Here is a 144179-nt window from a genome sequence, read left to right as displayed (position 1 = left end):
TATTTCTAAAATGTAACACTACTGACAAATAAAAAGGAAACAGGCTGCAGATTGATGCAACAAAATTGATAAACAGTATGAATCATGCTGAACAAAAGAATAATTCCATTTATAATTTGATTTTGAACTATTGGAACATGATAGAATTTCACTGGGAGGTAATATGAAAAAACTATTTAGATGTGACATTATATTCTATATCTTGCACTGGTATTTAATTATCAGAACTCATCAGATTATATATTAATGTTTCTTTATTGCATTATGTGAAAAATTTCCCTTAAAATATAAACTGTAAATAAGTATTGAAATGAAATACATCAAGATATTATTTCATTTACACTGGTTGTATGGGTAAGGGAATGTTAATTTTCGCATAAAAGATTGGGAAAAAGTCAATTAAATTATAGCCATGTTTATTTTTGTTTTTGCCATCAGGGCTCTGTGGTATCAAAAAGAACTTTATGAATGAATATTACAAAGAGAGGAAAATCTTTCTAAGTTGATGCTGATGTATTCCAGTTATTTTTTCCTCCTCTGGGAGAATTTGTATACTTTGGTTCAAAGAGAGGATTTTTGTAGGCTTAGATGGAGAGATTTTGCTGGACAAACACAAACACACAAACAAACTACGAAAAGTTTTGGAATCTGTATGTGGCTGGAGAAACAAATTGGAACATTGAGTCAACTCAAAGGCACAGTCTGTTTCCCCGTTAGATATTTGACTAGTTTTCAACTATGTAGATGTGTCTGGAAGTTGGACTTGGCCATATACATCTATGGCAAGAGTGAAATATCCAGCTGTCTTGTGATGCTTACATCCTTCCCCCCCACCCCACACACATACACAAGTCGGTCAGGGTATGGTATCTTTTTTTTTTTTTTAACTTTCATCTAACGGTTTATTTTTTTAAATAATTTCTTATTTTTCAAATACAGTTGTCATACAATATTATATTAGTTTCAGGTGTACAACATAGTAATTAGACATTTATAAAACTTACGAAGTAATCACCCCAATAAATCCAATATGGGATCTTTTAAAACAATAGCTGGTCTTCCTTAAGTCATTTGACATATTTAAGTGGCTTATGTTGTGGACCTTGAGAAATGGGCTGGAAAATTTACCTGGATAACAGAGCTGTGTCTCCCACTCTTAGAATATAGAGAAAAGAAAGCAGAGGTCAGAATTAACAACCAAATATAATATACAAGAATTTTCAAACAGTTTGTAAGAACTTAGAAATTAAACTTCTCCACGCTCTAAACCAAAAATCTAATAAAAGTATGCCTTCACACGACTGTTAAATCAGATGGAGATTGGCGCTACCAGCCAAAATCCTACCGATTTCTTAGTGAGTTAAGACAATTACTTTTTACCATATCTTCCTAACAGAATTAGGAAGATATGGTAGACAGGTGGACAGGTGCTGGCATCAGCGCATAGCTTCCCAATGGGAGTACTTTGAAGGTGACCATAGTGATAAAATAGTTATGTTCTGTTGGAATATTACATTATATTGGGGCTCTATATTACATTTTATATGCTATGGCTTATAAAAACTATAATACATAGGAAAGAGCAAGAAAATAGATATAAGAAATAGTAGAAGCAGACTCGATGATTCAGATATTGCAGTTAGCAGAAATTGACTTTAAGAAAACCAAGATTATTTTTTTACAAGAAAAGTTAGACAAAAGAATGAATGGATGTATACTTTGCAGAGAATTTGAAACAATAAAAAAGTGTAATTTTACTTTAACACTGAAAAAATACATCTGAAGTTAGCAACAAAATGATTATTAGATACAGAGGAACACAAGATTAGTGACCAGAGACAAAACAGAAATATTTACATTTAAAAATGAATCACAAAAGAAATAAAAAATACAATGCATGCAAAACTAAATGAGTATTATGTAAAGTTCTTATGTAAATATTTAATAGTTGGAAAAAATTCAAAGGCACAAGTACAAGGTAGATATTCAGAGATCATTTAGGAGGTTATTGAAATATGCCGGGTAACATAAGTTCTGACAACGATAATAAGTTCACAAACTGGTTGCAACAATATTTCTAACCTTTTTTGGGTATCAGAGGGATTATTCATTATGAATTTGTACTAACTGGACAAACAGTTAACCAAGTTTACTATTTGGAAGTGCTGAAAAGGCTGTGTGAAAAAGTTAGATGATCTCAACTTTTCACAAACACTATGGCTCTTGCATCACGACAATAACCAGCTAACAGGGAGCTGTCTGTGAGGGAGATTTTAGTCAGTAAACAAATAACTGTATTGGAACACCATCCCTACTCACCCCCAGTGACTTCTTTCTTTACCTGAAGATAAAGGAAATATTGAAAGGAAGACATTTTGATGACACTCAGGATCAAGGGTAATACAATGACAGCTCTGATGGCCATTTCAGAAAAAGAGTTCCAAAATTGTCTTGAATGGTGGACAGGTGCTGGCATCAGTGTATAGCTTCCCAAGGGGAGTACTTTGAAGGTGACCATAGTGATAATTTAGCAATGAGATATGTAGCACTTTTTTTAGGATGAGTTCACAACTTACTTGTTCGTGAATAATGGAGAGTGTTGGACCATGTAGTAGTGGTATGAAATGATCACACAGATTCTTTCTTTCTCCATGCATTCAAAACACATTAAATTATTAACTACCATGTTAAAAGACAGCTGGTAACCTGAGGTACAATAGTGAACAAGACAAACACAGCCTCTGCTATTATGGAACAGATGTTAGAGCCGTAATTAAGAAAGTGTTTAACTGTAACTAATAGAATAATTCAGACTATAGTGCTGATGGTAATATGTTTCTATTATCAGAGAACTTGTGTATAAAAAATAACCCAGCTTTTATTGATATTAGTTATAGAAGATCAACTAATAATATTTGCAATATGCAAGCAGGATAATCATGAGTGTGGTGAGGATAGAGGTGAGGGAAGAAACATGTTTTATTATTGGAACACTCCCTTGTGTAAGTCCAGTTTGTTACCCATATGGTGACTCTATTTAAAGATCGATAAGACCAGAAAAAGATCATCTTCATTTTCTGTGAAGTAATGATGAAATTTGGGGATAGACATACACCTGGAAAATGGGATTATAAATTCCTAGAGTCTCTTAAAAATAATATATATATTATTATGTATGTATGTGTGTATTATGTATGTATGTATGTGTGTGTATGTATGCATATATATACATATGTATGTATGTGTGTATGTATGTATATGTATATGCATATAGATAGATGATAGATGTAGATATACATAAACTGAATGTACTTTAATTTTTCTGAATAAATATACTTACATTTCTTCTTTTGAGCTATACCATTTATAGCAAAGGTTTTTAGCACAGAATTGTAGAGTACATTAAAGATTCCCAAGTACTTCAACTTTTTAAGTTGAGGTAGAAATTAATTTTTATCGTGATTTGGAGCTGAGGAAACTAAGGGTTGAGAGTTTCCACAAAAGGCTTACAATGAAAGAGCAAGAACTGGAACCTGCCTTTCTCTTGTGCTATCAATCTATTATAGTTTTCATAATGGTTCACAGTTATATGAGTGTTTGCTGATAGCATTTGAAAGAGAAATTTAGAACAATTCATATCAGTATCCTTTTGCTAGCCTGTCAGAATTCAACTAAAACCTACCTTTATTGCTACTTACATAGTGTAATTTGACTGTGGTTCCTTTTCCTCCTTACACTTATGTATTATTTTCTTCTATAATTGAAACACTTTTCAGACATTATCCAATTAAACCTCACAAATTTCTATTTGAGGTGATATGGAGTAACTGTTAATCATTTTTCCCTTCTATATTATATCTCTGTTGAGAGCTATAGAAATCTAAGTATACTGATAGCTTGTAATTAGCCTTCTTGAAATTAAAGGGAAAAGAAACTCATAGGACAGTCTCCATTAAATTTATATAGTAACAATGGGAAATGAGATGCTTAGAAATGACATAGCAATATACTGTGAGAGCTAATATGTGGAGAGAAATTCACCATTACTGGTGGCTATAATAGATGGTTTATTCTTTTTGCATCATGTTTTCCTTTTAATTTTAATGTATGTATACAAATACCAAAAAAATTAAACCTGATATTGCAAATGTACTGAGTACTATGGAAATTTCTGACACTTTAAAAACTATAGCATGAGTTTTCTAAAAATTTGAATAAAGTTTTTTTAAATGTCTCATATTTAATCATCATAATATTATTTTTAAAATATTGAATTGATATTTATTTTGGGATAGTTTTTACAAAAACCTAACTAGTAATTTAACAGCAAACAGTCTAGCTTAGCATTTGATATCTTGGCTATATCTGTATATTTTTTAATTTTCTTATTGTTTGTTGTCTTAATATAGATACTGTTTTCAGAAATCGATACTACCACAATCCATTACCTTCTCCACCCTTCCTTTCTGTAATCAATCCTGTATTCCCAGTTGCCTACTGGCATAAAAGTTCTTCGAGGTTGATTTACATGTTAAATATGAATGTATTTGTCAACATATAAGATTTCAAGATTATAGCTGTAGACTGTAATAGTCATTAACTTATAGGGAAGTATTTTGATGCAAATAAATAAGGTCAAATTTGTTTGTGAGAATACTATACATCTTCAATTTTTCCACTACAGCAATCTGCAATATCTTGGAATGTTATCTTCACCTCAATGTTATTTTTCTATTATTTTTTTTGATATGCAAATAAGAATAGTCTATAATTACTTTTCCAAATATTAAATGTTATTTCTGCATTCAGCCATGCATCTATTATATCATTTTCTTCTATACTTTTATATGTTCTTCTTATCTTACCTGCCATACGTTCAATGATATTCACTAAAAGTAGATATATAGAATTTTTAGGACCCATCAAAGACAGATGGAATTGTCAAAATAGGCAACTGGAAAGGGATTTAATAAAAGTTTTTAAAGTTTACAAAAATGTGAATTGGGTTTCAGGAAGTGAGATAGGAATAGAGTAATCCAAGAATTATGAATTCAATGTGCCAGTACCAATCTAGACCTGAAAAGACAAGGAAGAGAGTAGTTACTGAAACCTAAACACCATAGTTGTTTAGAGAGGCCTGTGGTCTTCTGTATGGAGATGCAATAAATCAGTGACAAAGTAGCAGGAATGGAGAGAGTAGAATAAATGTCTACTTCCTTCCCACTCTCTGACCCCTGCTGGTACTTTGCATTGACAACTTTCAGCGTAACTCATTGAGGCTGACTAGCATGATATGGAAGGGACAAGTTGGATATGAAAGAGCAAATGGGAAATACATAACACAATGGACTCTAATTTATCTTTATATGTCTTCTACTGCTGTCTTCCCTGAGCTATTACATGTGAAATGATTCTTATGATGATTTACTTTTATTTCTCCTTTATACTTCTTATGGCTTCATAGTGATTTTTTATATGTTGTGATAAGTAAGTTATATAATTTATTAAATACTTTAACAGGATGTAAAGGGAATGTTAGAAATAAATGTGACAGATAACATGAGAACTACCATTTTGCAGAGTAATAAAGCTACTTTGTATAAATTTTAGGATTCTTATGTTCAATTTTTTTCCCCTCCGTCTTTCAAAGCTTCAAATAATCTAGACAACAACTGACAATTCTTTGCTCTAGTCACCTGATTTCCCCATTGACCAGTATATGTACCACTGTCTTTTTGTGACTTCATTCCATGGATACTTTTCTTCATTTTCTAGGTCTGATTTCTTTATTTTTTTCTTTTTTTTTTAATTTAAGTATAGTTGGTATACAATATTATATTAATTATATTAGATTAAGGTATACAATATGATGATTGAACATTTTTACATCTTACAGTATGATCACTCCACTAATTCTAGTAATCATCTGTCACTGTGCAAATTTGTCATGATGTCATGGACTACATTCTGTCATTGACTACATTACTTCCTCTATAGATTGATTTCCTGAAGAACTCATAGTGAATATTTTGAGTCCCTTAGGTTATAGACACTTTATTCTTCTGAATTTTTATTTACAGCTGTATTATTTTCTTAACCCTGTACCATGTAATTTCTATTTTTGTCAGCCATAGTATCTAGCCTATTAGAGATGACAACATTCTTTCAACTCAGATGTCATAATACATGTCACATTGAATTTCAGTTGGCACAATTATAGTCGAAACACTGTGCATGGTACGTTTTTTTTTAATTTTACTTTGGCTCTAATTCTCTATATTTGCCTTTATATGATCCCCTCTGAATGACGGGCATCTAGAAACCTAAAAGTATATTTCCCATATGCCTTTGCCAGATAGTAGGAAGCACTGAAGGAAGATTTAAAGGTGAGAGCGTAAGAAAAAGAATTGTTTTTGTTTGTTTTTTTTTCCTTCCTGGTCTTGTTGATGTGTCCAGCAATAGTGACAGCAGCTTCTTGCCTAGGCAGCATGGTGCCAAATAGAGCAGCTGAGGACTCTCCAGCAGTCTTAGCCAGCAGCATAGTCCCCACGGACTTGGTTTAAACAGCGACAACAGCAACAGTGAGCACATTAATCTAAGTAGCAGAGTTCTCATAGACTGTATTCCGCAGTAACAATAACAGTGAAAAGCTATGGATAATTTGAGATTGAAAGGCCTGATCAACATACTGGGACTGTAAACTTATGGCTCCTATAAAACCTTTAGCAATGGTGATTCTGACAGCCAGAGCATCCACACATGCTCCAGAAGCCTCGGGGTCAGGGATCATTGTCTCTGGACAGCATTCCTATTATTCTTCCTTCTGTGAAGGAAGGTAGCATTCCCTACAGATTCTTATCCTGGAGTTACCTCACTTTTTTCATTTACATCCTTTCCAGCACTTTTATACATTATCCTACTTATTCTGGCTGCTCCTAAATAATTTAGAACATTTTGTAATGTAATGTTATACTCTAGCCCCCCCCCATTAGGAATTGCTTGTATCTCAAACTTTTCCAGCATAAATTTATATTGAAATTACTTCTAGAGTACTTACCTAGGAAGACATTATTAAACATTAACAGTATTGCTAAAAAAATAGTTTACCTTCTTTAATAAATATTTACACATGCAAAATTACAAAACTTCTCTCACCTTTACCCACTGTAATTATGGAATTCCTCCAATTTAGTGTGCTCTGAAAGAACATTTTAAATATCCATATACCGTTGTCTAGGTAAAAACTTACTACACCCTCAAATATGGTTGATACTGTCATGGGTAAAACATATTTGCAGATAAATTTTCTCTGGAAAAAATAGTGTAAATTCTTTTAATGTCATTTTTACTACTGGCATTGCTAATGTATGTTTCTCACACCTACAACTGCCACACATAGCTCACATATATTGTGTTCTTTAAATGTGTATTATAGAGTTTTATATTCGCAGAAAATCACTTCATCTCTACATTTGAACTCACATGGATCTAAAACATCAGTTTGGCCAAATCTTCTTTTGTAATTTAGATGCTATCACAAAAATATTGTTACATTTACAAAGCTAAACTGACAACGATTTTGCAAACACTGGTTTATATCTAAGCACGTCAACATAATTCTCTTATTTCTTTCTTTTACTAACCATCATTGTATTTTTATGGATTCCATTCAATTTTGTAATTCCTCACAAAATCAATCTTAAGCTCTATCTTATCTTACTGCTCTATTATTTCAAGTCCTTTCATGGATGAACTAATAAATTGACACTTCTGGTAATGCCTGGTAGTCTACGTTTCTGTCATTTTTCTCCTGCATTATATAACTACAAATGACACAATTTTGCCATAGTAATAACTGTTAACTTACAGCTGAATGCACAGCCATCACCATACAGGAAACATTCTGTGGTATAATTTATGAAAATGGAAAATCTAAGAGAACATTTTATTGCTTCCTTTCCATGTCCAAGATGTCATCCCTCCTAGTTTTTTTATTAGGATATACAAATAAGCATTTCTTGTTTTGTGTATTCTTTCTTTATTGGGGGTTATTTTAGCATAGTCATCCTTTTACAGCATAGTTCCTCTGACATAACCCACAAACATTTTATACAGATAGTGCAATGCTATACTTTGCCTATAGAATGTATTTTTCCCCCACTTTCAAAAATTTTACATTAATATTTGGCTTTAGCTTAAGGATTCACTAACCTTTAGAGATCAGCTAAAAGTTAAGCAATGGTGATTTCACTTTATGATATATGTACATTCTCAATTCACTTGACCATACAAACAAGGAATTTGCTTTATCTGCCACAAGGTTAAATGCCTCAAAGTTTTCTGTAAGTCAGTAGTGTCACCAAACACCTGCTTTTTAAATTTAAACTCTTTCTACAAAAAGTTATATAAAAAGTAATATGGTCCACAGAAAAAGAAATGTTCAGAAAATATTTTTGTGTTCACACAAAAATAATATAAAGAGAAAGGCATAATTATATCAAACATATAAAGTTAAGAATCAAATTTTCCAAACAATACTTGGTTGTAAAGTTATCAAAATATTGAAAATGTATTCAAAAATATGCAAAAATATGTATTGCAATAATGTAAATGATTTAATATACAGTTAAGAAACAGTTTGTGCACACTGTTTGATTACATGAGTAATTTTTCACTATTTTTCCATTAGTATTGATTTTTTTTTTCTCTTTTATCCTTCTCTTAGTTAAAATAGGTATATTTCTTGGTATATTATCTTCAAGTAGAATTACATTTTTGTGACTTTTTCTAGCCTTAAAATTCTAGTAGTAGCGCTGACACTACTAAAGTAGATTCATCTGAAAGATTTTGCTTTGAATATCTCACTCTTTCTGAATATTCAGTGATTCTGTTAACCAAATCCCATTATTTTCTAAGATTTGAAGATATTAATATTTCTTGTCTGCCTTCAAAAAAAGTCATACACATCTTTTTGACCCTAAAATATTTTTGACATCGCATAGTTTTTAGAACAAATCTCAGCCCTTCCAATACACAGTCACAGACTATTTATTACTCTCTCTAAGCCTAATATTCTCTGTGCAATGTATTTGTATTTGTTATTAGGACTAGATGAGATAATGTATATAAAGTGTTTATCAGGGTATGTTTAGTACGCATTAGCTCTAGGTAGTCTTAAATTTATTTTACTCTCTGATTTACATTTTATATTTCCTTATAAGTAGTCAAAATTTGATAAATTGTAAGCTCCTTAGTGATAATAGTGTATCCTTTATTCAACGTTTAATTCTCATTATGTGTAAAAATTTGCTGTGGTTATCATTTTTATTAAACTAATATGATACATTCTTTACATGTGCAGCATACCATAATGAGACTACACTATAAAATGTGTAAGGTTTTAGTTGTATATATATAAACCCAATCCAATCAACACTTTAATAGCTCAGCAGAGGAAAGTTATTTGATCCAATTGGTTATGGGTCACTCCAATAAGTGTAGTACTTTGTCCCAAAGGCTTACCTTGAATAGTCCTTTTCAGTGGCTTGAGTGCAAATTAACAGATCTTGAGCCTTTAAATTTAGAAATATCACTGTGGGATCAAAGTGCATTCACTTTTTTGGTGATGTGCATTATGTGCCTAATTATCATTTCTAGAAATATAGTGGCTTTACATATGCTTCAATTAAATAAAGATAATTATAAGACATATGCTGTCATGGATTTCTTCTTGATATAAAATACTTTTTGGTGAGCTGAATTCACTAAGTATGCAAACATTTAAAATGTCCACTTTGCAAAAGCTCCATTATTTTATTGAGTTGTATTTTTCTGCCTGATTTTGAAGTCAATAATTTTATTTCTACCCAATTTTAAGGACACATAATTTATATCCACATACCCAATTGCTTTTGGAGCTTATTCCATTATAGTGTGTGTGTGTGTGTGTGGGGGGGGTATGTATCTCAGTACTTCCTAGGTTATTGGGATGTATAAATTATCATGTCATGGCCTCATATTTCTAGTCTTCACTCTAGGAGTATTCTTTTCTCTATGTCAGGCTACTCTAAGTTATGACAATAAATAAAACACAATATTATTATAGCATAAGATGATGATGTGCCAAACTTCCCAGGTAACATTTTTATAGACATTTGGAGGATAATGTTTAAATGCAGAGGCTTAACTTCATGGGCCATTATATTAAGTGCTGTGAACAAAATAGCTACAGGGAGAATAGTCTAGTTTGTATATGCTTTCAGCAAGCTCCTCATTTATGCATTGAACTCCTTTTCATTGAGTGTTTAATAGATGCCAGGCACTGTTTTAGGTACAAAGGAAAAAAACAACAGCAACAATAACAATCAGAGTATTAAGTATCTGCCATCATCAGACTTAACTTCTAATGGGTAGATGCCAACAATTAAAATAAGCCTATGATTTAAATGATTCAGTGGTCTATAAAAAGGGTGTAAGTGATGTTACAAAAAAAAAGAAAAAAGAAAAAGAGAAATGGGGATCAGAACAGAGAAAGGATGCTTATAGAATTGTCAGAATAGCTTCACTGAGAAGCTAACTTTTATGCAGAAGCTTGCAGAATGTGAGAGTGTTAACCATACTGGTGTATGGTCAAGAGCGTACCAAGCAGAGTGAACAGAATTTGTATGCTTGTATGTTCCAAAAGCAATGGAAAAGGCAGTTTAGCCAAAGGGAATATTGTAGGAGATGCTAGAGACTAGGAAGGCACAAGTTATTTAGAGCTTAATAATAATTAATAGTAATAATCATTAATAAATGTTAATAATTATTAATTTCAATTATAAATATTAATATACACATGTATATATACATATATATGTCAGCACATTTTATTTAAGTAAGTACATATTCAGCTAAAATAATAGTAATTATCAAAACTCTGTAATATTATTATTATTATTATTATTACTATTATTATCATCACTGTTGTTTTTATTTATTTTTTTATTTTTTTTTATTTTTAAAAATCATTTTTTATTATAACGATCAACACATGTGCTTGCAATTTTAACATAAATTAGGAAACCCAAGTAGAAACATATTTGTTAACTCATGCACATGGCCTTTCTCGCGAGGTTAGTTATGGGTCTTCCAAAGCTTAATGGATGTCTCTTCTTTTTTTTTTTTTTTTTAATTAATTTATTTATTAGTTTCAGGTGTACAAAACAAGGTAATACTTAGACGTTCATCACTGTTGTTTTTAAAGGGAAGGGAAGAAAGCGACCATCGAACAAAAGGATTATTTCTAAATACTGTAGTAAAATATGAGGTCAGAAAGTGGAAAAGACAATTGCAGTTCTCAAAAAATCTATGTCCTCTCAAGAACAAGTTACTGCCCCAGAGCATTTCTGTAGGAACATGAGTTTTTTGTGTCCTCTTTAGAAAACCTTTAACCTTTACACTATGTTAAGCGATTTCAAGTATGTTCTTCAAAATGTGTCAGAAATGAACAGAAAATAATTACAGTTATATTTTAAGTAAATACAGTTACAGTGTTACATTTTAGTAAAACAAATGATTATTTTAAAGTATACAAATTCCCTATTGTTATTCATTCTTGAAAAAACAAAAATATAGGAAAATGTACATCTGCTTTCCTAAACTTCCTTTCTGGAACATTCAGCTCATAGGGTAAATTTGAATGCTGCAGTCAGCGGCATGAAGATATAATTTGACTATAGATGATTGTCACAGCTAAAATTGACATGAGATAGTACCTCTCAGGTCTAATTTACGTCTTCGACGTTGTCCTTGCTTTGATCTCACCAGTCTTTCAGAACACACTCATGACTGACTTTTAGCTAATGGTTTGGGTTGGAAAACTGAAAATTGAGTTAGGGAGAAAAGTAGATGGTTTTATACGAGGATGGATTCCCCAAGACAGCATCATTATGAAATAAAACATTAAATTTTTCTCTCAAAAAAGGTTTTCTTCTCAATTTAAAGACATATCTTGTTCTATTTTTTTTCATATTTATTTGAATTTAGTCCCAAGTCCTGATGCGTCTATCTATAAAATATTTCTTAAACCTGATCAGGATTTTACATTTTTAATCAAACTATTTTAAAATTGAGTTAAGTATAATGTTTTTGAAAGTTACTTCTCTCAATTTTCTTGGAGCTCTTTGAAATCAGGAAATGTTTCTTATTCTCCTTTGTGATGCAACATTCAGTGAAGGTCTTGACATACAGTTTCTGATGAAGAAAATTTTGGTTTAACGAGCTAGTGGTTCTGACTCTTACCATCAAAATCAGGATTGCTGAGATACCTTCTAATATGCCTTCCTATCACATGTTGTATTAGAAATGTCTTGGGGTCCACCTCATATTCTACAGGCTCCCGTTTTAAACCAGACATTGTACCACAGAGAGCTTTTCAAAGGAATAACCCAACAAAATTTCCCATGGCTGAGGTACTTGTCTCATGTTCTATACCAATGTTTCTCTGATCCACTATGTGGGATGTCACTAGGAACTAACGTTTGTGCACCCTAGAAGCATGGCAAAGTGAATGTGTCATGGCTCAGTCATTAAACAGTGGAGGAAAAGGTGAGTGTACATCCCCACCTTCTGTTGCTCAGGTAGGAAGTGATATGACACATTGTACAATTCCTTCAGTAGGTTCTGGTGGAATCCAGCTACAGTGGTTCATTGTGCTGACCAAACTTGAGAATATACACTTGCATTATTTTTCCCTTCTATCTTATTTTGCTCTCTCCAGACTCCACTTATGATCTATGCGATCTTTTCATAAAATAGACTATGGCATTCATGCGGTCTCTTGTTAGAGGTTTTCCTTTTTGTGGAAAAGACAAACTAAGATATGTGTCCTCTATTTGTACATACTTGATCCATTGTATAGGCACTGCCAGATCAAGCTTCAGAAAATGTAAAGTTCACCGTGTCTTTTATCTGCATAGAAAATGTCTGGATTCTCTTCCTCCATCAGAATAGATACCATGCCCTGATGTGGAACAAGAATTCAAACAAATTTTAGTATGTATTACTAGTTATGCCAAGCTTGCAAATGTAATTTAACTACTGTTTTATTTAGATTAGATTTTCTCTCCAAGATAATAATTTTATTCAAAGGAAGAAATGAATTATTTGATTAAAAAGTATCTTTCTCAAAATGCCTATCAAAGTATTGTCATACATTAGGCACTGAATAGTTCTTGATGAGTTGAATTAATGTCAACTTTTTCAGGAATCCTATAAATACCTAAATCTTGTTAAAACCCTATTGTTTTGAGAAAAGCAGCTTTGGAAAAAGATAATATAATTATAAACATCACTAATAACTCTACAACATTTAGAATATAGGTCTTTCATTAGGTCTTTTATTCTCAGAGGCAGATAAATATTAGAAAAATCACATTAAATACAGCAGAATGCAGTAGAAATGTCATTGTTTTTTAAACCATGTGACCCATATTTACATTTTAATTGTTATTCGGTGAATCATCTATCTTAAGTGCTGATTTATCCATCTCTGTAATAGGGAATCCAAAATGGTCTGTGGTGAAAGAGGAACTCTCATACACTGTTGGTGAGAATGCAGATTTGTATAGCTTCTATGGAAGGCAGTGTGGAGGTTCCTCAAAAAATTAAGAATAAAATTACCATATAACCCAGCAATCCCTCTCCTGGGTATCTACCAAAAAATATCTGAAAACATCTATCCCTTAAAATATATGTGCCCCTATGTTCATTACAGCATTATTTATGGTAGCCAAGACATGGAAACAACCAAAGTGTCCTTCAATAGATGATTGGATAAAGAAGATGTGGTATATATACACAATGGAATACTATTCTGCCATAAGAAAAGATGAACTATTATCATTTGCAACAACATGGATGGATCTTGAGATTATTATGGAAAGCAAAATAAGTCAGACAAAAATAAGTTGAGAACCATATAATTTCACTGATATATAGTATATAAAACTGAAAAGAAAGGAACACGACAAACAAATGAAGAAACAAAAACTCATAGACACGGACAACAGTTTAATGGTTACCAGAGTGTAGTGGGGAGGGTGGTGGTAGATGAGGGTAAAGAGGATCAAATGTATGGTGATGGAACGAGAACTGATTCTGAGTGGTGAACACACATTGTAATATACAGATAATGTATTACAGAATTGTATACCTGAAACTTATGTAACTTTACTAACAATTGTCACCCCAATAAACTTTTTTTAAAAATGGTCTTTCCTACTAGACTGTGTGCTGTTAAGTTCAAATGCAAAAAAAGTTTGTGAAATAATTATCTTATCTGTATAGATATAAAATAAAAATTATTATTGTACTTGAAAGCTTTCCTCAAGATTTGTATTTGGAATTCATTATACTATTAGCTAACAAGTAGTTTTTAAAAAGCTTGACCATATCTAGGTATTATTAAAAAAAGAAACTCATAAATTTTAAGTTATATTTTCTCTATTATAAAGAAAACAAAAAGTCTTACTATAAAAACTTTTGAACTTAAACAAAGCACTACAGGAAATAAAGTTACTTTAACATTAAATTAGTCATAAATACTTGTAATTCAACAATTCATTTCCAGTGTGGGGAATGAAAAGAAAAGTGGGAGGGAATTAAGATATACAGACTTGCAATTATAAGTCATGGGAATAAAATGTATAGCATAGGGAATATAGTCAATAACATCATAATAACTATGTATGGTGACAGATGGTTAGTAGACTTATTGTGGTGATCAGTTTGTAAGGTCCATAAATGTTGGCTCAAATAGTAAACTTAGTTAACTCTTTGTCCAGTTGGTACAAATTCATAATGAATAATCTCTCTGATATCAAAAAAGGTTAACAACATCATTGCCACATATTCGCAGACGTAATTGTCTGACCTTGTATGCTGTACACCTGAAAATAAAAACAAAAAATATTTCCCTAAAAACTGAAATGTAGAAAAAGAAGTTACATTTTTTAATATCTTATATTTGGATATTATGCTGCCAGTATCACTTGGATGTGTTTTGCAAACTATATAAAGCCCACCAGCAGAATAAATGTAATATTTGTAAAAAGGAAAATTTTAATTCAACAAAAAATATACATGGATATTATTATACCAATTTTTCAAAATGTCTCAATTTCTCTTTGGGAGCAAGTAGTATATAAATATATAGTAAGAATAACAATAGTATGGCAATAATTACTTGTTTTCTGTTGGATTTTTATGGAGTTTTATAGAGCATTATGTGTTTTATTGCCTTAGATTCATTGCTAGTTGTCATTGTTGTTTTTCCATTTTATCCCTCATAGCTCTATTATCAAATGCCAAAGCAAAGAAAGAGTAAGCTTTTCCAACATAATCAACTAAGTACTGAGATCCATGCCAACCCCAAACTTATTTGGTACTTCAGACATTTTTGATATTTCTTCAATGGGGATCTGGGACATTAATGATTCAGTGGACTAAAGAAATATTGTGCAAGCCTAAATGGCCTGCCTGACCATAGAGAGATAACTGCAGTTAATGTACATGTTTAATCATGAGACAGGACGTAATACAATCTAAAGAACAAACAAAACAGTAAACTTGTTTTCAGTTGACTGTTTTAAAATATTGATATATACAGTTCTTCTTTCCATCATTTTCAAATATGAGGAGAAAAAATATCCATTATGTCTGCTAAAAGTTGGATTTCGAACTCAGTGAATTGCTTGAAGAAATTGCTCCAAAATTAGAAAGAAAAGAGAAATGTACAACTACAAAATATCAGGGTGTTTGGAAAAAAGGCTATCTCCGCATTCCAGGCACCACAGTTCAGTGAGTTTGGAATAAAATTATATGTAACCAGAAAGCATTGTACACGTTTGTAAAAGTTAGAAAATGAAAAGAGCCTAAATGTCCTCAAATATGGAAGCATGACAAAATGTGAAAATTCTGAATATATATATGCTCATAAATCCTCACAGCAAAGAAGCCACCTTTTACATTATAAGATTTTCTAAAAAGTAATTTACACCAATGTGGCAGGGCATTTTAGATTTAGATATCTTTCAATTGCAAATGCACTGTCTCAAAAGGGGATTGCAAGTAGAATGACCTGTAACTCAGAAGTTTTGAATCAAAGGAGAATGGAAACTAAAAATATTAAAATAATTTGATATTTTTATATTTCTGCTACTGAAACACCTCCTTTTTTTGCATTGAAAACTGTATAAAACAACAGATTTCTGCCATTTATATATTATAGATTCAGTGATATGAATATGACCTGGTTATTCAATAATCCAGATTCCAAATAATTTTCTTATTAACCAGAACAGTTCAATAAATGTATCTTGCGTGCCTATGATAGTTTAAGCAATGATTTGGTCCTTAATTGTCGTATGAGCAAAACTGAAATCATTACTGTACTAGTGATACTGCTCTATGAAGACAATTATCAATTGAATAATCAAATAAATTTAATACAGGACAGTACAGTGGGAAGATTTCAAAACCAGTCTAACTTGACTCCAAAGCCTATGAATTCTGAAACTTTGCTCCAAATTCTAACTTTCAAGTCTCAAGAATTCTGACCTGATTCTTTCTCTCACTTAGATGAAGTGCCCTGATTAGAAACAAGTCTTTTTTTTTCTTATTTATTTGTTTGTTTGTTTATTTATTTATTTATTTATTTTAAATTCTCATATTCTAACTTCTTATCACTTGTCTTTACAGGCTTCGATATATATATTTAAAATAAGACTATGTTATTCTGTTTTCAATACTTCGGTGCACGAACAAAAAAAATCAAAACATTCTATTTAACAAAGAAGGGACTTCAGATATCTTGACATTTCAAAGAATAACTACAGAAGCAAAATGAACTGGATTATTTTAGAATGTTTGCTATTGCATTGGTATATAAGAATTAAAAACAAATATAATTATTGACATTGTGGCACCATTTTTTTTAGGAAAACATCCCAGAGATATATATTACTTAGGCAATTTAAGTTTTAAGATCTTTATTTTTATTATAGTAGATATTTGTGATCGAATAAGATAGGATTTATAAATTTGCCTGAATCAAAAACCAATCTTGAATAAACCTTTTATAAAATATGGACACTACTAGAAAAGAAGAACTCATCATTTCTAATGACATGAACAAAATAGTTTCATATCAGAAAATACACTTTTGGAAGTTTGAAAAATTAAAATATAGATGTATCATTAAATAACAATATTTAATGTGCATAGTATGTTTTCATGCCTTGAAATATTAGTCTTTTTTTCATTAAAAATTGTAAAAAATTCTGTAGAAAACCCTTTGATGCATCGCATATTATGACTTTGAAACATATTAGGCTTTCAATAGAATATGTTGATTCTTTGTTATTTTGAATCTTAGTGAAACCTTGCAGAGAAGGTTATGTGAATGCTTGACAATTATGATCAAAAACTGTATAAGTTCATATATTCTTAAACAAAGAGATAATGATGTCTGAAAATTTAGTGTTAACAATAAAAAGCATTAGTGTGTTCTGAAAACGTGACAGGATATTCTTGATCTGTCTCTTCTTAATCTTCCATTTAGTGTTATTTGTTACTTAAAATTCAGATATATGAGACATAATTGAGGCTAGAGAGCAGATTATATGACCTTCTTGTCTACTTTAAAATGATGTTTGTGTAAAAGAATTTGGTGTAAGATTTGCTTTTATAATTTTTATAATAACTTGGAAGCAAAAATATGGGGGAAACTTAACTTCCATCGATATCTGTACCTAATATTTGTGCCTTTGATCACCGTGAATACAATTTATTTGACAATATTTTTGATCACCCTGAATACAATTTATTTGACAATATTTTTGTTTTCCACCATATTATTAGATTTGGAATTACAAGGCACGTGTTTTAGTCATTTTTGTAGCTCTAGTAACCAGTATAGCATCAGACACATAATAGAAATTGTTGATGTTTCTTTTAGATTAAATGGGTTCATTGTTATAGATGCAAAGATAATAGTGAGAATTTGTCTTAAAATTTTCAATGAAACAACATAAGCAATAATAATAAAATAGTCAATATGATACAGTGCCTAACATATAGTAGATATTTCATTGAATTTTTTCTAGTTATTTTGTGATTTGTTCTTCCTCATTACCACCTACCCTTCCCATCTTATATAGGTTTTTATATTTAAGTAAATCTGTAAGCTAATTGCCAAGATTCAAATCCAAGTGTATCTGATTCCCCAAACCATGTTTCAATCCTATATCCTTAATTCCTTTTTCACTTTGCCAATAATTAACACAACAGATGCCACCAAATTACCCAATTATCTCAACTTGGTAGGGTATAAATACAAGAAGATTCTCTTTTTTACCATTTATTTCCCTAAGTGTATCTTGTCAACCTACGTCTTCCTTAATGGGCAGTAGACCATTTAATGACATCTTGAGCATATTCCGTAAATTTGCATTATTTTCAAATTTTAAAAGTTCATTCAGTTTTAATCTTCAAACTCATATGTGATTCTCAAAAATTGTTCCCCTGCCCCAACTCCTTCCCAGCACACACACTGCTTGCTCAATCTGTCCTTTCAGTACTGACAGATTATATGGTATGCTCTTTTACACTACTTTCCTCTTATCTTGGAATGTAAGTATGGTACTTTATTTAGTTGGGGCCTACTACCACTCTCTACAGTTTTAAGGTAAATTCCTCTGGTATTGGAAACTGGGAGATAGGTGGGAAGAAAAGAAGCGTGTCTTTCTTAAACAATTGAATTGATTGCTGATTGTGTTGTTTCTCTGGTTAATGTTGAATGGAAGGACCATTGTTGTCCTCTAAGTAACAGACACAGAAACAGTTTTCTATGAAGGAGCAGCTGGATAACTGCTAGAATTTCCAGCTTTATATCTAACCCTTCCAACAACCCTTGAGTCCGGACATTGCCAGTACTCTTTTCTGTATTCTCCTTGTCCAACGGCCAGCAAAGTAGCTCAAGCCAAGATGGAAAATTAATATATAGAACACTCTCACATGCTTTCCACACCAAAAGATGGTCTTATAAGCTACTCTATTGCCATAATTAATTTCCATTGAGAAAAAAAATATCTTCTCCTACTGCTCTAATAAGTATAAGATCTGTTATCCAAGTCAGCTATCCATGCAAAATTACAGCTGAAAAAATGATGCCAAGCTAGGATTTTTAGTGGCACTGGCCATCTCTACAAGCAGTTCTCCGGAAGCCTCCCTGTTTTGTCTTTAGTCTGAGATAGACAAAGTGGGTAGGCGGGGCAGAGAACTCTTGTTTGGGGCCACAAATTCAAGATTCCTTTTCAGGCTTTCGTTTGAGTAATATTTGGGATCATCTGACTGTGTTCAGTCACCTCTGAGTGTGTATTAAGGAAAGTGTCTGAAATCAATTTTTAGCTGCTCCTATTCTATCTATCTTTATAAAAGGAGACATTTAGTACCTCATTTTGCTCAGGTATAGGCCACAATAGATGATTATGGGGCAAGAAGAAAAATCTCTCCACACATTATTATACATATGTGTACCAATGGTGATATGTAAGATAATTTTAATATGATACAGATGGATATTTCTCATGTGTAACAGTGATATATCCATTTTAATGTATATTGAAATAAAAATAACTGGAATAGAAAACTCATGCTTAAATAAGCACTGTAGACACTGTGGCTTAAATAAAACTTAATTTTTAAAAAAGTTAATTTAATTTCAATTTTTAATAGTGTTAAGAAAATATTAATTAAATGTTACAAAAATGATAAGTCTGGCAGCTGAATTAATAAAGGTCAATATCCTACAAGTCTGTTTTAAAGTAAATTCAAAAACAAGACTTTATTATTTCCAGTAGGGGGAAAAGCTACTAGAGCTGTCACATTTTTAACCAAGCAAACCGGAAACATGTTTTCTATAAACTGAAGTTTAAATGAATGCTCATTTTTTAAAAAGAACAAGACAAACAAGCAAAAAAACCTCATAGACACAGACAACAGTTTAGTGGATAGAGAGAGTAAGAGGGTAAGGGGGGAAGAGGGATGGTAGGAAAGCATAAAGGGGGTCAAATATATGGTAATGGAAGGAGAACTGACTCTCGAACTGACTCATATAGATGATGTATTATAGAAGTGTATACTTGAAACCTGTATAATTTTACTAACCAGCCTCACCAATAAAAAGAGAATATTAAATCATTCTAATAAGTTATCACCAATACTCCAAAACTTAGTAATTAGTAATCAGATATCATCTTTTCAGAGAGTCCAAGGGCGTGTATAAATGGGGCATTCATGGAATATCTCAGATATGCAAAGTGTAATTACTGATACTCTGGAAATACAAACATAAAGAACACAGGCCATTTGCCATCAAAGGTGTTTACAACATTATAAATATGACTAACTTAAAAAAAAAAGGTATAAAGGAAAGAACAGTGGGTCTACAGAGGACAGGTTGAACCTAAACTGGGTATGTGAAACGTTAATACTACTATATGTTTTGCATTTACTTTCTATTCCAAGAGAGTGATCAACATGAAAAACACCTCTCTTGTGTGTAAGCACAAATGGTGTAAAAGAATCTAAGGAGCTATTTCAAAAATAAACTGACATAATCTTGAGAAATGACTTAAAATGAGTATACGGCTGGTTAGACAATAAAGTTCTCAAATATTCCACTATTCATTTACACCGTGGAAATTAATTGTCCGTATGTGGTATAGAATGACACATGGGATAAAACCACTGGCTTCAGAAATTCACATAGATGTCACACAGAAAGTAAATATCAGACTGGCTCTTTCTGAATCAGAAGCAGTGGATAAGTATGAGAAGTCCATGACTATTGTTAATAAAAATCGTAGAACTGTCCAGAAACATAATATTCTGCCTTGGGAAAGTAATGAATTCTCCATTTGGAATAGATTCAAATGTAAAATAGATGACCACAGAAACACATTCACAATGTTGTTAGTATCACTTAGGCATCGAATAAGAGTGTGGTCTTAATGGCCTCTGCAACACTCCATATTTTAGGTACTATGATATCTCATTAGTACAGCAGATAAAATAAATTAAAATATTTGCTTCTGGCATTCTTGTGTGCATTTGTCTCTGGAAAATAGACTGATATAAATATTGTCTAACAATGCCAAAATAAGCCCTTTTGAATATAGTGTGAATGCAGATAATCAAGACTGCACTGGATAAAAAAGCAGAGTGAATGTATGAATATATATACCAGAAAATATATATATACCAGGAGTGCAAAAATTTATACACATTTTAAGAAAGAAAAACTGTATTAAAATTGTAATAATATATACAGACAACAAAAGATGAATACAAGTCACGTGTGACTTCTGCAATTATAGAAGGTGCTCAAAGAGGTTACCATTAGTGTTTAGACACTTCTGATTATGGCAAACTACTGCTTAGCAACGTTGACCAAAGTGTTCGCATGTATACATTTTGTCACTCCTGGTGTGTGTGTGTGTGTGTATGTACATATGTATATGCATATGGAGTTCACATGTATGTGCATATTGTATGTGTATAAACATATGCAAATGCATATATATTCCATGCAATAATGCCTTAAGAAGCAATAGTTAGGGCTATTTGGCCACATACATAGATATGAATGGTCAAGCGAATTTGATAATACTCTTTGATAAATCTATGCTGGGCTCAATATAAAATTTAAAATTTCCACGATTAATATAGTTTGTAGTGTAATGTGTAAAGATTTTGTGGAAAGCATAAAGAAAAATTACGTTAAAATTCATCTCGTGAGTTTTGTAAACCAGAGTAATGAAAACTTTCTGCCAAAGGACTCTGACCTCAATGAATCTGAAATGTAATTTTAAAATAAATTTACTGAAGTCAAAAGAGAACAAGATGAATGTCAGAAAACAAACTGTGTGACATGTAATGAATAAGGAATAAAGATGCCTGATTATTCTGAAGTATCACATACATTTTAGGTGAAAAACTTCCATGAGAAAGTAAACTTAGATTAATACTTTGGGAATGAATAGAAGTGGGTGGGGTACACTGATTCAGTGTGTGGTGGGGACTAAAATTGAAGACAGAGACATGTTTATAATGCCAGTCATGAGCTGTGTCAGCTCTGATTTGTTACAATGTGTTAAAATAGTGCTTAAAATTCAATAGTGCTTAAAATACATCACACGTACAAAGATTTAGCCATTTTGTGGAAGGGTATTATAGAAATAAGAAATATGAACAAAAAATTCATCTATTTAAAAAAATCTCACGGAATTAAATAGTAAGGAATTGGTTAATTTGATTTCCTCTCTTCTGTCTCCTCTTGTTATACAATTTTAAATCTGATTGGAAATCTATTTAAGTTATTATCTTACCACTCACAGAGTAGATACTCAATAAATACTTATTGTAAAAATAATTGAATGAATGGTTCGATGAATTATTATAGTATATTTCTAATTTACAGTATTTATGTTTTATATTTTGTTGGAAATATCTCATGTGGATATTTTATTTTTACTTAATTTAAACTTAATTTAATATATTTGGAATCAGTGTAGTTCACATTAATAAACATTAGAATGAGTCATAAACCTGTGAACTTTTTGAAACTATAACTTATTACTACCTTTGGTAAACTAGAGTGCTCTGTAACAGCACAGAGAATAGTCTTTCATATGTGTTACTAAAACATTCCACAGTTTCATAATTCTATATTATTAAACACTAATATTTACTGCAAGATGCCATAGCATGCATTATGAGGTCATGAGTGGTCAAGACAAACTTATATGCTCTGTTTAGAAAATAAGGAATTTATAACACACAAACACATACACACATACAATATAATAAGGCAATATATTTTGCCTCTATTGTGTATGTTGTGCCAAAATGCCTATGTACCTTGTGTCCATGCTACAATCCCCTGAGAGAACCTCCCATTACTATCTGCCTAGCTAAGTTTCTAACGATTGTTATAACTGTATGCTATTCTAAACAGGTAACTTAACACCCTCTATTTTTTTTTTACTAAATGATTTATTTACCTTTATGGAAACTTGGCTTTGTCCTTAAAACTAGTTTGCAGAACTTTTTGGTATAGATGCTGCTCAGAGATTGGTATCGTTTTTTGTTTTGTTTTGTTTTGTTTTCCAAACTTTTATTTTTTTATCTTTCTAAAACAGAATGAGAGAAAGGGGAAGAAGGAATGACATTCAGAGTAACAAAGACAGAAAGAGTTTGAGAGTTAGTTCTCAAAATAACTGGTGGATGTAGGTAGAATTTAATTCTAACATCGCTGTGATAACTATTAAATCTCCCTGATAATTCTTTTGGCCTCCTAGGATTTTTTTTTTTTTCCTTTAACCTGCTCAACTGCATTTCATCCACACATTTCTAGATCCATAAACATGACTTTGCCATCACTAGAGCAGTATGGTATCACCACTGTTTTTCCACTACAGGAGGAAGAAAGTCTTATAGCTGCCATAAATTCAACCATCATAATCACCTGTTCAAATGTTCTGCTAGAGTAATTCTACAGGCTCTGGTGACTGAAGCCAATATATCTTTGTTTCTCTTTTCTAATTTATTGTAAAATATTTTTAAGAAAGATAGAGAAATGGCAATGAGTACCTATATTACTAATAACCAGCTTAAGGATTAACACAGAACCAAATATTTGGACACTCCTGTGCAGTCTTCTCCTATCAAAGCTCATCACTGACACTGTTTGCTGATGTAAACATTATCTAGAATAGTTTTCTTTTTATAATTTTCATAGATTTATGAGTACTTCAATTTATATGTATTCTAAGAGTTATGGATTTTCACATATAAGTGATATCATATGGTGTTTGTCTTTCTCTGTCTGACTTATTTCACTTAACATAATGTTCTCTAGGTCCATCCATATCGTTGCAAATGGTAAGATTTCATGCTTCCTTATGGCTGCGTAATACTCTGTTGTATAAATGTACCACCGTTTCTTAATCCATTCATCTACTGATGGGCATTTTGGTTGTTTCCATATCTTGGCTATTGTGTACAGTGCTGCGATAAACGTAGAGGTGCATAAATTTTTTTGAATTAGAGTTTCGGATTTCTCCAGATAGATACCTAGGAGTGGGATTGCTGGGTCATCAGGTAGTTCCATTTTCAGACTTTTGAGATATCTCCATACTGTTTTCCATAGAGGCTGCACCAATCTGCTATCTCACCACAGTGCACAGCGTTCCCTTTTCTCCACATCTTCACCAGCACTTGTTGTCTGTTGATTTATTGATTATAGCCATTTTGACTGGAGTGACGTGGTATCTCATTGGGGTTTTTATTTGCATTTTTCTAGTGAGTAATGAGGTTGAGCATTTTTTTCATATGTCTGTTTTCCATCTGTATGTCCTTTTTAGAAAAACGTCCCTTCATGTCCCCTGCTCATTTTTTATTTTTTATTTTTTTGTGTGTGGAGTTGAGTTTTTTTTTTTTGTTTTTTTTTTGTTTTTTTTTTTTTTTAATAAATTTGGGATAATAATCCCTTATTGGATATATAATTGAAAAACATCTTCTCCCAGTCAGTAGGATCCCTTTTTCTTTTATTGATGGTTTCCTTTGCTCTGAACAAGCTTTTTAGTTTGATGTAATCTCACATGTTTATTTTTTCTCTTACTTCCCTTGCCCGAGGGGATATACCAGTGAAAATCTTACTCTGGATAATGTCTGTAAAATTTCTTCCTATATTTTCTTCTAGAAATTTTATGGTCTCAGATCTTACATTTAAGTCTTTAATCCATTTTGAATTTATTCTTATATATGGTGTAAGGGAGTGGTCCAGTTTCATTTTTTTGCATGTGTCTGTCCAGGTTTCACAACACCATTTATTGAATAGTCTGTCCTTACCCCACTGTAAATTCTTGCTTCCATTGTCATAGATTAAGTGACTATATGGGCATGGCTTTATTTCTGGGCTCTCTTTTCTGTTTCATTGATCTATCTGTCTGTTTTTATGCCAGTACCATGTTGTTTTGATTACTGTAGGCTTATAGTATAATTTTATGTCATGTATCATTATACTGCCTACTTTGTTCTTATTTCTCAAAATCGCCGAGGCTATCCGGGGTCTTTTATGGTTCCATATAAACTTTAGGATTATACATTATATTTCTGTGAAAAATATCCTTGGTAGTTTGATAGGAATTGCATTGAATCTGTATATTGCCTTAGGCAGTATGGACATTTTAACGATATTAATTCTTCCTATCCATGAGTATGGTATGTGTTTCTATCTATTTGTATGTTCTTTAATTTCTCTCTTCAGTGTCTTATAATTTTCTGAGTACAGATCCTTTACTTCTTTGGTTAAATTTATCCCCAGGTATTTTAGAGTCTTTGAAGCAATTGTAAATGCAATTGTTTTCTTAATTTCTCCTTCTGATATTTTATCATTGGTATATACAAATGCAGCTGATTTCCGAATATTAGTTTTGTATCCTGCTAATTTATTAAATTCATTTATCAGTTCTAATAGTTTTTTGGTGGAATCTTTAGGATTCTGTCTATATAGTATCATGTCGTCTGCATGTAATGATAATTTAACTTCGTCCTTAACAATTTGAATGCCTTTATTTCTTTTTCTTGTCTGATTGGTGTGGCTAGAACTTCCAGCACTATGGTGAATAGCAGTGGAGAAAGTGGGCAACCTTGCTTTGTTCCTGATCTTAAGGGGAATGGTTTTAGCTTTTCCCCATTGAGTATGATGTTAGCTGTGGTTTTACCATCTATGGCCTTTATTATGTTGAGATATGGTCCCTCTATTCCCACTTTCTTACGTATTTTTATCATAAATGGCTGCTGGATTTTGTCAAATGCTTTTTCTGCATCTATTGATATGATCATATGATTTTTATTTTTCATTTTGTTAATGTGGTGTATCACATTAATTGATTTGCGGATGTTGAACCACTCTTGCCTACAAGGAATGATGAATTGAACTTTTTAGATTCCACATATAATACCATGAAGTTTGTGTTTGTTGTTCTATGTCTGGCTTATCTCACTTAGCATAATGTCCTCCATGTTTATCTGTGTTGTCACAAATGGCAGGATTATTTTATGGCTGAATATTCTGTTGTATATATAATATAATGATATGCTATATAGTATTATGGTATATTATATTACAGTATATAATATATTCTACATAGTGTATAATGTAATATAGTATATTATATAATCTGTTTATAATGTGGTATAGTATATACTTTAGTATGTACTCTTATAGCTTATAATATTATTATGCTATAATAAAATAAATAATATAATAGTGTGATATATCTAATATATCATACAAATAATATACATCACATTTTCTTAATTAATTTATCCAAGTCAGGCACTTAAATAGTTTCTGTATTTTGGGCATTGTGAGTAATGCTGCAATGAACATGGGAGTACAGATAACACTTCAAGATAATTATTTCCTTTGGATATATATGTACACAGAAGTGAGTTTGTTGGATCATATGGTTGCTCTATTTTTAATTTTTTGAGGAACTTCCATAGTGGCTATATCAATTTACATTCTTACCAACATTGTACAAGTATTCCCTTATTTTCACAGCTTTGCCAACACTTTATACAAATGTAAACCTAGTTCATTTTTTATCAGTGCTGTATGCTGTTGCATTTATAAATGTTTCACACTTTATTAATTAAATAGCTTGTTGATGGTCTTTTATATTATTTCTATTTGTTATGCAAATATATTTCTGCATGATATCATGCATGTTTTTATGTAAGGGATTATTTAAAGTATATCTCCAGTATTGAAACTTCTGTGACATTTAATATGAATATGTTAAATTTTATTGAATATAGTCCATATTTTCCTCGGGAGCAGAATTTATAAAGTACACAACTTTTGTTGTATTTAACACCAAAAGCAATACTTGACATATAGTAGGAATTAAATAAATACTTTCTGAATAAATCATTGAACATTGACCATAAGTAGTTATCTACCCTGACCATTGCCTGGGATTAGGACAAAAGTACAAACAGGGGATCACATTCCATATGTCTCAATATTTAAAAGTTATAATTAAGCTAATGAACTGTTAAATAAAATAATTTCTATTCTTCTAATGTGACTAATATATTTTTTAAGTGACCTGAGTGGCGAGGTGCTCCTTAGATACATGGCCTCATAGAGGAAGACAATTCTCCACCCAAAACCAAGGCCAATATCTTGTCCTACTTTCTTTAACAACTTGTGTTGTATATTGTACACTCTCTGCAGTTAAACTTGGCCTGTTGTGGGCCCTTCATAGGAGACCCTGGGACAATCAAGTCCAGTGGCCAGCTTTGGAACCAGCCAAAGCATCACTCTGCCATCTCTGAGGACAACATACCCGAAAAGCAAACTCAGCAGGCAGCTTCTAAAGAAAATCCTGTTCTGTAGGGTCAGCCCCTGTACAACAGCTTCTTCATTGTAGTCACAGCCAGTCATCAAAAACAGTCAGCCCAAGGATCAACCCCTTTCACTGACATGAGAACAATAAACAAGGCTCATCTACAAAAGGAGGGCACACACAATCACACAAGGAACATACTTGGAGTACCTGACTCAGGTAACCAGAAAGACTGTGCCACAGATCCCCACACCACACCTATTAGAATAGTCCACTCTACTAAGACTGGGACACATAGCAGCCCTAACTAATACATAGGAAAAACAAACAAACAAACATAAAAAACAAAAACACAGAGAAGAAGACTGAATAAGGCGTCAAATATGTCCCAAATAAAAGAATGCAACAAAGCTCCAGAAAAAAAGAAGAAAAAGAAGAAGAAGAAAGAGGAGGAGGAGGAGGAGGAGGAAGAGGAGGAGGAGTAAGACGAGGACGAGGAGGAGAAACAAAATGGAGACAATCTACCAGATGCAGAGTTCAAAACACTGGTTTTAAGGATTATCAGTGATCTCTCTCAGGGAGAGCTTCAGCAAAGAGATAGGAAACATAAAAATGGACATAGAAAACATAAAATAGAACCAGTCTGAATTAAAGAATACAATAACTGAAATGAACAATACATTAGAAGGAATCAACAGATTAGATGAAGCAAATGAAAGAATCAATGATTTAGAAGATAAAGTAGCAATAAATGCCCAAAAAGAACAGCCTAAAGAACAAATCATTTTAAAAAATGAGAATAGCTTAAGGGGCATCTGGGACAGCATCAAGCATACTAACATTCACATCATAGGGGTACCAGTAGAAGACGAAAGAGCAAGGAATTGAAAACATATTTGAAGGAATAATGATGGAAAATTTCCCAAATCTGATGAAAAAGTGTACAAGCTTGGGAAGCACAGAGAGTCCCAAATAAGATGAACCCAAAGAGGCCCAGACCTAGACACATCATAATTAAAATGCCAAAAGTTAAAGGAAAAAAAAATCGTGAAAGCAGCATGAGAAAAGGAGTTAGTTATCTACAAGGGAGCTCCCATAAGACTGTCGGATGATTTTCCACAGAAACTTTATAGGCCAGATGAGATTGGCAGGAAGGACCTACAACCAAGATAACTGTACACAGCAAAGGTATCATTTAGAATTGAAGGACAGATAAAAAGCTTCCCAGACAAGAAAAAGCTAAAGAAGTTCATCACCACCAAACCAGAATTGTGAGGAATGTTAGAGGGATTTATTTATTTTATTTTATTTTATGTTTTTTTTTTTAATTAAAGTTTATTGGGGTGCCAATTGTTAGTAAAGTTACATAGCTATCAGGTGCACAATTCTATCATAATTCATCTATATGTCACATTGTGTGTTTACCATCGAGAGTCGGTTCTCTTTTGATTACCATATGTTTGGTCCCCTTTTTGCTCATCTAACACCCCCCTTACCCTGTGGTAACCACTAAACTATTGTCTGTCTCTATGAGTTTTTGTTGCTTTGTTTGTTTGTCTTGTTCTTTCATTGTTTTCAGTTTTATATGCCACATATCAGTGAAATCATATGGTTCTTGACTTTTTTCGTCTGACTTATTTTGTTTAGCATTATAATCTCAAGATGCATCCATGCTGTCACAAATGATACTATTTCATATTTTCTTATGGCAGAATAGTATTCCTCCAATCAAAAGGTGGGAAGGCTAAACTGATAAGAAAACAAGACCCTTACATATGCTGCCTAAAAGAGACTCACTGCAGATCGAAAGACACACACAGACTAAAAGAAAAGGGGATTTCCATGAAAATGGAAACAAACAAATAAAAGTGAAGTAGCAATACTTATACCCGACCAAATAAACTTTAAAACAAAAGTTATATAACTCAAGACAAAAAAGGACCCACTAATCGCACTTTAGGATATTTATCAGAAGAAATGCAAAACGCTACTTTGAGTGGGTATGTGCATCTATATGTTCATTGCAGCATTGTTTAAAATAGCCAAGATGACCCTCAGTTTTTCCTCTTTGTCTCCAAAACTGTTTCTGATTAGTTCATTCACTTATTCTTTTCTTTAGATTCCACATATAAGTGAGATCATATGGTACTTGTCTTTCTCTTTCTGACTTATTTCGCTTAACATAATGTTCTCTAGATCCATCTGAGGGTTGTTAGATGGGTGGGGTGGGTGGGGATAAGGGGAAAGTTGAGGGGATTAGAAAACAGTCGGTAACCACAAAATGGCCTCAGGGTTGTTGAAAAATAATTTGGGGAACGTAATGAATAATGTTGTAAAGATTTTGTAGGGTATCTGATGGACACGTGTCCCATTTGGGAGACCACCTCAGGGAAGATGTAGACACTTGATCAATGTACTGTACACCTGAAGCTGAACAATAATGAATGCCAACTATAATTAAAATAAAATAAAATAAAATAAAATAAAATAGCCAAAATGTAGAGGCAGCCTGGGTGTCTTACGATGGATGAATGGATCAAGACTAGGTGGTGTATATGTACAATAAAGTATTGCTCAGCCATGGAAGGGAGTGGGTTTCCTCAATATGCAGGAGCATGAATGAACCTGGAAGGTATGGTGCTGAGTGGAGAATGTCAGATAGACAAAGACAGATGAAATGTGATTTCACTTATATGTGGAATACAAAAAATAAATAAATAAATAAATAAACCAACAAAACATAAACAAACTCATAGATACAGAGACCACTTTGATGGTTGCTGGATGGGAGGGGGTCGAGGGCACGGTGAAAAACTTGAAAGCATTAAGAAGTACAAATTGGTAGTTACCAAATAGTCATGGGGATGTAAAGTAAAGCATAGGGAATATAGTCAATGATATGACAATAACTATGTACAGTGCCAGGTGGGTACTAGACTAGTCAGGGGGAATCACTTCTTACATTATGTAAATGTCGAACCACTATGCTGTCCACTTGAAATTAATATAAACTAATATTGGATATCAAGTATAATTGAAAAAAAAACTAAAAAGGGTGTGAAAAGGTGAAGAGAAATAAGAGGTTCAGATTCCCAGGTACAAAACTAATAATTTATGGGGATGAAATATACAGTCCAGAGAATATAGTCAATAATACTGTGGTAGCATGGTAGGGTGTCAGATGGTTGCTGGACTTATGGTGATCACTTTTTTAGGTCTATGAATGTTCAATAAATATTGTATACAACTGAAATTAATAAATATTCTATGTTAGCTATAGTTTAATAAAAAATCTTATAAAAAAGAAAAAGCACAAGCATAAATAGGAAGTTAATGCAGTGAATCACTATTACATTTGAAATGTTTTGTCATTCTGCAATTATAATTAAAACTATAACTGAAATGACTCCTCATGTTAAATGTATATATATATATATATATATATATATGTATATATATATATATTTTTTTGAACAAATACTGTGTGTATCAACATTTAAAGTGTTTTAATGTAACAAATGAACTCGCTTCTTGTTCATTATCTTATTTAATCTTGAATAAACTGATAGCAATGATATTTAAACTATTTCTATATTGTTTTAATAATATTCAATGAGAAAGATTTAGAATCATTTTTGCATATGTGTTGATATGGTTGAGAGAAGAGAGTCAATGTAATTCACTCACAATGAAGAAAATTATACTGTATTTTCAAAATTGATATGCAATAATTTGTCACTAGCCAATTTCAATGATTTAATTTGTAAAGCTATATTTAATTTTATAGATTTTACTAAAATAAATAGATCTTGGATCTATAAATTTTTACTATATGTGTTGTTAATACATGTTGTATTTAAATATAAAATTTCTATAGATTTATTTTAATCAAAGATAAAATTCAAATTTTAATTAAATTTGTTTGTTCACTGATGATATCATAGATTATCACCTACTTCTTTGATAGTAATTGCTAAAATGATGGAACATATAATAATCTAGAGAAATTCTGTATTTCTAACTTTTGCTTTTGTCTTTGCATCTTCTCTATCATTACAAAACTACTGTGTCCCTTACTTTCATGGAAGCATTAAAATCATTAAAAATGCAAAAGACAGACAGTGAAACAAATCTGGATGTGTAGTTCACATCATTAAAACTTTAATAACAATTTGGTTTCCTATCTTGCATAAACACAATAGCTTCTTTTGATAGTTAAAAATTCTCAGCATATGAATAATAATGAACGCCAACTATAATTTTATGTGTGTTTGTGTGTGTGTGTGTAGTCACAGGTTGTGGAACGCAGCATAGGGAATAGAGTCAATGGAATTGTCTATACATGTCAGAAGAATAGTAGCTTGGGGGAAGGGAGTTATCACTTTGTAAGGGGTGTAAATGTCTAACTATTACATTGTTTTGTACACCTGAAAATAATTTTTAAAATTCTCGGCATGAATTATCTCCTAAATATTCAATGTAACACTGCATGTAACTTTACAAGTGTTTATGATTAACTTTAACAAAATAAAAGAAAACTCACAGTGTATTAGCTTGTAATAATTCACAAGTTGACTTTATTATTAAACACTGTCTTGTTTCCATTTTTGGAGAAGGGGGAGAGCATGGCACAAGGGGAGGAACAAAACTCTCTCCATGAGAAAAGCAGTGAATTGAATTTTTAAAACGTACATTTTTAATTCTAAATTATTTTTTTAGTTACTGTTGTCACTCAATATTATTTTATATTGTTTCAGGTATACAGCATAGTGGTTAGACATTTATATAATTTATGCAGTTATCACCCTGTTTAGTCTAATACCCACTATACATAATCGTTGCAACATTATTGACTATATTCTTTATGCTGTACTGTATAGTCCAGTGACTGCATTGTAAATACCAATTTTTGTTTCTTAATCCTCTAACCTTTTTCATCCACATCCCCAATGCTCCCCTTCTGGCAAACATCAGATTGCTCTCTGTATCTATGAGTCTATTTCTGTTTTGTTTGCTCATTTATTCTGTTCTTTGGATTCCATGAATAAGTGAGATCATGTGGTATTTGTGTTTCTCTGTCTAACTTATTTCACTTAACATAGTACACTCCACATCCATCCATGTTGTTATAAAAGGTAGGATTTTCATTTAAATTTTTATAGGCACATAATATTCCATTGTATATATGTACCACTTCTTTATCTAATAGTCTACTGACAGGAACTTGGATTACATCTATATCTCGGCTAATGCAAATAGTGCTACAGTGAACATAGGGTCATGTGTCTTTTTGAATTAGTTATTTGCACTTTAAATAAATACCCAGAAGTGGAATTTCTGGGTCATAAGGTAGTTCTTAATTTTTTGAGGAAACTCCAAACCATTTTCCACAGTGGCTGCACCAATTTGCAATCCCACCTATACTATATGAAGATTCCTTTTTTTCCACATCCTTGCCAAAACTTACTATTTTTTGATTTTTCGATGATAACCAGTTTAACAGGTGTGAAGTGGTATTTCATTGTGCGTTTGATTTGCATTTATCTGATGATTAGTGACGTTGAGCATCTTTACATATGTCTATTGGCCATCTGTATATCCTCTTTGCATAATGTCTGTTTAGGTCCTTACCCATTTTTTAATGGGATTGTTTGGGGATTTTTTTTTTTTGGTGTTGAGTTGTTTTAGTTCTTTATAAATTTTTGTTATTAATCCGATATCAAACGTAACATTGGCCAATATCTTCTACTATTCAGTAGGCGGCTTTTTCATTTTTTTGGTGTTTCCTTTGTTATGCAAAAACTTTTTAGTCTGATGTAGTCTTATTTGTTCATTTTTTTCTTTGTTTCTCTTGTCCAAGGAGATAGACCACAAAATACATACATACATACATACATACATACATACATACATACACATGCATACATACATACATAGTAAGAGCAATGTCAGAGAGTTTACTGCCTGTTTTTTTCTTGGAGTTTTACAGTTTCAAGTTTTACATTTAAGTCTTTCAACTATTTTTTTTTTTTTACTTTATTCTTGTATATAGTATAAGGAGGTGTTCCAGTTTCATTTTTTTGCATGTATCTGTTCCCTTTTCTCAACACCATTTATTGAATAGACTGTCTTTATCTCTATGTATGTTCTTGCCTTCTTTGTCATAGGTTAAAAGATCATATAGGTATGAGTTTGTTTCTGGCCTGCCTATTCTGTTCCAGTGATCTATGTGTTATTCTGTTCCAGTGATCTATGTGTGTCTGTTTTTATGCCAGTACCATGCTGTTTTGATTATTATATATTTATAGTGTAGTTTGATATTAGGTAACATGATACCTTCAATATGGTTCTTCTTTTTCAAGATTGTTGTAGCTATTTGGGGTCTTTTGTGATTTTATATAGATTTTAAGATTATTTGTTTCAGTTTTGTGAAAAATACCATTGGCATTTTTATAGGGATTGTATTGAGTCTATAGATTGCTTTGGGTAGTATGGACATTTTAATGATGTTCATTCTTCCTATCCATGAGCCCAGTATATGCTTCCATTTATTTGTATCTTCTTCAATTTCTTTCTTCAGTGTCTCATAGTTTTCAGAATACAGATCTTTTGCCTCCTTGGTTAAACTTATTCCTAGGTTTGGTTTTCTGATACAATTGTAAATGGGATTTATTTCTTAATTTCTGTTTCTCTTATTGCTATATAAAAATTCAACAGATTTCTGAATATTAATTTTGTGTCCTGCTACTTTACTGAATTCATTTATGAATTCTATTTTTTTTTTTGGTGGAATCTTTCAGATTCTCTTTATATAGTATCATGTCCTTTGCAAATAATGAGTTTTACTTCTTCCTTTAAATCTGGGTGATTTGGTGTATTTTTCTTGTCTGATTGCTATGGCTAGGACTTCCAATACTATGTGGAATAAAAGTAATGAAAGTGGCATCCTTGTCTGTTTCCTGATCTTAAGGAAAATACTTTTAGCTTTGCCCCATTGAATATGTTAACTGTGGGTTTGTTGTATATGGCCTTTATTATGTTGATTCTCAACTGCCACATGCCAGTCTGTGGCCAACCTGTTCTGTGCCTCCAACCCTCATATCAGTCTCAATGTGCCTTCTTCTTTATATCCTTAGTTATAAAAGTTCTGTTTACCTAGATTTAAGATAGTTCTACAGGTTGACTATGCTATAATTTAGTTGCAATTCCTGTGTGGTCACAGTAGGAGGCAAGCACAGTGTTTTCTATTCCTCCATATTGGATCCCTCTCCCGCAATGCATTGATTTGTATTCCAGCAGCTGAACTGTCAGTACATACTGTTACAAAAACATAAACTACAAACATTTTTTACACACATTGGTGCTGTAAATGATAAATGAACTGTAAAATTTAAATGTTGCAGAGTGGTATTTTTGCAATTGATTAATAAGTTGCTATTGACACATGCTTCTCACCGCACAATTTTGACAAGACTTAACTTTGTCTATACTCAGGGTGGCACAACAATGTTGAAATGCTATAAAAGTTGTTTGGATTACTAAATTGGCAAAAGACAGGGTAATCCTAACCTTAAAATGCACGACTCTTTATTTTTATTTCCTTTTATTTAATGACATATAATTTTCATATAATGAATGTCACTATATGTACCTTTTGATGCCCTTTAATATATATAGACAATGTGAAGTTTTATATATTTTAAACTAATTGCGTTGGTTCAACATTAAAGCTATAAAAACTATGTGTCACCACTGAGTTTCCACCGAAGTGATATTATGTATTATTCAGTAACAATGTAAAGTACTTCACTGTTTTTTTTCAGTGAGTTGATCTGCCACATAGCTCATTAGCTTTTGAATACAATAAGATACAATGTCACTGAAAAGTGGTATTTGAACTTTCTTTTTTGCTACTCTTTCTCCCAATAATACCAGCAAAACATTTTGATGCAGTCTTTGACTAATGGTGGCCATTTAATTACATACATATATATACATTCATATAAATATTTAATCTCAGCAATTGGAAGTAATGCTTTAAGAAGCCACAGACCACTAATGCTTTATTTGAAATATTAAACATCTTCTGCTGAATGTTTTAAAACAGATTCGGTGAGATATAATTCAAATATTATATAATTACATTTAAACCATATAGCAAAAAGGTTCTTAGTATAGTGAATGTTGTATAGCCATCACAACAATATACTCTTAGAAAATTGTTATTACCCCAAACAGAAGCCTCATTTCCTTTAGCAGCCCTCTAATATTTTCTCCCCACTCTCTATGCCAAAAGTCAAAACTAATCTACTTTGTCTGGACAGATATGTCTATTATGAACCTTTCATATAAATGGAATAATAAAATATGTGGTATATGCCTGGCTTCTTTTGATGAGCATATTATTTTAAAGATTTATCCATGTTGTAACATGTGGAAGTACTTCATTATTTTTTGTGACTGTACCAAATTAATATACTACTTTCTGTTTATCCAATCATCAGTTGAAGGACATCTGATTTGTTTTCATCTTTCTGCTATTGTGAATAATCTTACTATGAGCATTTGTATAAAATTTTTGCATGGATATTTGGTATTATTTCTCATTAACATATACCCAATTCTTATGATATTTCTATATCTATATCTAGCCAAAAAAATGTATACACACTTTAAGAAAGGAAAAAAAAAACTATTAAAATTGTAATACTCAATATATATGAATAACAAAAGATGACTACAAATCACGTGTATACATTTTTTGGCACCCCAGTGCATTTTTCTAATCACTAATAATGTTGAGAATATTTTCATATGAGTTTATTGATTATTTGCATGTCTTCTGTAGAGAAATATTTATTTCTATTTTTGCCCATTTTTAATTTGGTTCTATGTATACAATTGAATTATTAGATTTATTTATATATTGTAGTTACAAATCCAGTATCAGATATATAATTTGCAAATATTTTCTTTCTTTTGGTTTTCTTTATACTCAATTGTACTCTTTGAAACAGATGCTTTTTAATTTTGATGGAGTTCACTTTATATATATATATATATATATATATATATCATCTCTATATACCTTGATATAGATATAGACATAGACATAGACATAGGCATAGGCATAGGCATAGGCATAGGCATAAGCATAGGCATAGGCATAGACATAGATATATATATAGATAGATATAGATAAATTTTGTTGTCATGGTTTTGGTGTCTTATGTTAAAATCCATAGTCTATCCAATGTCACATAGATATATGATTATATTTTCTTGTACCAGATTTTGCTCTTACTTTAAGGTATATGATCCACTTTGAGTTAATTGCTTTTTTTTATATACGAATATATCATGCAAGATAGGAATCCAAACCATCATTTTACTTGTGAATCTAGTTTCTAAAACACTATTTATTGAACAGACTATGTTTCCTCATTGAATTGATTTGTCACCTTTGTCCAAAGACAATTAACTACCTATTTCAGGATATCAAGTTTCTACCATTGACCTACATATCTACCCTTGTGTCATTACTACCATGTCTTGATTATTGTAGCTTTTAGTAAATGTTGGAATTGGAAGCTGTCAGTCCTCAGAATTTGTGCCTTTATATGAAGACTGTTTTGGCTACCCCAGGTCCCTTAAATTTCTATGTGTATTTTAAAAATATCTTTGTTATTTCTTTAATAGAAATAGCTAATTTTGAAAGGTATTGTGTTGAATCTATATACTGTTTTGGGTAATATTGCGAATTTGGTAGTTCATGCTTTGTGTTAGCAGGATTGGATCATGGGGTGCCCAGATATCTGGTTAAATATGATTTCTGAGTTTGTGAGGGTTTTTCTGGAAAAGATTAGCATTTTAATTGGCAGACTGAGTAAGGTGAATTGCCTTCCCCAATGTGGATGGGCATCATCCAATCCATCAAGGGCCTGAACAGAACAAAAAGGTAGAAGATGGAAGGATTATCTCTTTCTCACATAGGCTGATGGGTAATACATTTTAATAATGGCTAAAAAATAAGGTAAGATGGGAAATAATAAAGTAATATTAAAATTTATTTTACTCATTCAACGAACACATATTGAGTACCTCTTACTTTTTGGCAAAACTGGGAAGGTAAAATGAAAAACTTCACTTATCCTTTGCAGAGTTTAAAGTAAAACAAACAAACAAAAGGCAAAAACATTCATAATTCAATACATTGTGGTAAGTGCTATAAATAAATGTATAAAGAGCTGCATGCAAAAGCAGGACTAATTATGAATGGGATACGGATGTTTTGAATGAAATGATAACATTCAAGGTGAGTCCAAGGTACAAAAAGTTTATTGTATTTTACATGAGAAAGTATACATTCTAAATTGAGTAGTATGAATGAAGGGTCATACATAATTAGGGCATATCATAGGATGGGAAAAATGAAGGGGTCAAAACAGAAAATAATGAATAAATCTGGATGCAGATCATAACTGTTTTCAAATATTTTTCTTAGGAGCTTTAGCTGTAGGCAAAGGTGAGACACAAAAAGTCATGTAATAAGTAAATGAATATTTCACAGATACATTTTATGGAAATGTGAATGTACTAGAGTTAGGAGACAGTGTTAAAAGGGAAATCTACTAAGAGGCTATTTAAATGGTTCAGGAAATAGTTGATAAGAATAGTAACTCATAATTAATTTATAAAGCGATAATAAATCTGATATTTGGAATTTATGCTTAACTGGATTTAATGTCGTATTGGATTTGGAGGCTGACCATAGTAAATATGTGGCTAGTATCAGGGTTTCTTGTTCAGGAAACTAAATGACTGATGATGCTATTTAATCATGTTTTAAGAAGGAATCTATTTGGAGGTGAACAGATTAATGAGTTTATTTGAGCTATGTTGATTTTAAGATACCGGTGGGATAGTCACTAAAGATGTCCAATGAGCACTTGAAAATGCAATAATGAAACTTAGAAGAAGCACTGAGTTGGAAATACAGGTTTGATAGCTGTTAATGTTGATGTGCTGGCTGTAGCAAGGAAATGAATGGTACTCTTCAGACAGGATTCATAGGAAGTTATGACAGAATCTAGCATGAAAGCTACGGGAGTAATGTATTCTTGTCTTCCTGGTCATTCCTATTATGTATAACTCATGGTAGAGAATTGATCTTAGCTTGTAGAATTAGACTCAACTATCCTAAAGAATAGAACATTTTCAGTTAGCTCCCCTCTCCTATCTAATTATTTGCAAGTATTTTTTTCTCTTTTTTTATTTTAAAATATTTTATTACATAATCTTTCATGGCACTGTCAGGAGTAACAGAAAAAGGTATTTCCAGTTCCTGACGACATCCTGAAAAATATACATTTGTATTTATATAATTATATAAATACTCCACCCCATCCCATAATTCTACCACCTATTATAGGTCTTTGTTTAAAGCAAGAAACTATTCTCTCAGGTAAGAAAATATATATGGAAGCAAAATGAAGTAATGGTTAGAGTGACTAGGGACAGCTTTGTCGTGGGTGCAAGGAAAAGGGGTAAAGTCCAATCTAAGCAGGATGGCATCACTGGGGTCCAGCAGAGTTAGAGGAGGACAGTGTATAAAAAGGCAGCATCAGGCAGGTGAACTCTGGTGTCCTTGGCCCATTAGGAAGTGGCCTTTGCCTCTGGAAGGAGGGCTCCCCAGTACTTGTACTTGCTGCTGTGAGTACAGGAGTGTCTTAGGTACTTGATCATATGGTTTTTGCAGCCCTTGGATTTCTCTTTCTCAAACCGTATCACTTCTTTTCAGACCACCTTTGAAATTCTTTCAAAGTCTCTTTCATACTGAGTCACTGGAGACTCCCACTCTACGATCTCATCCTAGGCCTGCTGCAGCTTGTCAGGTGTGTTGGCCCACAGAAGCTGAGCCTCCGCTTCCCGCTTCTGCAGAGGGAAGCATCAGGCAGGTGCACTCTGGTATCCTTGGTCTATTAGGAAATGGCCTTTGCCTCTGGAAGGAAGGCTCCCTAGTACTTGTAGTTGCTGCTGTGAGTACAGGAGTGTCTTACTGTACATGGCTGCCAGCGCTGCCATGTCTTAATGTGCTGATCAAAGGCAGACCAGACTATGGCCAGGAGGCGAATATAGTCACTTAGGGGGTCAACAAGGAAGAAGAAGTCATGGTTGGCCTGTTTCTGGTGGAGCTGCTCAGTTTTTTCTTCTACCTCAGCCAGCTGGGAGAGTGCCTGTGGCAATGTTGTGTTGTCCTCCGAGCTCCTGAGCACAGCTAGACCCTTTGCACACTGGGCGGTGCTCAGTGCTAGCTCTTTCCTGTGGATGACTAGAATTCTACAACAGCATGAAGTTTTCACAAGCGCTGCCCCTCACTTTCTACCTCCTGGAGCTTCTCCTCAAACCAAATGTGATTCAGTTATCTTGGTGGTCATTTTGCTACTATGTCTGTGGTTTTGGGGAACATCCTGAGGAGACCAGTGCCACTCAATATCTGGGTACCCATGGTGCCAACAGCTCTTCTTTCTCCAAGCACTCCCTGACGTCAGGGTCCTGTAACATGGAAGGATTATTCACAATCCTCTGAAGGTAAATTTCTAGAGTGGCCTTCTGTTTTTCAAGAAATTCTGCAGAATAATCTTCCTTCCCAACTTTTACTTTTGTCATTCCTATTAGGCAATTTTCAGGCAGAGGAAGGACAAGGAAACCATTCTGAGAGTGTTTCTCTGAAAGCTTCTCATAGAGACCCAGAGAGTGTCTAAATCTTTTCACTGCAAAGTATTTACCTCTGAACATTGGAAAGCTCATCTGTGCTGTAACTTTGTAGGCTACATAGCTAATCCTACTGCCCCCTATCATCTCCGGATCTGTTATACCAACTGTCAAATCAAATCGGTCTTCCTGTTCTTCTTCCTTTAGCTCCTCATAACTTGGCTGGGGTGATAAGAATTTGTGGATTCCTGTGTAGGAAGAGACACGTGTGATTGGGCTGGCACCTTCTTCTGATAATGCTGCGTGCTGTCCTGGGGTAGCTCCACTGTGGTATCTGCAAAGAGCGTCTGTGTCTGTTGGTCTTTTCCTCATGGATCCCATTTTCTTTGGAGCCACTGTTGATGGGAAAGGAAGTAATTCTCTTCAGAGACTTGGGTTTGCTGGCCACCATGGTGAGGGTGAAAAAATTCTCCCCCTCAGTGTCGCTGTCCACAGATTTGGGTTCTGATTCCCTCGGACTCCGGCTCCAGGCCAGGGAAGGGCAGAGGGAATCTTTCTGAAGAGCTATAGCCATCACCACCTGATCCTCTTCCTCTACCCACGGCCTGCAAATATTTTTCTTAATATTCATACTTTTCACATGTTTTTTTGAAATATAAACTACACTAGTAATAACGATAGAGCATAAGTACACTCATTGGTTTCCCAGATGTGCATTTTAAAATGCCCACGTTAAAAGCATTTGTACGTCCTAAGCCAGTTAAAAGAAACACACACACACACACACACACACACACACTCACAAACACACACACAAACACTTTCATGCAAACAGTTCTGGGAGCCATCAAATTGCAATTTAATTTTGCCTAGTAAGAATGCTAGAAGAAAAAATGAAGTGTGATATAAACCAAAACTTTGACATGCACTTTAATTATCATTTTGCAAAAGACATTTTAATATTACAAAAAGAAGAAAGGCATAATCTCAAAATTAGGAGAGTTCTTCCCAGGAAAGAACAAAGTTGAAACTACAAACTTGCTACTGTTTTACTCATCTTACAGTTTGAACTCCTTTTAAAAAGTAAGACGTTCATTGTTCTTTCAGTTGAGAAGACTCCGCAGTGCTTCTGTATTTCTCTGCTTAATGATAGTTTCTCCAAAACTAAGATGTGCTAATGTGCCATCTAGGTAAAACAAATACATTAACCATTGTTGCAAGCTGTTCCCCCCCCCTTTTATTTCTTAGGACATGTATTATGGCGTCTAACCTGAGGAAATAATTTTGCAGGCTTTTATTTATAATCATGGTGATTTTGTATTTTGTTCTTTTGTTTGTGTATTACTATTTCAATAAATAATAAATTAATTGAAGATGTATGTATGACTCACTTTGTATACTCCTCAGTGCCTACAAGTCTAAATTGAATGAGAATAATTTCTTTCTCAGAAAATCAAACAGGATATTTACTGCTTCCAAATATTATTACTCTTTCTCTCTCTCTGCTCTCTCTTTCTCTCCAGATGTGCATATATATATATATATATATATATATATATATATATATACACACATATATAGCATATATGTTATTTTATTCTTAATTGTTTTAAAAGATAACTAACTCATGAAATCTAATGTAATAGTTTTGTGGGTTTATAACATATAAAAATGAAATTATGGGAATAATAGCGTAAAAAATGGAAGGGAGAAATAGGTGATGCACCATTTTAACATCCTCACATGTATAACATTATAAAGCCATTTAAAGGTATTTTACAAGTACTCTGAAAACTAAGCAATAATAAATCAATCAGCCAACATTAAAAATACAGCAAAAGTATTTTAGCAGAGATTTTATAAAAGAGCATATGGGGATGACAAATAAACATGAACACGATCATCACATTAGTCAATAGAAAATAGAAAATTAAAGCTATATGGAGTAATCCTGCACTGCTAGTAGAAATGTAAAATGATGCTATTTTACTATTTAAGAACAATTTCCTTAAAAGTTAAATATAAATTTACTATATAAGAACTTCCATAACGTTAGATATCCACTCCTACATAAAGTAATAAGAACATTGGCCAGAACTTTCAAAATCAGTATTTTTAGAACTTTGGCAGTTAACCAAAAGCTTGTAGAAATCCAGGAAACATTTAATTAAAAATACGGTGGAATCTTGGGGTGAACATTGAGGTGTTTGTTTGTTTTTGTCATTTCACCCTTATTCTACAATACGGGTCCTTATCCCTACCTCCACAGTAATGTTGGAAACCAGGAGCCTTTGAAACATGGTAGCTATGAAAGGGGGTTGGGGGGAGGGAGATGAGGGTAAGGGGGATCAAATATATGGTGATGGAAGGAGAACTAACTCTGGGTGGTGATCACACAATGGGATTTATAGATGATGTAATACAGAATTGTACACCTGAAATCTATGTAATTTCATTAACAATTTTCACCCCAATAAAATTAAAAAAGTAAAATAAAAAAAATAACCTAGAAAACACTGCAGCAAACAGAATGGGTTTGGAGCTCCCCAAAAGTTCAAATGCAAAGAATTGTCGCTATTTTTTTAATTGAATTTATCGGGGTGGCAATGGTTAGTATAATTACATGGTTTCAAGTATACAATTCTATAATACATCATCTTATCACATTGCGTGCTCACCACCCAGAGTCAGTTCTCCTTCCATCACCATATATTTGACCCCTTTGTCCCTCTCTTACCACCTCACTTCCCCTTACTCTCTGGTAACCACTAAACTGTTGTCTTGAAACAAACTGTGTCTATGAAACAAAACTCAAAGACACAGAATTGTCATTATTTTTGACTTATTGTGCATCTCCCTGGAAAATTTCTATTGAAAGTGCCTGTCCTTTTTTCTTTCTTTCTTTTTTTTTTTTTTTTGGACAACCGAGTCAGAACTTGCTTAGTGAAGAAAGGCCTATCCCCAAGTACTGTTGTTATAAAAATCTCAGTGGCAATTGTTTAACATTGTAGCTGTCTGGGGTTGTGATACCAGCTGAAAATAAATAAATAATAATATATAGTAGACCAAAAACATATCCAAAGATTGGCACAGGAAGACTTAAGAGGGCTCCAAATTTTCAATTCTTTCTGAGCTTGAGGCCTCTGCACAAGCAGGAAGTAAAGACTAAGGGAGAGTTTTAAACTGCTTAATCATTTAAGACATGTCTCCCCCCAAACACGGGGAGCCCTGGAGCAAAGAGTGGGAGACTTATTGCTTCAGGACATTTAAGAAATCTCTGTGCAGTCATCAGCAGGCCACTAAGTTGACCAAGCAGGTACTTCAGTGGCCATGTATAACATTACAGAAGTTGTTCATGAAATTCATTAAACCATCATCAACAACATCAACATAACAAACAACAATAACACCAGACTAGAAACAACCCAAATGTTTGATCAACGGATGAAGAGATCAACAAAAGGTCACATTCCCATACAATGGAATATTATTAAGCAATGTAAAGGAAGTAAGTATTGATGACATGCTGTAATAAATATGGATAAAACTCAAAATATGGCATGGTACAATATGGATGAAAATATTTTGTGAATAATCCCAAAATAACCATACTGAGTGAAAGAAGCAAGACAAAAATGAGTATATTTTGTGTATAATTTCATTTCTAAAAATATCAAACTAATCTCTAGTGTTAGGATGCAGATTAGTTGTTGCCTGAGAAATGTAGACATAGTAGGTGAAGGAGGAGAAGTGGACCACAAATGGGCACAAAGAAACTTTTGGAGTAATTAATATATTCAGCGTTTTTACTGTGATTGATGATTACATGGGTTATACATTAGTCAGAACTTCTCAAAAACAAGGAAACTTGCATTCTCCAAAGTTTCAAGACATAAATAAAATTCCTCCAAAAATGTCCCCCAGTTCCTTTAAAAATAATGTTTCCTCCTCTCTTTTTTTTTGTGCTACTGTTCATTATACAGTAATTTATATCGTAAGCTTTATCTTACAATATGAGCTTAAATGTTGTATTATTAAATAAGTTGTATTATTTTCTACTACTACAGCTGTTCCTTAATCTGTTAATTTCCCTAGTCCTTTAACTTAATGAGAATTTAATACCTGTTTATCGAATGTATTATATTAGTACTTTATAATTTTAAAGTGTTTTCATATATTGTATGTTATTTGATCCTCACAGGGTTTTAATTATAAAGAACATTAACATACTTGGATTCTATTTTTGATCAGTAGATAAATTTTATAAATATAAATGTTATTAATACTTTATAAACTCAACTTAGTCACATTATTATTGTTTTTTATCAATTTCTTATTTCATCTTCTTCTATGCTTTTAATGTCCATTAAACATTTAATAATATTACCCACTGCACTTTATATTATTGTGGCTATTGCTAAATAGTTTATATTTAATTTATATTGAATATTTATAATACGATCCTGAACTATTATGATGTCTTTATTTTATAGATGATGAAATTGAGGCCTATTATAGGTGAAATACTGTTCTTCAGTTGATATACAAGATGCATATTGAGTGAATTAATTTGAAGGTCAGTTCTTCTAAATTCTAAGGTATATCATTTTTTAACTCTTTCATGCACTGTTAAACTGTTTTCTAATCTCCAAAGCATTAGTGTTCTTGCAGATTGTAAATTTTTTTCATGGATTTGTTTCTGCTTTAAGATGGTATTCCTTTTTTTAAACCATAACTTGGCCATATGATTTCCAAAGTATTTTTCTATTTCATATTTAGTCACTATCGAAGAGTTCCCCTTGTACCCTTCACCCGACCCATTTTCAGTAGTCTTCTCTTACCATATTTTTATTCTGTGCTTCTGAACATTGTACTGTTTTTCTCTATGTGTTTCCTGGGTGAGACTATGCTTTCTACTGCAAGTCTCTCAGCCTTTGAATAATCTGTTTAATTTTCTGATTCTTAAGAACTTCACATAATATTGGATTGGTTCTTTACCTCCTGCTTTCTGCCTTCCCTTTCAAATGATCAATTGTTATACTCCACTCTGCCCTTCACTTCTGTATACCAGTTACCATAGTAAGTGACTAACATTTTCCTTAATTAATGATGAAAAGTACTAAAATGAAACACCAGTCTCTGTTTTAAGTGTTTCATATAGGTTATTTAATTTAAACCTTGAATAACCTATGAAATAGGTAATCTGGCCAACGAAACTTAATAGCTGAGAAAAATATGAGCTATTATACATCTTACCCCCAAATCACTATCAGTAAGTGGTGAGCCTGGGATTTGAATCCAGGTTGTCTGCCTTCAGAAACCATACTATGGTTGTCTTTGTACTGCTTTGCATTAATAGACAAATGCATTTTTCACTCTGTGATATCAATTTTTCTTCTTTTCAAAAAATTATTACAGTATGTTGTGTCTAATTTATCACAGGGAGGTACAATTTAGAGGCTGTTGTATACTTTTTGCTGAGTTCTAAAAGAAACACTGGCATTAAAATATAAACTTCATCACATAGACCCAAAACTACCTCAATCATATATAAAAACACATTGAATTATAATAATATCTATATCTCTTCCTTTCACACTGGTTGCCTTTTGGCTATGTCCTTGCTGTTCCAAACAAATTTATCAGATTGCTATTTTTTTTTCCTTCTCCTGTTTACTGGAGCCACACACATGTAATATTCCAAAACATTGATGCCAGAAAATACATATCTTTCTTCCCCTAATAATTTCCTACACCTTCATTTGACAATATTTTCCAAACATTTTTATGCTTCTAGTTTTGTAAACTGTGTGCAAATGTATCTCACCATTTTATCTTTCATTTTTTTAAATTTTCAATACTGTTTTGTCTTCTCTACAGTTACAATTTTGTAGTTTGATTTGATAACTTTTAAGACTATTAAAACATATTCCTTTGTAATCTTATCTTTCTTTTATTATACATTAGAGACATTGACCAAGCTCTTCAAAAAAATAAACTTTTCAAAAAACTCTCAGACATCTATAGTGCTCAACAGTGAGTCCTGTCAGAGGATGCCTTTTTTCACTGATAATCATATTGTTGGTACATCAATTTTTGAACAAACAATTTTGTTAAAAAAAGATCAGAGAGATCAACAGCAAGAGAGATAAACAGAGATTACAATGTATCAAAATATCCAGTAAATACCACACAGACTTGGCCTAAATCTTTTGGATGCCTTCTCCCCAAACTGATTGCATTACAGATCCTTAAAAGCCAGTATGCATTTTTCCTGGAAGACAGGCATAACTATACAGTCTCCTTCTCTGATTGACTTACCTAGTTCCTAAACTAACTTCCAGAAGGTAGTAACATTTGATATCCATGCCTCAATATGTGCTTCCAGACAACTTGACATTTCCCTGTCAAGCAAAAGCACATTCTCCAGGCCACCTGAGACATTTCTTCAAATTCCCAAATTTGGATCTCTGAGACACACGGCTTTTCAAGGCAACTGTTGCACAAAATGAGTTACTATTTTCTTAAAAAATTCAGAAGTGACTTTATTCTTGAATGATATGCAGTGTAATATTTATTTCTAACAAAGGAGGTTTTATTTTTTAATTCAAATTTAAATTCACCTATAGAGTTATGAGGGGAAAACGAAATTATGGCTTAATAATTCTATTCCAATTCATACTAACATTAAGAAAGATTTTATCATTATGACTTGCCACCACTCCAAAAAGAGCTCAAGAATAAGGAACTCATTGTATAGATGAATTTGTAATAATACAACTGGTCTACATAGAGTTAATGTTAAATGCAATGATGCTGTTTGCTCCAATGTTTTTTTAATAACTCTCCCCTGTGTTTGTGCTTCTTGTTTGATTGACTAGAACTTCAAGTCAATGATCTCAGGAATAATTTAGAATTCTTATTCTAAAGATGGGAAAGCCCTGATGGGAATGCTATCCACATTTTACTATTAAGTGTGATGGGGTATAAAGTAGAAAATATTTATCACTTAAATAAATGATGTTATCTTCCTTGTACAGCAAAATAAGTTTCTTAGGTGTGGTATTTCAAATTTATTAAATGACATTTTATTATTACTATTATACGACGGTATCATAAATGCTTTTGTTTTAAAGTTTGTTATATGATTTTGAGGTAGAATATTGAACAATATGGATGCAATAATGTGTCTCATCACTATATACATTTGCCAAGTGACTTTGGTGCTCTCAATATCAAGAGGGAGAGTTTAATTATCCATCACTTGAATCTAGGCTTAGACATATGACTTGCCTTTGCTTATTTTCTCTGTGTGTTTTCCCAAATTCACTGACGTAACACATTCTATTTCTCCAAATAAAACTTGATAAATTTCCCTCCTCCAGTGGAGTTGCTTTCTCTTCTGATTAATATCACCCAACATTTCTTTGAAAATGTCTGTCAATTGATCCAATTAAGATCTTGGTGTTTGTATTAACTATTGATATATAACAAATTATCCTAAAATGTATCCATTTAAAAGAACAAATATTTATTATCTCAAAGTTTCAGTGGGTTCAGAATTTCGATGTGGCTTAGTTCAATGCCTCCTGGTCATCGTTTCTCACAAGCTTCTAATTAAGATATGGGGGGAGGCAGGGTACAGTCATTACTCTATTGAGGGGATCTGCATTTCCAAGATCATGGACATGGCTGTCCACAGGCATCAGGCCTCAGCTGAATGTTAGCGAGATACTTGTGGTTCTTTGCTATGTGGTTCTCTCCACAGGCTATTCATAACCTGGCAACATTCTATCCCTAGAGAAAGAGAGGGGACATGAGAGAGGGCCTTCAAGATAAAAGCCTTACTCTTCAACGCAACATCCAAAGTAACATCCCATCATTTCACTAGAAACAAATCATTAGGTTCAGACTGCCCTCAGAGGGAAAGAATTAAAATATCTGTATTATTATTCTATTGTTAAGTAACCAATTACTCTAAAATTTGCAGCAAACATGTATGGTGTCACATGCATGTTAGGGATCCAGGCACAGCTAGTGGGGTATCTCTGCCCAAAAGCCTTTTCACTGTATACTTAAAACAGGAAACGTCAGAGGTATACATTTCCCTGGAAGAAATTTAACTGAGTATACTGTTAACTCTAATAAATAATGTTATGCATATATGAAATAGAATATTTGGAACTTCTCGGGACAATTTAATAAGGATAGAGTGCATAACAGAGCTTCGAGGGAGACACAATAGAGAGAACCAGTACATAACTGGTAAGTGGTATTGTTACACTGTTTATTCCTCCCACATAGTCTCTAAATAGTAGTCTAATAAACTTCTGATATTCTTGTTTTGAGTGCTTTTATTGTTTTTACAAGGAAAGCCAGAGGAGTGGCTTATTTCTGCTTTAGGTCACTGTGGTAAGAAATAAAAAATTAGGTTGGTGCAAAGGTAATTGCAGTTTTTGCAATTATTTTTAACCTTTTAAACTACAATTATTTTTGCACCAACCTAATATAAGGCTGAAAAACTGTAACTTCAGAATCGAAATAAATAAAACAGTGAGACAGGGTAAGTTAGCATGTGTGATAGATTTTAATGATCTAAAAGATTGTAGAATCATGCTTTTATCGCTGAGAGACAATGTAACTTCCAGATTTTCTCTGAGAAAACATATAAAGTGCATATTTTATATTCATGTTGTATATTATAAAATTATAATAGTAATTACATTTACCTAGACATTTCATGATTGGTCTCAGCCAATCATCTTATGAAAGTAACCATTAAAATCTACTTATCAATTATCACAGATGTTAATTTTCCAAATGAGGTAATTATGAAGATTTAATTATAAAGTTAAAAGTGTAAGAAATGAGTTCTTTCTAATGATACAAGCAAACAGCAATTTAAGTACACAGATTCTCTTATAATGTGTACCAGTGTTTCTGATAAACTAATAAAATTATCTGAGAATTGTCAGAATATGTCTGTGGAGTCATAAATTTGAATTAAAAACCTCATACTTTTTAAATTAATTGCAAAACAAAACAGAAACCTTGTTAAGGTTTTCTCACAGGTGACAAATAAATAATAAAGTATTAAACGATCACTAACCATTTTGAGTGATAGAATTGTCATAGGGCAATTTTATCTATTACTTTATTTAATCACTGCACTGACTATTATCATACAGTGGCAAAAATCCCAGGCATGACTGAAAGAATAAAAAGTTAAAAAAATCACAATTCTGAAATGATTTTGTAAATTGTTTATAAACAATGATAAATTCAGAAATATTTGCTGTATATGTTCTTGTTAGATCAATATCTATATTATTTTTCCAGTAAAAATAGGCATCAATGAGCACTGAACTTAAATTGATCTTCCAAATAATCAAAGTGGGATTCCTTCAATTGCATTCCTAAATAGTATTAAGCCATATTCTTCTTGATTGGAATCTTATTTTTTTTTTAATTAAAGTTATTGGGGTGACAATTGTTAGTAAAGTTACATAGATTTCAGGTGTACAATTCTGTAATAAATTATCTATATCTCACATCGTGTGTTCACCACCCAGAGTCAGTTTTCCTTCCATAACCACATATTAGACCCCATTTACCCTCTTCTAGATCGCCTATCCCCCCTTACCCTCTGGTAACCACTAAACTATTGTGTATGGCTATGAGTTTTTGTTCCTTCTTTTATTTGTCTTGTTCTTTTGTTGTTTTCAGTTTTATATACTACATATGGTTCTCTACATTTTCTGTCTGACTTATTTCGTTTAGCATTATAATATCAAGATCCATCCATGTTGTCACCAATGGTCCTATTTCATCTTTTCTTACCACCAAATAGTATTCCACTGTGCATATATACCACAACTTCTTTATCTATTCATCTATTGAAGGACATTTTGGTTGTTTCCATGTCTTTGCCACCATAAATAAAGCTGCAGTGAACATTGGAGCACATGTGTCTTTATGGATAAATGTTTTCAGATTTTTGATGTAGATACCCAGGAGAGGGATTGCTGGGTCATACAGTAATCATATTTATAATATTTTGAGGAACCTCCACAGTGCCTTCCATAGCGGCTGCACCAGTCTGGATTTCCACCAACATTGTATGAGGGTTCCTTTTTCTCCACAGCCTCTCAAACACTTATTACTATTTGTTTTGTTGATGATCGCCATTCTAACTGGGTGAGGTGATATGTTATTGTGGTTTCTATTTACATTTCTCTGATGATTAGTGATGTTGAGCATTTTTTCATATGTCTGTTTGCCATTTGTATGTCCTCTTTGGAGAAATTTCCTTCAGGTCCTCTTTTCTTTTTTCAATTGGGTTAATAGTTTTTTGTTGTTCTTGAATTGTATGAGTTCCTTGTGTATTTTGGATATTAGCCCCTTATCAGAGGCACTGTTTGCAAAAATCTTCTCTCATTCAGTTGGTTGCCTCTTTATTTTGTCGATGGTTTCTTTTGCTGTGCAGAAGCTTTTAAGTTTCATGTAGTCCCATTCATTTATTTTAGCTTTTACTTCCATTGCCTATGGAGTCAAATTCATAAAATGCTCTTTGAACCCAAGATCCATAAGTTTAGTACCTGTGTTTTCTTCTATGCAATATATTGTTTCAGTTCTTATGCTTAAGTCTTTGATCCATTTTGAATTTATTTTGGTACACGGTGACAGATAGCAGTCCAATCTCTTTCTTTTGCCTATGGCTTTATAATTCTGCCAGCACCACTTATTGAAGAGGCTATCTTTTCTCCATTGTATGTTTTTGGCTTCTTTGTCAAAAATTATATGTCCGTATTTATGTGGGGCAATAGAAAATTTATTGGCTATAAATACTCATGGGTATCAAGTCTTGGGACTCATCCCAGGCATTTTTGATACATCAGAATAAGAAATCTCATTTTAGAAATGCATGAGTGTATGCCAATTTGTATTCTGAGAGAGTGGAATGATTTTTTTCAGAAAATGAATAATCCAGTATTTTGTAAGTGTTTAACATCTGTAGCTGACTAAGAACAGAATACATCTGACTAAGAACAGAATACATACACTAATAGCTTTAATCCAATTTGAGAAAAAAAAAGAAAAAAATAATAGATGATAGATGATAGATAGATAGATAGATAGATAGATAGATAGATATTATAGATAGATATCCTGAATCTATTCACATGTTTCCATTTCCACTACTATTACTCGACTGGTAATGATCTAGTTCTCTTCCTGTGAAACAGTATTTTTTTTCTTTTTTTTTTTTTTTAAGTATATGAGGTAACTGCATGCAGATATATTGAACTAAAGGAAATGGATCATTGAGCTCCTTGAGCAAAAGGAAAGAAATAAATTTTTCATCATTGATTATTCTTGATTTCTGTCTGAAGCCACTTTTCTAAATGAATTGCAGAGAGGAGCAGCTCAAGCGGAGAATGATGGTCTTGCTGAGCTAAAGAATCTGATATTGGAATTTGAGCTATTGGTATAGCTAGAAATTTTGAGGCAAGGTAATGAAGAGAAGAGGAGCTATAGATTGGTTCAGAAATGTTAGGATAAAGAATCGTATTTTTCTTACAAAGATAAATCCAAAATACTATTGAACATGGCTTATATTGAATACGAATGATATAGCCCAATTCTACTGAAATTGTAACTAATGGACCATCTTGTCTTTATGAACTATTTTTAATTGATTGTCATGAGACAAAATATTTGCACAAATATGCAAAATAGCATAATCACTAGATTCAGTGCTTAGTTCAGCTAACATTTCCTCCCCTACCCCTTTGGTAACATGACTTTCTTCAAGAATGAAGCTGTGTGTTGATTTACATTATCTTACAAATGCTTTATGTTATTCAAAACCAACACTTTGAATAAAATAGAAACTGCAATTAGTTGTTCCCAGTGTCTCATCACTGACTTTAAGAAAAAAGTTCTTGTGATTCTGCCATTTCAGTGTTTCTTGTGAAATTTAAGTGAACCATGAAATGTTATACATTACTAGACAAATGATCTGATGTACTTAGACCCTAAAGTATTTGTCTGGGGTTTCTCTTGACAGCAATACTTGGTGGATTCTAGCTGAATAACATGAGTCCATGTAATGTAAATTACATGTACAGCACGCTAGGTGTTATAAAAATTATATGATCCATATACTGAGGTTTGTACATATAATAAGATACACTATGCCTATCATAAGGATAATTTCTCTGAGTTGATAGCATTCAGATGAGTTTGTAATAAGATCTACTCTTTTGAGGACTTGTGAAAGCCATGTTCTCTGTTAGTATTATAATGTTTTATAAGGGAAGATTACATCTACTAAGATTAAGGAGCCTAACAAGCAAAGAAAGAACAAAAAATGTTAAGATATAATGCAAAGAAAATGTCCTGGGATGTCTAAGGTAAAAAGTGTAGCAAGATAATAGCATCTGAGGATGATTAAGAAGAGTGAGAACTGACTCTGGGTGGTGAACATACAATGTGATATATAGATGATGCATTGTACACCTGAAACCTATGTAACTTTACTGTTGTCACCCCAAAACACATTAATTTATTTTTTTTCATTTAATTATAAAGCCTACTTTTCGAGAGAGAGAGAGAGAGAGAGAGAGAGAGAGAGAGAGAGAGAGAGAGAGAGAGAGAGAGTTGAGGAGTAAAGGATGCCCATTGTCAAATTTCCAAAGGCTTTATACTAAGTGTCAAGTCTTGATTTTATATACTAAGTTAAAGATGGTTTTAGAGTAATTTATGTTTTTAAATAAAACTAATATGATAATGGTTGCTATAATTGTGGTAACCTAGAGGTAAACAGATGTGGATAAAAATTGATGAGAGTAAGAACAGTTAGGGATCACTTAAAATTGTCAAGGTAGTAATTAGTCAAGGGTGTCATCTATATTTTTAGCTTGGGAAAAATATTTGGGATAGTTGAAACAGTCAACTAGTATGAGGATTTAAAAAAAAAAGGCAGGGGGGATCTGATTTGATGGTGAACAATTATGATCTATATCTCATTACCTAATTTAAAACAATTTTATTGTGATAATTATACTTAACATGAGATATGCTCTCAGCACATTTTTAAGTGTGCAATACAGTATTATTATCTATAGGCACAATATTGTACAACAGATCGCTCCAAATTATTCATGTTACATTTTCAAATCCCCGTTTCCTTCTACCTCCTTTGATTATCAAATCTCCTTTGATTATCAAATCCCCGTTTCCTTCTACCTCCAACCTTTGGCAACCATCAATCTTTGCTTCTATTAATTTGACTATTTTAGATAGCATACATTATTGTTATCAGGTAGTGCTTGTCCTGTGACTGGTTTATTCCACTTAGCATAATGTTCTCAAAATTCATCCATGTTGTTACCTATTTCAGGATTTCTTTTTAAGGGTGAATGATTCTCTGTTATATGTATATACCACATGTTTATTTTTTGGTGTTTTTTTTTTGCCCATTTATTCATTGAAGGACACTTATGTTGTTTCATATCTTAGCTTTTGTGAATAGGGCTACAGTGAATAAGCGAGTGACAATATCTCTTTGAGATATTGATTTCAATAATTTTAATTAGCTAGAGATGGTATTGCTACTTATATTCTGTAGTTAAAATAATTATAAAATAAAACTGGTATTGCAGTTCTATTTTATAATTAGTTTAACTACAGTATATAAGTATCATTGGTATACAATCTTATATTGGTTATATTAGTTTCCAGTGTACAACATAGTGATCCAACATTTTTATATCTTACTATGTGATCACCCCATAATTCTAGTAATCATCTGTCACTGTGCAAACTTATCACAATATCATTGACTATATTCACTTTCTCCTTTTCTCCCTTTACCCTACCTCCTCCCTTCTTGTAACCATTTTGTTGGTCTAGTTTCTATGAGTCTGTTTTGTTTATTATGGTTTGGTTTGAGGTCCCACATACCATATTTCCCCGAAAATAAGACCTAGCCAGACCATCAGCTCTAATATCTCTTTTGGAGCAAAAATTAACATAAGATTTGGTATTATATTATATTATATTATATTAATTTTTGCTCCAAAAGACACATTAGAGGTGATTGTCTGGCTAGGTCTTATTTTCAGGGAAACATGGTATAAGTGAAACCATATGGTAATTGTCTTTCTCTTCCTGACTTATATCATTTACCATAATACCCTCTAGATCCATCCATGCTGTAGCAAAAGGCATGATTTCATTCTTTTTATTGCTGCATAATATTCCATTGTGTGTGTCTCTCTGTGTGTGCATGTGTGTATATATACATATATACACATATAATCTTCTAAGTTCATTCATCTATTGATGGACATCTGGATTGCTTCCATATCTTGGCTGTTGTAAATAATGATGCAATGAAAATAGGGGTGTATATACTCCTATCTTTTTTGTGTTTTTGTTTTTTTTCATTTTTTTTTTTGATAAATACCCAGATTAGAACTGCTGGGCCATATGGTATATCTATTTTTTTAGTTTTTTGAGGACTATCCATACCATTTTCCATAGGGGCTGAACCAGCTTGCAATCCTACTAACAGTGCATAAGGGTTCCCTTTACTCCACATTGCCACATGGTGCCTGCACAAAAACAGATACAAAGATCAATGGAACAGAATGTAGATCCCATAAATAAACCCTCACTTACATGATCAACTTATCTGTGACAAAGGAGGTAAAAATAAACAGTGGAATGTCAGTCTCTTTAACAATTGGTGCTGGGAAAACTGGACAGAAACATGCAAAAAAATGAAACTGTATCACTCTCTTACACCATATATAAAAATAAACTTAAAGTGGGTTAAAGACTTATTATAGGGCTTGAAAACATAAAATTTCTAGGAAGGAAACACAGAAAGTAGACTATCTGAGATCAGTTTAAGTAGTATCTTCTTCGACAATTCTCCTCAAGAAAGGGGAACCAAAGCAAAAATAAACAAATGAGACTCCATCAAATTAAAAGACTTCTGCACTGTGAAGGAAACCTTTGACACAAAAAGAAGGCAACCCACTGAATTGGAGAATATATTTGCAAATGATTTATCCTAAGGGATTGGTATCCAAAATATATGAGAAAATTATATAGCTCAATAACAAAACAAACAAACAGAAAACAACAATCCTATCAAATAGTGAGCAGAGGACCTGAATAGACATTTCTCCAGAAAGGACATACAGATTGCCAATAGAATCTGTTGGCAATCTGTTCTCCAGAAAGGACATACAGATTGCCAATATGAAAAGATATTCAGTATCACTAATCATCAGAATAATGCAAATTAAAACCACAATGAGGTATCACCTCATTGTCAGAATGTCTATCATCAACAAATCAATAAACAACAAGTGTTGCTGAGGGTGTGGAGAAAAGGAAACCCCCATGTAGTGTTGGTGAGATTGCAAATTGGTGCATCCACTATGGAAAACAGTTTGGAGGTTGCTCAAAAAATAAAAATAGAAATTTCTCATGACTTAGTAATTCCAAGTCTGGGTATTTAGCCAAAGAAATCCAAACACTAATTTGAAAACATATTTGTGGGCCTATGTTCACTGCAGCACTATTTACAATAGCTAAGATATGGAAACAACCAAAATGCCCGTTAATAGACAATTGGACAAAGAAGATGTTGTGTATACAGGGGTGCAAAAAAAAATATATATATATACATACATATATATATATATATATATATATGTATATACATATATATATGTACACACACACACACACACGGCTTGTATTCATCTTTTATTATCAACATATACTGAGTATTATAATTTTAATGCAGTTCTTCCCCCTTTCTTAATATGTGTATACATTTTTTGGCATCCTCTGTATATATTTTTTTAATTTTTATTAAATTTATTGGTGTGATATTGGTTAGTAAAATATACAAGTTTCAAGTGTACAGTTATATAATGCATCATCTATATATTACATCTTGTGTTCACCACCCAAAGTCAAATCTCCTTCTGTCACCACATATTGGACCCCTTTTAACACCTTCTACGTCTCCTCCTCCCCTTTTACCCTCTAGTAACCACTAAACTGTTTATGTTTATGAGATTTGTGTATTTGTTTGTCTTGTTCTGTTGTTGCTTTCCATTTTATATCCCACATATGAGTGAAATCATATGGTTCTCACCTTTTACTCTCTTTTCACAAAATCCATTCATGTTGTCACAAATAGCAGTATTTCATCTTTTCTTATGGCGGAATAGTATTCCATTGTATATATGTACCATATCTTCATCCAATCATCTATCAAATGACTCTTTGGTTTCCATGTCTTGATTACTGTGAATAGTGCTGCAGTGAACATAGGGGTGCATATATCTTTATGTTTTATTTGATAAATGTTTTCAGATTTTTTGGGGTAGATACCCAGAAGAGGGATTTATGTGTCATATGGAAATTCTATTCTTAATTTTTTGAGAAACCTACATACTTGGCTCCATAGTTGCTGTACCAATTTACATTCCCACCAACAGTGTATAAGGGTTCCTTTTTCTCCACAAACCTCCCCAACACTTATTATTATATTCTTGTTGATAATAGCCATACAACACGTGTGAGATGGCTTCTCACTGTAGTTTTGATTTCCATTTCCCTAATAGCTAGTGAAGTTGATGAAGTTGAGAGTTTTTTTTTTTTTTTTTTTTTTTCATATATGTTTATCGGTTGGCTATTTGTATGTCTTTTAAGGAGAAGAGTCTGCTTCTGTTCAGGTCCTCTGCCCAATTTTGATTAGGTTGTTTTTTGTTGTGAATTGTGTGAGTTCTATATATTTTGGATATTAGTTCCTTACCAGAGGCACATTTGCAAATATCTGTGATGCTATTGCAAATGGGATTTTTTTTTTCATTTCCTTTCAAATATTTCCTTATTAGTATATGGAAACACAAATAACTCATGTATATTAATTTTGTGTCCCGAAACTTTACTGAATTTATTAATTAATCTCACAGTGTGTGTGTGTGTGTGTGTGTGTGTGTGTTTGTGTGTGTATGTGTGTGTACTATAAGGGCTTTCCTTATATAAGACCCATACAGAAGACAACCATCACCGATAATGCTGGTTAGAGTTTCTGTGGACCTTTCAAAATTTCCAGCTAGTCCAAACTGCTATCTTAATTCTTCTCAAAGAGAATCTGGGCTCTGGGATTTGTTGCTCATTCACTGTAGATAGAGGAAGAGGAGCTGCTGTGAGTGCTTGCATGTTTGCTAGTTCAGACTGATTTGTCCTCTGTAGCCCCCAGGGTGCTAGTTTATAAAATCGTCTGTCATAGCTCTCTAAAACAGGACAGGTAGAAAGCAGTTCCTCTGGTAACACTTGGAAAAGTTGAGATCTTGTATGACAGGCCCAACTCCTTAGCTGCTAAACAAGAAGTTGGGATCTGAGGGTATGGGGCGGGGGGGGGGGGTTCTCCCTTCTTGATTATATGACAATATACCAGGGGTAGAGATTTTTGTCAAGAAAGTTTCTTCACATTTCCTACTGGTTTCAATGTGGCTGGTTTCACACTTTCTTATGGTTCAGAAGCATACCGATTACTTTCTGTATTTCTCATAAAGGGAATTTATTTGTGTGTTGCTGTCAAATAGTGTGCCTGTGGAAACAGGTAAGTTCAAGGCTTTCTATTTAGCCATCCTGCTGGTATGGGTACATTAGTTAATCTGTAAAATTTAGCATTGCGGTATGCAAAATGACAGAAATAATAGTGTTTATCTTAGAAGTTTTTGTGGAGATTAAAAGAACACTGAAACAATTTAAGGCACTTGGCAAAATGTCTGACAGATAGTAGGTGTCCGTGCCTAATTAGGGCCTAAGATGTTCAATAAACCTTTATATCTTCTCAATACTTACTGTAGATACTCTTTTCATGAAGAGTAATGAATTGTTTCTTTTTTCTTTCTATTTATCTTGAGTCCATTTCTCTAAATATTTTTCTGAGAATTAGTCTGCTGCATAAATGACTAATCTGGAATCTAGTCCATTATGTATTTCCTCATCCACATAGGAAATTTTGGGAGAAGAAACGTTTGGTTAGGATTCCTGCTCTGTCGCATCCTGCACGACCAAAGTTGTGGTAAGCGAGAAGGGTGGTGCAGGGTTAAGAAATACAATAGCCCAGAATAGAGTGCAAGCGTGGACAAGGGCCTCTAGCCTCAAGGACTAAGAGCCCCAAACCAGGCCAACACATAGCTTTTATTGGTTAACAAATGAGGAAGTAAAGGAAGAAAAGCTTGTTAATCTCAAGATCTGTGAATCTCACACATTATACTAGGAAACTGATTGAAAGCAATCACCCTTGCCTGCAGGCAGCCGGATCCAAAAGCCCCAGGATGTCTTAGTAATTGTTGTAAATACCTCCCCAAGGGACAAAACCTTTATGCTGAAACTTACTAATATGAATCGATGAAGAGCTGATGTTATCACATCATTGAATATCTTCCCAAGCAGGATATGGGAAAGAATGTAGCCACAGAGGCAGAAGCTCCCCTTAGGCTGGGAAAGGTGGGGGTCTATACCCACCTCTGTCAACCCTGTGAGTTCTCCAGATGGCCACTATGCGACTGTGCCTGTCTTAGGTTGTTCCTTCCCTTGAGGAATCTTACCCGACATTGACTAACCAGCTATCCTTTGGGGCCAAACAGGGAGACATAAGGTGTAAGCACAAAGGTAAAGCAAAGTCCCTGAAAGGATCAGTCTCACAGACTCTCCTTTCTTTAGGGGTAGGTACAAGGGGGTAGATGTGTAGGCTGCTGTGTGACAACACTGCTGAACACTAAATGTTTCCCGTGTGAGAAGAATTATCTCTCCTAGGAGTATACTGCGTGTAGAGACAAAGGGCAGTCTAACTAATGCTGAAGCTGTGTGACTTTCCTCAATGTAGACCATTCTAAGGGGAGATTTAAAGATTAGAAGAAATCTTAAGGTAAATGATATGTTAAATACCCATAAATTGCAGGAAGCTAGTTAGAACAAATTTTTTGGCATGGAATCTAGATTACTGTCCAAATTTTATATACCAAAATATGAAACATTTTACTTCAATGCAAGGAGTTGTTCAGTGTTGCTAGAAAGTACAAGAACTAATTCACATTTAATTATATGCAGAAGCAGCAATGAAAGATCAGACTCGGTACACATGACAGAGAAAAAAAGGAAAAGTATATTTTTTCTGAATTCATCAATCCAATGGGAATAAAAGCCAGTACAATTCAATTCCATTAAGTGCATTCAAAAATATAGATAATTATTATTTTAAAATATATATGCTCTTATATGCATAAAAGAACATAATGAAATATATAGACAATGAAGAAAGTGATGAATAGAATGAGCATATCATGCCAACAATTGAAGTTTGTATTCAGATCACTAGGGATTAAATTTAATTTCTTGTCTTATTTGTCACTGATGTGAAAATCCTCTTTGTGTTGAGACATAATAATATCCCACAGCCTATCAAATATTCTCAATAGTGAAAAAAATCCAGCTCTATTAACATCATCATCTATTCATATCTACATTTTAATGGCAAAAATAAAATTGCTATTATTAGTATAATTAATTTATGAGGTACATAATTTTATTCAAAATGATTTAGAGTTTCTAAACTGATTATTAAATTTCCACAGATATTAAAGTAAAATTGTCATTACCAAAAAGGTGGGGAAGTGAAACGAGAGGTGGTTAGATTAAAGTGTTAGGTGGGAATTTATATATAATCTATTCTATATTCCTCATTTTTGTATTCATTATATATATATATATATATATATATATATATATATATATATATATATATATATATATATCTTACTGTGTAGCAGGGAATCATGTTAGGTGATTCATATTGAGTAAAGAAGATACTGTACCTATTCTCTGTTATTAATATTCTAGAGAACATAAATAAAGTAAAAATATTGGTGTGCTATGAGAGAATTTGTTGCCACACAATCATGTGTAGATTCAAATGAAACTGAGATAATATCAGCTGTAGGTTCCTGGAAAAGGAGCTTCAGGGATAGGTTGAATGTGGAAAGGTAGTATGTTAAGGGTCTCCAGAGAAACAGAATCAATAAGATCTATAGATATGTAGAGAGATATATCAATAGAGACAGATATATATAATATATATATATATAGATGATATAGATGATATAGAGATAGAGATATAGATATAGATATAGACATAGACATAGATACAGAGAGAGAGATTTTAAGGAATTGGCTCACATGATTATTGATGGTGGTAAGCCCAAAATCTTCAGGATAGGCTAGAGGCTTACTCAAATCCAAAAACATTCTACTGGCAGAACTGCTTCTTTCTTGCGGAAGCCAATCTTTTTCCTGGTAAGCCCTTCAAGTAATTAGATGAGGCCTGTCACATTATGAGAGGATAATATGCTTTAATCAAAGTCTACTGATTTAAATATTAATCTCATCCAAAAATATCCTTACAACAACATCTAGATCAGTGTTTGACCAAATATCTAGGTACTGTGGACTAGCCAAGTTGATACATAGAATTAACTATCACAGGTAGAAATAAAAGGAGGGTGTTTCAGGTGACTATATCATGATATATACATATATGTGTATGCATGTATTATATATATATATATACATTTATATATATACATTTCTACACAATGTAGAAAGTTTATTCTGGGAAAAGAAAAAAACAAAGTTTGTTTCATTGAATCATAGGGGATTGTGTTATTGATCAGGTAAACTGTAAAATTATTATTCTTCTACTTCCGGGTGGATGACTTTTGAAAATTTAATATTTATAAACCTTAGCTTCCCAGGTATTTAAATTGGTATATCAATGCCTGGTTCATTACATCCCACATGTGAGTGAACCATATTAGTTTACTCATATGTGGGATATAATAGAGAAAGCAAAAAACGTAAAAGACAAACACACAAAAACTCATAGACACAGACAACAGTTTAGTAGTTACCAGAAGGTAAGGGGAAAGGAGGTCATAAAAGAAGGAAAAGGGGTCAATATACGCTGATGGAAGGAGAACCGACTCTGGATGGTGAGCACATAATGAAATATATAGATGATGTGTTATAAAATTGTACACTTGAAACCTATATTATTTTACTAACCGATGTCACCCAATAAATTTAATGAAAGTTATTAAAAACAAACAAATCTGCACTTGCCATGGAGTTAGAAGATGAATGGATGCTGGAAGAATGTAGCTTCAACCACACTTAGACGGGAAGGGGGTGTTTGGGGATTTCTAAGAATGAGGTAGGAGGGATCTCAAAGATTAATATTGTATGCATCAGAGCAATAACTTGTGATGCCTTTTCTTGACAACATCAGTAGAGGTCTTTGTGTTAAATCTGCTCAGTGGCAAGCAAAGCAGAGGGAAGATTTCTGATGTTTCTAATGGTGGCAGTGCTCTATTGAGGACCAACATTTGATAGCAGTAGCATATAACAGAAGGGTTATGGTGATGATGGAAGCCTCGGGAACTAAGTACTAGAAGAACCATGTCCCTTTTTTAGGTATCACTTAAGCCCCAGGACCATTTCAAACCATTTCAAGGCAATGCTGATAGTAATGGTCCACGGACCACTCTTTGAATAGCAAGTTACTAGATTGTCATTTGGCCTTTAGGACAATCTTTTAATATCCAGATATGTTCTTCTAAATTTTTCCTAACTTTTATCCTTGCTCTTTTAAGAAACATGGAAAAAGTGTTCTTATTAGCTGAACTTTTAAATGTTAATTTTAAGAAGCACTCTATACTACTATGTAGTTATTTATTCATCATTCACTCATTTCTCATGCATTATTAAATATTAATTATCAATTCCTTACTCTGTGCCAGCCACTGTTTTAAGCATTGGAAATACACTGAATACAAGGAAAGGGAGTGACATTACCTGATTTAGTCATTAAAAGTATGTATTTTGAAAAAGCACATGAAAAGATAAATATCATTAGTCATTAGGGAAATACAAATCAAAACCACAATGAAACATTATTTCACACTCACCAAATGTCTAGAATCAAAGAGTTACACGACAAGTTTTGGTGAGAAGGTAGAGAAGTCAGAACCTTCCTATCCTGCTAGTGAGTATGTAAAATTATGCAGATGTTTTGAAAATCAATGTGGTAGTTCCTAAAATGGTTAAACATATAAGTTACCATACGATGTAAATAATTCCAGTCCTTGATATAAAATCAAGAGAAATACAATCATATATCCACACAAAAACATGTACTTGAATGTTCATAACAAGATTATTCATAAGTGTAAAATATTAGAAACAACCTGAATATCTATCAATGGACAAATGGGTAAGCTCAACATGATTAATCTATACAATGGCATATTATTCAGCCATGAAAAGGAATGAAGTACTGCTACATAGTGAAATACATATTGTAAGTTGTAAGTTTGTTATGCTAAGTAAAAGGAACCAGTCGCAAAAGACCATATATTACTTGATTCCATTCATATGAATGTTCAGATCAGGGAAATCTATAGAGACAGGATGTAGATTAGAAGTTGCTTAGGGACAGGATGGGGGATGAGGGAATATGCAAGTGATAGCTGAAGGGCATGCGTTCTCTTTTCGAGATGCTGAAAATGTTCTAAAATTGACTGGGGATGGTTGTATATATCAGTAAATATACTAAAAAAACATTGAACCATACACTTTAAATGAGTGACTGGTTTATCACATCTCAATTAATCTGTTTTCTGGATATTGCTTTTCCTGTTGTGCTATAAATTGATGAGGAGAGGGATGTTATAAAGGCTGGAAGGCCACATAGGAGGTAATTTCAGTAATCTGGTGAGATACAAGGAAAGCATTGACCAGAGTGGTAGTAACCATGGAGACAGAAAAAAAGTGGATTAAATCCAGATTTATTTTGGAGAGAGAGCTAGCGAAGCTTGCTAAAAGATTTTTTTATTGATAGTGAAGTGAGAGAGAGATATCAAGGATGACTCACACATTTTTGGCCTGAGCAATTGGGTAAATAAGAATACGGTTAACTGACAAAGATTTTCTAAGAATGAAGGTGAGGTGAGAAAAAGTGGGGTCAGATAATCTGTAGGAGGAATCTAGATTTCTGTTTAACAATAACTAGTCAGTTGAGTACATGAATCTGAAGCTCAAATGAGAGATTAAGGCTAGGGGTATAAATGTCATTTATTTATCAGTTATTCATATGAATAGTTTGTTTTTTTCTGCACATCTGTGGGATCAAGGTAATTTGCTAAGTAGGTGCTGATGGGGAACAGGAAAGAAAACCAGGCACATTCTTGCCTTTATGGAATTTACAATAAAGGACTCAGTCCTTTTTATTAAGCAAAAAGTTTTATTAGATATACATGTGAATATGCATAAATATCTACCTCTATTAAGTATAATGTATTTGCTATTTAGTAACATTTTATTTAAAGTTAGCTTGTGCAGACAACTCTATATGAAACCTAGCATCATGGACTTCAGCATATAAAACCTGGGAATTTTCAAACTATATGCTGATTCTCTAGAGTTATAAAGAGAAATGATTGTGTAGAGAATCCCTTTTACAGTTGCACAAATCACGTAGAGATTAAAAATCAATAACAATGCTGAGATAAACCTCTGTACCCACAGATCCAGGATAGTAATTAAATCGTCTATTTTTTTTTATCCCCCAACTGCAAGTGATTCTAATTATGTTTAGGCCTGAAAACCAGTGGTTTAAGGAAAAGGAAATGATGTTCATGAAAGTAGTTTAGATAGCTGGGATAGAAAGTTGAAAATTGAAAAAAGTGTCTGCAGCACAGTTGCACTGATTTTACTTGAGCTAATGCATTCCTCAAACTGTAAAATTGGGGTCTAAGGTTTCACCTTCTCAGAAATTTAAGGTGCTTGTTCCAGCCTGTCTCCCAATAAGGGGAGAACATGAAGGCAAGACAACATAAGGGACAAGTCCATGGTATTTTAAGCCTGCTTGTTATTGGGAGTAGAAGAGCAAGAAAATAGTTGTGTGTGCCCTAAGAAAAGTTTGTTTGTGTGAGGTCATTTGTGCTGTCTTTCTTTAGCTAAAGTCCAAGTCTCTCTCCAATGAGAGAGCAGTGTCCCTGGTACTGTCCATGGCCTAAAAGCAAAGAAGAGAGGGCAACGATGTCAAAGCGGCAACGTCACCACCATAGTGACATAGATGGCTGTCAATGTGAGGATAATGAGGGTGGTAGTGATGACAGTGGAGAAGGTATATAAAAGCATCATGGATTTGACACTGGCCCCTGAAATGAGGCCTTAATTTCAATGACATCTCTAGGGGAAACAAGAGTCTCCTGAGCACTCCTGGATTTCATAAGGGAATAACTCAGAATGATGCTCGTTTCTGGTAGTATGAGAAGGCAGTATCATGAATAACTGATCGACTATAGTATTTGAATTTCTAAGTCCATACTACCCACTAAGAACAAGTTGTACTTTGAGAATCAAACATAACGCGGCGTTGAATCAAGCATGGGAACAGTGAACAATTTCAATACCCCTAAGGGTTTTAGATTTTAATTAGTATAATTTGTTTATATCTATGTTAGAGGATAATTATAAAAATAAAGTTAGGAACAATAAAGACAAACAGCACTTCCTATATTTGTCCATATAAACAAGAAACTAGCACTTTAAAAGAGACATATTTCTATCCTTTGTTTATATATGTGTTTGAAAGTGACACAGAACAAGACATTGTAAATATTAAAAACAGAAATAAAACAAGACAAAGTATTAAAGTACCCTGAAGACTTTATTAGGATCCCATTAATTGTATTTTGTTCTTGTTTATTTTGTCTTTTTAAAACTTTTTATTTGGTTGCTTAATTCATTTACTATTATGCTTTTCAAAAATACATCGGTAATTGCTCTTATACATGCTACTTTACAAATGTATTTATCCCATGGGTTTTGATGCATAATATTGTCATAATTGTTCTTTTCCAGGAAATGTGAAAATTTACTCAGGCGTTAACAGATTTTATAATTTCCCGATGGAAGTTATTTTGTTTGTTTGTTTATTAGTTTGTTTGCTATCTGATTTTGTTATTAATTAGATGTTTCATTGAACTATGATTAGAGAATACTTTCTGCATTATTTATACTTTTTGAAAACATAATCTGTAACCTGACATCATATTTTTCAGGTAACTCCTCTTAAACCACATGGAGCTAATTTTCCACTCTGCCTTGATTATATAAATAAACATTAGCCTCAAAATTCTGAGGATATTCAAACAATTCCATTTAATTATGATACAGCAAACCAAGACAACACTTGATCTCCTTTTCTCTACTCATATAATTATAATCACTGCCATTATTAGGAATACCAATTTATGAGAAAAACTAATATTTTAGGACTTTTGATTCCTCCATTTCTTTTCTTCAGCTGAACAATTAGGGGAATCTCTAAGTTGGCTGATACAAGCAGGACCCATTCTTTAAGTGACTTTCCTGCAGTAGCTGTTTTTTTGCCCCTTGGCTGAGCCAGCCTTTGCCAGTGGCATAAGCACTTTGTCGCAGTCAATGAAGTTGATAAATGAAGTACCCTTATGTAAGCAGGAACTATTAATAAAACTGCTCTTAATGGGTGGTCTGACTGCTTGTACCACATATACTGACATACAGAAAGAAATAAAGGACTTATTCATCATTGTTCCTTATCGATCAGCATGACAGTCTCACTTTGTGGACAAATAATATAACTAAATTTTGTAGTTTATCGTCTTGGTCAAAGTGTACTCTCTTTCTAGTATATGTAAAAGTTCTTAAAAAAAAAAAACTAAAGGAAATGTATTTAGCTGTGCCTATATGAGACAATGATAACATGTGATTTGTTTCACACTCTTCTTTCATAGTTTTATTTTTTTGACAGGAGAGAAAGAAAGGATTTACACAGTTCAGGCATAACTTGGTGATTCAATAACCAAAACCATCATCAAAGTGATAAATGCAATTGCATGGTGTACATTATTTTATAAGGTATTTTGACTTATAGATTAGCACCGAGACATGTATTCTTAATTTTACTAATAAATTATTTTCTTTTTCTTTCTGATAATTTTTGTGAGTATGTCCTGCTTAAAAACACATCGTTCACAGGATATGAAAATAGCCTCTTCTGTTTTTTGGAAAGTTTTTTAACTTTCAATTTATATTTACAATCCAATCTGTTATGAAGTGCTTCATGATCAGAAGAGCACCAATTCTTTAAATATTGCATGTGTGTTTGAAATGATGATATACTCTGTAGTTCTTAAGTGTAGAATTTTATGTAGGTAAATTCAGCCAAGGTTTTAATTAAGTTGTTTAGATCCCCTCCTTATTTTTCTCTATTTATCCTAGCTAATGAGTTATATTACATTCTGTTAGTGTGCTTTTAGGTTTATCTAGTTTTTTTTCTTTTCATTCTGTCAACTAAATGCATTATATAATATGAAGATATTTTGTATATCTTGAATATACATTTAAGCTTTTTATGTATTTCTCATAGATTGATACTATTAATCTTCTTAAATACTCCTCCTTTTCTGTGCTAAAGTTTCTTGGCTTACAGTCTATTTCGTCTGATAGTAATTCATCTACAACTAGTCTCCTATGCTCTCATATTTTTATCATTTCAAAGATTTCTTTCTTAAAAATCAGTTTATAGTCAGCTTTTGTTTTATTATCCAGTCAAGAAACTTTGTCATTTGGATTATCTCGTTCTCTTACTTTAATGGGATTACTAATTTATCTGTGCCTTAATATGATATCTTACATTTTGTTTTTTAGTGTTTCCTCATTTTGTGCTTTCTTTCTATTAATAATTATTTTATTATTTAATTTCATTCTTATTTAGCTTTATTTACATATTTAGATATAGCATAGGTATACCACGGAATACAATATGCATTAGAATACATTAAAGCTATATTTTAGCTTTTGGACAATGCCAAGGACCTTAGACATTTCAGTTCCAATTTTCCTGTTACCTTTGATGTGATTATCATATATATGTATACAGATATGAGAAACATAATATATCTTAATAATATTCTTTTACAGTCATCGTTTATATAGATTTACCTAAACATTAATATTAAAAGACATTGCCAAAGTCCAAAGTGGTGTTTTCATTTTATGATTCCACCAGGAATATAGGAAAGAACAATTTGTTCTACATGTATGCAGACACTTGGGTCTATCAGGGGTTTCTCTTTCTCTGTCTCTCTCTCTCTCATATATATATATAGATATATATAATATGCAGATATGTATACTATATGTATAATATAGATAGATATAGATACACACACAAATCCATCAAGATTGAATAAAATTTTGTTATGACATCTTGTAAGGTGCTCGGTGGTCATTAAAGTATCACCTTTTGCGATTTGCTGGTTTATGCCTATTACTCATATGTTTTTAATTAGGTTACTGATAATTTATTATTAACTTGAATTTCTTTAAACATTAGGGACATTTGTATTTTGTTGTGTACACACACACAATATGATGTCGTGCTATTGTGATGCTAAATATGATGTTACTATATATGTTTGTTTTTAGTTCTTTCTCCAATTTATTTTTTGATAGTATAAAGGAATACAATTGAATTTTGTATACTCACTGTTGAACCTATCAAACATTTTAAAATTCAATGACTAATTATAATTCATTATTTCTAGAATTTTTAGGGTGTTTTTTGCACAGTCACACCATTTAGAAACACAGAGAGCACACTTATTCCTTTCTACTATATAAACTTTCTTTCTTGAATATATTAGCTAGGAATTCCATACAAGACCAAACAGCATGAGGGTACTAAACATCTTTGTCTTACTCCACAGGAGAGCGTGTTCAACACATCATTGAATAAATGTTAATTGTAGGACTTTTGTAGGTATCATTTGTCATATTGAGTTCCTTTTATCCCGCCTCTGTTTAAAGTTTTTAAAATATAGGGGTTTTGAAATGTGTTAGATATTTTTTTCTGCACCAACTATTAGGATATTAATTTTTACTTTACGATAATGTGTTGAATTGCATCGATTGATTTAAAATAATTAAAAACATTCTTGCATTCTGGGTATACACATTACATTTTTATTTTGTTTTATGTTAAACAACCCTTTTATAAGTGGGATAAATCCCACAGGGCAATAAGTATTCACTTTAAAAAATTATTCTCTTTGCTAATATTTTAAGGTACTGACATAGTTTTGGCATGGAATATGACTGTAATTTTTATTCTTATGATGTCTTTGTTACGTGTAGGTACTAGAGTTTTTCTAACTTCATAAAACAAGTTGAATATTCTTCCCTTTTCTCTTCATTGACTATGTTGGTAAAATACTGGTATTATTTTTCTCTTGTGGATTTTAAATCATTTGCCATTGAAGCCATTGGAGATTGAATTTTGCTTTGAAAAATTTTAAGTTTATGAATTCAAAATATTACATAGCACTGCATATGTTTTCTATTTGTTTTTTAGACTTTTTTCCTTGTGTTTTTCAAGTAAGTTGTTCATGCTGTTTGTCAAATATATTGACATATCCTTCATATTCTCTTATTGTCTTTTCAATGTGTAGATTATGTAGTGATATCAGTTTTTTTTCCCTGATATTGGCATTTGCATTGTTTCTCCTTTTAATCTTCAACAGTCTTGCTATAGATTAATCAAAGTCATTTTTATCTTAAAATAATCAAATTTGGGCTCATTGATTTTGTGTATTTTAAATCTGATTTGTTTTATTTCTGCTGTGGTTTATTTATTTTGTTATTTGCTTTTTTTTAACTCTTTTAAATATTTTATTAGCTTTCTTTCCTCATGGTAGTTTCTCCTAATGGTAGTATGTGTCTTTATCTGGTTGCATTTAATTGTCTATATTGCCATCTAGGTAATTTCTATTGATTACCCTTGAAAGACACTCATTATTTTCTTGGCTGTGTTGATTCCTTTGAGGAAATTGTAAGAGTTATTTCTTATCTTTTTTACTGTGTTGAACACTTCCATTTTTTGCAGTTAATTCTTATAGATTCTATCTATTGTGCTAGCATCTTATTATATCTGCTATTAATATTTATATTTTATTATAGCCTTTAACACCTGTATCATAATTATTTTAATTTACCTATCTGATAGCTACAACATCTGTGTCATATCTGAGTCTAGTTTGGATGATTTCTCTTTTTGTTGGCGATATGTTTATTTTGGCATTAAAAATCTCATAATCTTTGTTGAAGGATAATAACATTGTGTAGAATAGATGACATGTCACCTTCTAGCTTATATAACTGCACTACTATTAGCAAAAAAAAAAAAAAAAAAAAAAAGCACATGAAATTCAGTTTTTTAACTTAACTTAGATTCTACTGACCTTAAAGAATAATTGTCAAATTATATCCATAGAAAAAGGATTATGAGATAGGAAAAATTAGAAAATATTGCTAATTTGCAAGCCTTGGTGTCTTTAGCAAAAGTGTTAAGAGGGAACCCTTGAATTTTGAATAAATCCATCTCTCTACCAGACTCCAGGTCTTCAGTGGAAACAGTCTAAAGAAAATCTCATGCTTGCATTATAATTGCCCTTCTACCACCCTCAATCTCAGCATCAGTTGAGTCTTCATGTTGTTAAGGACCACTGGGATCTTGGGAAGAACTGATGGACTTTGTACAGTTATTATCTGTTTGAAGCAATCAGGATTAATGTCATCATACCCTTAGTCATTGATTTTTGTCAGTCACTAGAAGTAATCAGTAATCCAGATATCCTAGTTATTTCTCATACTCAAATGAGATATATCCACTTTTCTGACTGAATTATTATGCCCTCCATAAATCTGAAACTATACCACTGTGTCTCTGTGATTTGGTCAGGGGTGTATCCCCTATACTTTAACCTCTTCTCCAAGCTTTCTTTATGTTCATTCTTAAATTAAAAACATTCCTTTATGTTCTCACTCTCCCTGAAGGACATTGTTTACCATCATTCTTCTCAACCATGGATAGTTCTCTTACCACCTTCTTTATATTAGTGAGTCTAGAAGGTGCAAAAATATCTTCCTGTCCTTTGTGGATGAATCCTGGCCATTATCCTTCTCAGTTCTCTAAAACAAAATCCCACCTTTAAATTTCCTATCATTAGACTAAATCATCCAATACCATTTACTTTCTTGAAATCTAATTGGTAACAATCCAAGCAGGATATGCAGTGGACCTTCAAATTGGACAATTTAGGAATTTACTAAAGGAACATTTTGTAAAAGGTGTGGGTAGGGTTCAGGGATATGGACATCAAACTATTTATTACCTGAGGGCTGATAATACAACATCAGGGAACTATTACCTCCCTTAAACCTAAAGGCAAAAGATAAAGAAACATTTATTGAAGCCATTTATTGAACATTTATTGAACATTTATTGAAACATTTATTGAGGGGAAAGTAGTACAGCATTGTTCTGGTAGGGCAAGTGGAAGGTAAGTCAGCATATTCACTACCATCTGAGAGTTTCATTCTTGGCACCCTGACACTTTGACCAACATTACTTCTGTGAGTGATTACTTACTTTTTTTCGTTTTTCTGGAATGCTCTGCCACTGTATGTCCATACATCTCTCTGCTTCACCTGGTCTATACCCAGCAGTGAGATATGTGGACATACATTGGGAGAGCATTACAGAAAAAATAAAATAGTAAGTGTAGTCTCTGTGGTAAACACATGCTGATACATTTGAGAACAGCAAACAAACAAACAAAAAAAAAAATACCAGCGTCAATCAGCATATAGGGGAGTAGTAGACGATAAGGACAGAGAGGTAATGGAACAGGATGTGCACGAGCTACTCTACTTTTCTCTTAAGTTTCCTTAATACTCGTAGTGCTTACTACCTAAAAGTGCATACTGTATCCTTAATTTATGTCTCCTTTGAAACAAAACTAAATACCACAAGATTGCCCAGATATTTACTTGTTTGTTTACAAAAGCATGTCAGAATATTTGCTCCCAGTGAAGGGCAAGTTATTTCACTGTTATCCTATATCATTTAAAAATAGACATAATGCTTATAAGAATCTTTAGGATTTTCAAGAGGATATGTTTAAGTGTGCTGTTTCAACAGAATTATAGGTGATCCCAAAAGATGCTAACTTTGAGATTATAGCAAGAAATTCCTCACCTAGTAATTTTGTTGTAACTGTGCTACTTGGTCCTTCTGATCTAGCAAATCAAACTGTGCTGAAATGTTCTGTTGTAGATACTTGGGTGTATCATGGTGGCTGAGAGTCCCTAAAGCATAATACGAAGGTCAGGCAATTAAGTTCGAGAACTCATCCTAGAAAAAGTGCTACATACCTCATTGCTGAATATCACTATGGTCACCTTTGAAGTACTCCCCTTAGGAAGCTATGCACTGATGCCAGCGCCTAGTCCACTATTCAAAGCAATTTTGGAACTCTTTTTCTGGAATGGCCATCAGAGCTGTCATTATATTACCCTTGATGTCCTGAATGTCATCAAAATGTCTTCCTTTCAAAATGTCCTTTTTCTTTGGGTAAAAAAAGATGTCATTGGGGACCAGATCAGGTGAGTAGGGAGGGTGTTCCAATACAGTTATTTGTTTACTGGCTAAAAACTCCCTCATAGACAGTGCCATGTGAGCTGGTACATTGTCCTGATGCAAGAGCCATGGATTGTTGGCAAAATCAACCATCTACCTTTTTCGCACAGCCTTTTCAGCACTTACAAATAGTAAAGTTGGTTAACTGTGTGTCCAGTTGGTACAAATTCATAATGAATAGTCCCTCTCATATTGAAAAAAGGTTAGCAACGTTGTTGCAACAAGTTCTCCAACATCATTGTCAGACCTCGTATATCAGTTTGCTAAAATTGCTGTAACAAAGTACAACAGACTAGGTGGCTTATACAACACAAATTTATTTTCCTCCAGTTCTGGAGACTGGAAATCTAAAATCAGCATGTTGCAGATGTGGTTGTTCCTCACAGAAGGCTGTGAGGGATGGTTATCTTCCAGGATTCTCCATTTGGCTTGTAGATGATGTCTTCTCTCTATATGTCTTGCTTCTCTACATGAGCCTGTGTTCAAATTTCTCCTTTTTATAAGGCTCACTTAACTACCTCCGTGTAGACCCTATCTCCAAGTAAGGTAACATTCTGGAATACTTGGGGTTAGGAATTCAATATACGAATTTGAGGCTGGGGGACACAATTCAACCCACAACACATAAAGCCTGGCATGCTAGTGCCTAGGACCAAATTCAGCCCCCTACTGATTTTTATAATGCTAGTTTAATTTTAACATAGTTTCATTTATTTGTTAAAATATTCTCAATGGCTTCTTTCACAGTCTAAGTATAGTTAAGTAGTTGCAGGAGAGGTTGTATGACACTCATAGTCTAAAATACTTACTATTGGCCCATTACAGAATATATTTATTGACTCCTGCTAAAATACTAGACAAAATCGTATCCTGTTTAGAATTTTGTTTTTTACTTTGAGAAAAAGTCCCTGCCCTGACTTGTTATTGGATTCCAATGAGTCATCATGTAATGACTGTTCAAAGGGTATACATGTTAAATAGCATTTAACTGTAAAGTTAAATTGGTAGAAATGAGACTTGACAACGATCCAATTTTTAAACATAAGTCATGTGAGAACCTTGCTCAAATTATTAGCAGGCTTGCTCCTTTGACATTGATACCCTTCCCTCTACTCATGCCTATGACAAGATGACTAAAAAAGGAAAAAGGACATGAACCAAGATTAAAAACGGCTCTGTTTGATATGCCACTTTAGCCTGAGGTGGGCTTTTGTGGCTTTTCAGTCACTGTCAAATTGATAGTAACAGAGAGTGGAGAAGAGTATTCCTTGACATGAGTAGAAGTTAAAGATCAAGTTCCATTCTGCCTTGAGAAGAGCTGTGAGATTCAACCCACAGCAATGGCTGTGGGACTACTTGATGTGGATCTGAAATGTTTTCTCTTTTCTTCAATTTTATTGTAACCTATTGTCTACTGTCAATTTCATATTCTTCCTCTTCTATGAATTATACACACACCATTTCAACTTGTATTGCCTCTTCCTACCATAAGATCAGAGTCACAGAAAGAATGACATCACCAAATTGATAAGAGGTGGGGAGGTATGTGGATGGATCCAAAGTGCCACTTATCCAATGTCTCTTTTACCCTTCACTCCAATCCAGTTGAGAGTCTCTCCTACCACTATGCTTAATGACCTCAAAGTTGCAGTAAATATTTGGTCTTTATATTTCTCTACTTCACTCTCCTTTGTAGAACAATAGACACATAATCACTAAATTATGGAAAATCTGGGACTAGAACCTAAAACTTCATACCAGATTTTTACCCCTTAATTTTTTAGAGCAGTTTTAGATTCATAGCTGTATTGAACAGTAAGTACTGATATTTTCCTTATATTCCCTACCCTTATATATATGCACGGGCCCCCTCATTATCGACAACCCCTACCAGAGAGGTACATTTGTTAAAATTACTAAACCTACATTTTAGTTATCATCCAAAGTGCATAGGCTACATTAGGATTCACTCTTAATGTTCTGCATTCTGTGGGTTGGACAAATTTATAATGATGTGTATCCATCATCATGCAGAGTATGTTCACTGCCCTAAAAAACCCTCTGTGATCTGCCCATTCATCTCTGTCTCTCCATGATCACCTGCCAACTGCAGATTTTTTTATTGTTTCCATAGTTTTGCCTTTTCCAGAATGTCACCTAGGTAAAATTATGCAATATGTAACCTTTTCAGGTTGGCTTCTTTCACTTAGCAATATGTATTTAAGGTAACCCCATGCTGTTTCACGGGTTGGTAGCTTTTTTATTTATTTTCACTTCAATAGTATTTTATTGTCTGAAAGTACCTGTTTATTAATCCATTTACCTACCTACAGGGATTTTGGATGCTTCCATGGTTTGGCAATAATGAATAAAGTTTCCATAAATATCTATGAGTCAGTTTTTGTGTAGATATGTTTTCACTTCCTTTGAGTAAATACCAAGGAGCACAATTTCTGGATCATATGGTAAAAGTATGTTTAGTTTTATAAGAAACTGCTAAACAGTCTTCCAAAGTGACTGTACCGTTAGCATTCCCACCGGCAATGAATGAGAGAGTTCCTCTTACCTTAAATTCTTCCCAGCATTTGATGTTGTCAGTGTTTTGTATTTTGGCCATTCTACAAGGTTAGTAGCAGTAACTCATGGTTGTTTACTTTGAATTTTCCTAATAACATATGATGTGGCACATCTTTTCATATGCTTATTTCCCATCAGCATATCTTCTTTGGTGAGATCTTTGGTTCCTCCTCTAATAGTGTTTTCTTACTAAGTTTTGAGAGTTCTTTGCGTATATTTTGCAAAATAGTACTTTATCAGATTTGCCTTTAAAATAATTTCCCCCCATTTTTGTGACTTGTCCTTTCAATCTCTTGACAATGTCTTCACACATCATAAATTTTTAATTTTAATGAAGTCTAGTTTAACCAGTCTTTTTTTTTTATGGATTGTGCCTTTAATGTTATACCTCAAAAGTCATCACTAAACCCAGTCACTAAAGTTTTCTCCTATTTTATCTTCTAAGCTTTGTATTTTAGTACCTCTCTTTTTAAGTAAGTAGTTTCACTAAAGGTGAATGCTTTTCACTTTTTTTCTGCTAAAACAAAGTGATATCATGTATAGCATATTTCATAAATATCCAAAATATTCCAATAACTATATTCTCCAAATCTAAACTTATTACTTTGACTCCAACATCCTTAATCATAAACAGTGATGGAAATATTTTCATTAGAATGATAATCTTAGTCTACTTTATTTTTTAAAAGGGAAACCATGACAAACTGAAACATTCATCTGTCACATATTAATTTATTAATTTATGCACTCATTCATTTATTCACACCACATGTATACGATAAATATCTATTAAGCCAAGATCTGTCTAGACACAGGACTAGTATACATTATATGTGACACACTACGAAGTCATCATCACACAGTAGTATAGTGTGATTCCTTGATTAAGAATCTTAGAAAATATCATAATGACTAAGAGTTTAAGGCAGGGAGATTTTTTTTTTTATTAAATTTATTGGGATGACAATTGTTAGTAAATATACATAGATTTCAGGTGTACAATTCTGTATTACATCATCTATAAATCCCATTGTGTATTCACCACCCAGAGTCAGTTCTCCTTCCATCACCATATATTTGATCCCCCTTACCCTCATCACCCACCCCCCACCCCCTTACCCTCTGGTAACCACTAAATTATTGTCTGTGTCTATAAGATTTTCTTTCTCATTTGTTTGTCTTGTTCCTTTGTTGTTTTTGGTTTATATACCACATATCAGTGAAATCATAGGGTTCTCTGCTTTTTCTGTCTGACTTATTTCACTTAGCATTATACTCTCAAGATCCATCCATGTTGTCACAAATGCTCCTATATCATCTTTCCTTAACGCCGAATAGTATTCTATTGCGTATATATACCACAACTTCTTTATCCATTCATCTATCGAAGGACATTTTGGTTGTTTCCATGTCTTGGCCACCATAAACAAAGCTGCAATGAACATTGGAGTACACGTGTCTTTATAGAGAAATGTTTTCAGATTTTTTGGGTAGATACCCAGGAAAGTGATTGCTGGGTCATATGGTAATTATATTTGTAATTTCTTGAGGAACCTCCACACTGCCTTCCATAGCGGCTGCACCAGTCTGCATTCAGTAGGGAGATATTTGTATTGGCTAGAATGGTATGTGCGGATTTAGAAAGGTGGTTACATTTAAAATTAATTATAGAAGGTTTATTAGGTTTATATAATCAGAGAGAAGAGAGAACATTGCAGGTTATTTGATCATGTAATAATCACTCTTTCAACAATATCAATTTATTAATGCTGTTAAAACTTTGAAGGATAATCTACAGTTGCAAACTATTTTTGGTGTGAAAATGCAGAATCTTATTTAACAATTGTTAATTATCTCTCACTATGGAAATCCAAGGCTTCAATAAGCATCCCAACATGAAATTTTATACTAAAACTCTGTAAATGAACAAAATATAATCCCAGAGATTTGACTACACAGTCTCGAGTCAGTTTAATAAACAGACTATCAATGTGTCTAGTTTGAATTTGAATTACTAAGATAAGAAACACGGTTGACAGTTTCGCCAACATGATCCTCATTAATAGGGGAAAGCATGACATATGAGGTCTATGCAAAGTCATTGCTCTGGTTCTATGAAAGCAAATATTCTTTGCTACTTAAAATGCTGACATAAATCTGCCCAAATATATCTGTTTCTTTTTGGTAGAGATTCTCAGCTGCTAAACTGTGATGAGTTTTGATATTATATTTTTTATGAAAGGAATAGTAAATTGAACTAAAGAAAAATCAAACATCAAAACAACAAGAGCCTTACGAGATTTTTTAATGAATGTAAAAAATGCACATAGAGGAAATCATCGATCTTTTATTCATGTTGAGGTTGGTTGGTTGAGGTTGCTTTTAATGTTTATATGAATTTGACTTTGATGGAAAACAATTATTAATTATATAAACCACGGGAAAAATTCAACGCTGTTAGCTCCAGTTTTAATATATTGTTCTATATACATTCAGATATAAGGCATTTTAAAATATTGTATATAAAATAACGTTCTGATCCATGATAACTTAGTTAATGAGGATGGTTATACTCAAATCTCAAGAAATAACATGGCTAGAGGAAATGGTCGTCAACATTTTAATTAAGAGAAGATGCTAGCAAATATTTCTTAAGTAAACTCTATAAAATTAACTTGAAATTAATTAATAAAGGCACTCTATGAATATTATGTGGAAATTTTAAATATAGTATTAAATCCTGAAATTTTAATAAGTTTAATTCATTTCATGTTGTGTATAAAAATTGTTAACAGATCAAATAGAATTTTTCTATTGAATGAAAAATTGTATCAAGGACACTAAACCAAAGGACATATCTTGGCAAACATGTCAGCATCTTTCTGGCATCAGCCTTAAAATATAAAGTTACACATAGATAGATATAGGTATATGTATCTGTAACACACACAAATATATGTATGCAAGGTTTAACCATGAAAGAAGTATTTTATATGTGTTGACATAGAATGAAGAATGAAAATTAAAAGAAAAAAAAAGAATTAGATACATTTTAGAGCCAATAGATGGCTTTTTGGTGTGAATTAATGTCACCAACAGTAAAATAGGGCAGACACTTTGATTTCTTTCTGCCCAATCTCAAAATGTATAAGTATGGATAAGACTGGTTTAAATGATTTCCAAGGAACTGATAACTCCAGGCACAGTGGCAAATAATAGTGATTCTGGGCATGAGAAGCACAGAGTTTTCTATGGAGGATGAGGAAGTTGTGTAAATAATTTCAGTGAGATTTTCCAGGTTCTGCCACTTAACTCACCACAAAACCAAGCACCTGATTTGGAAAACATCCTGAAAGTACACACTCTTCCCCAATAAAGTCCTGTTCCCACCCCACCCCTCCACCCCCCAAAAAAGAAAAAAAAAAAAAAAAACAAGCACAAATCCTCTCTATTGCTCTCTGGAGCCTCGCTCCAATGGGCCACCCCTCGCACCGCTACCCCGCCCACCCACCACCATCCAGCATCTTTCCCACAGCTTCCCTTTGTAAGTAGCCCACTATAAGGACCAATAGCAGCCGACAGAATCGTTATACTGGGAGGTTTTTTTGTTTTGTTTGTTTTTTTTAATCTGGCCTGATCTAGAGTAGGCTAATGCGTAAAGCACTTATTTAAGCAAATGAAACTGCGAAGATCTCGGGGCGGGCAGGGAAGGGGATAACAAGCTTTCGGGCACAGCTTTTTCGTTGTGTGTAACTGGATTGAATTTATAAATACGTTTCATGGGGTCTCAAAAGCTGGTCTCAACAGGGCATAAACTGGGAAACACTGGTAGCATTTGTGGTTTTGTAAATAATATAAAACACATTTAAAAAATAATCCATAAAAAAATGAAAAAAATAACACATACATGTCAATGAATCAATCTTCCCAGCTTTGAAGATAAAGATTACTATGAATATATCCATTTTATTATTTTTTAGATTACCAGACAAATAATTACCTTAGAAAACTTTGTAAAATTTTCATGAGACATTAATTGTTGCATTTGGGAAACCAGAGTTTCTTATAGTCTATAATTCTCTAAACTTGATAAGTCGAAGACGGTTATGAGAAAATGTATAAATTCATTTTTTCTGAACTCTATCTCAGAAGAGTGATTTGGAGATCCAGCATTGGGTTTAATTAGTTGTACTTTTTTTTTCTTTTTAAAAACCGAGGTATTTCACATTTTCACATAAATTTGCAGTTGCATTGTATATAACTACATACAATTATTGATTTTTACAGGTTACCCTTAAGGATTTGTCCCGTTTATTTATCATTTGCAGGACAATGTTGATGTAGAGGAAAGTACAGATTTAGGTACAAATCCTGCCTGTGCTATATTAACTGTGTGACTATGGGCCAGTTATTTAAATCCTAACAGCATCCATTACGTCATTTGTAAAATGGAAATCCTAACACCTACCTCATGTTACTGTTATGCTGAATTAAGTGAGGAAAGAAATCTAAATGTAAGATAATATGTTGTATTTAGGAGCATAAAAATTCAATTCGTTGTATTTAAAAGAAATTGTAATACATTTCATTTAATTAAAAGGATTATCCAGATACATTGTTTCCTGATAGGTTATTTCTACTTAGAACAATAGAGAAAAAAAGTCTTAGTTTCTGTAGTCCAAAGGCCCAGTATCATCGTCTTTATCTCACAATAGATAAACATTATTGAAGTTTGAAGAATGGATTTACCTAACATTTTGGTGCAATATGATTCATGTAGATCTAGATATAAACAATAGCATGAAATTAGTTTGTCTTTGAACCTTACTGTAGATCCTACATGCTACCAGGCAGTGATTGATTGCTAGGAAAAAGATTTCTTATGTTTTATAACAGCAAGTGGACACGCTGAAGCTGGGGCTATGGAAAACTGTTCATTAAATAATCAGAAAAACATATCAGGGCAGCCAAGAAAATATTCCTGTCATTCACATAGTTGAGAGAAGTATAATATATGCTAGAGAAAAAAAAAATCCATCACTAATACATACTGTTAAACATACATATGAATATATATTTTAATAGATTGAGTAACTAAATGTATTTATTAAACAAGTATTCATGGTGTTCAGCAAAATATTAGGCAATATTACAGAGACAGAAATTAGTAGACCAGAATGAAACATATTCAATAGAGATTCATATGTATAGCAATACATTTGAATGACATAAATAATATATCTGAATAACACAATAGTTATAGCACTAAGGTACCCAAATCTGGCATTATATTAGTTCTTTCTAAGGATTTGTGTTTTATTTTATAGGTCTCAAATTAAAGTTTATGTTTCTTAAACATGGTCCACATGTTCTGAAGTGGAGCTTAGAGTCTGCATCTTTTTAAAGTTTCCCTTTGAAACTGATGTGGATGAATATTTTTAAATTACTACTGATAGATTTTACAGAATGGAAATTTCTTCCTTTGGGAGGTCAAGAAGTTTTATGGATATGTTGGTGTGGGTAATGGAATAGCATGGTGATAGCCTGTGTCACTGCCATTTGTGCTTGGATGTTCAATATATAAAGGTGATGCTGTTATTCCTCCATTTCCAGTAAAATTTTGTACTATATTTACAATTGCTGAGTTACATCTTCTTTTTCTTTTTCTTTTTTTTTTTAATTAAAGTTTATTGGGGTGACATTGTTAGTAAAGTTACATAGATTTCAGGTGTACAATTCTGTAATATATAATCTATATATTACGTTGTCTGTTCACCACCGAGAATCAGTTATCTTTTCATTACCATGTATATGACCCCTTTTACCCTCATATACTACCCCCCTCCTCCTTTACCCCCTGGGAACCACTAAACTATTGTCTGTGTCTAAGAAGTTTTCCTTTCTTCATTTGTTTGTCTTGTTCTTTTGTTGTTTTCAGTTTTATATACCATTTGTCAGTGAAATCATATGGTTCTCTACTTTTTCTGTCTGACTTATTTCGCTTATCATTATAATCTCAAGATCCATCCACGTTGTCTCAAATGGTACTTATTCATCTTTTCTTATGGCAGAATAGTATTCCATTCTGTATATATACCACAAATTCTTTATCCATTCATCTATCAAAGGACACTTTGGTTGTTTCTATGTCTTGGACACCATGAATAAGGCTGCAATGAACGTTGGAGCACACGTGTCTTTATGTATAAATGTTTTCAGATATTTTGGGTAGATACCCAGGAGAGGGATTGCTGGGTCATATGGTAATTCTATTTGTAATTTTTTGAGGAACCTCCACACTGTCTTCCATAGCAGCTGCACCAGTCTACATTCCCACCAACAATGTATGAGGGTTCCTTTTTCTCCACAGCCTCTCCAACACTTGTTACTATTTGTCTTGTTAATGATAGCCATTCTAACTGGTGTGAGGTGATATCTCATTGTTATTTTTATTTGCATTGATGATTAGTGATGTCGAGTATTTTTTCATATGTCTATTGGCCATTTGTATGTCGTTTTTGAAGAAATGTCTCTTCAGGTCCTCTGCCCATTTTGTAATTGGATTGTTTGTTTTTTTTGGGTTGTTGAATTGTATGAGTTCCTTATGTGTTTTGGATTTAGCCTCTAATTAGAAATATTGTTTGTAAAAATCTTTTCCCATTCAGTTGGTTACCTCTTTATTTTGTCGATGGTTTCTTTTGCTGTGCAGAATCTTTTTAGTTTGATATGGTCCCATTCATTTATTTTAGCTTTTACTTCCCTTGCCTTTGGAGTCAAATTCATAAAATGCTCTTTGAACCCAAGGTCCACAAGTTTAGGACCTATGTTTTCTTCCTTTTTTAAAAAATGTGTTTCTCTGTTTATGGCATTTCCAAGGGTGGAAATATTTTTTTTCTTTTTTTGATCAGTTTTTTCCATATATATGTATATTCCCATTTTAATATGTAGGGGAAAAGCTGCACTTTTTTATTATTCTTAGAGTAAGCTAGAGTCTTATAAGACCAGAGGCCATAGCATAATTTTTCAGAGCCTGGCTCCAGTATTGAAATCTTACATAAAGCTAATCTATTTTCAGGTTTTTAAAAATTAATTCCTAGTGATCTGCAATTATTTTTTTTTCTGTCTATTAGTATTTACAACTTTATCTTTCACAATATCCCAATGAAAAACCTTCATGGCAGTGAAACTGAACTACTGTGTATTCCTCCAATATGCTATGTTATCCTAAACCTCTGGGGTTTTGCACATGATATTCCCTGTAATGACTCCCTGGTAAACACTAATTCATGCTTTAATAATGATCTCTTACATAATGTGCAGACTCCCAGCTGTAAAGTTTCTCTGTACTTACAGCTATTATCCCACTCATCACACTGTATTGTAATTGTATGTAATTGCTTGGTAGAAGGAATGTGTCTTTTTTCATCTTGATTCCAAATCCAGCATAATATCAGACATATAAAGCATACCTTGTTAAATGAGAGGACACATGAATATTTGAAAATATACTTTCATTTCTAAATAAAATAGATGAACCGCATGAAACATTCTCAAATGCATTCTAGAATATGGGTTATCTTCAATTATTGGTGAAGACTTTAAGTATGATGTTAAAAAGTTAAAATTACAAAATCAAGGTTTGAACACAATATGTGCCTCATGTGTAGTCATACTGAAGTAAGTTTGGGTAATGCTGTGTATTCTGGATGGTGAAATAAAACCAGTGGCTTAAAGTTAGGGATGTGAGTTCATATTGCTGAATTTTCTACCATATTATAGATACATTGATTCCAGTGTTTATGATTATATACATAGACACTTTCAACAGAATACAATAAAATTGTTTTACATATGAAATTGTTAAAGACAGAAAACTACTTTTTCATGAATAGTATAGTTAGAATTACATTGCCTTTAAAGAATTTAGTATTGTACCTCATCTCCTAAGAAGGACTCATGGAGACAATTGGTGTAGTACTTAGATTGCCCACCTAAGTTCATTGCTATCATGCTATGAATGACTACCATGTAAATAGAGGTGCTGTAACACTGTGCATTATTATTAATTTATGTACATTTGATTTCTCTATTTTTCCTTTCACAGTATTCAATAGGAATGCAATGGAATAGCAGGATTTATTTTTTCCCAAGTCAAGTCAACACGCATTTATTAATCTGACTTTATTCATTAAAAGTTATCAATCTACTCTATGGCTGCGTCTGAGTGTTAGTCAAGGAAATATTTGACAGCTGTTCCTTAAGGCCAAGGAAAATTTGGTCTAGAAATAGAATTTGGCAGCATTTGACTCGTATGATGCTCCAGGGGCTTTTTCACAGGCAAGCCTTTCACAATGTGCAAGATTTCATTATTCTTTTTTAGAAATTTGTATCATTATTATTTTACATTTATTTTGATTGAGAACAAAGTATTTCATGCTGTTAAAACCACTAAAAGCAAATTCTACAGTTCTTGGGTACATGTCTTAAAGCTTTCTATACTTAGCACTTCTGACAGCACTGCTGACAACTAATATTGCTTCTTGTGCTTCTGTCTTACTGTTTCTTCCATTTTCTCATAAGGGCAGGATTCCAAACACTATCTTATGTTGAAGAAGACCTATCAGAAATGATATTTTGGGTGACTGGTATACCAGTGACAGCTTAGTATGTGTCCGTGAAACCTCTGTCAGATTTTAACAAAAGCATTGTTTTCAATAAACTCTTAGTTTCAGTTAGCTCATTTGAATGCATTTCTATCACCATACTAGGGGGAAAATTAACTTTTCTTGCTTACCATGATTATTTTATAAATCATTTTTCTTTTGCCTTGGTCTTAAAATCTTATTTACAGTACAATTAATAAATCTTTTCAGATAAGGTAACAGAGGTGTGAGAAAATTAAATAAATTACCTATGTCACAACCCTAAGAAATGCCAGAGCTATTGCTTGACTTCCTGTTTCTTGGCTTTCACCTCGTGATTCATTCTGCTTACTTACCTGGAGTTACTTCTCTAAACTCCCAAACTTGAAAAGAACCCTAAATTATATGCCATAGCTCTTCGTATGTTTCATGCCACTTACCACAATGCTATTTAAATACTTGTTTATATTTTTCCTCCTCACTAGAAAATAGGTTTGAGAAGAATATTTTTGTCCTATTTACTATGAGAAAAATAGTATCACTCAGTGGTATTTGTTGACTAATACACAGAAGTAGAAACTAAGTGGCTCAAAACATTTCTCTTGATATTGATATTTAAGAATTGCTTTCTGCGGATTTTCTCCAGGGAGCACACTAACCAGTCTGGCTGCAGTCTGTCTTCCTGCCTCTTGAATTTGATATTCTGCCTGTTCTCCCTCCCTCACATGAGTCTTCTCTCCTACCTTGCCCCGACCAGCCTCCACCCCAAAAAAACAAAACAAAATGAGTGACTCTTAGTTCTAGCTTCTCCTTTGTGCATGCCCTATTAGCTAGCACTAAAACAATAATATGCCAATTGCTGTCTTTTTGCTGCCAAATTCTCTCTGCCCATAAATGATACAGTTGCAAGCTAATTATAAACTTGTCCTTATTGCCAAAGAAATAGGAACAAGGTAAAGTTAATTAGTAAAGGCTTTGTGGACAGGCAGAATTGTATTCACATTCTATTTGAGCCTAGCCTCAGTTTTCTCAAATATAAAATTAATAATACCTAGCATAGAGAAACAGTAAGAATATAGCAAGCACCTGATATACAGAAAGCTCTTGTATTCTCCATCTTTTATTTTCAATACTGAAAAACAAAACCTCTTTTTTTAACAAATGCTCCCTCCCACCTCCACAATGAAATCTTTTTTGTACTTCTCATTTTCATAGAATATATACCCACTATTAGTGTCATCTCACCTATTAGCTCTTTGCGGGTGTGATCTCTTCTCTGTTTACTCCCGCACTCTGCTCTTATATATTTGTCTCATCTTGATCAAAGGATGGTGTTTCTGTTTGTTTGTTTGTTAGTTTTACTTTTACAGCCTCTTTTCCCAAAGACCCAATTCATAGGTCATGGAGGATTGCACATTCTCCAATCCCATTTTCCATTCTTCTAACTAATCTCTCATCTTTTCAAGACTACTACGTGGTCCTTTGTTCTTTCCTTGGTGTTTTCTCTCATTTGTACCAGTCTCTGAAATACTCACTGTAGTGTTACTTATGATGCCTACATTTTCTCAGTCCTTCTCTACTTGCAACCACAGCTGTAGTGCAAACATCTATGTGAACTGAGACTTGCCTCATATGCCAGCAACCAACTTCTGCATTCTACCTCAAAGTCTTCTACACACTATGGGATAATACAAACCTACTGAAAGCACAGCCGAGGCATGTAGGGGAGTTAATTTCCTAGGAGCTTCCACAAACATTAAAAAGTTAGAGACAATAGAGAAAATTTCCATCTCCCATATTTCAAATGTATAATTCTGGAAAGTATCATAAATACTTCTCAGATATTCCCTGGATCAAGTTTCTGTTGCTCACATAAGTGGCTTCAAAAAGATTCTGATGTTGACTCTTCTTCCTTTCTGGTCTCACTTTCATTGTTTCCTCACTTTGTTTCTTAGGGTCATTTCTCAAATAAACTACCTGTACTCATATCCTTAATACACAAGGTTGGGCAATTAAGTTTGTGAACTCATCCTAGAAAAAGTGCTACATACTTCATTGCTAAATATCACTACAATCACCTTCAAAATACTCCCCTTGGGAAGCTATGCACCAATGCAAGCGCCTAGTCCACCTTCAAAGCAATTTTGGAACTCTTTTTCTGGAATGGCCATCAGAACTGTCATCGTATTACTCTTGATGTCCTGCATGTCATCCTAATGTCTTCCTTTCAGTATTTCCTTTACTTTGGGCCAGATCAGAGTAGGGAGGGTGTTCCAATACAATGATATGTTTACTGGCTAAAAACTCTCTCACAGACAAGTATCATGTGAGCTGGTGCATTGTCGTGAGGCAAGAGCCATGAATTGTTGGTGAAAAGTTCAGGTCATCTAACTTTTTCACGCAGCCTTTTCAGCACTTCCAAATAGTAAACTTGGTTAACTATTTGTCCAGTTGGTACAAATGCATAATGAATAATCCCTCTGATATAAAAAAAGGTTAGCAATATCATTGCAACAAGTTTACAAACTTCATTGTCAGACCTTAGTAAGTTCTACTAGGAAAATGGAAATTAAAAGACATATACCTTCAAATATGTATATAACCTGTTACATCTCTCTGCTGTTACCTTTTCGCTTGCCTGCTAACACAATCAAGTTCCCTCTTTATTCCTTCCTTTTTATTTGTAACTCTGAATAACTCCAAATTTCATTTTATGTTCAGATATATTAAAGAAGTAGTTATATATTATCAAAATTTGTCACTTCCTCACCACTTGGATCTGGTTGTCTTCCTTGCTACTCTCTGAAATTGCTTCTTGAGAGTTATCAAATGTATTTAAGTTGCCAAATTCTAGAAGACATTTTTTTTTCTGTTCTCATTCTTCTTGACATTTTGCTTTGATCACTTCAAGTGTCTTTTCCCTTAAGATAAATTTCTCTCCTGTTTCTAGATCCTCTTCTGAGATCATTTTGCGTATCCTTCAGAATTATGTTTAAATACTTTTTCTTGAGATTCAGATTCTTTTTACCGTCTACCTGCAACCTAATTTTCCTCTCAAAATATTTAATTTTCACTTTTATACTCTAAATTCAGTGGTCCTAAAAATTTGCTGCACACTGGAATCACCTGGAGATCTTTAAAATGATCGATACCTAGCTCCCTCCCTCAGACATATTAATTGGTATGAATTGATACTTGAGCACTGGGATTTTAAAACTCTTTTCAGATGATTCAAATATTCAGTAAAATTTGAGAACTACTGTTTTAAATTAAAGATAAATGTAACTCAAAATTTTCAGAATTTGCCCAATATGTTGTCTTCTCCAATTTTCAGTTTACATCGTTTCTAAGAATGCTTTTCTAGCACTATCTGCACTTTTTAACTTGCAGTGGAAATAGCATTTTCTTCATTAAATGTGTTCTAGTTGTTCCTGCTTTAAGCATTTCTGACTAAATTTGAGCCACTCAAACACAATATTTAATCAGTTTTGGACTTTTACTTCCATGAGAATAAATTCTACATGTATGTTGTTTACTAATATAACTGAGTCTATTAGAGTACCTGAATGTCACATAGAAAAGTTTCAGAAAATATTTGCTGACTTCTGACTGACTGAATAAATCAAGTAAAAATGACAGTCTCAAATGTCTTTGTTCAAGGCCTCTGATCTCCTATAGATGATAAGTTCCTGAAGGAAAGCTGTACGTCTAATTTATTTAACATACCTTCTATTCTGGGAGACTGTCTTTGACATATGTGTTTCTGGATAATTATTTTTTCATGGATAATTTAATGAATGTGTACATGGTTTTAATAGATTCAATCATTTAAAAAATCATTTGAAATTGACTAAGTCATAATCTTTCTAGACTTCAGGTTTCTGGTTTCGAATGAATAAACTTTACTAGGGAATTTCTGTTTTATACCTTTTAAATTACCTACTGTTCTACTCATTTTAAATTTTATAGCTATCATTCATTGAACATTAGCTGTGTGCCAAACATTGACATGAATTTGGTAAAGGCATGATTTATTTAATTCTCAAAAAGGGTGACTATAGAGCATCATTTTAAGGGCATGAAATTAGGATAGACTATTAGGTTCAAATAGCAGTCCCTTCACTCAACTAATTTTGATTGCCGGTAAATTCATTTATTTATCTAATTCATTTTCACTCACTATAAAATTAAGATAATCATACAACACATCTCAATGTGTTCTGTCAATTAAATGAGTTAATGAATGAAAAAGTGTTTAGACCTTGCCTGGTACTGAAAAATGCTTTGCCATTTTTAGCTATTATATAGGTATTAATAGGTGTTAATAGGTATTATTCAGTACTAACTGCATAACGAAAATGGTGATGAGAAAATGAGTGGTTCTCAGGGTCCTGAATGCTTTAAATGAAAGAATCTGAATTCAAACCACGTTAGCAAAATTCGGGATATTAAATACTGCACTGTACTCTTCCAAATAGATCTGTATGCTTCCCCATTTTAAAATAGAGAACACTGAATCTATTGGATTCTTCTATAGCACGTGTCTAGTACAGTTTCATAGATAGGGGGTAATAACATAAGAGGGAAATCAAAGAAAAAATAGATTGGTTTTCTCACAGTGATATACTGAAAGAAATACCAGGAATTATTTTATAATATGCACAAAATTTACTCAGGTATTGTGTTAGTCATTTTACATCTCCCAAAGCCCCTCGGAAAAGATTAAGTGGTAGGTGAGAAAGCTAAACCTTCAAATGAATGAAAGAAAGAGACCAGGTATACATTCTTATAAAAGTTAAAATTCACTTAGGGATTTGATATTTTTCATCATAAATCATCATGTAATCTGTGGACTTTTTCTGGTGCATAGTACTAAGAGAGGGAGAAGTTCAGTGATGCTAATGTGCTATGGTTGATAAATGCAATTTCCATTATTTTTTTTAGAAAAATGAATATTTTAAGTATAGAATTGGTGAATAAAGAGGAAAATTCATGAGTGGAACTCAGTAAATGGCTAGGCATTAACATACATAAAATAACAAAATCCTAGACAAATTAATAGAAATATTGTGCAGGGAAATGGAGAAACCCAGAATGGATAAACTTGATTGGGAAGTTGAGAGCACCTCTTTTTTTCTTTTCTTTTTTTTTTTTTTTGATGTAATAATGGGAAAATTTATTAAAGAAAATTAAACCCATAATTCATTTTTTAAAATATATTTTTATTTTAAAATATAGCTAACATACAGCATTGTATCAGTTTTGGGTGTACACCATAGTTGTTCAACATTTATATAACTAAATAATCGATCATCATAGTCCAGCTATCATCTGACTCTGCACTATTTTATCACAATGTTATTGACTATATTCCCCATGCTGTGCATTGCATCCCATGACTTATTTGTTTTATACCTGGAAATTTGAACCTCTTATTCTCCTTCACTTATTTCCCAACATTTTAATATTTTTCAATTACAGTTAACTTTCAGTATTATTTTGTGTTAATTTCATGTGTACAGCATAGTGGTGAGACATTTGTATAATTTAAGAAGTGATCTACCTGATTAGTCTATTATTCACCTCGCACTATACATAGCTATAGCAATATTATTGACTATATTCCCTATGCTTAACTTACATCCCCGTGACTATTATGTAACTAATAATTTGTACTTCTTAATTCCTTCACCTTTTTCACCCTGCCCCCCAACCCCCTCTTATCTAATCACCCCTATAAATCTAGTACCCATCTGATATCATTCATAGTTATTACAATGTTATTGACTACATTCCTTGAGCTGTAATGTACATCCCCTTGACTACTTTGTAACAACCTATTTGTACTTCTTAATCCCTTCACGTTTATCACCCACCCACTCCACACCCCTCCCATCTGGCAACTGTCAAATGTTCTCTGTATCTATGAGTGTGTTTATGTTTTTTTTGCTTATTTTGTATTTTAGGGTTCATATATATGTAAATTCACATCACATGGGACATTCTCTGTCTGACATACTCCACTCAATACAATACCCTTCAGGTCCATCCATGTTGCCGTAGATGACAAAAACCCATTTCCTTCCATGGCTGAGCAATATTCCATTGTATATATGTACCACCTCCTCTTTATCCATTCATCCATCAATAGACACTCAGGATTCCTGCACATCTTGGTTATTGTAAATAATGCTGCAATGAACATATAGATGCACACATCCCCTCAAATCAGCGTTTTGGGTTTCTTCAGATAAATACCCAGAAATGAAATTACTGGGAACTTCTTTGTCTTTGTTTTAAAGTCTATTTTGTTTGGTATAAGTATTCATACTTCAGCTTTTTGTTGTTGGCGTATCCATTTTCATGAAATATATTTTTCTCATTCCTTTACTTTCAATATGTGTGTGTCTTTAGATTTGAAGTGAGTCTCTCATAGGCAGCATATGTAAGGGCTTTCTTTTTTTTCCTTATGCATTCAGTCACCCTATGTTTTTGATTGGAGTATTTAATCCATTTACATTACAAGTAATTCTTTTTTTTTTTTTTTACATTACAACTTTTTTTTTTTTTACATTACAAGTAATTCTTGATAGATATGTAGCTATTTACATTTTATTATGCATAGTTTTGGTCTTTTTTGTTTGCATTTTAAAGGAGTCCCTCTAAGAATCCTTATAATTCTGGTATGGTGTCGGTGAGCTCCTTTAGCTTTTTCTTGTCTGGGAAGCTCTTTACCTGTCCTTCAATTTTTAAATGATAGCCTTGCTGGTGAGAGTAATCTTGGTTGTAGATCCTTGCTTTTCATCACTTTATATTTCCTGCAAATCCCTTCTGGCCTGCAAAGTTTCTGTTGAGAAATTAGCTGACAATCTTCTGGGAGCCCCCTTATAAGTTACTAGTTGCCTGTCTCTTGCTGCTTTTAGGATTCTCTCTGTTTTAATGTTTGCCATTTTTATTATAATGTGTCTCGGTGTGGGCCTGTTTGGATTCATCTTATTTGGCACTCTTTGTGCTCCTGGGATTGTATGTCTATTTCCTTCACCAGGCTAGGAAAGTTTTCCATCATTATTTCTTCAAATAGATTCTCAATTCTTTGCTTTCTCTCTTCTCCTTCTGGTGGCCCTATGATGCAAATGTTGTTACACTTAATGTTGTTTCAGAGAGTTCTTAAATTATCTTTTTTGTTTGTTTGTTTGTTTCCTTGCTTCTCTGGTTGGGTGTTTTCTGCTACCTTGTCTTCCAAATCATTGATTTGATCCTCTGCTTCATCTTGTCTGCTGGTGATTTCTTCTGGTGCATTCTTTATTTCACTTATTATATTCTTCACTTCTCTGTTTCTTTTTTTTTTTGTTTGTTTGTTTTTTATGGTTTCTATATCGTTTTTTTTAATATTTATTTATTTATTTATTTATTTATTTATTTATTTATTTATTTATTGTTATTCTTGCTATCTCTTTGTTGAAGTTTTCACTAAGTTCCTTGAACATCCTTATAACTTGTCTCTGGTAAGTTGCTTGCCTCCAATTTGTTTAGTTCATTTTTTTAGAGTTTTCTCCCATTCTTTCAATTGGCATGTATTTCTTTGTTTCTTTATTTTAGCTGCCTCACTGTATTTGTTTCCATGTATTAGGTAGATCTGCTATGTTTCCCAGTCTTGCTAGGTGGCCTTATAAAGTAGGGCCCAGTGGCACAGTCTCATTGGCCACCTGAAATTGGTGCTCTAGGAGTGTTCCTTGTGTGATTTGTGTGTGCCCTCCCATTATAGTTGAGCCTTGATAGCTATTGACACATCACTGGGTGGTACTGACCCTCAGGCTGACTAGAAATGGGATTTGGCATTTTCACAGCTTTTCGGCTCCTGTGTAGGGGCCAGGGGGCTATCACATGGAGCTGGATTTGTCCCAGCTGGTTCTCGTGCCTATTGAGACTGACATTTGGTTGTGACACTTGTGAGGCCAATTGGGTGGTGCTATGCTGTGGTCTGCAACCTCCAAGTATGTTGGTTCTGGGTCCTCTTGGGAGGAGCTCCAGTGCACGTCCAGGTCAGCCACTGCCTGTGACTGGCCAGGTAGTACCTGGTGGGAGATACAAAGTGATCTGTGCTGTAACTGGAGGCATGTGGGAGAGGGCACGCTGTGAACTGAGGATGGCTGCTGCCAGTACCAGGTTGGGGTAGCTCCATACAAAGCCAGAATTTTTCTCCCATGTGGGTTGCCAGCTCCCATAAGAGTCAGTTGCTGACAAAGCTTTACATGGTGCAGAGTTGGGTGTATTGAGGTCTCAGTGAGTCACCAGGGTGGAGCAAACAGATATCAACAGACCAATTCAGATTCAGATTTGGCTTTTGGCATGGGGGAGGGCTCAACACAGGAAAGATGGCACCTGCCTGCTGGCTGCACAAGAGGAGGACCCCACACATGGAAAATGGAGACTAGATACCAGCCCAGGCCTGAAACCACATACCGTATTCTGGCACAGTATGTCTTCGATGTTCCCCAAGACACTGTCCTTGCACCAGACTCCAGGGGAGTGCCTGTGAATGAGTCTGTGAGGATCCTTTAAGAGGATGTCTGAGTTTTCTGCAGCCTTCTGTCCCACCCAGAAGGTCAGAATCCCCACTGATTCTCACATCCAGGGAGTACTTTTCTTGGCACCACCACTCCAGGCTTGGGAGCGTCATGTGGTGAGGCGACCCTTGTTCTTAAGGGGGCAACCACGGTGGCCAAGATATCCCTCCCAATTTTCATCTGCCACACAGAGGTTTGGGGCCAGACTGTTTTGTGTCTTTGGCCCTCCTACCAGTCTAGATGTGGCTTCTTCTTTATATCTTTAGTTATAAAACTTCCGTTGAGGTAGACTTCAGATGGTTCTCCAGACTGTTCTATAATTTAGTTGTAATTTTGATGTGTTCACAGGATAAGGGAAGCACAGTGTTTATCTACTCCACATCTTAGATTGTTCTCCAGAGCACCATTTTCAAATAATCTAATCGTGTCTGTAAATTACCATGAACTTTTCCCCCCTCAGCCTATCTCCAAGAGTGTCAGTCATTGTTTTTTTCAAAAATGTATAATTTTATTATTCGGCTACCTTCTTAAAATAGTTGTAGGCTCCATAGAATTTGTGTTTCTCTTATATTGGAATGTTTCCTTAATCCTACATATCCACTCTGCTTTTTCTAAAGCTAGGTTACTTGATATTCTTTAGAGATCAATTTGGATGCACTCTGTGATTAGAACTCTTACAAAATTATAAAGCCATGGAAACAGGTTAATAATGGAAATTCTAACATAACTTTAACTATAGGTGACACTGAAATAAATAGTGTCTCTGCTTTGACTCTGAATCTACTCAGTTAAGTGGAAAATGGCTGTTAGCTTGGTGTGCAATCATACAAAACAGCTCAGTAAATTGTAAAGAATGTTCTGGCACCAAATGCTTGCACAAGTGCAGCATTAATAGAGAGCTATACATATTTAAATTTGAGATTAACTTGCTGATTCTGTGCTAACATTTGTAAGAAAAGCTTTGAACTATATTTAATGTTTAATTTCCATTTCTACTGTAAAGGAGTCAAGGCTTATTATAATTAAGGTAAAAGACATGTAGTATAGTGCATAATCCTCTTTTAAAAATATGTAAATCATATCTATCCAAGTACAGAGCTCATCTATTTAAACAAGATCCTATAAACAGAATTTGCCCATTTTCATGTAACTTTTGAGGCTCAGTGATAGTGACATCCTCAAACCTACAGAAGTTTGTAGAGACCAGAGTGCATGGCCTCTTACGAGTATACCTCAGAAAACACATCAGTTCTTTCCTTATGAGAAATGTAATTTACAAAAATAATCTGTCAGTTTTAGAGACTTGCACGAGCAGAGAGTAGTTATTTGATTTTGATAATTACCCTGGATTTATAGTGCTTCCTCACATGACTAAAATGTAGCTCAAATAAGCAGAATTCTCAGTAGAAGAATGTCCAACTTCAGCATATATTAAACCAACTTTTACTTAAAGAAATTGTCTTTTCCTTCTTAAGATTTATCTAATACATGTTCTACTGGTTCTTTCATTATTAGTACTTTTACCCTTCATTAGGGCCCATGCTCGGTGCTTCATTTGCTATTTTAATAATTTTTGGATATTCTGCTTTATGTTTGATTATCTAAACTTTAAAATGACATGCAAATACAAGGGGTTTTCTTTCAAACAATTTACAATTATACTTCTGATAAATACTTGATTGGTGCAAAAGTAATTGCGGTTTTTGTATTTTTTTTTTTTAGGCTTTTAAGCATCATTTACTTTTGCACCAGCATAATAAAGGAAAGTTAAAGATGAACCCTGAATAATAAGTATTTCTTTGGGCCCATGGTTAACAAGCATCACATTATCAGAAAACTTATTTCTGTATGTATAGAATTCGCTTCTCTTACCACTTTTTTAGTATTCATCATGGTTGTCATTTCTTCATTCCATTTCTTATACAGTTTAGAATCCATACTATACTATTAATGGCAACTTTCTGCAAATCCTTAATTCCCAAAGTCTTTCAAGTTCATTGTACTGGTCTTTTTACTCCCAAACTCCAACTCTTGATAAAACGAACCCCTGATACACCAGGGTTATAATCATAGAGCTGAATGCTACCATCTTTTTCTGCAGGGATTCTGATTGTCACACAGAGTCATTGGACTCTTGCTCTCATTCTGCTTTCTGCGAGACATTTCAAACTTTTCTTCCTCCCTCGACATTTTTCCTAGATAATTTCATCTGATCTTATCAAATTGTATACTCTCTAGAGACCAATGATTTCCAGGTTTTCCCATCAATTTCTGCCTTCTTAAATCCTTATATCCATTAATACTTATATAACCACTTGGTAATATAATAGTTATATTAGATTTATCATATCTGTAACAGACGCATATGCCCTCCTCCTTGCAGGTTTGGTTCTCCCCTAATATTTCCCATATCACTCAATTTATAAATCTCAAGTTATAAATCTAGGAGTCATTCTTGATTTTTAACTTTTTCTCACTACCCCTACCTGCTATATTAGTAGGTTCCATTAATTATAATTTCCTGCCTTTCATTATTCAAACTTTTATTATTTCCTACTTACAATGCTGTTAGACCATGTAATTCTCTTTACTTTTACTCTTGCTCCTTACAATATATTCTCCACAACATTGCTACAGTAATGCTTTGATCACTGCTCTAAAAATCTCCAAAGACATCTAATCATACACACAATAAATCCCAAACCCCTATAATGACCTCTCAGACATGAAAAAAAAATAAGAATCAAGCATTTGGCTTCTCATCAGACTTATAAGAAAAGCCAAGGCTCCTCAAGTAGGAGCCAGAAAACTTGTTCTGTGAAGGGACAGATAGTAATGTTTTATACTTTGCGGGCTATATGGTCTCTGTTACAACTGTTCAACTCTGTTTTGTAGTGTGGAATCAACCATAGACAATACAAATTGAAAAAAGATAGAAAGGTTATAAGTATATTCTAATACAACTTTACTTAGAAAAAACAGGTCTCAGGTGGGGTTTGCTGACCCAGTTCTAAAAATTTATATATTGTGTCCCCTCCTCCAGCACATAAACATGTATTTCCTATTCTTCACCTCCTTCCTTACTCTGCTCCAGTGACACTTGCCTCCACATCATTCCTAAATATGTTAAGAACATCCCTAACTCAGGGTCTTTACAATTGTTTTTCTTTACTGGAATATCAGCATGGTTTTCTCTTTCAATTCTTTTGGATCGAATTCTGACCTCCTCAGTGAACTCTGTTCTGATCATCCTGTTTTAAATAAAATCCTCACTGTCTTGGCTTGACCCTCTTATTCCTCTTCCTTGCTTCTTTTCTCTATAATTTACATCAACATTTGACAAAGTTTAGATTTTACATCTTTATTTGTTTATTATGTTTCCCCATGCACTGTGAGAGCAGAGGCTTTTGCCTGTTTTTTTCTTTTCTTTTTTTTACTGTTACATTGCCATATTACTGAAGATTGACTATCATATAATTGATGTTTAATAAATAGTTGCACCCTCTTTTTGTTATTTATTAAATTTATTGGGGTGATTTGGGTAGTAAAATTATATGTTTCAAGTGTACATTTCTATAATACATCATGCATATATTACATTGTGTGTTCACCACCCAGAGTCAATTCTCCTTCTATCACCATATATTCTACCCCCTTTTCCCTGGTCTACCACCCTTCTTCCCCCTTACTCTCGGGTAACCACTAATCTGTTGTCTCTGTCTATGAGTTGTGTTTCTTTGTTTTTTCTTGTTCTTCATTGCACTCAGTTTTATATCTCTCATATGAGTGAAGTCATATGGTTCTTGACTTTTTCCTGTCTGACTTATTTTGCTTAGCATGATAATCTGAAGATCCCTCCGTGTTGTCACAAATGACAGTATTTCATCTTATAAACAACCAACTACTACATCTTAAAGAACTAGAAAAGGAGTGACTGAAAACCAAATGTCAGCAGAAGTAAGGAAATAATAAAAATCAGAACAGAACTAAAATTTATAGAGAACAAAAAGACAATTGAAAAAAATTAATTAACCAAAAGCTAGTTTTTGAAAAAATTAATAAAATTTGCAGCCCTTTACTTATTGACCACTTCCTAAAGAACCTCTATGACCACTGATAAGTTCATTGAGAGACCCACCTCAGTAATTACCAAAAATTCAAGGAAAAGCATTTTGTAATTGTTAACTCATTTCATCCCTGTCCTTCTAAATTTTATTCTTATAAATTTCAATATGTAATAATTAATATTTTTAAAAAATACAAGATAAAAAGTGAAAATATCCCCCTATTTCCCTTTCTCCCACTCTTTGGTGGTAACTAATGTTATTAGCTTTACATGTAGGCTTTCACAACTTTTTCCTCCTATAGTTACAAATATAATTTTTGATAAATAGCATCAAACTATTTATGTTTTCTTTGATTTGCCTTTTCACTTAACCATATAGAATAGCGTCATTTCATGTTAGACCTTATAATTCTATTTCATTATTTTTACACTTTTAATTGAATCCTATATAATGAATAAAGTATATATATACATATGTGTGTGTGTGTGTGTGTGTTCCCTGATGTCTTTCCTCATATTTAAATAATTAAAAGAATATCACAAAAATTTAAAAACTTTTGAACACACATAGTCTTGTACTTTTGCATTAGTACTTCTTTGGTTAGATTTCTAGAAGTGGAGTTGCTGAAGCAAAGAGTAGATATCTTTTAATAAACTGTCAACTTCCTCAAAAAACATATTTCAGTTTATAACCACACTATTAGAGTAGGAAATAACTCATTTTTTCATATCTCAGGATTTATCAATTTTTTGCTTATCTGAGAAATAAAACTTGAATTTTACTTTAAATCCCCCCTAATCTTTATTGAATTTATCAGATAACTAAGAATATTAATCATCTTTTCTTATTTTTGTGTGTGTGTTTTTAATGTTGTCCATGAAGACTCTATTTATACCCACAGCCTATATTGGTTTGTTTTGTCTTTTTAAATATTGATTTGTATATATGTTAACGTTAAGACTTTGATTATTATGTACAGAAAATTATCCTTGACCATTATATTTTTGTTTTGTTTATGGTTTATTTTCCTTGCAAAATTCTTAATTTATAAAATAGCAAATTATATATATATGTATACATATGTATTTTATATATATTATATATGTATGCATTATGTATGTATATATATGTATATATCTATGTATATATGTTATATATATATACATATATATATATGTCTGTGTGCATAATGTCTATTGTTGCCAAAAATACTATATGTTCATATATATTGCATATACATATACTTTTTCCTGTTACTGTTTGTTTCATTAGATTTATGAGAATCTCAAGTTTGATGGCTTTGATTTTCCAGGGGTTTCAATCTTCCTCACATCATTGTGTTTTTTTTTTAATGATGCACCAGTTGAGTATAAGAAAGTCTAACCTGCAGATACATGGGATATAATTCTTTTTAAACATTAGAGTTCCAGTGAAACTCTTTTTAGGTTTTTGTGTTAAATGCATAAATTATTATGAAATATTTAAAATATTATTAAGACATTTATATTTTAATTTCTTGATTTTTAACATACTATAATGCAGTGTAAACAAATAATTGCACAGAAAAATTATTGATGGGATCTTTGTTATTATGCACATCACATTCTCAGGTTCATTCCTAAAATTTTGATTCAATAGTTTTGTTATTTATTAAGTCTAAGAAAATACATATATACATGTTCGTGTGTGCGTGTGTGCAAGTATAGGATAGTAAGAAGTTTATTAGTAAAGCCAGATACACTCCAAGATATGGAGCGGACCAATCCCAAGAGGGGAAAAGTCCTCTCTTGACCTTATACAAAGGCTTTTATTTCTATGGGTAGAATTGCCTACCTCCATCTCTTCTCCTTATCTCTCTCCTGCTGAGGTGTCCAGTCTTCCTTTTGGTTTCAAGGTAGATTCTGTCAATTTTTTTTTTATGATTTTTTGAGAAGCTTACAAAAATGGTCCCGATAAGCTGGATGTGTTCTCTGATAAGCGGGATATCTTCCTTCCATCTCTGGCTTTTAACTAGACATCCCTCTGATTTTAGGGTAAGTGTAAACCTGGAATGCTGCTGGGCTCATAAGGCATTGGTGCCCTAAATGAGAGCAGCTGCAAATGGTCTTGACCCAAGTTGGAGCTGCGGTAAGGGGCTTTCTACCATGGCTAGATCTGTCCTTCCCCAGCTCATTTCTATCTATCCACCCAATTTTTTGAGCGTTAAAACAACAGTCTTTATTTACAAATCTTTAAAAAAATGGAATGTATGTTTTTAACAAGCACCCCTAATCATTTTCTTGCAGATATTGCTTTTTTGAGAAATCTGTAACATATTATTTGCATACAACTTTTTATTAATGAGATCTCACTTACCTCTTGTACTACTAAAGATACAATTAAAAGATAATTGTATAAAATATGTATTCAATGTTCCAATGAAAATATGTAAATAAAACTAGGAGAAAATACACAAGGCAGTTGCAAAATACATATGCATTGAAATATTTTTCTATTTATGTAATAGTACACAGCCAATGAGTTTGTACTTTCTTTGACTTCCTTAAATATAAACTAAAATTTTTCTCTTAAAAATATAACTCAAACAGAAAAAAAGCTGCCTGTTGACTGTGATACTGTTCTTCTATTATCTGGCTTGCTTGCTGAAGCACAAATAGATATGAAAAAAGATAGATTTCCTCCCAGAATCTTTGCACACTTGTTTACAGAGTACATGTGTGGGTGTATGTAGTTTTTATTTTCCTTGCTAAAGTATTACCAGAGGTATTGCAGGGGATATTATGAGAGTATTAAATTATTATAGGAATGGTCATAAATGAATTATGAGATGTAGAAATAACTCCAGAGGAGTAATACTAAACTATTAGAAATACTATCATTTTATTTTAAATGGGTTTCCATGTTATGAGTCTAGAGAGTCATACTAGGAAAAAAGGCATGTGAAACTTAAGAAGTATTACTGTGATACATCATAAAGCATATTATGAAATAAAATAGGACATTCTTGAATGGGCTAACGGACCAAGAAGTCCAGCTTTTATCTCTGATAATGTCCAATGTGAAAAATAAGACAATAGAAGAAGTAAAGCAATTTTTTAAATAATGCTATACAATGTTCTTGTTGTCATTTTTCCCATTTCTCACTTAGATTGTGCTTTGCTTATTCTTACATATACATTAGACATGGTAAAAAGTGAAATAGTTATGAAATCTATCAATAACTGATACCTTATATTCTACTTTTATTCCTTATAATTAACCTATGAAGTTGGTGATTTAATCAGTTTGCAAATTGAGAAGAGAAGCTGAGAGCAATTAAGCAACTAACCTAGTCTTATAAAAGCCAGAGCCATTATTCATATTAAATGATGCCTGATTTTTAAACCCATGTTTTTATTCATAGTAACATAAACACTTTTAAATGTAGTAAACTGTCTAAAATAAAATGGTATTGTCACCTTTATGCATTTTAAGTATTTGTATTCTTATGAATTTATGTATCTAATTTTCATAAATCCATCCTTCAATAAGAGATCTATAAATGAGGCAATATATGTTAAGCACATTTTAAAAAAAAATATTCTTAAATCTTACATTTTAATATAATGATGCATCCCTCTTATCTCTACAAATGTGATATCTGTTTCTTAGATTTTAGTTCCTTTCTGAAGTAGTAAAATATACAAATCAATAGACCTTAAAAATTCAATATTTTAGACTGGTTGTCAAACTTTAATACAGGAAAAGTGGAAAACGTCCTTTGGTTTTTAACACACTTTATTTTAAATATATTATTACTCATTCATATTGAGTGCTATATGCTTAATATTTCTAGGGATACTTTTTAATTGCTTCATTTAATTATTTGACATTTCTGAAGAACTCAACTTTAGCAATTTCAATATTATAAAAATTGTGCATTACATTTAATTTTTTCTGTCTACATAAACAGCATATCTAAAGTGGAAAATTAAGTAGTCTTATATTCACATACATTCAATGACTGAATATTTTGTAAAAGAGAAGCTACAAAATAAAATATTACACTATACAGGAAGAAAACAGAAATTAAACAATATGAATTCTCACTAACAACATGAAGCACGTTCAATTTAGAAGAATTATAATGATAAAGTGGTGTGCAAAAGCAAAGAAAACGCTCATATTGACATTATTTCTTAAAACTATTGATAGCAACAAAACAAAATTGAATAATTTAAAAATGTGTACCTCTTTTTCAAGATTTGAAGCAATGAAACAAAATTAGAAAAAAAAACCAAAAAGATGAGCAGCTGCTTTTTAAATAATCATATTAACAGCAAAATAGAAACCATGCACAAAGGCATAGCATGAAGGAAAGAAGTGATACCTCAGTATAAGAGAAAAGTTTCTCGCCTAAAATGAAACTCTTTAACATGTATGGTAGAAAATATAACAAAGTTGGAGAAGAGACAAATAAAACCAAAGAAATTCCATGTAGGGCACAAAAGACCTTTAAATCATCAGTCAATCAATCCAGGCATATATGCATGCATTTTTAAAATGGAATTAATGTTTACTGGACATCATTAGAAGTCATTACTATGGTAGATTCTCATAGTCGTAGGTCTAATGGGGACCAATATTGGAGTCCTGGGTTCATTTTGGAGGGGTTGCCCCCATAAACTCCTCACAATTTGGGATGGCATTTTATAGGGCCTATGTTATGTGATCAGTAATAACCTAGGAAACAGTTAACTTTCTCGTAGCCTCAAGTCATGTAAGGTATTAGTTTAATCCCCACAAATACATTAAATCACTCAGAGTTTGCTAGCACTTTCTTTAATTTTTAAATTTAAGTGAACAAATAAAAAAGAAATCACAATATTATTAATATTGTTTGCTCACTATCGTATGTATTGACAAATATTCCTAAAAAAAAAGATGAGCTGAGGGTTGATTTGGGCACTTAGTAATGCAAGCAGAAGTAGGAAGAAACAGAGCAAACAAATGCCAAGATTTTCAGTTTTAATGAATCTGTTTCTCAACTTTACCTGGTAAAAGAAAAACTAAAAAAGTCCATTGAGCAACAACAATTAAAAAAAAGAATAAAGTTAAAACTCATTTTCAAGCAAGAACCATATCAACATTGTATCCATTATGAATTTTATATGAAAATTTCTCTGAATCTATTAATTTTGCATCTGTTTAATCCTTTCAGTTAGATAACATGGCTCCAGAGAAGGAGATGAAGACTTATGCTAGATTTCTCATAGGAGCTTCATAGGCTCAACATAACTCATAACCCCAGAGGGAAAGGAAAACCTCATAAAGAATTATTACTGTGATTACCGGTACATATAGTGGCTTGGAATCAAATAGACATGAAGATCACTATGCTTTTGGAAAAAAAAAAAAAAAGGTGTTACTGTCAAAACAGCCAACGGCCTGCACTAAAAGAAACTGTGACTTTAAAAATCTGATATGATCCTTGGACACCCAGTCCACTATAGGAAGGAAACAGAATGATGAGAACGCTTCTCAGCCCCAGAGAGAGAATATTCTCCAAAATTTACTTGAGATGTGGCTTGTAGAAATAATGGTATAATGGGAAAGAAGTTGCCTTCAAGGGCCATGAGAAACATTAAACTGGGAAGTTTTGCTCCAGGAGAATGTGTGTGTGTGTTTGTGTGTGTGCGAGTTTCAGAGTTCCTCAGATTGTTATAGGAAGACAATGGAAGTTTCTGTGCAGGATGGGAGTAACAGGTCTTAATTTATATTTTAAAAGGATGAACAACCGTGTTAACTGCTGGTGATTACTTCAGTAAGATGTTCACAGAGAATTCCAAAAAGAAGTAACTGCTGACCCAGACAAGAAATGAATATGTAGCTGGAGGGCAGTGTGGGAGTCATGAGCATTTTTTATTTATTTTTATAGTTGCTTTATGCAGCTAAAGATGAGAGCCAAAATAATACAGTGTTTTACATCATAGAGTCTGGATCCTGGGCTCAAATCCTGGTTTAATTTCCTTATCTATAAAAATGGATATGATATTAGCAAACCACAAGATTAAATAAAGATTAATGAGACAAGACCTGTAAAACACTTAAAATCGTTCCTCGCATACTATAAACACTATATATTATTAACTATACGAGGGAAATTTTTTATACAGCAGAGCTAGGAAAAAAAAAAAAATGCCAGAGAAAAATCAATTGAATAAGAGACAAGAAATGGAAACCAGTCCACAGTTAAGGATTTGACATTATGTTGGAACAGGCATGGCTCATCCATTTTAAAAGGAGGGAAGTCAAAGTGTATGTGTTTGATGAGGTATGCAGGTTGGTTCTCTCTTCCTTGAGAGATAATTTATGTGGAAAAAAAGCTCTTGTCTTCTATTTGGGCATGTATGATATATATCTTCTCATGGAGTAGAGCTATTTGATTTATTCAGGGCATCTTTATTTGGATAACAAAACTAGAACAAAATGTATATATATATATATATATATATATATATATATTTGTATTGGCCTTATTCCAAAATATATTTTGCAGCTGTTTTCTAAAAAAACTAAGGCTCACATCCACAATGTCTGCCATGAAAAAGTAGAGCATGCTAATTTTATGATTGCTAATTTCCCATCTGTTTTGAATTATTTCAACAAAATATAAGTAAATAGATAGAAGTAAACACATACATAATTCTGTATGACCACTCAGTCCTTTCCTGATAAAATCTTTATTTTTGTTTTTTGCATAAGAATAAAATGACACTAAAATAAACTAAAGTTTTTTTCCTTAGTGATTACCTTGAGACACCCACAGATACACGATTAAATGCACAAAGCACTTTTCACTGTTCTTTTTATGCACAAGTGTAAGGATACAACGAAACAATGATTAAATATGCAAGTGCATTTAACTCTGATCTTTTTATTGCTATTGGTATTTTGCTTTGGCAATCAAAGTTAGAGATGTTTCCTTTTAAACATCTGAATCAGCATTTGACTCATGCCATTATGGTTTGGTAATATTTTTAAATTGAATAAACCTGTAATAGACAACAAAATATGAGGAGGGGTTGAAATTTAAGGTCAATAATTATGGTCAGTTTTATGTAATCCTTCACCTGATGATTTACAAGGTTATTATTTTATAAAACAGCTGAGTAAACAGTTATGAACGTTAAAGACAAAAATTGTATTTTCAGTTTCAGGTGCTACTCATATTATCAGCATATTATTTGAGAACAGATATATCTCTAAGATTCTCATAATTTATTTGGGATCATTAATATTTTGATATTAAGGACATTTATTAAAAAATGCAAAGTCACACTAAACCATGAGATAAAAATATAATATGGCTCAAAAACAGGTTTATTTAAAATAAAATAAAAAAACTAAAGTCTATAGCAAGCCTTGCTATACTAAATGCTCTGCAAGCAAGGAAAAAAAATATCCATGAAGACATTATCAATTATAAATATGAAGAAAATAAAATTACCTTAGTGTACAGCTTTGCGTCAAAAGCAAAGTGCCTACATATATTGTAATTTTAAATTTTACATCTGAGCTTACCTTACAGTCATAATTATTGTTTCCTTAGTATGATCTAGTGTAAGAGTTTGTGAACTCTATCTCTGAAGCACGAGTCAGTAAATTTTTTAGACTTTGGGACCATATGGTTTCTTACAAACACTCAACTCTATGGATGCAATGTGAAAGCAGCCATGTGCAGCATGTAAGTAAACAGCCATGGCTGTATTTCAATAAAATTTTGTTTACGAAACGAGGCAGAAGGCCAACCATAATTTATCCACTCCTGATCTATCAGAATTTTGAAATGGATAGGTATTTAGAAAATTAGATCGCATTGCTTTTACGAACCTGAAAAACAATAATACAATTCAAGCTATTAGAACAAATAGGACAATATAAATGTATCTAGATACAATAGTTGATATGGCCATAGCTATAGATTAAGATGTTAATATCAATATTATCTTGCAGCTTACAAGGGTAAAAAGAGGTCTTTATTTTACTTAATTTTGTTGCTTTATTTGTTTGTTTCTTTTGCTGCACCTGACATCACACAGTTTTCAAAATAATGCTATGGATAAAAATGTGGAGGCTTGCCATCCTGAAGTGACATGATATAAATAGTAGCCTGGGAAACATACACTCATTCACATACACATACACCTCAATTAAATCAAGTATATCCACCTTCTCTATCTTTCAATTCTTCTTCAAAACTTGCCATATTTGCAGCTATATTTAGCAAACAATTCAAATGATGTGTTAATGAAAAATAATTAGAAGCCATATTAGAAATCCAGATTGAGGTTTAGCTCTATTAAACTACTTTTCTGCCTTCCAAAATGTTTTGAAAAATATATTTTATATAATATTATAGATATCATAGAAATCAGCACTATAGATATGATAGTTATCATCGTAGAATCTGGTCGCTGTCTTCACTTCCCTCCTTTGCATGTGAGAAGGAGGCTGAATAAGGCACCTCTAGCTGCACTTGGAGCTCAGGAGCCCTTGAATCTGAATGGACAATGCCCAGACAGGGAAACTCCAAACATTTTTTATCAAATACTGCTTCTAGCAGTTTTATTTCTCATGGACAATATATTACATGCTGTGGAAATTCAGAAATTAGAAAGACATAATCTCTATGATTAAGGAATTTACAATTCGTAAAATGAGGAGGACAATGAAGAGAATTGCCAGGTTTCAGATTTAGGTTAAACAGAAAGAAGGCTAAGAATTTTCATATCCATTGTTTCAATTGACCAGAGTCACAGTATCAGATGCCTGACAATGTTAGGTGGTACCACATAACAGTGATGCCAGCTGAGTAGGAATAGTAATAGGGGGTAGATGGCATGCTCTTCTAATGGAGGTGACCATGACTCAGCTCAAGCCTTATGTTGCTATATATTTGTATCACTCAGCTGAAGCCAGATAAACCATGATTTTTCTATCCAAAAATAAGTTAATACACTGCACGCCAAACAAAATACATCTGAGAGCTAGAGTCAGTGTTAGGCGATACTTGCATCAATGAAATTGACATAACATTTTTTTTTTTTATAATCAGCTTTTCATATTTAACATGATGTAACTGAGCATCATAGATATTAGCAGATATTCTCAAATTTACATGACCGCTGTGATGGAGAAAAGAGTTCTTATGATAACAAGTAGGGGGTGAAATCTGGCCCTATTAAAGAACACATTATAAGCAAAAGTCAACTTATTTATACTTGGAGTTAGAAGCAAATGTTATATATTATCTGTATGTTGTCTCCTTTAGCTTGATGTCTGTGCTAAGGAATCCCCAAAATATGAGGCTCTTCTTTGCTGGTATGACTCTTTTCAGCCTACTGGAGGTCATCCTTTGACCAATCATAGCATTTTCTGTTAATTTGGAACTTGGAGATTAAACAGCTCATAGGTCAATCCTATCTGAGTAGATGTTGTAATATGTGAAGTTACAAACCTCTCAGGGGCAATTCTTCTTACCATATGGGAGGAGCCAATCCTCAGAAGGAAGAAAATTAAAAGCATCCATAGAGAGAAGTGTAGGTAAACTATGGAGCAAGTACTGGCATTATTCAAATTCCTCAGGCCGAGTTAGATCCCTTTTTCTTGAACTTTGATGTACTCTGGTTTTAGTTGTCAACACCCACCCCCTTATATGTCCAATAACCCCCATTTGATGTCTGTTTAAAATATTTAGAATTAGATGTATCTCACCTATTATCAGGAGGGCCTTGTCAAACACTTCATATACGCTTTTTTACCCTGCCATATAAAAACATATATTTTTCCAATGTATCATAAAAATATCACATGCAACTTTAACGAAGATATTTAAAGAAATGAAAATCAAACTAACATGATTATTTTCTGTTGCCTTATAGCTGCCAAACCGTTTGTTTATAGTTGTTTATAGCTGCCAAACCCCATGCTCTTCCCAGGATTTCACAAGGGATTGACTTAGCAAACTGAGGCCCAATGGAGAAATATTGTAAAAGTTCCTTTGAGGGGAAGTCTCAGCAAACTGAGATCTGATGGGATTATATTGGTCCCTCCCCTTCAATGGATTCCTTCAGGTTGGGCTTGTGGGTGAAGGCAAAGTACAAGCTGGAATACAATGGAACTTTGGGAAAGACAGCCAGAAGGCCACATAACACAGAGATCTTGAGATTAACAATTGTTTACCTCTTTAGAAGTTAACCATAAAAACTATGTGTTGACCTAATTCAGGGCTCAGTCCATGAGGCTTGAGTCCCTTGGCCCCGCTTGCACTGTATTCTTGACTACTGTCTTTTCTTAACCCTGTGCTGCCCTTCTCGCTTCCCCAATTGTCCCGCTGGACGTAACAATTTTCTAAGTTTTTTATCTGGGCCCAGTGACTAGGAAACACAGAACCTGGTGAAGATGGTGGTGGGAGATAAAGAAAGGGGGTAGGAGGAAAGACTGAGAGAAGGGGGTAGTATTAGTATAGGACTCTCACAGATTCATGTACTATGCTCCACGTGTGTCTTCAACAAAATGTGGGCCACTGCTGCCTATAATCTTCTGAGAAGAGGGTGGTCTTTACTCTCTTCCTCAGGGACATTAAGGAAAAACACAATCTTACATCTTCATCTATAATCTTCCCTATAAGAAAAAGAAGGTCAACCACATGGCCTGGAAAAATATGTTGCTTTGCTAATTCCCCACAAAAATTTGGATCTGCACAAACCTAGGTGCCGTGATTGCATATGGCAATATATATACTTTATCAAAAGGAACAGCACTTATTAGGTGGTGGTCCTATTTATAAAGATAGGAAACAAAAGGAAGGAATAGTTCAAAGAGTCCTTTTAAATGAGACAGATTCTCCAAATATTAAAAGAAATACAGGAATATTATGAAAAAGTTTATGCCAATAAAGTCAACAAGTCAGATGAAATGTAAAAATTACATACAAAAATATAGTCAAGAAGAAATCTATCATCTGATAATATTTTTATTAAACCATTGAGATTTTATTTAACAGTGTGTGAGAGATAATTTTCCATGGATTTCTCCTATATTTGCACATCTTTTGAACAAAGGCACTAATTTTCCTTTCTTTCAGACAATCTTTTCAAGAATATTTGTATAGTAGCCTTGGAAGATAGAAAAATAGAGCTCATATCTCCTTTGGAGGACGGGGAAGGTTTGCTTACAGACTTGGAAGATGGAGACAGTGTCTGTCTTTAAAGCGAAGGATGGTCTTGACTACTGCTCAGGATACAAAAATAATGTCTCCCTCAAAGAAGAGAATAGGCTTAGTTACAGGCTATTAACAGGATAAATAGGTTCTCTAAACTCAAGTTTCCTCTCAAATAACGCAACCCACTGTACATGCACACATCCATCTGGGCCCATAACATCAATCCATGGAACTTGTTTGCAAAAGGAAATGACACAAATATACTAATTATCACGATGCTTGCTATGCTGTGAGTAATAAAGGTATCTTGTGTCTTTTCCCAGCATTCATGAAACTTGCTAGCTTGCAAGTTGGCTAAAATCTTATCCCCTTCATAATTATTGGCAAACCTTCCCACAAATGAAACTTTAGGCATAAAGTTTCAGGCTTTACTTATGAATTCTAGAAAACATGCATTGAAGAAATTACACCACTTATTCCAAAAATGTTGAAGAGAGAAAATATTTCCCCACTCATTTTGTAAAGCCAGTATTACTCCTATATAGAAATCATAAAAGGACATTATAAAAAACCTACATTCATTGAATAAATTACACCAATTATTCCAGACATTTTAAAAGAAGAAAATATTTCCCCACTCAGTTTATAAAGCTAGTATTACCATTAACCAAAAATCATTAAAAGATGCTATAAAAACCTACATAGATCAAAAGATGTTACAAAACACCCATATAGATCTAATGTCATATACATAAAATTCTAAATAAAAATGTAGCCAATTGAATTAAAAAATATATCAAAGGATAACACATCATAACTAAGACATTGTATCCCAGGGAAAGAAGATCTAACTTTTGAAGGTAAATCAATGTAATTCATCATGTTAATAAACTAAAAACGAGAAAACATATGACCATTTCTATAGACACAGAAAAAGCATTTGGAAAATCCAAAATTCCTTCCTGATAAAAATTCTCAACACACTAAAAATACAAGGGACTTCCTCAATATGATAAAGAAGATCTATTTAAAAATCTACAATTAATAACATACCTAGTGGGAAAAGCCTCAAAGCTAAGATTTATTAAATATGACACCAAAAACATGATCCATTAAAAACATAAATTGCTAAATTAAATCACATTAAATTTTAAAAAAAGTTCTCTCTCTGAAGGCATTATAAAGAGAATAAAAAGACAAGCCACAGTTAGGAAGAAATATTTACAATTCACATATCTAAAAATGAACTTATATCCAGACTATATAAGGAGTTCTCAAAAATCCAAAATAAGTTGAAAAATGACTAAAACTTTGAGCCAACACAATCCAAATTAGGAATATGGCAAACAAGTACATGAAATAAGTACTGAACATCATTAGCTATTAGGGAAAGAAAAACCAGAATGAATACCACTACACACCAATTAGAATGCCTAAAATTGAAATAAATGTCTGTATCAAATGTTAACAAGGACCTATCACATGGCTGGTAAAAATGTGAAATTAGTATAACTGCTTTAGAAAGTTATAAAGCATGACTATATTATGGAGATATGAACAAAACAAAAGTTTTGTAAAAAATGAAGTTAGTTCAATTTAAATGAGCATATAAAATATCTAGTCTTAATGTGTTTATTGTCTCTGTATGTGTGTGTAATATGGAGGCTAATAACATTTATCATTGAAAAATGTGAGAATCAAATGAGAAAATTTACCTGAATGTAGCTTATAAATATAAGTAATAAAAAAATAAAAATGGAGTATTATCATAATTAATATTACTTTGTCATTTGAAAACTACAACATCTTTTCAATGATGTTATTATCTTTCATTGTTATTTCTACATTTTTTTTACTTCTTATAGTAAGTATAGACCCTAAAATTAACCCAGAGAATAGAGCACCATCCACATATCATTTCGACATGACTTAAAGAGAACTGTATTATTTGTTACAAAGTTGTCAAAGTATTTTTGGTAACATCAAATTGATGCTATCACTGAACCAATAGATTAAATAAATCCATCAATTCCATTGTAGAAAAAGTTTAAATGTAAAAAAGTGAGTTATTATGAAGCATGGAATTGGGAAATTTAGGGATAATGTATAACATGTAGAGAAGTCCAGGATGTCTATAGAAAAATAAAATCACAAATTTCTGAAAATGCTTTTATCTCTTATGTCAATGGCCCATTAGTTAATACAGCTGCTGCTTTTCTAAGGTAAAATGAAAGACTAGAAATCTGTTGTCATGTTTCCTATGTATGAGAACAGATGAAGAAGAGAGAACTCATTTTACTAGAGTCAGTTATTGTGTAGCTAAAACTGAACTGCCCTTTTTAGTAGTTAATGAGTATTTATTAAGCACCTACTATTTGTCAAGGACATTACTAGGTGTTCGGAGATTATTAGTTGCAACTCTTCACTGGTATTTGTGTATTCAAATGACTGTCTTATATCCCATACATGTGTTATAGTAGCCCCAATAATTTGTGGCAACTTCAATTTTATATGGAATCCTAATGTAGCTTTGCTACACTTCACCATGTAATATGTAACAGTTATAGGCACTGAATACAGAAGTACTGCGTGGTATTTAGGAGTTGAAGTGGAGGGTCACAGCTTTTGCAAGGCCCCAAATTAAGGCAAAATCCCTCTTACTGAGGTGAAACCTGCAGGTAAGAACACAGTTGCAGGGTACTTTTGAGGTATTCATTGGAGAGAAATCTCACAGGGAAGAAAACGAACATTGCCAAATGCCTGCTGTTTTATATTGAATTTAAAAAAAGGTGTAACACCCTCTCTTTATCACTGCTGTCTTGAAATTAAAAATAATAATAATAATAACAATAACTATCAGCTTCAGTAGGAGGTCACAGAAGGGTCAAAGAATGAAAAGCTGGGATAAGATCCTACAGCATTTTTCTTTGAGTGCTCTAAGCCCATTACATAAATGATCTAATAAATCTCTGCAATGGTTGTATGAAGTAGATATAAGTATTGTTATTCTTTTTTTGCTTTGCAGGAGAAATAGAAAAATCATCAAATAGAATTTTGAAACCCCTCACTCAAAGAGCTCAGTGTTGTATTTGTCTTCTTAGTTTTGGACTGCTCCCCAAGATGTCAGAAAAGATTAACCATAATCTCTCAGGGGCATGTTTGATGTTATTCACATAGGAAAAAACAGATTGTAAAAAGGTATAACCTCTTTGGAAGAGAAAAGAGAAGCTATCTTCAACAAGAGATAGAGGAAAGTGAATGCTATTGAGCAATGATCACTAGCAAACTGAAAGCACTGCAAAGCCTTAACTCAAACTTCTGAACAGAATAATTTTTGATCATACACAAGGTAAAAATAATCCTTAAGAGCTATAGAGAGGCTTGAGAGAAACATATAAGATCCTAAAATGTAAAATATGTAGAAATTCTCCCCAAGGGGAAAAAAAAATGTGTGCTTAAAACTATATTAGGGGAGCAGATGGTTCCTGGATTTTTAAATTCTAACATAAAAGAGTATTTTTCATATGGAGAAAATAGTATCAATTTTCATATGAATATAAGATAGAAAGAGAAATACGAGTACAATGGTAGCTACTGCTAATGGACTGTGTAATTGAAATGGAGTTTCTGGACTGGTTTCAAAATGAATTCTACCTAAGAAGGAATATTACAGCGTCTTCCTCTCTATATCTAACTATGTGTTTTAAACACCACACACACAAACACACACACACACACACACACACACACACACACAGATTCGTATTACTCTAAAATGTATTGAATGTGTTGAGCAACTTCTATGTGCTAGCCATTGTGTTTGGCAATGCTATGCACATTTTCTAATTTTAGCTCCATACTAGCATAGAAACTCATTTAAAAAAAAAAAAACATTTTGAAGTTCCATCAATCCATTTAACCAGGCTGAATTGACTATAATTTGACTGGAGATTACTAATGTAAAAACATGTAATGATTATTTTTAACACTACGTATCTAAGAAAGAAAGAGAACAAGAGAGGGAAGAGAGAGAGAGAACACTAAACATTCTAAATACTTTACACATACTAACTTATTCTATCCTCAATAAATTTATAGAGAAGAAATATAATTACTACCACCATTTAAAAGATAAGAAAACAATAAGAGAGTAAGATCATGAAATTTACAAAATACATTGTCAAAAATTGTTAGAACAATAATTTGAACCAAGGCAATCTCATACCAGAGCTAAAATTCTTCACCACTATATGCTGCTGCATCTGTAACGGATAAGAAAGTATAAGATGCAAAAATATTATCAATATCCTTCAATTAACACGTTTGTTTCAAGTCATGTTTCAGCATTCTTCTTAATGAAGTGATTTTAGCATGGAGAATACTTGGTTTTTGCATTAGGTAAGCCTGATTTCTCCCCTCAGGTTGAGACTCATCAAAACTTTTAAAACTCATTTAACTTATTTAAACTTCTTAAAACTTAACCTGAGGCTCTTAATTGAGTGCCAAGATAAGGTGTTTCAGCAAATAATGTTAACAAAGTAAATGTATTTAGCATCAAATAGAATTAGTTTGAATACAGGCTTTGCCACTCTAAACTGCCTCTTTTAAAGTGAGGATAATTTTATGTATCTCACAGCTGAGTCAATGCAAGATTTAAAAACAGAGCACACTTAGGTGGATAGAGATAAAACAGTGCCTGCCACATAGTTGGCATTCAGAATACATAATTGCCTTTCTTCATTTGTCTTTTATTTATGCTTTAATTAACTTTAAGTGATTTCCAACTGGTAGGTAATAATCCCAGATAATTCCACATGCCAATTCGCTGCCTATTTTAACAGGAATCTGCCAGACCAAGCTCTATTAAATGCTTTATTATAAAAAAGTACTTATATCATCTCAGTAGCATCAACTTGGAATAGTAAGTTGACAGAAACCTGAACATATTGTTTTTGTTACATACAAATGTTATCTTAGACTATAAAGCCATAGTATAGCAATTTTCTAAAATAAACATGGAGCTGAAAACTGTACCATCAATGCCAGGGGTTGCAAAACTTTTTTCCTCTGAAGAGTCAGATATTAAACATTTTAAGTCATATGGTCACTGTCACAACTAATAAACTCAGCCATTGCAGATGAATGCTAACATAGCAATATAACACTTTTTTAAGAATGAGTGGAGCTTTGCTCCAATTAAACTTTATTTACAAAATCAGAATGTGACCTAGATCTGGCTCAAGCTCCACAGTTTACCATCTTTGGTCAAACCCAATTGTTTACTTGGATTGTGAAATAAAACCTTGCTAATATTGTCAAGAAGAACTTACGAGAAATAAAATGAAGTTATCATCATTGTTATTGATTATGAACTCTTTCTGGACAAGAAAGTGTGTTTTTTAATTTTATGTTTTATGTAGTATAGATAATCAGTAATTATATATTAATTGATTTAATCATAAGAAAATATTGAGCACTTAAGATATGAATAAATGAACTACTACTCTGATTCTATATGAAATAAATTTTGACATAAGCATTGAAAAGGCAGTAATTCTAGTTTATCTGTAGACATTAAAGGGAGGATATACTTAATACAAACAATTCTGGTCTTCTTCAATGGGCATTGAATACAAAGATAGAAATAGAACAGACACATAATAAATGTTTACCTGAAATGTTTCAATAGAAATCAAAACAGGATGTATATTACTAAATTTAATTTCTGAGAAAGGAAAGCAGTAACAGTTCTGGAGGTTTATAATAATAGCTGGAAATCAGTTTGAGAAAAAGTGCCATGTGAAGCAGAGAAACAAAGCACAAATAGAAGTGAAATAACATGAACACAAGTTAAGAGCAATTGGAATAAATATTATTTATCATAGACTACAAGAAAAAATTAAAGGTTGAATAACAGAGAAGCAAATATTAAAACTGAACATTTACAATGTGTTAAGACATTTGAGTAATGAAACTCCCTTTTTACTTGTTTTTTTTTTTTTTTGGTCTTGTTTTTAATTAGAGAATAAAATAATACTCTGCTGTGACATGAAAAAATATATGTAAAACTTCAGATATGGTTTCATCATGCTTTTTAATCCAACTAGGAAGAGAGCTTTGAATATCCTAGAGAATGTGGGTTTGAACAGAAATTTGGGTAATATAATGAAGCCAAAGTTAAATGGGAAGTAGACCCTTATTTAAATTATAACAAAGAAATAAGAGATGGTAAAAAGATAAAAGCTGGCTGAGTGATCAGTGGGTCCCTGATGCAATTTGATGTGGCTGTACATAGTGACTTTGGTTTCTGTTTTGCAAATTCACTTATCAGAAAAAAATAATAACTAGCATGTAATAAGCTAATTTCTCAGTCTGCATTATAAATACTTAAATTCATCCCTAGGTATTTGTGGTGCTCAAAAAGAAAAAAAGTAGAAATAATTTTAGAACACAACTGGTTATAAAAATAGAATTTTAAAAATGTTATTGGTAATATACTATTTTAACTACTCTGGGGTATAAAAATCTGAAATAGAAGAAATTCATTTGGACAGAACTAGGGTTAGTAATATCATGAACTACAGAAAAAATGTTGAAGGATTCATACAAGAAGGTAGAAGAATTCAATTTACTTCAAACTATAAACTGAAAATATTTGTAATATACAATAACATCAATGGACCTCTACTTATAAAATGTTCACGGATAACTGATTCCTTAACTTAAGGGAAATACTCAGTCAGAAATATTTAAGAAGATTTTATTTCAGATCTTAAAGTAATTTAGGTCAATTGCACATAAGATACATTTGCCCAAACTAAGCAAGACTAGATTGCTTCTCTAAAAGACATCAGTGTCTCTAAAAGACATCAGTGTCAAACTCCATAATATTGTAAAAGAGTATTGTGCTTATCAAAATTAGGAACAAAGAGAATACTTAACATAGCTAAATCAGATTATATTCAAATTTCTCATCCACGCATAAAACATGAGAAAGTAAAACATAAATATTGAGAGAAGTAAAAATCATTTATTTGAGAATAACATGATTCAATAACAAGAAAGCAATTGATTAAAAAGAATGAAAATTTATGCAAAAGATAAAGATTTTAAATGATCAAAATAACTTCAGTAGAAAAATACAAATTTTAAAAAATGTGGTATATAAAAAATTGCACAAATTTCAAGAAACCATTTTATTGAAGAAAGCATCTAAATGCAGCAAAAATAATTTCTGTTCTAAAACCAATATATAGTTTTGACTTACTTCAAGTTAATAATAATGGATACCCAACAAAATCTTTACAACATTATTGAATACGTTCCCCAAATTAATTTTCAAAAAACCCTGAGGCCATCTTGTGGTTACCAGCTGCTTCCTAATCCCTTCACCTTTCCCCTTATCCCCCCCTCCCCGACCATCTAACAACTCTCGCTTTTTTCTTTTTGTCCCCAAAACTGTTTCTGATTAGTTCATTCACTTATTCTTTTCTTTAGATTCCGCATATAAGTGAGATCATATGGTACTTGTCTTTCTCTTTCTGACTCATTTCAGTTAACATAATGTTCTCTAGATCCATCCATGTTGTTGCAAATGATAAGATTTCTTCTTTATGGCTGCGTAATACTCCATTGTATAAATGTACCACAGCTTCTTAATCCAGTCATCTACCGATGAGCATTTTGGTTGTTTCCATACCTTGGCTATTGTGTAAAGTGCTGCAATAAACCACCTCAGGGATACTGTGGATGCCTGATCATGGCACTGTACACCAGAAGCTAAACATTAATGAATGCCAACTATAATTTTATATATATAATGTGATGGCTCAGTGCGAGGTCGGAAGGATAATGGATGGGGGGAGGAGGGTTCACAGTGTAAGGGATATAAATGATGAACGTCTAAGTATTACCTTGTCTTGTACACCTGAAACTAATAAATTAAAATAAAAAAGAAACATAAAATACAAATAAATTTAACAAAAGAAAAAAAATAATGTGGGCAATAGGAGAGATTAACTCTCTAAGGTAATAAAACAAATGCAGTTAAAATAAAAGACAAAACCATGTCAACTCTAAAAGGTACTAGAGAAGAAAAGGATCAGGTGAAAGATACCGTGGAGGGGCAAAGATGGAAGACTATCATGGTATCTTATATGTTTTATGATCTGGTAAAGTTGAAATATGCATTTAAATAGGGAAGGAATGTTGAATATAAAATAAGCTCATTGAGTGTTGTAAGGCAATAGGTAAGATTTAAAGAATACTATAAAAACTGGCAGGCCATATATTAAAAGATTCAATAATAAAAGGGGATGATAATGGCATTTTTTAAAGGTTTAAGTTAATACATAATTACAAGAACAAAAATAAAACCTTACTAAATGACAAGACACTTAAAAAATAAAATAGCCAATTGTGTTTTGGCAAAAAAAAAAAAAACACAGAATCTATATACATAAAATTATATAACAGAGTTGAAAGCAAAAATATAACTCTTCTATAAATGTAAATGGTAACTCAATGATTAAAAGAAGACTTCCTCACAATGAATATATAATAGTTATGGATTTTTATGCATAGAATGACAATGGAGTGATTGTTATAAAGCAAAAATTACAAAGACTACAAGAGGACTAATAACATTGAACTTTAGCACACCACTCTTAGTATAAAACAGATTAAGTGCACAAAAAGTCAGAATATAAAAAGCTGAAACAACATCAATAAAGTAGATTTTGTAAATGCACATGGAAGTTTACATTTGAATAATGAATGACCTACTCTTTAAGCAGACATAAAACATTCACAAAAATTGATCACACTATTTTACAATTACCGCAAAGGCATTTGGTGATTGCCAACACCATGGATCTGAGTACACGTGATTTGTACCCACATACTGTGTAGCAGAGGGCAATGGAAAACCACTGCTGCATTTTCTCATTCTTTTTCTTTTCATTTTACCTTGAAAATCTATGGTGAGACAACCCCGTGTGAAATATGAGATAGTGCTGAAAGATAAGACTCCCATCTCATAAGGCACTCGGTTATTTGGGGAAGAACAAAAATGTCCAGATCACACTGTTGCTAATGACAAATCTAGACCAAAGCCAGAGGGACACCTAGTGGCTGATGGCCCAAAGGGGAAAGGAAAGTATGACATCGCACACACAATCAAACATGGATTGTAAGAAGCATGAACCAAGGTAGACTGGAAATTGTAAAGCAAGAAATGGAATATCTAAATATTGCAGTGCTTGGTGTTAGTGAACTAAAATGGACTTGAATGGAACATTTGCATTCAGGCAACTACAAAATGTTCTACTATGGACATGACAAGCTCAGAAGAAATAAAGTGGCTTCAATACTGAGGCAAAATGTAACACAGGCAGTTAGGGGCTATAATAAAAGGTCAGATTGAACACCAATCAGACTTCTAGGAAAACCTATAACATAACCATCATTCAAGTTTATGCTCCAAATATAGAGGTTAAAATAAAGATGAAATTGAAAGCTTTTATGTAAGTGTCCAAGACAAAATTGATCACATACTTAAACAAGACATGGTGATGATTATAGGTGATTGAAACCCAAAAATAGAAAATAGAGCATAATCAAATGTCATTTCAAAAATTTTACTAGGTGTCAGAAATGAAGCAGGAGAATGGCTTGTGTATTTCTGCAAAGCCAAACAACTTTTCCATCCCAAACACATGCTTCAAACAACCAAACAGACGATGGTATACATGGACATTACCATATGGCCAATATAGAAATCAAGTAAACTATGTGTTCGGAAGCAGGAGATGGAGAAACTGCTTTCTGTTTGCCAAAACAAGACCGGGAGCAGATTGTTACTGACCACAAATTTACTATCAAATATTAAAGTTGAAGAAGAGAACTAAAAGAATTGTAGTGCCAAAATCCATTCTTGATGGATTTAAAGTCCACATAAAAATAGAAAAACAAAAGATTGTATTGTTAAGCTTATTTGACCAAGAAGGTGAATTGTGGTCTGAAACTATAAACATTATTAGGGAAGAATGTGAAAAGCCATTGCTGGAAGTAGAAAGGAAAGACAAATTGAGATAGATGAGAAAAGAAACACTATCGATTGTTAAAGACAGGAGAGAGACAAAAGTGAAAGGTGACAAAAGCAGAGTTAGAATTCTGAATGCACGTACACCAGAAATCTATGTAACTTTACTAACAACTGTCATCTCAATAAACCTTAATTAAAAAAAAAAAGAAATAAAAATTGACTTAAAAACTTAAAACAAAATTCTGAATGCAGTTTTTCAATGACTATCATGTGGACATAAAGAGAACTATTGCAATAGTCAGCGTAAGGAGAAAGAAGAGAACAACAACAACAAAAGCAAAACTAAAAACAAACAAACAAACAAACAAACAAAAATAACAAGAAATGTCCACCAGGAGATTCAAGAAGTAAAAGGTAAATTCAAACTTAACTAAGAAGTTGAATGATCAAGGAGAACAGAGAAAATAAAAGGAAGGTGGAAACATTATACACAAAATCTATAGAGAAATGACAAAGTATGATAGAGACCTTTAAAAAAGAATACTTTGAGGAAGAACCTATGATTCTGGAAAGTGAAGGGCAAGGTGCCCTGAAAGTATTGGAAGAAATAAATCACCGGAGGTAGATGAAACACCAATAGAATTATTTCAAGCCATAGAGAGTAAATCTGTCAAAATTCTCACAAGAATATGTCAACAAATATGGAAAACAGCAGCTTACATACTGGAAGCATTCAATATACATCCCAATTTCCAAGAAAGGAGATGCCAAGGAGTACAGGAACTGTAGGACCATTGCTCTCATTTCCCACACAAGTAACATGATGCTCAAGGAGATACAGCAAGGACTTCTACCATATGTGGAGCAAGAATTGCCAGATGTTCAAGCTGGATTCAGCAAAGGAAGAGGGCATTTGAGACCTAATTGCCAGCATTCATTGTACGCTCCAAAAAATTTCACAAAAAGGTTAGTCTATGAATTACAGACCATAATAAAGCCTTTGCATCGATCGTGAAAAGCTTGGTTCCTCTGAAAGAAATTGGCGTGCCTCTGCACTTGATTTTCCTGATATGTAACTTATATTATAGACAGGAAGCCACTGTCAGGATAGAATATGGAAACAGAAGGATTTCCTATAGAAAAAGTTGTCAAACAAAGGGGTATTTTACATTTCTATTTACTTAATCTGTATGCAGCACATATTATATGAAAAACTTGGCTAGACTCCAAAGAAGGAAGAAGGCAGTTTTAGGTTTTTCTTCCCAATTTTTATTTATGTATGTATGCATGGATGGATGGATGGATGGATGGATGGATGGATGGATGGATGGATGGATGGTTTTATTTTCTTATTGCACCAGCTGGAACCTCCTGAATGATGCTGAATAGAAGTGACAGAAATATTCAGTTGAGAACAGTCATACATGCCTTGTTTCTGATCCTAGGGGAGAAGTATTCAGGCTATCAGTTAGAAATCATAGGATAAGCCCAAAATCATCGTAATTTATGAGCATTTTCATATATTGTTGGATTTAGTTTGCTGACATCTTGTAAGAATAATTCCTTCTATGTTTATAAGGGGTGATGCTGTGTAGTATTTTTTTTTATGTATAATGTCTGTATGGTGTTAATATTGGGGTCATTTTGGCCTCATAAAATTAGTTATATATTCCCTCCTTGATTTTTCGGAGGGAATTTTGTAAAATTGGTATTTTTTTCCTTAAACATTTGGTATAATTCACCAGTAAAGCTAACTGAGCATGGGATTTCCTTTGTGAAAATGTTCTAACTAGAAATTCAATTTATTTACTAGAGTTAGAGCTATTCTGGTTTGTTGCATACATTTGTTTCTTCCTTACTAAGAGAACTGTGATTTTGATTGGATGTGACAATATACCCAGCTAATTATATTTGCCTTCCCAGACTCCTTTTTAGATGGGAGTGATCCATGTGACATGCTTCTGGCCAATGAGGTATAAATAGAATTCTGCTAGGGATTTTAGGAGGTTTTTCTTTCATAAAACCAATTCTATTCCTCCACCTATACATTAACATTTTCCAAGGACAAAAACTAAATTGCAGGTACGATGGAATGAAAAGAAGGAATCTGAGTCTTTGGTGATATATTTGATCAGCTTTGGTGTCTCTGAACTGGCTAAATACTAAATTCATTATATGAGTTACATAAGCTTGTACTTTTAAGCAACTGCTGAAAACCCAACATTATTTTAAGTCTGAATTTTTGTATAAAGATATATTGATTACATATGAATAATTACTCATATCCAGTACTTTAATTTGATTAATTCTATAAGCCATTACTCTTCATCTGTTATTGTCTTTATTTTCATTGCCATTTGTACGTTTAATAGAGTTTCATGTCACTTTAGTGCTTTGATCTTTTCTATAATATCACATTATAATTTCAATACTTTGTCAATATTTTTACATGTGATCTGGTCATTTTGGTTTTTATTCTCAAATTTTAAAACAAATATTTAAATATACATATTTAAATGAATGCTATTTTCAGAGATAGTAAAAAAATGCTCATAATCACATAAAAATCTCAGAATCTCAATATTTTGTTTATTGCTATCATCAGTTATGAAATGACTCAATTTCCATGGACTTAAGTTCAAAGTTATACTCACTGAAAAATGTCAAAACCAGCTAAATTTGAGGAATTTTCCCTGTCTGTTGTGAATAGATAACTATATAGATAGATGTAAATATATAGGTACGGATTATTACCCAAATTTTATGAACTATTAAACAACGGAATCAATTTATATGAACACAATATATTATAATACATAAAGAATGGAAAATTATGTAGCGTAGAATTGATATTGTAAATCTATATTTATTGACATAGAAATATGTCTACAAAAAGAAATCACTTAATGGAAAATCAGGTCCCAACTTGCACATATCATAAAAATAATTCTTAATTAAAGGGTGATATTAAAAATATTAAAATCAAAGCTAAACAAATTATGTTATATTATATCATATTATGTATTTTGTTATGTTATTTATACTATGTTATATTTAAAGAAAAGAATACCAAAAATATCTTGAAAAAATTTTACCAAATTAAGTGGTATACTTTTAGGTTATTTTTCAATTCTTTAGATTTTCAGTATTGTCTGTATATATGTTTTTAAATATATGAATGACATATGAATAACCTAAAACAATGAAGCTAAAACATTCAAATGCATTTTTATCAACAATTTCTTTTTTCATTATTAATTTAATTTATTGGGGTGACAATTGTTAATGAAATTACATCATTTCAGGTGTACAATTCTGTATTACATCATCTATAAATCCCATTGTGTGTTCACCACCCAGAGTCAGTTCTCCTTCCATCACCATATATTTGATCCCCCTTACCCTCATCTCCCTCCCCCCACCCTCCTTACCCTCTGGTAACCACTAAACTATTGTCTGTGTCTATGAGTATAATGCTAAGCGAAATAAGTCAGACAGAAAAAGCAGAGAACCCTATGATTTCACTGATATGCGGTATATAAACCAAAAACAACAAAAGAACAAGACAAACAAATGAGAAACAAATGCAATTTAAAGTTTGTTTATCACAAAGATCAAGTCTAGGGTGTGTCCAATTCAACATGTTGCTGATTTATAATGAAATCAAACAGCACTAGAGTTGAGCATGTAAGTATAATGGCTATGGGTTTTACGGGACTCAATGACTATTTGGAGGACATAAGACAATTTGTTTAGGTGTAATTGGCTTCCAGAAAACATGAAAAAAAGTTGGCATAGAAGTAGAGAGAGGATGAGATCAGAGAGGAAATAAGAAGAAGCTTGGCCAATAGAAGAGCAGTAGGGATAAGTGACAGCCAAGTCTGTTAAATTCCCAGCCATGGAAAGAGATGGGAAACATGGCTATTGATTAAACTCAAAATTCTTGCTAGAATTTTATTATAAAGATACTTGCATTCTGATTTACTTAGATATTCTCTAAGAGAGTAGCATTGTTAGTAGTCCAGCCAGTCCACAATCTAGCCTTTTCTGTCTTGTCTCTTATTACCTGCCCAACAAACCCTGCCACATTGATTCTCCATTACTATGTTCACCTTCTGCCTTGCTGCTTTGAATCATACTGTCTTTCTGAAACTTCTTTAACTCTATTTCCAGCTTGCAAAGTGTATTTCCACTGTGAAGTCTCCCCCATCACCTTGAAGATAAATTACTTGCTTGCTTCACTGTGCTCCAAGAGCATTTTGCAGAGTCCATGGTTATAGAAATTGCACATTAGTTTATGATTTTGTTTAGGGAAAGCATGACATTTGTTGACAGCCTACAATTGTTACAGGCGGTTACTAATCATTACAAATAAATTTTATTGAAATCTGTGATAATTCTGCAAATATGTACTAATGTAATATATCAGCTTCATAGATGATAAAACTGAGGCTTGAGTAGTTAAATCAACCTATTGAAAATCACAGAACAGATAAAGGGTAAAAGAAGCATTAAATGCCAGGTAGATATGCCTCCAACCCTAAGAATTTTATACTTTACTATCCTTAGTTATGCACCAATTTCCTGTGATTGATTTAGATCTTTACAGCATAGAGGTTTGGTCTTAGTCTCAGCACCTGATCTTAAACCTTGAACACTATAAACCTTGGGAAAAAAATAAACAAACATATATATATATATATATATATTATACCCGGTCTTATATTAAAATAAGACCGGGTCTCATATTATTTTTTGCTCCAAAAGATATGTTGGAGTTGCTTCCGGCTAGGTTTTATTTTGGGATATATATATATATATATATATATATATATATATATATATATACACACACACGTGTACACACACACAGACACACACACAGACACACACACACACATATATATATATATTCACACACATATGTATATACACATACATATATATTCATACATATATATGGGTGTATCTCTCTCTATATATTTATATTTAATAAGTGACTTAATCACTGGAATAACTGTAAAAATTGTGTTGTTTGCTCCTCTGATTACTTCAAGACTGAATGAGAAATCATGTTATTCTATAATTAGACATAAGTAATAAATAAATATCATGATGTTATAGTTAAATTTTGAAACACAAAAGCAGTTTTATTGGCATTGTATTGATGAATGCAGGTCAACATGGAGCATGGATAAATTATGAACAGAGAAATATATCAAGTTCAGAATAAAGACTTATTATTATATTTAGAAATTACACACTTATTATTTTAAAATAGTGAACTTTATTAGATGAAAGATTACTTACCATCTGTTATGTTATACTATATTCACTAAGAAATAACTGGAATTTATTCTAGTAAGCTGACATTTCTCATTAAGCATGTCTTGAAGAAATAGATCCAATATAAGTTCATTTTCCAATGTCCATCTACTCTAGGACATATCTTGAAAGCTATTAGTGTTTCTTTCTTTTCTTCTTTCTCAACTGTTTTACTCTATTGTTGCCTTAAAAAACTTTATGTAAATGTCATTTGCTAGATGACCCCTTCAGAATCATAGTGACGTGCTTGCAGTAGATTGAACCATCATGAGTTTACAACAAAACCATCACAAAATGATGTCAATGTTGGTATAAATTGATATAGACAAATCAAATATTTGAAGTTTGTGTCTGTGACATACACATAGTCACTTGGGGGAAAGCAAGATGAAACAGTCTTCATTTGATTACCCCCAAATGACACAATAGTAATATCTAGAAAAATAATGCTAAATAAAAAATTGTTGTGAATCCTTTAAACTTCTTTTTTCTTCTTTCAATTCCAAATGACATATGACGTGGATAGGCAGGGCACAAAAAAGAAGTGAGGAGTAAGGTTATAGAGTTTCCTAAAATGAACTCATTTTTTATTTTCTCTTTATTTTCTCTAATCTATACTGAGAGATCTAAGAACTCATGCTTATATCAAAAGAAAGGAATAAGAAGGAAAACAGACACTGAAAAAATATGTTATATATATGATATGATGATCTCAGTTTATAGCTCAGCATTACTGAAAGGGAGGTTTATTACCTGCATATTACAGATGAGAAAACAAAATCATTGAAAATTACACGTAATTTATCTGAAAGCTTTTGACTAAGATATATTAAAGATTAAAAAACAATCTGAATAATTCCAATCCCCATTAAACCATATTATATCTTAGAATATACAAATTTATGTATTTGTATGTTGGTGGAACAATATGAAATAGTTACCTCTCCAAAAAAAGAGTAAAAAAAAGTTAAAGAATGGCAGAAATGAATATTTAAGATCACTATAAAAAATTGCAATTATATTTTGAAACTTTGAGTTATTGCCTTAAAAATATTTTTGTCTGTTGGAAAACACAGATCATTTATAATAATGAATGCCTACCAATTACCAGAAAATATAATCATCTTGAGGCTACATTATTTTGTTTTATTTTCTATAGCCACTACATGTTATTATATATTTAGAATTAAATGGTAAATTTATTCTAAGGAAAATAAAAACAAGCAACAGGTATAATTTTGTCAGACTGACAGCATATATTGGTTAAAAGCAGCCATAGATTAAATAACTATTGAATTTTGAACAGAAGTATCAAACCAGTCTTACATTATAAGGTCATTTTTATTTTGTATTGGTAATTTATTCATATGGATCTCACAGTTATTCATTTTGTTGAGCTTCTGAGACATCTCCACTTCTCATCCATATGAAATTTGACGGTTTACTCATAGCAGACAGAAATTCATTGCCCCCATCTTCTTCGAGAACAGCTTTTTCAACCCACTAGGAGGAATGTCGATAGGTGACAGACTCTAACCTCCTTTTGGTTTACCTCTGCTTGTGAGTTTAGATTACACACTTCTAGAGATAACCCTAACCAATGACCAAACAGGAGTGAGATAGAGGCACCTGACCATTAATCTTAATGTGACACTCCTTTTATGGGCACACTTTGCTGGAAAACTCTCCTTTAATCTAGCAGAGACTTTATCAGATCTATTTTATGATCCAACCGCTCTTCATGCCCAAACTTGCTTTCTCCCTTTTCTTTTTTCAGGTATAATCCCCAATAAAACTCTTTTACCTTTAATTCTATTTTATCATCTCTTTTCCAGAAGAAAGAACTGACACAGAAGTTCCAGGAGTCATCAGAGAAAGTAGGGAGCAAGATAAAACTTTAGGACTCACCTGACTGGCAATAAGGATACTGTGATGGAGGTTTTGTGGGTAGGGGTAGTCCCAAAAACACTCTGGATGGTTAATTGCTAAAACTTTCATGGGTAGTGACTTGAAAGAATGCACGAAGTAAAGAAAAGACCCTGGACTGTGCAATAATACAGGCATTGGAAATATATGGAGTTGTAGTAGTGAGAAAAGGAGGATTTAGGAAGGTCATAGACAAGGAACATAGAATAGGATTTGTTGTTATTAACTTGTGCTGATGCTTTATAGAAACACAGTGAAAAGCTAAACAACTGTAAACACAGTGTTTTGTAGTTTACAAGGAGAGAAGAAGCTCAACACCCTACTTAGGATTTAGTAATCAGAGTGGCTAAATTTCAAAGATGATATAATGATCAGCTAAGGCAAGTCTGTAATGACAAGGTCTGGACCTGGGCAGTGGCCACATGCCTAGCCATCTAGTCCGGGATATTTCAGGGAAAACGTTGCAAGACTTGAGACAAGGAGGTCTGTGTAGAGTCATGTGGATGAACACATGAGAATGGGCACAAAGTATAAATATTTTAGTATTGCAGCTTAATAGTTTCCAGGTAGTATTCACCTCAGAGGAAGCACTGAACACCAAACAGATAAAGTAAATTAGCCAACCTTTTTCATCAGCCACCCTAGAACTGGCACAAGGCACCCATGTGAGGAGTGGTCACAAAAGCGGCAGCAGTTCATTCTAATAGGCATAGTTATTCCTAGTATATGTTTCCCTTTTCTATTGACACAGCTTCAACCAGAATTGCCATTAGAGTGCTGAAACAAAATTTTATATATCATGACATTCAACCAGGAGACCCTCTTCACAGCCAAAGTCTATGTATGTCTGAATTCAAAGTTGTTAATTTATACATCAAAATATATGAGAAATGGCACAAGTTAGATAACTTAAAGCATTTTGTAGTGAAACAAAAATCAATTGAAAGCCATTTCAATTGATGTCTCAAAGCCAGGCTTTTTGCGCATTGTATTAACTGTTTTTTTCATGGATACTCTGGGAAATATACCTCTGATTTTTGTGTGAATCAAATGATTACACTAGCTCTGGACTACCATAAGCCTCATCAAGCTATTCAATATCCTTTACCAAAGGTGAAATGTAAATCATGTTTTTATCAAAGTAAAAAAAAAATAGAACCTACTACACCTTGGTCCTATAATAGAACACATTTCAACCACATATAAAAATATGTGTTTTTATGATACAAATGGTTTTAATCTCAGATTTTTTGAATTCATTATAGAAAGCTATGTCAAACTACTCAACTATAATTAAATTATTTAATTTCATTTAGAAGAATTCATTTTATTGATCACCAATTGACAATATAATGACATGATAAAAGAAATAACAAGAAAGGCTATACAAGCTTTCTGAGCTTGTATTTTGAAAGGTGTTTTACATTTCCTTCAGTCTATTTTTTCGAATATTCCTTTTAGCTACATAAAAGAGACCAGTGTGTCAGCTCAATAGAGGAATTTGATTCTATTAATCTTTTATAAGTAATCTAAGTACCTCAAATATTTTTCTTCTGACCTATGGTATTTACTCATCTTCAGTTTTAGATTTTTCCCCCATTCTTATTTTAAGAAAAACATTTCAAAAAAAGAAAAGCATTAATTATTTTTTTTATCATTTTTTAATTTATTTTACCTATAATTGTTGTATCATTTTATGGAACACATTTTTTCAGATTCAAAACTTTGTCTCTGTTTTCATAGGAGAAAATTGCTTTTTAACCATGAAATCGTTTGAACTTACTATGTTTGCTTCATTTTAACAACAAATAATTTTATTTTAATTGTGCCTTTGAAATTCCTAAATTGATGTGGTGAGTTTGAGGTTATACTACTTTTTCCTAACCAATAATACTTTTACACTGAGTTAACTTTATTACTGCTTTGTTAATTGTCTTAATTAAGTTCTTTCATTTTGAAGCATGGCTTGGGAATCATCCATGTACAATATATGCTTATAAAAATAGAAAAATAATTATCTTTTAAAGTCCAGTAAGCATTCAGCATCGCTATTATTATAAAATTTAAAAACATTTTTGGTAATTAAAAGCAACATTTATTTATAAAGAATAAATGACAATATCTAGTTTCCATCTTTAGGAAACCTAAAGTATCTTCCCATACATGAAGACATACAGGCTCTCGTTCTTCTATCTCTCCATGCTCTCTCTGGAGATCCCTTGGTTAGAACTGACTGATTAGTACTCATATATCTGTAAGAGAGCCCTTGTATACTTACACCTAACGTTAACACATCTTTAGAGGTTAATGTCTCATTGTTCATGGAAACTTAACTTAAAGAAAATCACTGTTTAAGTCATGCAGATTCTTGTTCTCATCTCATTATTTGTTCCTTATTTAATAAATAAATACTCATTAACTACCTAAAATGTTTCTGGAATTTTGCAAAAGGCTGGGGAATTACAGGATAAGGAGCATTACCTGTTTTCCTCCCCACACCAACACCATACCCCTATCAACAGGACGGGGTTGGTGTATGGAGAAATAATCCAGACAAATGAAGCATCTTAGATCAAGCACTTAATAGCCTTGAATTTTCTAGGGACATGAAGTAGAAGAGACCCCCATGCCACTAGGTTTTTACTGCCGTGGTTTAGGAAATTTCAAAGGAATTAGTCATGAAACAAACAAGAGCAGCTTATGTTAAAGCATATGCTATGCTTCATCAAGAATTTTTGCAAATAAGTTTCAGAAAAGGATGCTATCAAATGGAAAGGAGACTAAAGAGGAAATTCAAAGACATCTGACTTAAGACTCATTTCCTTACATCTTTTCCTTATTTCTTTTCATTTGCTATGTGTTAAGTGCTAGGAATAAACATCAAATTAACAGTTCAGGATGTTTATAAGAAACTCACAACCCACTTATTGAAAATATATGTGTAATGCTACAGAAATATAGTAATCATTCTAGCAAACACTTATGAAATATTCATGTGACATTTTTCTAATTGCATCTGTATATACACATATATATGTATATATGTGTGTATATATATACACACATATATACATATATACACGTTAAATTTTTAATTAAATGCTATGCGTTATGAAGTATTGGTAAGAACTAGTGTTATCACCATACTACAACTAATAAAAAATAAGGCAATGAAAAGTCAGGTAAATTGTTAAATTTACATAAACAATATTCTGTGGAGCCAAGATTTGGAAATTATGTAACTTATCAGCAGAATCAATACACTGGATCACTAAATTCTACTTTCGTGGTATATAAAAATCTATGGTAATGATAAGAAGGAAATAATTAATTTTAACTATAGAAAAAGAGAAAAATAGTTCACAAAAGTGGTGGCATTCAAAATTAAGCACAAAACATTTAAACTTTGAATGTTTATTTTTTTCTTTCAGACATTTACTCATGTTATGTCACTTACAACTGCCATACACTGTATAGGTGAGATATTAGTCTATTGGAGTCCCTGTTCACCATATGTTTACATTCAACTAGGAAAGGGCAGTTATTCCAACCAATAAGTAAAATAGAAACTCCCCTAAGTGTTTTTCTGATATAAAGAGAGCAGGTTCTAACCCCTGTCCTTGTCGTAGCTACAACTCTTAATTCTTCAGACAAGTTTGCCCAAATAACCTTTCAGGGAAATAAATATTTTGAAGAGTAAATGATTATTAGGTTCTACATCTACACTGTTATGTACTCTTCCCCGTTAATTAACTTGGCTGGTTCAGTCTTCAAGCACAGGAAGCATTTATGTTAATCTAGGTGAGGCCCAGATCTAGCTGAAGGCAAAGATCTCAATGAGTTAAGCAGCCTATTAAGTGCCTCTTTTCTCCTAGAAATTGACCCATCTCCTTCCTCTTAATCTAAATGAAATAAGAACAATTTCTCTTAATGTTATTTTGGGTTTTAGTGTTAGGATGCTGACTTGGCCACACATGCTTAGCACACATTTCAACACTAATATCCTGACTTCCACCTACCCGATGTATCTGCCTATCTTTCAAGTCATTTTCCACTCAAGCTAGAAAAATGGGTGCTGCTTTTTAGGTCCCACAAAGCCCAATAAATCTCTCAAGCGATTCTGTAAATGATGCATGTTGCTGAGTGACTACCCACACCTATGTTTTTATATACTCATACATATACAAAGAAGGAATTAGATAAATATATGCATTTCATGTGCACCATCAAGAAGGTGGATGCAGGGAGATAGGATGACCTTTATCTTAATAAATACAGTGTTCACCAGGGTGAATTTCTGTCAAGATGCTCAGAGTTTAACAAAAGTCCTTATTTTAGAGCTGAGACCAAATTGCTTGTTCCCATTAAGAAAGACCTTTATGGCCTTTCTACATTCCTTTCCACAAAACTAAAAGCAGACTAAGCATGGGTGACAGAACTTGGTAAAAGTGATTGTAGTGACATTTTAGATCTGTCAAGTCTTTCTGTAACTACTGCACCATAGGTAGCCTAATGAGACACAGTGCATAGTAACACCGTGAGAAAAACCCTTTAGAACTCTTGTTACAGTCATTTGAAGGAGGTTATAACTCTGAGGGTCATCATTTCCTGCCGGGCAGTGGAATCATTTGGTAGCTACTAAATTGCAACAAAATGTCTTGAAAGCAATTCCCTTTCAGTCATAACCACACAAAGATTTAGATTTACTAGGCTTCAGCTGATGATGGATATAGCTGAGCATTTCAGGAACTGGAATTCATATCTAGTGCAGTGCTTTCCGAAAATTAAAGATTTACTTACATAGCTCATCACTCTTATGCAAAGAAAGTGGATATTTGCAATGAATAGACTTGGACTATTTCTGAAATTATTTAATCTTTTAATACTATAGCCTTGTATTTTTCTGTGACAAAAAGGTTACGACAATTGAGAATGATGTGGATGTTTGGACATTTTCTATAGAAAGATGATTGCAAAAATATTTGTATGTAGAATAAATATATAAAATTTAGAATAATATATAAAATGAATAATATATAAAATTTCAGGTTTGGGGGAACTCCAGGAAAATAACTTATGTAGTTACTTCAATAAATATTTATTGAGAATCAGCTTTATGAATGCAGGCACCGTGGTAAGAACAGTGATGAAGTATGATCTCTGTATCAAAATAGCTCAGACGTAGAAAAGTAGGGCATGATATAAAGTAGTTATAACACAACACATAATAAAATAAGTGTAAAAATTTGGATTGCATATTTATATGTTATTCCATTTTTTGCTTTTCCATTTATTAGTAGCCCTGAACTTTTTGAAATAAACATTCAAGAAAATTCAATATACATAACCGTGTATGTGTGTATATAATTGAAAGTTGCATTTGTCTATAGGATTCTTATAACATTGGAATAAAAGGAATATATGAGGATACAAATAATTCACTTTATTTTATAGAAAGAGTTTCCAGCTATTTATTTTTAAGAGAAAATATCTGTGTAATCACATATAAGACGCTATACTAGATATTGGTTATTGGGGTGAACAACATATTCTATATCTTTGCAGCTAAGTTAGAAGTCATTTTATTACAATATTTTTTGTTTATCTCCCAAAGAGTCAAAGCATATCATTAAACTACAACAAGTCTACATAAATTAAGGTAAACTATAAATGTATTTTTTGAACGGATTGTGCATGGTGGAAAATTGGAACAGTGGTAAAATAATGCTACATACACGACTTCCTAACAGTAGGTAAATAGATCATGTCTGTAACTGAAAAATTAATATATTGACGTAGATTTAATTTCAATATTAGGACTTTAAAAAAAAGGATAAAGTGTTTTTTCCCTTGGGAATGGCAGTTAGTAAAAGGCAGGGTTAGAAAAGTGGACTGCATTTTTTATTATAAGCTTTATGGTACTATTTAACTTTTAAAATAGGACACATGTAATACTTTAATCAAATATGTTTATTTATAACTGCACTGGGTGTCTGATTTTTCAAAGCAAATACTGTCTGGATTGCCTTATAATTCTGGGATTGGGTTTCCCATACATTCCCTTTCCCATTTAAGAACAAACTTATCAAGAACAAGAATAACAAAAAGTTGTTTTCTTATTGTGGCCAAAACGACCACAAAACAACCAAATTTGTTTGTTTTGTGCTTTTTAGAATTTCAAAAGACTGACAAGTCACAATTTTCTTTCAAATAGGTATGCTTTTCAAACAGAAACATGGCACTTATTCTGTGCCAGGCATTATGTGCTTTATAAACATGGATTCATTTAATGAGCCCAACAACCTTATAGTGATGGCACTAAAAAGAAGGAAACAGAGGCACAGATAGATTTAATAATTTTCCCAACATCACGCAGATAGCTAGTAGCAAATGCAGATTCAAACCTAAGAGGTGTACCCTCCACCGACCTCGCGGTTGTACACTGTGCTCCCATGCACTGAGGGTTTATTTCAGTTACTGACCACAGTCATTAATTATTGTCACATTTTACAAGAGGATGACTGCTGTTTACATAGAATTATTTTGGATATTTGTTCTCTTTAATGTAAAATCTATAATCAACTTTATGGGTATGGTGAAATATCAATTGGATTTATTAAGAATAGTACTAAAATAATAATCTATTTCAAAGTAGAATGTGTAAACACTAGAATAGCACCCGTTTTCCCCTTATGTGTATAACAGCAATTATTTTCTTCTATTATAATTGGTACTTAACTTTGAGAACAGGGATCTTGCCTCTAAGCCTGGTTAAGCCAAGATATAATAGCAGTGCAAAGAATGAAAGAACTGAATGAACTATAGCCTCATAATAAAACTGCCTAATCATGCATTTGCCATTTATTAACTACATACCATTTATCTATCATTATGCTAAGTAGATTATATGATTATAATATACATTATCTACTATTCTCTCATCAACATGGCAAATTATATGTCATTATTAATATGTTACACAGAAGGAAACAGAAACTATAAGATGTTATATAACTTGGCCACAATGACAGGGTGATTAAGTAGCAGAGCTGCTACTTAATGGAAGCAGAGTTCCATCCATCCCTGCACTTTGGAGTTGCTTTATGGGGAGTGATTTTCTCTGAGTGCCCTTTACAAAGAAATCCATGGATTGAATGTGAACTTCATCTGGGTTATCTCAGGACAAGTTTAATTTCATTGTTATTATTATTTCAATTCAACTTCAAATGATAGGGGAGCTATTAACAAACCATATTATCTATTTTTTCTATATTAATTATCATCCAACAGAATGGACACTGGTTCAAAGGAAAAATGTATTTTCTTCTTCAGTTAAGCATAGTCATAATGATGGTTTCACTTCAGAATAAGTTAAGTAGAGCCTTCACGCAGAGCCAACTTCCCAAAGTTACTTCTTGAATTTGGTTATAACTTATTGAATCCTAATATTTAAACTCACATGTTATGAACAGTTCAGAGATATAACTCTAGAATATATAACCACTCTGAAGACATGGTGCTTTTCTTCAGACTTTCTTTTAGATCATTCCATGAGACATAACCTACTCATCATGTTTGACATTGAAGCTTTCATCTACTTCCATCTGGTGGATGGATTCATCCACAAAATTATGGAAAGATTAGAGATACCCTTTGTTTATATTTTGTTGTTTGTTGTTATTGGGGGTGTGTGACATATTTCAGTCAAATAGAAGGAAATCACCTTGTAAGAGAGAACTCTCAACGACTGTGCCATATAGAGGAACAGGACACTGTGAAACTGCTTAAACATTATCTATTTTTCTTTAGCCCACACTATATCCTCAGAAGAACTACCTTCCTTTTCTCTTTCCTGTGAAGGAAACCACTGTGCAGAGTACAAACTTAATTTGAGGCCTCTCAGAACTAGATTATTTTTACTGTTCACTTTAATGTTGTGGAATAATCAAAATGCTGTATTTGAAATATAAAATGAGCTTAAAACAGGAATTCTTCTACTTGAGCATTTTCCCTAATCTCACTGTATTTGCAGCCATTGTTATCTGGAATAGATTAGATTTAGTTTAGGAATTTAGAACTTTCAAAACAGTCCTTTAGTTCTATATGATGAATTACAAATGTATTTTTCTTTGGGACTAGAAATGTACTCATCTAAATGATGCTGATTCATCTGTGCCATTATATTTCACCTATTTTTCTCTTTAAGTTCATGAAAACTTACATTTTTTTTTAAAATCAGGATAATCAGAATAGCCTTCTTGACTATATTTATATTAAACTGAGTTGTCTTCCTATGATAATCACTGTAGTAGTTAATATCATTTTTGTTGTTTTTACTCTTCAAGGATGTTTTCTTGGCAAGAGCTAAGATATGCTTCAATAGTTTCAAAGTTTTTCAATATGATAATCATTATGCTTTTATCTACTTTATGAATGAATACATTTGAAATATTTTTCATGAGATATACTCTTCTATATACCGTTTTATAATCAAACTTCAGAATTATTTTTCCTCTTTAGTCTTTGCATTTATGATATGACAATACTGTCACTATTATTTATTTAATTATTTAATTCATTTCATCTCTGGGACAAATGTGTTCTCTTGCATTCTTGACATACCTTAACTGAACAAATGTTTATTTAAGTCATATTCAATTTAATACTGCAAAATGATTCTAAGTTAAATATCCTTTGTTATTAATGACCATGCAAGTTTTAATAAAATTAGCAATGTCTTTGGAGCCAGACTCTTTGCATTCAAGTATGGGCAAAGCCAGTAAAGTCTGTACCTGGTGGAGAATCATAAAGCTAGACAGACCGAGATTCAAATCCATAACTTACACACCACACGATCTTGGATAAAAATGTAATCACAGTTTCTTTATCTGTCAATGGAGCTAACAGCACATAATATCAGGGTAAGAATTTAAAATGATAACATGTGTTTTGTGTTCTTTAATGGTGCTTACATCAATTAAGACTCAGTTTAGTTGCACTCCTATGAGCAAACTAAGACTCAAAAAAAAAAGCAGGTATCTGATCAGATTTATACAAATACTTATTTAACAAGTGCAGGACTCAAATGAAAGACATGTATCTCAAGCTGGTGTTTCTAGTAATATAATGTATTCTAAGAGTTATTTGCAAATGAATTAAACAAAAAAAGAAATTTATTTTCTTGAGATAAGTTAATACAGAGAAAAAAAGCATCAGTTTACTCATGAGCTTCATTTTAAAAGCCTAAATGCATTCCATTGTTAAAGCATCAAATCAGATCAATTCTGCTTTTAATAAAATGTAGAGCTGTATTCTTGCTGTGGCAGTTTCTTTCTTTTCCCTCCCTTCTTTCTTCTCCTCCACTCCCTCCTTCCCTCACTGCCTCCTTCATTTCCCTCCCTCTCTTCTTCCTTCTGTCTTTCCTGCCTTCTTTTTTTTTTTTTTTTTTTTTATTTTTTATTAAATTTAGTTGGGGTGACAATTGTTAGTAAAGTTGCACAGATTTCAGGTGTACAATTCTTTTTTTTTAATTAATTTTATTAGGGTGACAATTGTTAGTAAATTTACATAGATTTCAGGTGTACAATTCTGTATTACATCGTCTATAAATCCCATTGTGTGTTCACCACCCAGAGTCAGTTCTCCTTCCATCACCATATATTTGATCCCCTTTACCCTCATCACCCACCCCCCACCCCCTTACCCTCTGGTAACCACTAAATTATTGTCTGTGTCTATGAGTTTTTGTTTCTCATTCTGCCTTCTTTCTTTTATCAGTTCTTTTATTTTATTTTATTTTTTTTCTTTTCTTGACTCCATAATACCATTTTGCATGCACTATGAGCAAGTCATGTTGCTATTCTGAGAATGTGAAGATCTCCAGGGCAGAGGTACTGGTCTCAAAATGCTCAGTCTAGTAACACAATACATGATCTGAGCAGGAGTGGTAAGATCAGGTTGGGAGAAGGTGTAAAGAAAGGAAGCTCATGTTTACGGAAGACTTTCAGAGTCTTCTCTGGATTTTACATATTTTAGATATGTTTTCAGTTTTAACATATTCAAGAATTATTTTGTGTTTTGTATATTAGGAAGTAGTAGTTAATATGGTTAAGTTTGTTGTGATTCCTTAGTAGGTGGTAAAGGTAGCATGTAAAACCTTGTTTAGCCTGCTCCAAAACATATTATTTTACTACATGTCAATATTAAATCTTAAAATGTCAATCATCATTACTTTTCTCTATATTTACATAAATTTCCACATGAAAATCAAAACCCCAAAATATGTTTTTTTCTGGATATCGTAATATTTATTCTGAAACACCTATAGGTACATATTATATGCACTTTTATTAACTATGATATGATTTAGGTTATATATATTTAGATACTTTCTACATGTATAAAACTTTATTTCATAAAACAAATGAACAACTACCCTTTGTATTTCTTTTTTTGTAGGTTATCAAACATCATGTATTTTGCCCTCATATTAAGCCTTATCATTAATGCTTTATACCTTATGATATAGTACCATAAACCCTTTTGAAACTTTTAACAACCGACTCCCATTGTTTAGGAAGATAAAATGTTTAGAAGCGAATAGATTTCATTTACTTTAAATTGTCATGTATGACAATTTAACACTTTGGTTAAAGTCTGGATCCTAATCTAATATTTTAAAAGTTTGAGTAAGCCGATGTGCTACTTATTCAAAGCAGCAAGAGAATACTGTGGTGGTGCTAATAGCTAGAAGGAATGACTTTGCAGATGGCCACGACAAATTCACTTGAAATATAATATTGAGAAATATAATATTGCTCAATAATAGCCCTAAAACAAGTCCTCTAAATAGGGCTGATAGGTCTGATATATGAAAACAGTTTCAGATCTATTTAGAATCTAACTACCACTCCATTTACATAATAGCCATTTTCATCACACAAAATAGTTTGTTGTGACTCTTTGCAGAATGTCCCAGAAAATAGACATCATGAGCAATATTTTACTGAAGGCCTTGGTAAGGCTGACATCGCTTTAATTCATGCATTTAGCAGACATTCTCTGGATGTCTACTCTGCATCAGATATCCCAGGATGGGGGATAAGGAATTAGAGACTTCATCCAGAGGGGTCGTTTTATATATTGAGATTGACTTCAGTGTAAGCTATTAAAACTCGTCAGATTATATATGTACAATTGGTATATGTATGTAAATTATATATCAGTAAAATATATATATATATATATATATATATATATATATATATATATATATATATATATATATATATATAAATATCCTGATGTTTATCACATTTGGGAACTAAAAGAACTAAAAGCTATAGTACTTTTAGTTAATTTGACATCATTAAGGAAGTAAAAAAGTATCTTAATGACTGTAAATAAATAAGACTGATTATTCAAGTAAACAAATATGACCAGAAAAAGAAAAAAAGGAATCTAAGCATCAGACAAAAGATTACATGGGAAAATTAATTTAAAAAAAAAAAAAGAAAACTAAAGATGATAAAAAATAACTGAAATTTATCCCCTACATTTTTCTAAACTTGATTAATTATACTGAGAATATATTATCCTGAATAACTGTACTGAGAGAAAAAAATATTAGTAACAGTTATACAAGGAAATACTATGAAAATAAAATGAAGAAAGTGTAATTTTAATTGTTCTGCAGACAGGTTTGTTGAATGGATTATTCTACATTCTAAAATATATTTTTTAAAACTGGTTATTGGACTGATACTTATGCAGCAAGCAAACTAAGATCCTTACTATAATTTCTATAAACTTTTAAAAGAAGGAATTATCATCAACCAGAATATAAAACTGGCTTCACAGTATTCAAGAGGCAAATAAGACTAAGCTTAGCATAAATAAGCCCATCAAAATGACGGGGAAATAAAAGTGGGGGGGGGATAAATGTTTCCAAAATAAGTAGGCTGAAGGAAGAGAGGCCAATTCAAATCTAATATTGATATTCAAGAGGGAACCAAAATAAGCAAGCAGGATAGTGATGATGCACCTGAAATTCTGTATAAAAATTATAAAAGATCTGATGTAGAACCACATTATATTCCATGAAATATATTCACTAAATGCCACAGTTATAGTAAATGGTGGTAGAATAAGTTATTTGAAAATATCAGGAACTTTACAAACTATCTAGGATGTCAGATAGGCTTCTATATAAAGGCTTTAATGTTCATTAACAAATGGAAACACCCAAATACTCCAAAAAAAGGGTAAAAGAGAGTTGTTGAGAATTTTAGGACACTGGTGGTACAGTAGCTTGGGAAATTGATTGTCTCATGTTGCATAATATTCTATTTATTTTTAATATTTTAGCATTCAGGCCAAAAGTAGACTATTATTTACCATAGTTACAATTTCCACTCCTATCCCATATCACCCATTCCTCCTTCCCTTCAGCCTTTGAAGAGAAGCGTTCCTAATATTCAGCTAAGCAGAGATCTTACTAATTCTAGGACATGTCAGAGTTATTGCATGTAATTGGTATGGTGTCCAGACTATCAACACATGGTCATTAGGTCTTGTACTGACACAGGGCAGAAGAGAAGCACTTGAAGGAGGCAATGACTTTTGAAAGGGGAGGCTCCTTTAAATGGTACACATTTTACTTTCTAAAGAGACATTCTGTCAAAGCTATCCAGGGTTTGTTTGTTGGTTTGTTAACATCTGTTTCTTTTTTGCTCTTTAATATTCATCCATTGGAAGTTCATCCTTGTCTTTTGACCTCTTCTTGATTACTGAAATTGGTCTTCATACCATGACCCAGTGGAACCACATTTACCCACATAAGGTTTTCCTATCTTTTTAGCTTATGAACGCTCTACACAACTAGAAGGGTGATATTTCTAAAACTTAAACTTTTATAGCCAGAGGTTCAATTCCTCTCTCTAACAATATGTTCATAATTAATCTCCTCCTACTAATGGTCCCTATCCTCTTAGCCGTAGCATTCCTCACCCTCATTGAACGAAAAGTACTAGGCTACATGCAATTCCGCAAAGGACCAAATGTTGTAGGCCCCTAAAGAGTCCTCCAACCAATCACTGACGCCATCAAATTATTCATCAAAGAAGCCCTACGGCATTTAACATCATCAATCTCCGTATTCATTATTGCACCAGTCCTAGCCCTCGCTCTAGCCCTAACAATATGAACTCCCCTACCCATACCACACCCATTAATCAACCTCAACCTAGGCATCCTATTTATACTGGCTATATCAAGCCTAGACGTATATTCCACCCTATGATCAGCCTGAGCCTCAAACTCCAAATATGCACTAATTGGAGCCCTACGGGCAGTAGCACAGACCATCTCCTATGAGGTAACCCTTGCAATTATCCTACTATCCGTACTACTTCTAAGTGGATCCTTCTCACTATCAACCCTAATCACCACACAAGAGCATACATGACTAGTTTTCCCATCATGACCACTGGCTATAATATGACTTATCTCCACCCTAGCAGAAACCAACTGGGCTCCATTTGACCTAACAGAAGGTGAATCCGAACTTGTTTCCGGGTTTAATGTAGAATATGCCAGAGGCCTGTTCGCCCTCTTTTTCCTAGTAGAATACGCCGATATTATTATAATAAGCATTTGACAACCATTCTCTTCCTAGGGGCATTCCACAACCCACTCATACAGGAGCTATATACCTCCAACTCCGTACTTAAATCCCACTCCTCACTATGTCCTTCCTATGGATCCGAGCAGCCTACCCACGCTTCCGATACGACCAACTCATACACCTCCTATGAAAGAACTTCCTACCCCTAACCCGAGCCCCATGCATGTGAAATGTAGCAATGCCCATTATTACAGCCAGTGTTCCCCCACAAACATAAGAAATATGTCTGACAAAAGAGTTACTTTGATAGAGTAAACCATAAGGGTTTAAATCCCCTTATGTCTAGAACTACAGGAATTGAACCTGCTGCTAAGACTTCAAAAATCTCCGTGCTACTACATTAGACCACATTCTACAGTAAGGTCAGCTAAGTAAGCTATCGAGCGCATACCCCCAAAATGTTGGTTCACACCCTTCCCGTACTAATAAACCCACTCATCTTCACTACAATCTCATTTACCATTATTCTAGGAACCCTTATTGTAATAACAAGCTCACATTGACTACTTGTCTGAATCAGCTTCAAAATAAACATATTAGCAATTATTCCCATAATGATAAAGCGATCCAGTCCTCGATTGATCCACAGAAGCTTCCACCAAATATTTTCTCACCCAAGCAACCGCATCCATGCTACTTATGCTAGCCATCATTATCAACTTTCCTATACTCCGGCCAATGAACTGTCATAACTATCAGCCCATCAGCCTCAACTATCATAACCCTAGCCCTCACCATAAAAGTTGGCCTATCACCATTCCCATCAGCCTCAACTATCATAACCCTAGCCCTCACCATAAAAGTTGGCCTATCACCATTCCACTTCTGAGTCCCCGAAGTAACACAAGGCATCCCTCTGTCATCAGGCCTCATTCTTCTCACATGACAAAAACTAGCCCTCTTGTCAGTCCTATATCAAATCTCACATTCAATTAACCTAGACATTCTACTATCCATACTATCCATCCTAATTGGAGGCTGAGGCGGACTCAACCAAACCCAATTATGAAAAATCCTAGTGTATTCTTCAATCACCCACATAGGCTAATAACAGCTATCATGGTCTATAACCTCACCATAGCACTCCCAACCTTATCCTGTATATCCTGATAACAACCACAACTATCATACTATTCATAACCAACTCATCAACCACCACACGATCCCTATCATATCTATGAAACAAAATACTCATAATAACAGCATCTATCCCAGCAATCATACTATCACTAGGAGGCCTCCCCCCACTAACCGCCTACCCAAATGGATAATTATCCAGGAGCTAACAAAAAATGACAGCATCATCCTGCCAACTCTAATAGCCATCTCCGCCCTACTCAACCTATACTTTTACATACGACTAACATACACCACATCCCTGACAATGTTCCCATCCACCAGTAACATAAAGATCAAATGACAATTCAAAAACACAAAATGAACAACCTACCTATCCCCAATAATCATTCTATCAACCCTAACACTTCCCCTAGCACCAATACTATCAACACTAAACTAGGAATTTAGGTTAAACACAGACCGAGAGCCTTCAAAGCTCTAAGCAAGTGAGCGTACACTTAATTCCTGCCAATAAGGACTGCAAGACTTTATCTTACATCAACTGAATGCAAATCAACCACTTTAATTAAGCTAAGCCCTTCTAGACTGGTGGGCTTATAACCCACGAAATTTTAGTTAACAGCTAAATACCCTAATCAACTGGCTTCAATCTACTTCTCCCGCCAGGTAGAAAAAAAAAAATAGGCAGTAGAAATCCCAGCAGGAATGAAGCTGCTTCCTTGAATTTGCAATTCAATGTGTGACATACACCACGGGTCTTGGTAAAAAGGGAACTCAAACCCTTGTGCTTAGATTTACAGCCTAATGCCTACTCAGACATTTTACCTATTTTCATGAACCGCTGACTCTTCTCAACCAATCATAAAGATATCAGCACCCTATACTTGTTATTTGGTGCCTGGGCAGGAATAGTAGGCACCACCCTAAGCCGATTAATTCGAGCTGAATTAGGTCAACTAGGTGCCCTCCTAGGAGATGACCAAATGTACAACGTAATTGTCAGGGCCAATGCATTCATAATAATCTTCTGTATAGTAATGCCAGTTATAATCAGAGGCTTTGGCAACTGACTGGTCCCTCTAATAATTGGAGCACCGGACATGGACTTCCCACGTATAAACAACATAAGCTTCTGACTCTTACCCACCTCCTTCTTACTTCTATTGGCCTCCTCGATGAAGCGACTGAACCGTGTGCAGGAAACCTGGCCCACGTGGGAGCTTCTATCAACCTGGCCATCTTCTCCCTCCACTTAGCAGGAGTGTCCCCTATGCTAGGAGCAATCAGCTTCATTACTACGATCATTAACATAAAACACCCTGCCCTATCCCAGTACCAATCACCACTCTCCGTGTGGTCCGGCCTAATTACAGCCGTACTTCTACTACCTCTTCCCGTCCTAGCCGCGGAAATTACCTTACTACTGACCGACCGCAACCTAAATACTCCCTGCTTTGACCCCGCAGAAGGAGGAGACCCTATCCTGTATCAACACCTATTCTGATTCTTCGGCCCCCCGGAAGGGTACATTCTCATTTTACCCGGGTTCGGAATTATCTCCCACATTGTCACCTACTCAGGTAAAAAAGAACCCTTCGGATATATGGGCATGGTCTGAGCTTTGATGTCAATCGGCTTCCTGGGCTTTATCGTATGAGCCCACCACATGTCCACAGTAGGAATGGACCTCGACACACGAGCCTACTTTACCTCCGCTACTATAATTATCGCTGTTTCTACTGGAGTAAAGGTCTTTAGCTGACTAGCATCTCTGCACAGAGCAAATATTAAGTGATCATCTGCTATACTATGAGCCCTTGGCTTCATCTTCCTATTCCCTGTAGGGGGCCTAACCGGGATGGTCCTAGCTAACTCGTCACTAGACATCGTCACTAAACATCGTACTCCATGACACATACTATGTCATAGCACATTTCCACTATGTCTTATCCATAGGAACTATATTCGCTATCATTGGCTGCTTTGTCCACTGATTCCCACTATTTACTGGATACACGTTAAATACAACCTGAGCAAAAATCCATTTCCTCATCACATTCGTAGGAGTCAACATGACTTTCTTCCCTCAACACTTTCTAGGCCTATCTGGAATACCACGAGGATACTCCGACTATCCAGACGCCTACACAACATGGGACACAGTGTCCTCTATGGGATCATTTATTTCACTCACAGCATTAATCCTGATAGTATTCACAGTATGAGAAGCTTTTGCATCAAAGCGAGAAGTATCAACAGTCGAACTTACCTCCAGTAAATACACGGATGTCCCCCACCCTATCAAACATTGGAAGAGCCCACCTACGTAAACCCAAAATAAGAAAGGAAGGAATCCATTTAAGATTTCATGTCATCTAGATAAAAAAGACAAACATACAAAAATAAGCAAGCATTGGGCCTCCCGTTGGCTCAGGCGGTTGGAGCTCCATGCTCCTAACCCCGAAGGCTGCCAGTTGGATTCCCACATGGGCCAGTGGGCTCTCAACCACAAGGCTGCCAGTTCAATTCCTCGAGTCCCGCAAGGGATGGTGGGCAGCGCCCCCTGCAACTAAGATTGAACACGGCACCTTGAACTGAGCTGCCGCTGAGCTCTTGGATGGCTCAGTTGGTTGGAGCACATCCTCTCAACCACAAGGTTGCGGGTTGGACTTCTGCAAGGGATGGCGGGCTGTGACCCCTGCAACTAGCAAGAGGGGGGGAACTGGACCTGGAGCTGAGCTGTGCCCTCCACATCTAGGTCTGAAAGGACAACTTGAAGCTGAACAGCACCCTCCACAACTAAGACTGAAAGGACAACATCTTGACTTGGAAAAAAAGTCCTGGAAGTACATACTGTTCCCCAATAAAGTCCTGTTTCCCTTCCCCCCAAAATAAATAAATAAATAAATAAATAAATAAATAAATAAATAAATAAATAAATAAACAAACACTTTGTTATCATGTGTAAATCCTGGGCTACACGTTAAAATCCTTCCTTGGATCCCAAGCTTTGTCACTTCTAAATGTGAACATTACATGTGAACACCAAATCTTAGTTCTTGGTGTTCTTCCCCCGCCCCCATCATCTTTAAAAAGTCAATTTATCTCTGCCTTCTCTTCCAATCTGAGTCTTCCTAATATGGAATAGAACAGGATAGCTATCACTTTTTCCATGAAAGTTTTCCAAACACACACACACACACAGACACACACACACACACACACACACACACACACGTTTTTGTGCCTGCATTTTTCATTCAACTATACATTTCTTGATCTCAAGAAAATATCTTAATGTGCTTTGCACAATGTAGGTATGTAGAAAGAGTGAGTATTTCCTTGCTATATTTGAAAATTCACTTTGAGTTTTTAGAACAGGATGAGCAGGATTTTATATTATCCAAAGGCTTGCATATTACTTAGTGCATAATAAACTTTGACTAATATATGATGATTCAGAAAAAAACAAATAGCCTTTTATAGTTATGAAAATGTCTACCTCTAGCAAAAGAACTTAAACTTCTTTAGATTGGAGGCAATCGTTTCTATCCTCTTTCATACCCTTAACATCTATAATAGTTTAAACTCTCAATAAAAGTCTATTGGATTAAATAGAATTTGCTGCCAGTCATTTCCTTAAATATCATTTACTGTACACCCACAGGATACTTAGCCTTCCACTAGAAGCTTATCTTATTTAAATTATTTTCTCCACATAAATGCATTTTGTAGAAAGTGCTGATGCTATGCCTTCTATTGAGAAAAATAAATGCTTCATAATAGGGTCCTCATTGAATGCATGGCTTTAAAAAGACATCTAGAAAACCTCCTAAATTAAACAACTTATTTTTTGTTCAGCACAAGGAAAGAGCTAAATAGATGATAAGAAATTATTACCATTGAGGTTTTTTGAACATTTGCATTTTAAAATGAAACTATTTAGTAATTAATAAACTATATTATGTGCATGACAGAGCTTTTAAAATAAATAAATAAGTAAACAAACAAATAAAGCTGTTTACTCAGAGAGTTTAGAAACATCAGTCATGAGAAAAGAAAACATAGGTCAGTGAATTATCACACAGCTTCTTTGTGACTAACATTTCATTGCATTTCTTCCTGTTCCTGTGTTTTCTATTGTCAATAACAACACACATAATTCAAATTTTGGCTTTTCAAGTCTTGTCATGTCCTCAAGTACTTGATACCCAACTAAGTATTTTTGGGGTACAAGATTATTTGGGTTATCAAGTTGCCCTTGATTATTTTTTAAGGAACAATATCTTAAAAAGAATATGGTAGTCAATTTTATTTGAATTTGTAACATCAATGTTCTGTTGATAGGTAATTTTTATTTAATCAACAAATTACATTCTTTTTTTCATTTGTTTTTATCTAATATAACATAGAAATAAAAAAATGTACTTAACGTAGATGACAAAAATTTGAAGCTCTCGCTATATATTAAAAGTATACAAAAATATATTAAATTTTAGGGACATGTGATTATTTATTCTTGCTATTTTATTGGTGTGTACGGGTGTATGTTGTATTTATGATAACCTTCCTTTGTGATATAACAAATGCATGCAAATGGCAATTTTTTTTATAATGAAGTATGATAATAAAATAATAAAGTTGAAAACATTATAGTGACCAGAAAATACTTACCCACACAAATGTCTTCAAATATAATGATCATATATTTGTCTTCCTATGCCAGGCAAAGCAAATGGGATAGTAATAAACATATTCTTACTCTTAGTGTTTCTTAAGGACAAATTATTTCAGTAAATACTGCAAAATAAGTAATCAAGACAGTGTGTTGCCAACATAAAGATAAGCATATAGACCAATGAAATATAATTGAGAACCCAGAAAAAATATATTTATGGAAAACTAAATTTTAACAAGAAAGTCAAGATGTCAGTGTGGAAAGAATAGTATTTTCAACAAATGGTGCTGACTCAGTGCATATCCACATGCAAAATAGTAAATTTGAACACCTACCTCACACAATATACAAAAATGAACTGAAAATGGATTAAAAAATATATAAGAGCTAATACTATAATATTGTTAGATAGAAACAAAGGTGAATGTGCAAAATAAGGCAACATTTTTTTTAGATATGACACCAAAAGTACAAGCAATAAGAAAAATAGAAACTTTTGCCTTCATTAAAA

The 144179-nt window shown here is 33.1% G+C and overlaps 1 pseudogene across 1 annotated transcript; it reads right to left on the bottom strand.

The window, feature by feature from the left end:
* Window positions 1-39119: 39119 nt before the first annotated feature.
* Window positions 39120-140877, bottom strand: LOC308503452 (sorting nexin-1-like; annotated as a pseudogene). The gene is made up of 3 exons: window positions 140701-140877; window positions 39524-40783; window positions 39120-39398 (listed from the first exon to the last, which is right to left on the bottom strand). The product of its transcript is annotated as a sorting nexin-1-like (transcript).
* Between the last annotated feature and the right edge of the window lie 3302 nt (window positions 140878-144179).

Source organism: Rhinolophus hipposideros, assembly GCF_964194185.1.
Source record: "Rhinolophus hipposideros genome assembly, chromosome: 10".
NCBI lineage: Eukaryota > Metazoa > Chordata > Mammalia > Chiroptera > Rhinolophidae > Rhinolophus > Rhinolophus hipposideros.
This window is presented reverse-complemented; position numbering and strand designations above follow the sequence as displayed.